General features: G+C 38.7%; 2 protein-coding genes across 2 annotated transcripts in view; both read left to right on the top strand.

The window, feature by feature from the left end:
• The window catches only part of ADAMDEC1 (ADAM like decysin 1), a 22,023-nt gene extending 332 nt beyond the window's left edge, over positions 1 to 21,691 (top strand). The window contains exons 2-14 of the mRNA XM_061163868.1: positions 61 to 179; positions 976 to 1,052; positions 2,453 to 2,531; positions 4,658 to 4,734; positions 5,948 to 6,134; positions 6,360 to 6,422; positions 7,097 to 7,168; positions 8,185 to 8,354; positions 8,717 to 8,798; positions 9,789 to 9,919; positions 10,716 to 10,890; positions 15,965 to 16,048; positions 20,986 to 21,691. Of these exons, the coding sequence (XP_061019851.1) occupies positions 61 to 179; positions 976 to 1,052; positions 2,453 to 2,531; positions 4,658 to 4,734; positions 5,948 to 6,134; positions 6,360 to 6,422; positions 7,097 to 7,168; positions 8,185 to 8,354; positions 8,717 to 8,798; positions 9,789 to 9,919; positions 10,716 to 10,890; positions 15,965 to 16,045 (1,313 nt within the window). The 3' untranslated portion in view covers positions 16,046 to 16,048; positions 20,986 to 21,691. The remainder of the gene's footprint in view (positions 1 to 60; positions 180 to 975; positions 1,053 to 2,452; positions 2,532 to 4,657; positions 4,735 to 5,947; positions 6,135 to 6,359; positions 6,423 to 7,096; positions 7,169 to 8,184; positions 8,355 to 8,716; positions 8,799 to 9,788; positions 9,920 to 10,715; positions 10,891 to 15,964; positions 16,049 to 20,985) is intronic.
• Positions 21,692 to 31,381: 9,690 nt separating this feature from the next.
• Positions 31,382 to 95,202, top strand: ADAM7 (ADAM metallopeptidase domain 7). The gene is made up of 25 exons (XM_061163867.1): positions 31,382 to 31,496; positions 41,533 to 41,728; positions 49,519 to 49,660; positions 51,117 to 51,220; positions 53,111 to 53,187; positions 56,698 to 56,776; positions 58,295 to 58,371; positions 59,672 to 59,864; positions 61,129 to 61,182; positions 62,357 to 62,428; positions 65,587 to 65,756; positions 69,869 to 69,953; positions 71,595 to 71,725; positions 73,422 to 73,596; positions 75,072 to 75,161; positions 76,139 to 76,334; positions 76,983 to 77,085; positions 81,681 to 81,867; positions 86,170 to 86,250; positions 87,595 to 87,673; positions 88,578 to 88,683; positions 89,063 to 89,162; positions 92,924 to 92,989; positions 94,661 to 94,717; positions 94,866 to 95,202. Exons 2-25 carry the CDS (start codon positions 41,627 to 41,629, stop codon positions 94,923 to 94,925), a joined length of 2,586 nt encoding a protein of 861 aa, XP_061019850.1. The 5' UTR covers positions 31,382 to 31,496; positions 41,533 to 41,626; the 3' UTR covers positions 94,926 to 95,202.
• The last annotated feature ends 48,977 nt before the right edge of the window (positions 95,203 to 144,179 follow it).

Genomic DNA, 144,179 nt, shown 5'->3' with positions numbered 1-144,179 from the left:
ACAAACCAGTCAACAAAAACATTTACATATTTTATATCAATGTTATGTCTCTTTCTCTAGCAATGACCATAAGACAAACACTTGAATCAGAGCTGTATGAAGTAGTTCATCCTAAGAAACTACACATTTTACACAAAAGAGAGATACAGAATAACCAAACAGAGAAGCATGGCAAAGAGGTAAGCAGTGGATTGATCATGGTGTCATCTAATGAGAGAGTAAAGGACCTTTTACTAGTAGAAGTGATGTCACAGTCAACATCTAATAGTTTAATTTTGAAATCCATTTATACAAAAGCTCCCCTTTGCCCTGGAGAGGGCATAGGTTTTCTTTAAGTGCTTTTGCCCTGAAGCAGCAGGAAGGAAGTTAACTGACTCTCTGGATCAGAAAGAATAAAGCAGCTTGGACATTTCTCCAAGTTTGTGGGGAGAACAAAATAAAGGAAGACAGGAATGGCAGCCATTTCTATGAGATAAAATTATCTCATTAATTTACAAGATTTTTTTTTACTGTGTTGAAGATACTCTTTGACTATTACATTTTTGCAAATATTTTCTTCATTTTATAATTTTTATTTTAATTTTTAGTATGCTTTTGTTTGAGCTTTTTTAGTATATTTGGTTTAGCTTTAAAGCAGTAAAAATATATGCCTTATTATTACCCTATTAGGATCCGTTAGGGTACAGAACTGTATACCATCAGTCAGTGACTGTATACCATACGTTACAGCAAATGATAAGTCCATATGTTACATATTAGAGTGAATATAGTCTGTATTATTACCATGTTATTGTGCTTTTTGGAAATCTATTTTGCTGTAAAATTTGTTTCCTTTTACATATTTTAGAAGCATGAGAACTGCTTTTATCTTACATGCATTTGTAATTATCATTCTGTACAGCTACCTATATCATTATAATTATTTTAGATAGATTCAGAAATGTAAATTATCATTATATTATTAAATATCTTTAGGAAAGATATGAACCTGAACTTCAATATCAGATGATGTTAAATGGAGAAGAAGTCATTCTTTCCCTACAAAAAGCTGAGTAAGTTATATTTTCTGCGAGTCTAATCACTGGATTATTCTAAAAAAATGTAGGAAAATAAATCTTGAAACTCTATATAGTATAATTTCACAAAGAAGACATGAAACATATTGAGCATTAAATGCTAATAGTTTGTATTAATGTTATAGAAAAAGCTTGATGTTTCTCTAGCAAATCATATGCAAAGTATAAAACAAAGGAAGCTGCACAAACAACTTTCTTCCTTGGTAATTTTGGAATTTGCTGCAAATATATTTTACCCAGATAAACTCAAATCTTTGATGTGACTTTCCAGTACTTTTATTTAATTGGAGTATATTTTCTTTGAAATATTATGTTAGTTTCTACTGTACAGAAAAGTGAATCAGCTACACGTATATGTATAACCCCTTTCTTTAATTTCCTTCCCATTTAGGTCACCACAGAGCATTGAGTAGAGTTCCCTGTGCTATAGAGTGGGTTCTCATTAGTTATCCATTTGATATATCACTTCAGCTCAGATTTGTTCAGTCGCTCAGTCATGTCCAACTCTTTGCGACCCCATGGACTGCAGCACACCAGGCTTCTCTGTCCATCACCAACTCCCAGAGCTTGCTCAAACTCATGTCCATCGAGTTGGTGATGCCATCCAGCATCTCATCCTCTGTCGTCCCCTTCTCCTCCTGCCCCCAATCTTTCCCAGCATCAGGGTCTTTTCAAATGAGTCAGATCTTCACATCAGGCGGCCAAAGTATTGGAGTTTTAGCTTCAGCATCAGTCCTTCCAATGAATATTCAGGACTGATTTCCTTTAGGATTGACTGGTTTGATCTCCTTGCAATCCAAGAGACTCTCTAGGGGAGAAGTCCAACACCACAGTTCAAAATCATCAATTCTTCAGTACTTCCATACATGACTACTGGAAAAACCATAGCTTTGACTAGATGAACCTTTGTCAGCAAAGTAAAGTCTCTGCTTTTATATCTAAGGCTCATTCGGGGCACACAGCCTTGAGATAGATCTCAGGGAATAGGGTTCCACCAAGTTCTATAATAGTCAGTAAACTTCTCCCTGAATACAGTGGTCCTTGATGTGTACTTGTGACCCAACATCCTTCTGAGATTGCTTAGAGGCTGTGTTCTTGGTGCAAAGAATCCCAATAATATATTTGAAGTTAGAAAAATCACTCTCTGATTTCTGTGTTAGTAAAATATTGGAAGACATTTCTTTCCTCAGATCTAAGAGGTATAACTGAATGTTTGATTTGCTTCAGGATCAGACTCACAATATTGGAAAAAGATCAGTGCATCAGATCAGCTCTTTCTCACCATAAACATTATCATTCCTTTAGTGCTGAAGATTGGATCAGGGATATTGTCTTAATTGTCACCATGAGAGTATTCAACTTTCTGCTCTCTACAGGCATCTCCTGGGACCAGACTACACTGAAACATATTACTCACCCGGTGGAGAAGAAATCACCACAAGACCTCAGAACATGGTAGGTCTGAATGCTTTCTGGGACTCTTAACTTGGATCAGCTGCTTACATCATGAGATTTATAAGTCCAAGGTCAACTTAAAAAAAAAAAATCAAAGGACTTGAAAGCAAGGGGCTCATCTATGACCAAGGAGACAACAGGTGAAAAAAAGAATTATATCTTTTTTATTTTTTATTTTTTTATATCTTTTTTAAAAGATAGAAGTAGTAGGAGGCTCTCAAGTGTTGCATTAAAAAAAATTTTTTTTAAATATTCATGTATTTGAGTGTGTTGGATCTTAAATGTGACACACAGGATCTTCACTGCATCATGCTCAGTATTTCGTTGTGGTGCATGGAATCTCTAGTTGTGGTGCCCAGGCTTAGTTGCTCCTCGGCATGTGGGATCTTAGTTCCCTGACCAAGGAGTGAACCCACAACCTCTGCATTGCAAGGCAGATTCTTCACCACAGGACCACCAGGGAAGTCCCTCAAGTGTTGCATTTTAAGAAGAAACTAAAAATCTATTTTCCCTTAAACCATTTAATCACCAGGTTAGAAATATTCTCTCCTAGGCACTCAAAATGTATGCCACTATTTACTGTTTTCTAGTGGTAAATGATTTATCCTGAGATTCACAATGGTATATCAATTATTTATCTAATAAAAATTTTTATCCAGTTAAACCACCATCATAGAAATCATGCCAAGGTGTAGGTGTCAGACATAGAGGATCAAGGCCAAGAAAAGAATAGGAAGAGAACATAAAAAGGCTGAGTCATATGTATACCTATGGTTGATTCATGTTGATGTTTGGCAGAAACCAACACAATACTGTAAAGCAATTATCCTTCAATTAAAAATAAATATATTTAATTTTTAAAAAAGGCTCAGTCATGAGTATTATCAAGCTAGAGCATTTCTCAGAGCCACCTTCCATGGTGTCCCATACATCTATGTCTCTGTAAAAAAACAAACAAGACTTTGGCCACAGAATGGCCCTTTGTTCCCTTCTTACTTTCTTATTTCAAGGGCATCTGGATTTTTGCTAACATTGACCTGTGGGGAAAGTATCTGATAAATTAGTTCATACTTAAGTGTGAATGGCCAGTGACATCTTAATGTGGTACCTTTTCCAGCTCGTCTACAAGAAAATGTTAATGACATTTTTATAATGAAAATGTTATAATGACAAGGTTTCTTGTAAAGGCAAGAAAGACACAGATGGAATGTCAGACCCTGAAGAAAGTCAGTTTGTTTTGAACAAGAGTTTATTCATTAGCTTTCTTGGACTGTTCTACACAAGTGACCCCCTATTTTGCTTATATGAAGTGCCAACATATCTGAATCTCTGTGTGGTGGTTTAGTCACTCAGTCGTGTCTGACTCTTTGTGACCCCATGGACTCTAGCCCACCAAGCTCCTCTGTCCATAATATTTCCCAAGCAAGAATACTGGAGTGGGATGCCATTTCCTTCTCCAGGGGATCTTCCCAACCCAGGGATTCAATCTGTGTTTCCTGCTTGGCAGGCAGATTCTTTACCTCTGAGTCACCCGGGAAGCCAGTCTGAATCTCTAGTTATAGACAAACTCTCTGGGCTTTCGAGGCTGATAAAGGGCTACCACTAACACACCAGTTAAAAAAAAAAAAAATGAATTTGACCCGTAAATCACAGGGTCTCAGACATGGTGGTATGGCCTCTTGAGGACTCTAGAATTTAGAAAAATGAATACCTCATTTTATTGTATGTAATGCATAGTGGAGCTTGCACAGAGATACTAAATTCTCCAAAGTTGGCACTCAAATATGAGAGTTCCTGGGGAGTGCTATAGACTACATAAAACAACTGGTTACTTCTCAATTGCATTGTCTACTCTTGCCATGAGTCCATTTAGGTTCAAATTTCCTGGACTTTTCTTTAGTGTGAATTAGTGTCACAAAGACAGCTCAACCACCAAATATGGAGAGTTCCCAAGGTCATAGATGGAGAGGTCCATAAAACTACTGAGAATCTCCATGTTTTTGTTTGTGGGAGCTGGTCTGGTCACAGCCACTATTTGAAGAACATTCCTACATATTCAAGATAAGTTTTCAATACAACTGTGATATATTTACTTTTGTAGTTAAAAATTTTTTTTCCAACCTTAGGAACACTGCTACTATAAAGGACACATCCTAAATGAAAAGGACTCTGTTGCCAGCATTAGTACTTGTGATGGATTGAGGTGAGCTACAACTTGTAAAAATATTAAACATCAAGCACTATTTTGTTGCACAATATTGAGTCTTCCTGGACACCATGTCTTCTTACTATTTTGGTAAAATTGTTTCCATTGATAAAATGCTGAATCTACATGGTTAAAGTGAAGAATAATGTATCATCTTTGCAATTATCATTATCTGCACTTCTAGTCAAAGTTAGAGTTAGCAATTTTTAAACAAGTAGTATATTCGGGAGCATGATGACATCTGGATTCAATTTCATATCTATTATCCATCCATCCTTCATTCCCTGAAACCAAGATGCTACCCTGCAGTTGTCACATTAAACATAATTTTTAGAAGTTTGTGTGCATGAGTGTGTTTGTGTATCTGTGTGGTATTTCTGTTTACAAAGGTGATTCTTGCCAGTTAGGGAAAATTTGTAAAGGGTGAGAAAACACAAATAAGAAAATAACCACCAAAAAGTTTTACCTCTGAGTATCACTATTATTAGTTTTTGATCACGGTTCAGTCTTTTATACAGATAAACAAAAATATCATTTATATGATTGAAATGTAAAATAAAATACATGATTCTTTGTCCAACATGAGACATACCACATGACATCAAAAGCCTTTTCCCATATCTTACAGTGCTTTTGTAGATGTAATTTTTTTAACAGCTGTGTTGGCTTTCTAATATTTCATCATACAGTTTCACTATGTATTTCTGAATTAATTTTCCTTCTAAGAAGAGAAAATCTTTAAGTTACTACTAGTTCCAACTTGTTCCTCTGGCTGATCTGCTCATCAATCTTTCTCTTTGGGGTTCTTGGTATCTATAAGATATCTACTCCTTTGCAAGGTATCCTTTGAAAGGTATCTACTCCTTTACTACATTCTCCCTTATATTCCTGGGATCTGCCAAGAAATATTTGCTAAATGTGAAAATAAACTATGGACAAATATCTACTGAGCTCATGGTGTAAATTTCAAATTTGGGGGAATAGCTTCATCTTAGTACTTCTTGTTCAGAATGCCCTGGGTAATTAAAATAGGATCTATTTTTGTATTGGCAAACACTGATTATAACTTAAATTAGCAAAAGTTAGCTGCAAGACATATGAATGAAAACCATGTGTGAACTTGGCATTGAGGGAGAGGAATACCTTCACTCTGGCCAGCGAGTGTGACTCTGGCAGAAAATCTTGAAATACTAACCTCTGTGTCTCACAGGGGCTATTTCACACATCATGATCAAAGATACATGATAAAGCCTCTGAAAAGCACAGACCGAGAAGAACACGCTGTACTCACATACAACCAGGAGGAGCTCAACCCAGCTAATCACACCTGTGGTGTAAGAAACGTTGGCAGGAAACAGGACCTTATTCGAAGCTCAAGGTCACTCAAAAGTCCAGAGGTGAGTGCAGTTTCCCACCATCATTCATTTCAACTGACCCAGTAATGATGCATGAAATACTGGTGTATCCAGAAATCACTTGTGTGAGTAAAGTCCAACCCTTATTTACTTATTCTTCAATTTACTTCTCCTCTGAAGGAAAATAAATAAATAAATCTTTTTGTAAGCTTTTTAATCTCTCAGGTTGAAGATATTATTAACAATGTTCTTTCATTCTTCATTAAGGGAGAAGAGTTTCTTCATGCTGAGAAATACATTGATCTGCTTTTGGTGCTGGATAATGCTTTTGTGAGTATGAAATGAGCTCTTCTTGGGTAGTTAAGTCAACTTTTCAGTTTTCTTATCAAGCAGGTGCAAACAATAAACTATTCTCATGAAAAATACAAACCCTGTCCACATGATTGTCTTATCTGTTCTACCTACCATGTCAGAAATAGTTTTCATTCACTCCTGCTCTTTTAAAATTCATCTGCTGCCAAAATATTCAGACATGGGAAATATACTTAATGGCAGATAGCAACAGTAAAACAACCACAATAACTAGAAACATAAAAGAGTTGGTTATTAATATCTTTTTAAAGTTCTCACTATAACATGTAAATATAAAATAGATATAAAATTATATATAATTTATTAATTCATATATTATAATAAATGAGAATTTATGCTTCCTAACCAAATTTTAAAAATATTAAATTGGTTTGAAAACATTAAAACTAATATGATTTATTCAACTTAATTTGAATTGATATTTTATATGAATACTTAAGTTTTCTTTTGCCAAAAACGTCTTACATTTGAAATAGAATTTGTTGAAACAGATTCTTAGATAAGGTAGATGTGGAATGAACAGACATTTATTTACATCGAAATGTGTAAGTTTTCTTAAACTATAAAATCCCCATCAGCTTTCTCACTTTAATTTGTGATTTTAATTACTCTTTGCATTTTGTATTTTACAGTATAAGATGTATAATGAGAACATAACTGTGATAAGAAGCTTTGTGTTTGATGTGATAAACCTGCTCAATGTGGTAAGATATTTGTTCTATAAACATACGTTTCCACATAGGAGTTTAGGGCTTTTCTATATTTTAAGCAAATAAGAATTGGGAGAATTACAATGGCTTAAAGTCCGCAGTTTGGGGAAATTTGGTAGACAAGGATTAACATCAAGGTAAAATCACTGTATACTGTAGGAAAGGCAACTTCTGCGTTTTCTGTTTTCAAAATGGGATACATTTATCCATCACTTGCAATCGATGAAATATCTAAAAAAAAAACTAAATAAATCTTTCCTACTGTATAGCACAGGGAACTACGTACAATATTCTAGGATAAACCATAATGGAGACGAATGAAAAAGAACATATATATGTTAGATAGTTAGAATAGAAAACAGGAGTGCAGAATGGTGGTGGCTAGAAGATAAGGAAGGGAAAAGCCCACGAAAATACAACAAAGGAAGGTCCGAGGACCGGAGTGAGGACCTCAGGTAGAACAAACAACACTCCTGGCTAGCCCCATTTATATAGGGCAGGCCCGGGGGTGGGGGGTGGGGAAAACATATAAAAAGAAAAGCCAAAGGGCGGAGGGTCTCTCTGTCTCTCTCCCGCATGCTGGGGCGCTCTTCTCTTCGCGTGTTTGGGTCGACAGGCCCTCATACCTCGAGGATGGATTTTCCTGCTAGTATCTAAATAAATCAGAGCTGTAACTCGGAGCTGTAACACTGATTTGTCTTAAGAGCTATAGCACAGTCTGTTCGAGACCTGAGAGCTATAACACAGTCTGCCCAAGACCCAAAAGCTGTGGAGCGCTGAGGGCTTTAATGTCCGTCACTCCAAATCTTAGTTGTGACGAGACAGAACCGAGGAGCGTACACTTGCCTGACATCTAAATATATACATATGTATAACTGAAAACAAACAAAACTCAGTCACTTTGCTCTACAGCAGATATTAACATAACATTGTAAATTGGCTATACTTCAATAATTTTTAAAAAAAAAGAAATAAAAACATTTTCATGATGAAAAATGTTCTTCCCTCAGATTTACAATACCATAGACGTTCAAGTGTCCTTGGTAGGTATGGAAATATGGTCTAATGGTGACAAGATAAAGGTGGTACACAACACACGTGCCACCTTTAACAAATTTATGAATTGGCATCGTTCTAACCTGGGAAAAATGAAGACCCATGACCATGCTCAGCTACTCAGGTAAGCACACACTGGCCAGAGCCAGGACTATTTTGACAGAGAAGATAATTATCCCAAAGGTTTCTTGGCAGAGATTCCTATTCAATTCTACCTCCCTGTTCAGTGATCAGAGAGCCTAAAGTTCTGTTATTAGCAACTCACCTGTGGGATTGTTGCAGACCCATCTCAGATCACTAAAATTGACTCTTGGATGTGGGATAACCATCTGTGGTCATTCTAATGCTATAGAATAGCAGTGGCTTTTCTGGGACCTCATGAATAGGAAAAGGGTAGGGGAACTAGGAAAGTCTCAGACAGAGTTGACAGAAGCTGATGGTTCAAAAGACTCAGATTGTGACAACATACCTGTAATTTTCACGCAGTGGAGTTGGCTTCAAAGATCGAATTACAGGACTGGCGGCCTCGAATTCCTTGTGCACCCCATCGTCCGTTGCTGTTATTGAGGTTTGTAAACATATGGCTCCCTGAGGTTCTACAACCTCCATGAAGACAAGCACAATGTCTTATTTAGAGTTAGCACAATGTACATTTGCTGAATCAGTAAATAAAAGTAGAAATGAACCTGAATTAGTAGATCACTACACTGAGGATTCCTTGGATTATGAAACAGAATATCTCTTTACATTGACCCTCCCAGAGCTTTCACTCTTTAGTTGATGTTAGGGAGTTAGAAGAGGAAGATCAGAAGAAAAAGAGAATCCAGGTGCCCTCTGGGATTTGAGGTAACTTCAAATTAATCGTCGCTAGTATCTATGGCCAGGGAGGTTGGACAAAGTGCATGTCAGTGTCACACAGCCCAACACTGCCAGTGTCATGGTCACCATAGCAATATTTTTTAGAATTGAGTACATAGTGTGATATCTTTTAGTACTTCCTATGCAGAACGAGCTTCCCTGGTGGCTTGTTGGTAAAGAATCCACTCGCCAGTGTGGGAGATGAGGGTTCTATCCCTGGGTTGGGATGATCCCTTGGAGAAGGAAATGGTAACCCATTCCAGTGTTCTTGTCTGGGAAATGCCATAGACAGAGGAGCCTGGAAGGCTACCGTCCATGGAGTCACAAGAGTCAGACTCCACTTAGCAACCAAACAACAACAATGAATAATGGAATTATCATGATTTAACCATGGTTTATCAATAATCCATATTGATTGAGCGCTGGCTCAGCAGTTAGATTTCCAATAGCAAATCATTTCAAATGTTTACAATGTCATTTTTGATGTTTGAAGTGTAAACATTTTTAATGTTTACAATGTCCTGTCAGTTGTCTCAAATGTCTACAATTTACAATAACCAATGACAGGGGAAGAAGCTCAATGACTCAATAATTTTCATGTCAAACTATTATTCTTTGTAATACCAAACATCAATAATAATGAACAAATAATTGAATAAATTCACAAATAATAGATATTTCTATTTTTTTTTTTCACCAGGGTAAGAGAAAGAACAGTGTCTCTCTTGTAGGAGTGATGTCACATGAATTGGGTCATGTCCTCGGTATGCCTGATGTTCCATATTACACCAAGTGCCCCTCTGGGAGTTGTGTGATGAATGAATATCTAAGGTGAGACCTTGTCACTCTAAAGAAAAAAAAAATTCTTAAACCTTACAGAATTCAGATGCAGCCTGTATAACTGGATGAACATTTTTTAATGTAATGGCTGTGTTTCCAACTAATTCGTGCTCTAGCTTCTTGATGTACAGGATTTACCAGCTAGCAGAACTCATTATTTAAGATTTCCAAATATGCCAAGGTAGAGTTTATGAGTATAGTGACCATGTTACTCTAACTTAAAATAATTTTAGCTTAAAGCAGTCTTTTCTAAAAATATTTATATAATTAAGATGAGAACATCCTTATAAATCCCTATCACCAATCCATTCATTTTTATGTTATTAATTTTGCCTTTTAATTCTAAACACTTGGCAAGGACTTGAGATAGAAAAACCAATAAACATATCTTACTGTTGAAGTGTTCATAAATAGGAAGTTAAGTATCTCCCCTCAACCTCTAAGTTTGCAATTATTTCCTTTCACTATTCATTGTTATTATCACTTACCTCTCAGCCCTCAATAGTGAGATGAGTGAATGATAACAAATGGTGAAGCTCATCACTGCTGCCATTTAGGGCAGAATTAAATCTGCACAGGAATTGAAATTCTTCAAACTCCTACAACTGGGTATCTAGAAAAAGAATTTTCCAATGACAGTAGTATTCATGCTCTTTCACACTCCACATATAACATGGTTCATTTATACTAAATTTGGAATTTTTGTTGAACTAGTTAGACAAGTCACATTCTTATGTTAACATCACTGTATATAACATGGTATTTCTCATTTTTCTTCTGGTTACAGTTCAAAATTCCCAAAGGATTTCAGTACACGCAGTCGCTCACATTTTAAAAAATACATGCTATCTCAAAAGCCAAGATGCCTACTGCAAGCACTGGTTCCTAAAAATATGACAAAACCAGTGTGTGGGAACCAACTTTTGGAAGTAGGTGAAGACTGTGATTGTGGCTCTCCTGAGGTATGCAAATGTCTGTGGTCTGAAAAATTTACTAGAGAGTTACTGTGGCTTTCTTTTTAGTTTTAGAGTATAACTGCTTTACAATGTTGTGTCAGTTTCTGAAGCACAACATGAATCAGCTATACATATACATATATCATTTCCCTCTTGCACCTGCCTCCACTCCCAGCCACATCCCACACCTCTAGGTCATTACAGAGCACCAGGCTGAGCTCCCTGTGCTGTTCGTAATGTTTTCTTTTTTTCTCTTTTAAAATGCACTTTTGGAAGTTCTTTCTAAAGACAAACTTGGCATCTTAGTAAAAAGTAGGCTTGTATTTGTTTTCAGTACTGACTTTAGTCATCTTTTGAAAAGCATTTTGAAAGCCAGGATACGCTTATTATATGATTTTATATGAACTTCAATGAAAAGAAGTAAATCATTAAGGTGAAAAGACAACTCTCAGAACAGAAAAAAATACTTGCAAAAGAAACAAGTAACCAGGGACTAATCTCCCTTGTGATACAAACAGTTCATTCAGCTCAATGTAAAAAAAAGAAAAAAAAAAATCTAAAAATAGGTAGGATAACTTAGTAGACATTTCTCCAAAGAAGACATAGAGATGGCCAGAAAATACATGAAAAGATGCTCAACATCACTTAATATTAGAGAAATGCAAATCAAAACTGTAATGAGTTATCCTCACACTGCTCAGAATGGTCATCATTAAAAAATCTACAAACAATAAATACTGGAGAGGATGTGGAAAAAAGGTAACCCTCCTACACTGATGGTGAGAATGTAATTGGTACAGTCACTATTGAGCATAGTATGGAGGTTCCTTAAAAATCTAAACATAGCAGAGTGTGTGTGTGCTAAGTCGCTTCAGTGGTGTCTGACCCTTTGCGACCATATAGACCATAGTCCACCAGGCTCCTCTGTCCATGAAATTCTCCAGGCAAAAGTACTGGAGTGGGTTGCCATGACCTTCTTCAGGGTATTTTCCCAACCCAGAGATTGAACCCGTGTCTTTTAGTCTCCTGCATTGGCTGGCAGGTTCTTCACCACTAGCACCACTTGGGAAGCCCCCAGAGCTACCATATGCCCCAGCAATCCCACTCCTGAGCATGTATCTGGAGAAAACCATAATTCAAAACGATACAAGCATCATAATGTTGATTACAGCCCTATTTACAATAGCCAGGATTTGGAAGCAACTTAAATGTCCATTGGTGGAGGAATAAAGAAAATGTGGTACATATATATACAATAGAATATTACTCAGCCACAAAAAGGAACAAAATTGTGCAATTTGCAGATATGTGGATGAACCTAAAGACTGTCATACAGAGTGAAGTAAGTCAGAAAGAGAAAAACAAATATCATATGGTTTCACTTACATGTGGAATCTAGAAAAGTGGTACAGATGAACTTATTTGTAAAGCAGAAATAGAGACACAGACATAGAGAATGGATGTATGGATTCTAGGGGCTAGGGGTGTAGGATGAACTGGGAGACTGAGACTGACATATATACACGATTGATCTTATGTATAAAATAGATAACTGCTGCTGCTGCTGCTGCTAAGTCACTTCAGTCGTGTCCAACTCTGTGTGACCCCATAGATGGCAGCCCATCAGGCTCTTCCGTCCCTGGGATTCTCCAGGAAAGAATACTGGAGTGGGTTGCTATTTCCTTCTCCAATGCATGCATACATGCTAAGTCACTTCAGTCATGTCTGACTCTGTGCGACCCTATGGACAGCAGCCCACCAGCCTCCTCTGTCCACAGGATTCTCCAGACAAGAATACTGGAGTGGGTTGCCATATCCTTCTCCAGAAAATAGATAACTATTGAGAACCTATTGTCTAGCACAGGGAACTCTGTAGTGCTCTGTGGTGTCCTAAATAGGAAGGAAATCCAATAAAAAGGGGATACACATGAGCATATAGTTTCTACTATATTCTACTTTGATATACAGTAGAAACTAACACATTATAAAGCAAGTGTACTTCCTTTTAAAAAGTAAATCCTTAACTATACGTGTCACTTATGACATTTCTTAAATATATTAGTCAAATTTCTAAATCACATAAACTCCCAGCTGATCGTTTTGTTGAACAATAACAATTTAAAAGGGGTTTCCCGTGTGGCTCAGTGGTAAAGAATCTGCCTACCAATGCAGGAGATGTGGGTTATATCTCTGGGTCTGGAAGAGCCCCTGAAGGAGGAAATGGCACCCCACTCCAGTATTCTTGCCTGGAAAATCTCAGGCAAGAGAGAGAGAGGCCTGGTGGGCTACAGTCCATGGGGCTGCCAAGAGTAAGACACAACTGACAGACTAAGTACTTACACACAGATGCAACAATTGAAAATCCAGAAGTAAATTCTCTCCATTGAGACAGTCATCAAGCAGTGTGTAAATGAGAAGGAGAAATTAAAACGTAAAGAGGAAAAAGAAAAATCACACAAGTCTGTAGAAGATGGATTAACATAGAACATTTAAGATAATTATGGTACTTCTGGCTAAATCTTCATAAAAATCTAACCCCTTTAAGACATCAGTGTATCCTAAAGAATATCTCTGATAGAATGTTCATTAGCAGTCTCAGAGTAGGTTTCTAAAAGAAAGTGTTCTATTTAAAAAAATGAATTATGATTTGAGGAGACTTTTTACACGTCAATCTGCTGAATGCTTTTATAATCACAATCTCCTTTATTACTCACAACAAACCTACAAAACAGGTTTATTTTCCCAATTTAGAAAAGAAGTGAGACTCAGAAAAGCTAAGTAACTAGATCCAAGAATACAAAGCTAGTAATTGCTGAAACCTGTTGCAACCCAAGATTTATCCATTACTTTAAGAGGCTTTGTGACAATGAGAAAGACATATAATCTTTCTATGCTGTTTATTTATTCAGAAATTTTAAGCTATTGAGGGCTTCCCTGGTGGCTAAGTGATAAAGAATTTGCCTGCCAATGCAGAAGATATGGGTTCCATTCATGATCTGAGAAGATCCCATGAAGGAACTAAGCCTGTATATCAAAAAAGAAAAAACAAAACAAAAAAAATTTAAGTTATTTAGTTATAAGTTTACATGGTGCAACTTAATTATTCACAAAGAATAATGTAAATATTCTGTTAATTATAATGATATGTGAAATTATACAAATGATTTGACACTTTACAATAATTTAGATTTATGTTTATCTCATTCTTACTTCTTATATTCCCATATGGTTTCTCAAGTGGAGGATAACTGAAGTTGTTCACAATCCTTTGTATTTCTAATTTCAACAGGTAAAATGCTGCGTGTTCAGTACACACACACACACACACACACACACACAAGAGAGAGAGAGAGGGAAGAGAACAGAAGAGGAGAAACTACTATTATACGGTGTTTAATATCTTCTTTTCTTTAACTACATCATCCAGTTCCCATATTCTTTCCATATCTTGTTGATTTTCTTCTTCTGTAGCTGAATAAAATTAGAGATCTAGAGAGTCTAAACTTAAGAACAAGTGAGTTTTTAAATAGCTGTTTTTTACCTAAAAAGTAGTATATTTATTTTATACAGAATTCTTTAATGAAAAATCTGTTTTCCAGGATCCTATATGCTATTTTATTATTTTTAGTAAAAATAATCATTCTCTCTGTCTAGATATTATCAAACAACCATAATGCTATTTTAATGAATCCAGCTATGTAACACACTTTAATATCAGTAATGGAAAATTTCTTCACTGGCATTTTTTTTGCAGTGTTTTCATAGTAATTATTCAGTGTTCATTCTTCCATAAATATATTGGTTTTATTTATTTATTTATTTTGTCAATTTACCTGCAAATACGGTTTGATATTTGTAAAATTCACAATTCACTCTAAAGGCCACTGGCATTTTCACAACATTAAGTATTGTCTTAAAAGATAAGTTGCCTTTGAAGTTTTTCAGAGAAGTTAAATAAAAAATTCTGCATGCAGTTCTTGCATATTTTGAAAGTTTATTTTGAAATATTTTCAACTTTTTTCTTTTTTCTGTTAGTACATATAATGTTTACTTTTTATTTAGGTTCTCATTTATTACTGTTCTTGACATTATTTTATTATTATCTTAAACAGCTATCTTAGTGACTAACTGAATGTTTTTGGAAATTGATCCTCTTTTTTTTTCTAGCTCAAGAATTTTATCATGTATAAACAGTGAAAACATAATTATTATTATTTATAGATAATAATTATTATATATCTGATTATTATGCTTTAATATATTTTTGTCTCATAGCATTTATCAGAGTTAACATAAGAATATAGCATAAAAATAATTCTTGTTTTATACTTTATTGAATGTGCTTTTACTATTCACCGATAGATTTTCTTTATCATGATGATCAAAACAGTGTTCATAGTTCACTAACACTTGTTAATTAAATAATGCTTGCCTAATTTGTACTAATTTTTGCCATCTATCACATTAGTATTAGTTGTTTTCTTCCCTCAGTCTTTTAATATAATGGATAATGTTACTTTATTTTGTACTGTTGAGACACCCTTGCATTTTTGGTGACAAAATATTCTGCAGAGTTTGTAATGGAGAATTATTATATTAATAGGCTAGTGTTTGACTAATATTTTACTCAAGTTTTTGCATTAATATTCACAAATGAGAATGGTATGATGTATATATTCATTACCAGTTCTCATTATCAGGATTATGCAGGCTTGGTAAAAATGAATTGAGGATTAAAAAAAAATTTTTTTTTTCTCTATCATCAAGCTGTTTGAAGAGAATAGAAATATTCTCCCTTGAATTTCAAATTAACATACATGTAATACCATCCAGGTGAATTTATTTGGGAAAGTGTTTGGATTATTCTATTTTTGTACTTTTAAGAGATGGTTTTCATTACTCAGCATTTTTTTTCTATCATTAAATTTCCTTGGTCATTTCAACTCGAATTTGTATAGCAGAGTAATTTAGTTTAAAAAGTGAAATTTCATTGTCATCTTATACCAGAATTCTGTGCACCCAGTCTATAGGGGTAAAAATGCTTGAACCCACTTTTGCATTGTGTGTGTGTGTTTTACAGGAATGTACCAATCCTTGCTGTGAAGCCATGACCTGTATGTTAAAACATGAAGTTAATTGTGGAAAAGAGACTGACGAGTAACATGTAAGATTTTATTTTTCTTTCTTTGTTCTCAAACATTTTCATATTTTTATGTGATTCAAGATAGATATGACACTGAGTTCAACAAAGCTAAAACTCAATTTATTTCATTTTACATTTTTTAAATGACTCAAATTCAGAAATTAAAAAAAGTCACCATTATGAACATAAATAGCTCAGAGTTGTGTATATACTAATACACTAAGGAGAAAAGTAGCTATTTTGTCATCATGAAACTAGGACTTCAGAAAACTGTGCTAAAATTGTATGAAATTCTAAAAGGTAATAATGAGTTTAATATAAAGTAATATGACAAACAGAAAAGTGAAAGTGAAAGTTGCTCAGTCGTGTCCAACTCTTTGTGACTTCATGGACTATACACTCCCTGGAGTTCTCTCCAAGACAGAATATTGGCGTGGGTAGATCCAGGGGATCTTCCTGACCCAGGGATCAAACCCAGGTCTCCTGCATTGCAGGTGGATTCTTTACCAGCTGAACCATGAGGGAAGCAAAGGCCTCAATTGATGAGCAAATTCTCTTCTTGTTTAAGTGCTGATCATTGAAATTGAAAGGTAGTCAGAAGATAAAATTTAACAATGCACTACAAGATTTGACAATTTTATTCCTTTTAAAATGCCTAGGGAATTTCCTGGTGGTCCAGTAGCTAAGACACAGTACTTTCACTGCCATAGGCCTGGGTTTGAACTCTGGTCTGGGAACTAATGTCCTATAAACTGTGTGGCATGGCCAAAAGATTTTTTTTTTTTTTAAATAAAATGCTTCAATAATGCATAATTCACGGATTATTTTTGTATTTTACACTCCTACATAAGTTGGGCTAGGAGACCTAATTGTTTTTGATATATTCCTTTCAGTAAAAACCAGTCTCCAAATCTGAAAATGGCAGCAACAACCAAAAATTATGAAAAGGAGAAAGACTTGGGACAAATTATTAATATATGAATGGAGTTATTCTTACCAACTGCCTCCCTTTCCTGAATTTCCTGAATCTTTTTTGGATTTTTTTAAAAAAATTATTTATTTTAATTGGAAGCTAATTCCTTTACAATATTGTGGTAGTTTTTGCCATATATTCACAGGAATCAGCCATGGGTGTACATGTGTTCCCCTTCCTGAACCTCCCTCCCCATCCCATCCCTCAGGGTCATCCCAGTGCACCAGCCCTGAGCACCCTGTCTCATGCATCAAACCTGGACTGGAAAGCTATTTCATATATGATAATATACATGCTTCAATGCTATTCTCTCAAATCATCCCACCCTCGCCTTCTCCCACAGAGTCCAAAATTCTGTTCTTTACATCTGTGTCTCTTTTGCTGTCTTGCATATATTATAGGGTCATCATTACCATCTTTCTGAATTCCATATATATACGTTAGTATACTGTATTGGTGTTTTTCTCTCTGACTTACTTCGCTCTGTATAATAGGCTCCAGTTTCATCCACCTCATTAGAATGGATTCCAATGCATTCTTTATAATAGCTGAGTAATATTCCATTCTGTATATGTCCCGTGGCTTTCTTATTCATTTATCTACTGGTGGACATCTAGGTTGCTTCCATGTCCTGGCTATTGTAAACAGTGCTGTGACGAACATTGGGGTACACGTGTCTCTTTCAATTCTGGTTTCCTCAGTGTGTATACCCAGCAGTGGGATTACTGGGTCATATGGCAGTTCCATTTCCAGTTTTTTAAGGAATCTCCACATTCTTCTCCATAGTGGCTGTACTAGTTTGCATTCCCACCAACAGTGTAAGAGGGTTCCCTTTTCTCCACAACCTCTCCAGCATTTATTGCTTGTAGATTTTTTTGATAGCCGTCATGCTGGCCATCGTGAGATAGTACCTCATTGTGGTTTTGATTTGCATTTCTCTGATAATGAGAGATGTTGAGCATCTTTTCATGTGTTTGTTAGCCATCTGTATGTCTTCTTTGGAGAAATATCTGTTTAGTTCTTTGGCCCATTTCTCGATTGGATCGTTTATTTTTCTGGAATTGAGCTGCAGGAGTTGCTTGTATATTTTTGAGATTAATTCTTTGTCAGTTGCTTCATTTGATATTATTTTCTCCCATTCTGAGGGCTGTCTTTTCACCTTGCTTATACTTTCCTTCATTATGCAAAAGCTTTTAAGTTTAATTAGGTCCCATTTGTTTATTTTTGCTTTTATTCCCATTACGCTTGGAGGTGGGTCATAGAGGATCCTCTGTGATTTATGTCAGAGAGTGTTTTGCCTATGTAAACTCCTCCAGGAGTTTTATAGTTTCTGGTCTTACATTTAGATCTTTAATCCATTTTAAGGTTTTTTTTTTGTGTGTGTGTGGTGTTAGAAAGTGTTCTGGTTTCATTCTTTTACAAGTGGTTGACCAATTTTCCCAGCACCACTTTTAAAGAGATTGTCTTTTCTCCATTGTATATTCTTGCCTCTTTTGTCAAAGATAAGGTGTCCATTAGGTGCGTGGAATTATCTCTGGGCTTTCTATTTTGTTCCACTGATCTATATTTCTGTCTTTGTGCCAGTACCAAACTGTTTTGATGACTGTGGCTTTGTAGTACAGCCTGAAGTCAGGCAGGTTGATTCCTCCAGTTCCATTCTTCTTTCTCAAGATTGCTTTGGCTATTCAAGGTGTTTTGTATTTCCATACAAATTGTGAAATGATTTGTTCTAGCTCTGTGAAAAATACAATTGGTAGCTTGATAGGGATTGCATTGAATCTATAGATTGCTTTGGTAGTATACTCATTTTCAGTATGTTGATTCTTCCAATCCATGCTCATAGTATATTTCTCCATCTATTTGTGTCATCTTTGATTTCTTTCATCAGTGTTTTATAGTTTTCTATATATAGGTCTTTTGTTTCTTTAAGTAGATTTATTCCTAAGTATTTTAATCTTTTCATTGCAATGGTGAATGGAATTGTTTCCTTAATTCTCTTTCTGTTTTCTCATTGTTAGTGTATCAGAATGCAAGGGATTTCTGTGTGTTAATTTTATATCCTGCAACTTTACTATACTCATTGATTAGCTCTTGTAATTTTCTGGTGGAGTCTTTAGGGTTTTCTATGTAGAGGATCATGTCATCTGCAAACAGTGAGAGTTTTACTTCTTCTTTTCCAATCTGGGTTCCTTTTATATCTTTTTCTGCTCTGATTGCTGTGGCCAAAACTATGTTGAATATTAGTGGTGAGAGTGGGCACCCTTGTCTTGTTCCCGACTTTAGGGGAAATGCTTTCCATCTTTCACCATTGAGGGTAATATTTGCTGTGGGCTTGTCATATACAGCTTTTATTATGTTGAGGTATGTTCCTTCTATTCCTGCTCTGGAGGGTTTTTATCATAAATGGGTGTTGAATTTTGTCAAAGGCTTTCTCTGCATCTATTGAGATAATCATATGGTTTTTATCTTTTAATTTGTTAATGTGGTATATTTCATTGATTGATTTGTAGATATTAAAGAATCCTTTCATCCCTGGGATAAAGCCTACTTGGTCATGATGTATGATCTTTTTAATATGTTGTTGGATTCTGTTTGCTAGAATTTTCCTAAGGATTTTGCATCTATGTTCATCAGTGATATTGGCCTGTAGTTTTCTTTTTGGGGGCATCTTTGTCTGGTTTTGGCATTAGGGTGATGGTGGCCTCATAGAATGAATTTGGAAGTTTACCTTCCTCTGCAATTTTCTGGAAGAGTTTAAGTAGGATAGGTGTTATCTCTTCTCTAAATTTTTGGTAGAATTCAGCTGTGAAGCCATTTAGTCCTGGGATTTTGCTTGTTGGAAGATTTTTTATTACTGTTTCAATTTCTGTGCTTGTGATGGGTCTGTTAAGATTTTCCATTTCTTCCTGGCTCAGTTTTGGAAAATTATACTTTTCTAAGGATTGGTCCATTTCTTTCAAGTTGTCCATTTTATTGGCATATAGTTGCTGATAGTAATCTCTTATAATCCTTTATATTTCTGTGTTGTCTATTGTGATTTCTCCATTTTCATTTCTAATAGTGTTGACTTTCTTATCTGGAATTGAACTTCTTGAGAGATTATAAAGGGAATAATCAACTCACAGTGGCTTCCCTGTCAGTGGTAAAGAATTTGCCTGCCAATTTAGGAGACACAAGAGATATGAGTTAGATCCCTGAGTCTGGAAGATCCCCTGGAGGAGGAAATGGCAATCCACTCCAGTATTCTTTCTCAGAGAATTCCATGAACAGAGGCACCTGGCAGGCTACAGTCCATGGAGTTGCAAGAGTCAGACAAGACTTAGTGATTCAACCACCAACACCCAATCAACTGAAAGATCACTGACATTCACTTCCTCAAGGAAGGGACCAGAAAGGTCATATGATGAGGAGTATCACTCACTCAGGGCTCCTGAATTCATGCCTGGAAAATTCCAAGGACAGAGGAGCCTGGCAGGCTATAGTCCATGGGGTCACAAAGAGTCAGACACGACTAGTTACTGAGCATGCACATTAGTCATTCTCTCACCAAGCATCATTTCACTCAGTTTTACCCCTAGTGTGATCCACTCTACAGGAAATATTAGAAATTATTCCCATCTTCTTCCTTTGTCACAGAGATCAGAAGCATATCATCACAAACCATAACCTTTCAATTTTTTTTAGGGGCTTGGAATGATAGGTGGACATGCCCCCTTACTGGCCAATATTGGCAATTTAGTGTCATGGAAAGAAAACTGAACTTTGACTCAGGATACTTTGATTATTTTCTCAGGTTAGGTCCAAACTACCCGTAGCACTGAAGGTCAAATCATTTACTTCATTTTCTCACCTGTAAAATGAAGCTAATGGTATTGTCTTTCAGTAGGGTTGTTAGAATTATTTAAATTCTATAAATATTTGCTATTATTACATAATTTTTATAATTTATAATGACCATGGCTTCCAATTTTTTTCTTTTGATCAGAGGATGAATCCAAACATCTACTTCATTGTGATGCTACTTGCCAGGACAGGAATCAAGAAATCCAAACATGCCAGGAATCTTGCATAGTCTTACCATTGTCCTTAACTATATTTTGCTTTTCACTTGTCCTTATACTTCCTGTAATTTTACCTCTACAGTCAACAAGTCAATAGATATATTTAGGGAAGCTGCCTATTTTCTAGTCTGATCTTTAAATATATTTTTTAAGGATCTTGAAGCTGTTGTTTGGCTCTTTTCTTTGGAGAACAAAAGAAATTAGTCTTTGACTAAAACATTACAAAATGCTCCACTGAATTATGCAAGCTGAATTCAGAATTGTATAGTGGCAAGTGACTTGTATTTTAATCCCTCTTTTATTTTAGTTTAGTCCATGAAAAAATAAGATCATTTGATGAGTGTAATCTTTGGTGGAAGAAAGGAAAGCAAAGTTCATGTGTCATTTCTTACTCTTTAGTATTCTGCTTTCCTTGCTCTTAGACGTGTGATATTTTTCTATATCATGTCAAGGCTAATGAAGTTTTTTTTTTAATTTTATCACATATAATCATTTCACCATCACATTTAACATTAATTTGAAGAACTCTGTATTGCTTACACTGTCATTTAGCCACCAAGAATTGCTTCATTCATCTATTGGCTTAATGAACCACAGCGTCAGTGAATTAAAGCACAACTTTTTGAGGAATTTGTTTGTGTGGTCATTTTTGAAAATGAATATTTTCCAGCCTTGTTGTAGGTCTGTGTTAGATGATAAAGTCTCACATAATTAGACAATTTCCCCTTTGGTCATTTGACAGCACTGCCACAGATAGCCAGGCATTGTGATGGAGAGGAGAAAGGTCATGTTCTCTTTTAATGCCCAGAATGAAATGACTTGAGGCCAGTCACACAAGACTAGTCTTCTTTTTGAAGTTTCTCTAAATTGTTTTTTAACAATTGTCCAAATTTCCACTGATGCCTGGGTCAGGAGAGCAAGAACTTAGACATACTGGTAAAAGCAAGCAACTTTCTAAAACAAGCAACTTTCCAGAAAGCCCCCCGCCTCCCGCCTTCCTTGCCTCCATGTTGTTGGTGGCTTTGGCTCTTCAAGTGTTACAGTGACACTGCATGTCTGATGTCACTGGTGGCCATGGTATAGTCATGACTTGTCAATATCCCTGCCCTGTGTGTGTGTGTGTGTGTGTGTGTGTGTGTGTGCATGCACGTGTGTGCATGCATGTGTGTGTGCACATGTGTGTGCATGTGTGTGTGTGTGTGCACGCATGTGTGTGTGTGTTTATTTGCTCAGTCATGTCTGACTCTTTTGTGACCCCATGGACTGCAGCCCACCAAGTTCTTCTGTCCATGGGATTGTCCAGGCAAGAACACTGGAGTGGGTTGCCATTTTCTTCTCCAGGGGACCTTCCTGACCCAGGAACGGAACCCATGTCTCCTGCATCTCCTGCATTGACAGGGAGATTCTTTACCACTGAGACACTTGGAAACTCCACCCAAATCTTCCAAGGAAAAAGGACTTCTTTAGGCTTGTTCCTCCTATACTTCATGAACAGATAGAGGCGTCTTATAATAAAACAGCTGGAGCTATAGGGATTTAGCAAGTAGCATGCTGGTGACAGCTAGGACTGGTTCATGAGTGTCAACTGTTAAAATGATCAGGAATATTATGAACTGGTTGTGAAAGAACCATTACTAAAAAACCAGCCTGTATAAATTTTCAATTAAAAATAATATTAAAACTTAGAGTTCTGCAGAGAAACTTAACAAATTATATTAAATAAACTATATTTAATAAATTATATCAAAACTAAGAGTTCTTCAGAGATACATCCTATATTTATATTTATTCACTCTGTGATATAGATAAATAGATAGAGAGCTATATAGATATGTATCTATCTATCTAAATCACAGAGTGAGCAAATGTAAATACAGTTATGCATGGGGTTTCTCTGTGGATTTCTAATGTAAGTTTTAATAGATACATATGTAGGTCTGTCTCTATCATCTGCCTATTTATATATCTATGTAAGAAAAAGAGAGATTGAATTTTGTTAAGAGAAATTGGCCCACAATCATGAAAGCTGAGAAATACCCATATATGCTATTTGCAAGTTGGAGACCCAGGAGAGCTGGTGGTGTCCAAGGGCAGGAGAAAATGAGGTGAGATGTACCAGTTTGAGCAGGCAGGCAGGAAGAAAAAAACAAAGATTCTTCTTTTCACCAACTTTCGTTCTACTCAGATCCTCAACAGATTAGATGATTCCCACCTACCCCGAGGAGGGAAATCTGCTTTACTGGGCCCAGTGGCATCCTGTGGTGCAGTCAAGTTGGCCCATAAAGTTAGCCATCACACTAAAAATTTTATATAAACAGAATTATACTGCAAAAATTAAAAAAAAAAAAAACAAAGACATCACTTTGGGGGGAAAAAAAGGTCCATATAGTCAAAGCTATGGTTTTTCCAGTAGTCATGTATGGATGCAAGAGTTGAATCATAAAGAAGACTGAGCCCCAAAGAATTGATGCTTTTGAACTGTGGTGTTAGAGAAGACTGTTGAAAGTCCCTTGGACTGCAAGGAGATCAAATCAGTCAATCCTAAAGGAAATCAACCCTAAACATTCATTGAAAGGATTGTAGCTGAAGCTGAAGCTTCAACACTTTGGCCACTTGATACGAATATCCAACTTATTGGAAAAGACCCTGATGCTGGGAAAGACTGAAGGCAAAACGAGAAGTAGGCAGCAGAGGATGAGATGGTTAGTCAGCATCACTGACTTAATGGAGCAAGGAACTTGAGCAAACTCTGGGAGACAGTGGAGGACAGAGGAGCCTGGTGTGCTATGGCCCCTGGTTACCAGGGAGTAAGCAGGAGGGAATAAACTGGGAAACTGGGGTTGACACATACACACTGCTGCTGCTGCTGCTGCTGCTAAGTCGGTTCAGTCGTGTCCAACTCTGTACAACCCCCCAGATGGCGGCCCACCAGGCTCCTCTGTCCCTGGGGTTCTCCAGGCAAGAATACTGGAGTGGGGTGCCATTGCCTTCTCCCATTGTGTAGTACAGAGCACGCTACTGAACAGTCTGTAATGGCCTATATGGGTAAAGCTGCTAAAAATGAGTTCATATAATCACAGAGGGATTCACTTTGCTCTACCCCTGAAACCAACAAAGCATTCTAAATTAACTATGCTTCAATGAAAAAATAAAAAATAAATACATAAGTTTAAAAACCAAAAAATATATTTTAAAAAAAAGCTCACCAGAAGGAAAAGGCAAGGGTCAGGGAGAACAGAATGGAAAGAAATCTACTGTCCTCAATGGATGTATCAGAAAATACCCTTTCTCAGTGTCTACCAGTCTGTTCCAGATGACTGCAAAAATCATTCTTCATTTTGACCATCCAGCATCAAAATATCAGAAACATAGAACACTACTCACATCTATGGGCTTCCCTGGTGGCTCAGAGAGTAAAGCATCTGCCTGCAATGCAGGAGACCTGGGTTCGATCCCCAGGTCACAAAGATCCCCTAGAGAAGGAAATGGCAACCCACTCCAATACTCCTGCCTGGAAAATTCCATGGGCAGAGGAGCCTGGTAGACTATAGTACATGGGATCTCAAATTGTCACACATGATTGAGCAGCTTCACTTCACTCACATCTATTCAGCTTTGCTCATCCCCAAGCTTACCACCACCTACGGACAGGCTAAAATGGACAGAACTTTGAATATCTGAAATCAAACTAATCAGGATTTTGGTAAGTTCCTAGAGAAAAGGCAATAATCAAAGAAAGATAAACCTGTAAAAGGGAGAGAGTCTTCCCATACCCATCTTGGAGGTAAAAAAAAAAAAAAAAAAAAAAGAGTGCTGTTTTCTCAGAGAGAATAATGTCCATGGGATTTAAGAAAGCAGTGAGAAATTAGGATCAAGGGACAGATAAGAGGACACCGAGAGGGAGAATCAAGGTTTGAAAGGTCAGTACTGTGGAATCAAATTAGAATTTTACATGGTTAGTTCAGCTTTATAGAGACTGCTTATAAGGAATTGGATCCATCATATAGGAAACATGCATAACTTCTTCCAATAGCTGGAGCCTCAACTGCCCTCCTGGGCTGTACTCATTCATTTTCCTTCTCTTGATGCTCCATGAAAATTCCTGACATAGGTATTCATCCCCTGTTACAACCTTAAATAATGAAAAATAATACCTTCTTCCTTGAGTTTCCCTTAGTAGAGCTAACAAAACTTCTTTTTGAAAGAAACAAAACAAAACACTTTACTACAATCTTAATAATGGGAAGAAATAAATAGCTCTATAAAAAGCAAACATACATAGCTGTTTTCCCACAGTGTGGTACTGTTCTTTTGACAAACACCAGCCCAAAGGACTACATTTTTTTAAAAATGATTTTTTGATGTGGACCATTTACAAAGTTTTTATTGAATTTGTTACAATATTACTTCTGTTTCATGGCTTATTTTCTTAGTCACTGAATCATGCAGGATCTTAGCTCCCTGACCAGAGATGGAAGCTGCATCCCCTGCGTTGGTAGGCAGTCTTAACCACTGAAGCTCCAGGGAAGTCCCAGGATTATAAATCTTCTGTACTTTTCCCATTCCCCTTCTTCCTCCACTTTATTTCACCAGGAGGGATTTCATTTTTTTATTAAGTTATAAATTTATAATAAATAAGTTAATAACTTATTTAAGTTATTACCTATTAATGTTTCTTCCTCAATTTCTGATCCTTCAGTTCAGTTCAGTTCAGTCACTCAGTCGTGTCCGACTCTGCGACCCCATGGACCACAACATGCCAGGCCTCCCTGTTCATCACCAACTTCCAGAGTTTACTCAAACTTATGTCCATTGAGTCGGTGATGCCATCCAACCATCCAACCGTCTCATCCTCTGTTGTCTGCTTCTCCTCCTGCCTTTGATCTTTCCCAGCATGAGGGTCTTTTCAAATGAGTCAGTTCTTCACATCACGTGGCCAAAGTATTGGAGTTTCAACTTCAGCATCAGTCTTTCTAATGAATAGTCAGGACTGATTTCCTTTAGGTTGGACTGGTTTGATCTCCTTGCAGTCCAAGGGACTCTCAAGAGTCTTATCCAACACCACAGTTCAAAAGCTTCAATTCTTTGGCATTCAGCTTTCTTTATAGTCAACTCTCACATACATACATGACTACTGGAAAAACCATAGCTTTGACTAGATAGACCTTTGTTGGTAAAGTAATGTCTCTGCTTTTTGATATGCTATCTAGGTTGGTCATAACTTTCTTTCCAAGGAGCAAGCATCTTTTAATTTCATGGCTGCAGTCACCATCTGCAGTGATTTTGGAGCCCCCCCAAAAATAAAGTCTGTCACTGTTTCCACTGTTTCCCCATCTATTTGCCATGAAGTGATGGGAACAGATGCATGATCTTAGTTTTCTGAATTTTGAGTTTTAAGCCAACTTTTTCACTCTCCTCTTTCACTTTCATCAAAAGGCTCTTTAGTTTTTCTTCACTTTCTGCCATAAAGGTGGTGTCATCTGCATATCTGAGGTTATTGATATTGCTCCTGGCAATCTTGATTCCAGCTTGTGCTTCATCCAGCCCAGTATTTCTCATGATGCACTCTGCATATAAGTTAAATAAGCAGGGTGACAATATATAGCTTTGACGTACTCCTTTTCCTATATGGAACCAGTCTATTGTTTCATGACCAGTTCTAACTGTTGCTTCCTGACCTGCATATAGGTTTCTCAAGAGGCAGGTCAGGTGGTCTGGGATTCCCATCTCTTTCAGAATTTTCCACAGTTTATTGTGATCCACATAGTCAAAGGCTTTGGCATAGTCAATAAAGCAGAAATAGATGTTTTTCTGGAACTTTCTTTCTCTTTCAATGATCTAGCAGATGTTGGCAATTCGATCTCTGGTTCCTCTGCCTTTTCTAAATCCAGCTTGAACATCTGGAAGTTCATGGTTCACATACTGTGGAAGCCTGGCTTGGAGAATTTTGAGCATTACTTTACTAGCTTGTGAGATAAGTGCAATTGTGTGGTAGTTTGAGCATTCTTTGGCATTGCCTTTCTTTGGGATTAGAATGAAAACTGACCTTTTCCAGTCCTATGGCCATTGCTGAGTTTTCCAAATTTGCTGGAATTCTGATCCTTCCTAAGGTACTAACTAAGTGAAGTCGGTCAGTCATGTCTGACTTTTTGCGACCCGGTGGACTATAGCCTACCAGGCTCCTCTATCCATGGGATTCTCCAAGCAAGAATACTGGAGTGGGTTGCCATTTCCTTCTCCAGAGGATCTTCCCCACCCAGGGATCGAACCCAAGTCTCCTGCATTGCAGACAGACACTTTACCCTCTGAGCCATCAGGGAACTTCAGTTTAGTTCAGTTCAGTCACTCGGTCGTGTCCGACTCTTTGCAACCCCATGAATCATAGCACACCAGGCCTCCCTGTCCATCACCAACTCCCAGAGTTTACTCGAACTCATGTCCATCAAGTCAGTGATGCCATCCAGGCATCTCACCCTCTGTCACCCCCTTCTCCTCCTGCCCCTAACCCCTCCCAGCATCAGGGTCTTTTCCAATGAGTCAACTCTTTGCATGAGGTGGCCGAAGTACTGGAGTTTCAGCTTCAGCATCAGTCCTTCCAATGAACACCCAGGACTGATCTCCTTTAGGATGGACTGATTGGATCTCCTTGCAGTCCAAGGGACTCTCAAGAGTCTTCAACACCACAGTTCAAAAGCATCAATTCTTCAGCGCTCAGCTTTCTTCACAGTTCAACTCTCACATCATACATGACCACTGGATAAACCATAGCCTTGACTAGACAGACCTTTGTTGGCAAAGTAATGTCCCTGCTTTTTGATATGCTATCTAGGTTGGTCATAACTTTCCTTTCGAGGAGTAAGCGTCTTCTAATTTCTTGGCTGTAATCACCATCTGCAGTGATTTTGGAGCCCCCAAAAATAAAGTCTGTCACTGTTTCCACTGTTTCCCCATCTATTTGCCATGAAGTGATAGGACCAGATGCCATGATCTTAGTTTTCTGAATGTTGAGCTTTAAGTCAACTTTTTCACTCTCCTCTTTCACTTTCATCAAGAGGCTTTTTAGTTCCTCTTCACTTTCTGCCATGAGGATGGTGTCATCTGCATATCTGAGGTTATTGATATTTCTCTCAGCAATCTTGATTCCAGCTTGTGCTTCATCCAGCCCAGCGTTTCTCGTGATGTACTCTGCATATAAGTTTAATAAGCAGGGTGACAATATACAGCCTTGACATACTCCTTTTCCTATTTGGAACCAATCTGTTGTTCCATGTCCAGTTCTAACTGTTGCTTCCTGACCTGCATATAGGTTTCTCAAGAGGCAGGTCAGGTGGTCTGGGATTCCCATCTCTTTAAGAATTTTCCACAGTTTATTGTGATCCACACAGTCGAAGGATTTGGTGTAGTCAATAAAGCAGAACTAGATGTTTTTCTGGAACTCTCTTGCTTTTTCGATGAACCAGCGGATGTTGGCAATTTGATCTCTGGTTCCTCTGCCTTTTCTAAATCCAGCTTGAACATCTGGAAGTTCTCGGTTCATGTATTGCTGAATCCTGAGTTGGAGAATTTTGAGCATTACTTTACTAGCGTGTGAGATGAGTGCAATTGTGCGGTAGTTTGAGCATTCTTTGGATTGCCAGGGAATTTACTCATCGCTAAACATCCCGTCTAAGAACTATCCGCGAGGCTTCTCCCTGTAAGTTTCCAGGAAAGCCGCTTACTGCCCTGCAGGACACTCTCTTTCAGGAATGCTCTGGACAAGGTCCGGGCTTCCAGTAACAGGGAACAGATGGCAGATCTGCTCAGCCTGGCTTAGGCCTCACAGAGCAGAGTGGGCGGGGCTCTCCAGGGAAAGGTGATTGGCAGGACCTCCCCTAGCAAGGATTTCCTGCCTTTTCCTGTTCTTGCATCTCCGTCTATTCTACTTTTCTCCTGCATCTGAGGGAAAAAAAAAAAAAGAAGAAGAAGAAGACTTTGCGAGAAGGGCGAGTGGACTTTAATTTGAAGTCTGGAAGCTTAGAGGGACCCAGGCAGGGCGGTGGACTCAAAGCCTGCTTGCAAAGTTGTGGACAGCACTTAGGACTTTGTGCGCTCTCGTGTGGCCAAAATATGTATAGCAGCAGAGCCTATGTAGAAATCCACTGTTAACCTAGGAAATCCTCAGCGCTTCCATGATCCTGAGACAATGCCTTTACTGCAGACCCTGCGTGTGCTTGTGAAGCATACGTGACCTTGCTACAATGGCAGAGAGAAGAAACCTACTTCCACAATTAGCATCTGTCCCTGAATTAAGGCCTTCCTGCAGCCTCAATTACCGGTCCAATCTGCATTTCCTTCAAGTCATCTTAACAAAGTTGATCCACTGGGTGGGATTGAAACCTGCCTCCCTGGCCAAGTTTTACTGTTTAGTTCAATAGAACAAACTGCTCTCTCGTTAACTGTTGAATGAAGAAGCTGGTTATCTTGGTTCAACTTTTGGTTTGAACTTTACTTATTTATTTTTTAAATTGGGTTATAGGCCCCAGGTGGCTTAGTGGTAAAGAATGCCAATTGGCAGTGCCTGCCAATACAGGAGCTTGGGTTTGATCCCTGGGTCAGGAACATCCCCTTGCAAAGGAAATGGCAACCCACTCCAGTTTTCTTGCCTGGAGAATCACATGGACAAGGGAGCCTGGTGGGCTACAGTCCATGGGGTCACAAAGAGTTGGGTAAACTGAGCATGCACATGTTCAGTGTGCATTTGATATTTGATTTTTTAGGGCAATTATTTTTCCGTTCATAAATAAACAGAAGAAATAGTAAGTTTGAGGAAGATGGACTCATGTCTGGAATATGCTAGGATATTTCTCACAACTCAGCTACAAGAAAAATTAGGGCCTAATTTACTTTTTTAACAAAAGAGAAATGCAAACAAGTAGTATTCAATAGTAAAGAGTTCTCCAAGAAAGTGAGCAAAGAAAAATAAAAGCTCCCGCTAAACACTGGAAGATAAAGTTTGTCAAAGTCTGTTGCAGGCTTGGGACTGTCATTGTGAGCAGATTGCTAGCTAGTTTACTTTCCTCTGCTTATTGCGTTCCTACTGTAGGCCAAGGAAAAAAAACAGCAGGCACCTGCCGCAGGCTCCTTTTTCAGACAGCAGAGAGAATTATTTATGTCCTTCTTGCGTACTAAGTAGCTTCAGTTGTGTCTGACTCTTTGCAACCCTATGGACTGTAGCCTGCCAGGCTCCCTTGTCAGTGGGATTCTCCAGGCAATAATACTGGAGTGGGTTGCCATTTCCTCCTCCAGAGGATCTCCCGAACCCAGGGATCGAACCTGTGTCTCCTGTGGCTCCTGCTTTGGCAGGCAGATTCTAACAATTGCTGTTAAATCAATGCTATAGCTTACCAGCATGTTACTTGCCACTGAGGGCAATGTACTCATGTCAAATTTCACAATGTGTTAATGATACTAGCTGCATGTATTTTAAAGTCATACATCAAGGTGATTAGTGCCTTTCTCTTTTGCATTAAAAAATAAAAATAAAAAAACTTTGAATATGCTTCTCTTTTATTAGGCAATCCTGACACCTGCTGTCAGAAACAAAGAATATACTCCCTAGTCCCTTACTGGTCTCTTCCATTGAAAACAGCTAAATAGTGCTAGAACATGAAAACTTCTAGAAGAAAATGAGCAAATAACAGGTGATTTTTTTCTGGTCATTGAAATCCCAGTATAAAGTAGGTAACATTAAGTGTTGAAACATGTAAGCAACCCAAGTGGTGTCTCTGGGTTTCCCCTATATTTTCCTGAGGATTTGGTGATGAGTGACTTAGTGACCACTAGATGGACAAATATTTGCAAACATCTACCCATTCTTTGAGCGGATAGACAGCACCCTTCTCTAGTTTCTAGTTCCCTTTGTACATTTGTCCTCTTTGTATTTTCATACAATTTTATAGAGGTACAATTTGCATACAATAAAATGTACTTACTTTAAGGATCTATTTCAATGAATTTTGACAAATGTCATCACAATCAAGATACAGAGCTTTTCCATTCCCCATTCTTTATGCCCATATTCCAGTCAACCCCAAGCCTCCTCTCCCCCAGGTTCCAGGCAATCACTGATCTGCTTTCTTTCACTACAAATGTCATATATATAGTTAGACTCATATAGTATGTAACTTTTGCAAATTGGTTTCTTACACTCTTTCAGTAGTAATGTGTATTTAAGGTATTTTCCTGTCTTTTCATGCTTGATATCTTTTTTTTGTTTGTTTGTTTTTTTGTTTTTTTTTTAGCCCTGAATAGTATTCCATTGTCTGGATGGAAACCACAGTGTATTTATCCATTTACCTACTAAAGAACAACTTGGTTATTTCCGAGTTTTGACAATTATGAATAAAAGAGTTATATTTTTCTGTGGACTGAAGTTTTCAAAGCTAGGGTGTGTAAGGTGAGTGCAGAGAAAAAGAGAGCAAGCCCAGCAGTCAGGCCAGAAAAGGGAAATTTATTAGAGAGAAAAGAGAGGGTGACTGCCCCTTAAGGAGAACCAGCATCCTCCCTTTCTGTCAGGGTCTTTCTTAAACCCCACCAATGAAAAATTCTCTGAAGGGATACTCACATAGCTGGAGGTCTGCAATCTGGTGGTCTCGCAGCTTTGAGAAGATAGACACCAGTGAGAAAAGAGCATGCCATTTGGGCAATTTGGTCAGTCTCACGGATCACTGTGATTTTATTATTTGTTTGTGAGGTTGACATAATGAGCCAGCTTATCAATGAAGCCCCATGTGAACCCTATCATGTGAACCCAGCCTTTTTGATTTAGGATAAGGGCCTAAGGTCAATCTTCTGTAACTGCTTCCTACTGTACAGGGATGTCGTGGGGGTGACATAAGAAAAGGCTGGGGATTTGTGTGGGGTTGAAGTTTTTGATAATCTGAGTTAGCTTGTGGATAGTTCGGTTGGTGAAGGCTTGTAAGCGGTCCTGAAGAAATTTTGAAAAAAGACACGCTAAACATGGGCTGAAAGTTAGAATAAGTGTAACAGAAGGAGAGGGCGGAGAAGAGGTAGGACCCAGGGCATCCAATTCCAATTGCTTAGCCAGCTTTCCCATGAATTACTGACGTGTTGACGTATTCTCGAGGCCCTGTTTGTCAGATTTCTTGCTGCTTCCTTTACAACGTCTGATTTATTGGCCTAGAAACAGGAGGCTTCCTCCAAAAATAGGCATAGGCCTCCTTTTTCTGCTGTGAGGAGGTCTAAACCTCTCTTGTTTTGGAGGACCACAGCTGCCAAGCAATCTAGCTGGTTTTTGATAGTGATAAGGCTGTCAGCTATTTCTTCTAGGCTGTGAGTGAGGTCTTTAGAAAGGCTTTGATAGTAGTTTAAAGAGGTTGTGAGTCCTGCGGTCCCTGTCCCAATCCCAGCTGCTATTTCTAAACTGATTAATAGAGGAATGAATTGAATTGCGCATCTGGGTCAGTTATGTTAGTGGATAGGAAGGGTCTGACTGTTAGGAGCAATAGAAATATCTGGGGCCAGAGGTACCAAGGTACATGTTCCTGTGCAGTTAGTGGGAAGACATAAACAAGTAGTGGTTCCATATAAGAAAAATATTCCAGGGGTAAGAAGACAACAGCTGAAATCAATAGCAAATAGGGGTCTTTCTGGGAACCTGTTGGTAGTCTCTGAAACTGACAGTGAACTCGCCAGTGTAGCCCCTACAAGAGGAGTATTTATAACATATGCAGAAGGGAGTCTCCCCGAGAAAGTAAGAGGATGTCCTGCAGCTCCTAAGACATGATAGACAGATAGGCCCGAAGGGAAGGAGAGAAGTGAAGTGTGATTATAGAGGTGAGGTGGCATAGCTCCTAGTTGGGGGTAAGAATTGTTTATAGAGTTTTGTCTGGAAAAACAGAAAGGAGCCTGTTGTAGACGAACATCAGAGGTGGTGGGTCCTCCTATAGTTGGTCCTTTATGAGCAGAAGTGAGATCTGTAAGGAGGGAGGTCTGAATCTTGTCGGAATTGTGAATTTGATCAATTGAATATAAATAACATATGTATGATAAGAAGAGAGATTTTCTTCTATATGTGTGATAAAGAGAAGTGTTTATGTGAGTTCATTTATCTGTGGAAATGGGGAATGCCAATCCTCTGGATGAGGAGATGGATAAGCAAATCCAACAATCACTGGTCAGGGTCGGGTTTGAGGTATTGATAAATGATGGGTCAGATTTAGAGTTCTGAATAGAAAGGGAAGGTGTGGGGCAGAGTGAGTTATAGGTAGGGTATTAATGTGAAGTTTGGACTGTAAAACAAGACAGAGTGAGGGTAAAATCATGATTGACGTCTCATGTCTAAGGGGAGAAAATGATAAAAATAAGAATCCAGGTGTAGAAATCAATTTGGGTTGATGTGAACGCTATGAAATCTCCCTGGAGCCAAAAATTGGTTATAAAGTTAAGGAGTAAGGGGAGATCAGTAACAGTATTTCCAGTAAAGGTAAGGGCTTGTGTTACTATGTGAAGGAAAGTGGATAATGAATTCATCTAGGCTTATCACAGTAAGAGGAGGGCCACACCAGAAAAAACAAGAACTATGGAGAAGTAGGTAAAACAGAGGGAAAGTTTTTGAATGATAGTTCTCTCACTGGGAGACCCAGAGTAAAGTCCTATTGTGAATAGGGTAAGTAGGGGAAATCCCAGTCCAATTAGTAACGAATATGTCTGTTTTGCTTTACTTGTCAATATTTGTTTTTGACTGTTCTGTTTCTTCTGGAATTTGATCCAGTTGAAGCCTGGTGGGTCCCAGAACAGTGCTGGTGTAGCAAGAAGCGTCTGAGTGGGAAATGTTTCTTGGCAGAGATGGAGCGTCTCCGGGGGCCTGCTTTAATCTAGAGATATGAAATCAAGAGGAATGACGTGCTAGTTTAGCAGCTGTTGGTGTGGTTAGAATGACCTCAAACGGACCAGTCCATTGAGGCTGGAGACCTTTATGGTGTAAGGTTTTAAGCAGCACTTGATCCCCGGGTATGAGTGTTAAGTCAGCTGAATTCTTTGGTGAGGCTTTGGGAGAGAGTGATCTGCATGTTCTCTCAAGAGGTGTCTAATAAGACTAAGGGTGGGAAGATAATCTCCCAGCAAGGGGCTGGCAGTAGGGAACTGACCTAAGAGAAAAGAGCATCCATACATGAGCTCAGAAGGACTGAGCAAAGACGGGGCCTGTGGAGTAGCCCTAATGCAAGCCAAAGCAGTGGGAAGGAGTTCAGTCCATGCCCTTTGTAGTTCTAGAGAGAGTTTGGGGTCGGTAAGGAATATGTAATTTCCAGGTTATGCCAAGGGATTGGGCTGCCTGTTGAGGGATCTGGGAGATAAAAGTTGGCCCGTTATCGGATTGGAGAGAGAGTGGGAGGCCAAAGCGAGGGATGATTTCTCCTATGAGAAACTGTTACCTCTGAGGCAGTTTCTGATCTCGTAGCAAAAGCCTCAATCCACCCTGAAAAAGTGTCTACTAGAGTAAGCACGAGTTTTTTATTTTTCGTGTTGAAGACAGGTGAATGAAGTCAACTTGCCAGTCCTCTCCTGGGTTGTGTCCTTGAGCCTGATGTGTTGGGAATGAGGGAATAGGCTTTAGGACTCCCTGTGGTGAGACTGAGGAACAGAAAATGGAAGAGTGACTGATTTGTTGTAGGAGTGAAAGGAGGTTAGGATAGGTGATAAGAGGTCTTAGGAGATGATAAAGAAGTTTAGTGCCTACGTGTAGGGCCGGATGAATGTCTGAAAGAATCTGTGTGGCCTGAGATTGAGGAAGGATATAGCAGCCCTGTTTTTGTAACCAGTCTCCTTATGGTTGGGCTCCCTCTTGTAATAACTGTGTTTTTTCTTCAGGGAGGTAAAGGGGCTTCATGTTGGGGATTACTATAAGTTGTTGAGCTGATGATCCTAGGGAGGCTTGTTTTGCTTCTCTGTCTGAGGCATCGTTGCCCTGTGAAATGGAGTCTGAGGCCACATGGTGACCTCAGCAATGCATGATGCCTACTTCAGCTGGCATGTTAGCTGCTTTTAAAAGTTGGAGTATAAGCGGGGTGTTAGTTATGGGAGAGCCTTTAGTAGATAGGAGGCCTCATTCCTTCCAAATGGCAGCATATGAGTGTATGACATGGAAAGTATGTTTAGAGTCAGTGTATGTATTTGCTCTCTTGTTAGCTGCAAGGGTAAGGGCTCTAGTTAGTGCAATAAGTTCCGTCTTTTGGGAAGAGGTTCCCAAGGCAACAGGTTGGGATTCAATAATTTCGGTGTCAGAGACCATTGCATATCCAGGTACTTTTTTTCTTCTGATGTTGTAGAGGAGCTGCCATCAATATACCAAGTAAAGTCAGGGTTATTTAAAGGGATTGAGGAAATGTGGGAGAAATGGGTCATCAGGTCTTCTAATGCCTCTTTGCAAGTGTGGATGGGGGGCTCAGAAGAATTAGGGATAAGTGTGGCAAGGTTGAGAGTAGGACAACATTCAAAGGAAAACTCGGGAGATTCAAGAAGGATGACATACATTAGCTGAATGCGTGAAGGAGATAGAAGGGTCATGGATTTGTGAGAAAGTAAGTCCTTAAGGTCATGTGGTGAATGAGTGACCATGGGTGCTCTGAAAGTAAGTTTTTTACTTTCCTGAGCCAGATGTGCAGCTGCTGCCAGAACATGTAGGCAGGCTGGCCAGCCTTGAATTGTGGTATATAAGTGCTTTGACAGATAAGTGACGGGGGTGAAGGAGAGGCCCTGATTTTGTCCCAAAACTCCTAGGGCAATTTTGTGTCTCTCAGCAGTGTAGAGTATAAAGGAGTGAGAAAGGTCAGGAAGAGTTAGAGCTGGGGCTGAGAGAATGGCTTGCTTAAGGTTGTTAAAGGCTGAATGGATATTTGACTTCAGCACTAGAGGATCTGAAAGAGCTCCTCGGGTGGCTTGATATAGGGGTGGTGCCAAGAGGATGAAATTAGGAATCCAGAGGCATAGATATCCAGCTAACCCCAAGAAGGACTGGATCTCTTTTTTGATGTAGAGAGTGGTAGGGTGGATATAAGGGATTTTCTATTGGTAGTAATATATCTTTTTGTTGGTGTTAAAAGGACTCCAAGAGAGGTGACTTTAGGAAGAGAGAGATGAACCTTGGTGGGAGATACTCGATAGCCTCAATCAGCTAGAAAATTGAAGAGTTGTATATAGTGTGTTGTTGAGAGTATGTAAGTGAAGGACCACAAAGGTGGAGATTGTCCACATATTGGAGGACAGTACTTGGAGTAAGGTCAAGAGAGGTTAGGTCTGATGCTAGAGCTTGGCCAAAGAAATGAGGGCTATCACGAAAGCCTTTTGGGAGGACTGTCCATGTCAGTTTTTGGAGAGCAATGATTGTCTGGATCAGTCCAGGTAAAGGCAAAGAGGTCTTGAGAGTCTGGGTGTAAAGGAATAGTAAAGAAGGCATCTTTGAGGTCTAGAACAGTGAAGTGGGTAGTGGGAGAGAGAATGAGAGAGAGAGGAGTATAGGGATTTAGAACTACTGGGTGTATGGGGACAATAGCCACATTGATAAGTCTCAGGTCCTGGACCAGGCAATAGGAGCCATTTGGCTTTTTGACAGGTAGGATATATATGTTATAGGGAGAGTGAATTGGGCACAAGAGGCCATGATGTAGGAGTTTAGTGATGTTAGGCTTTAACCCTTGTTGATATTTTTGGGAGATGGAGTGTTGTGGTTGATTGGGAAACATGCAGGGGTCTTTGAGATGGATATAAGTTGGATCATGTTGAGAGGCAACAGATGGGTTATCTGTATCCCAAACTGTGGGGTTTATGGACAAAGAGGGCAACAGGGCAGGGGAAGAGGAGGTGGGGTTGAGGAGCAGTAGCCAGGCTAGATCAGAGGGTGAGCTTAAGATAGTAATAGAGGCTTTGAATTTTGAGAGAAAGTCTCTCCCAAGAATAAGAGTGGGACATTTAGGGAGTATGAGAAAACAATGGGAAAATGAGGTATCTTGAAGTGTGCAAGGTAGAGGCTCGGTTATTCATGGTGTAGATATTAAACCATCAATCCCCATAACAGAGGCCTGAGAGGCGTTGGTTTTTCCGGAGTAGGCAGACACAGCAGAGTAAGTGGCCCCTGTGTCAGTGAGAAAGGAGACCGGCTTATCTGCCACTGTAAGAGTTACCCTGGCTCCTTAGAGGTGATGAGAGTTGGGGCCTGGGGCCCTGGGCAACTTCAGGCTTCAGCAGTGAGTCCAAGGAGGCTGGGCGGAGCTGGGTCGGAGGACTCCTGCTCAGGAGGAGGGGATGTCTGGATCCCTGGAAGGGGATTTGGGCAGTCGACCTTCCAGTGTCCCTTTATGCCCCAGCTGGGACATGGACCTGAAGTGGGCCTTGGCTTTAGGTTTGAGTGGGCCCAGTGGGCTTCTTTACCACATTTGAAACAGGGCCCAGGTGGCTTCCTTTCTTTGTTGGTTGATGGAAGCTTGGAGCCATGTAGGGCAGTGGCTAAAAGGTGGCATTTGGCCTGATTTCGTTGGGCCTTCTCTAGCTTTGCCTGTTCTTCCCGGTTATTAAAAATCTTAAAGGCTAAATTTAAAAGGTCTTGTTGAGGGGTTTGAGGGCTTTCTTCTGCCTTTTTTAGTTTCTTTTGTATATCTGGGGATGACTGGGAAATAAAATGGGTGTTAAGGACAATTGTGCCCTCTGCTGAAGTGGGATCTAATTTTGTATATTTTTGTAGGGCTTCTGTTAACCTGGCTAGAAATTGTGCCGGGTTTTCATCTAGTCTTTGAGTTATTTCCTGGAAATTATCAAAGTTGACAGCTTTATGCCCTGCCTTTTGAAGGCCCACAATGAGGCAAGCAGCCATGTGATTACAAACTGCTCCCCCAGGTCTCCCTGCCTGATAATCCCTGTTGGGATCATCTCTGGGAACAGATAGTGTTATCTGTCCTGTGTGTCTCATCAGCCTGCCCTTGAGAGGCTGGCCATCCTCATTCCTTCTCTCTTGGGAGAAGAGTGGAGGAATACATGATGTAAATATCATGCCAGGTTAAAGTTGTAAGACGGGGTAAGATACTTGAATTCTTTTAGATAATTATCAGGGTCTGAGGAAAAGGAGCCAGGATGCTTTTCTATCTGAGATAGATGGGTGAGGGAGAATGGGACATTAACCCAAACAATGCCTTCTGCTCTAGCTACTTCCCCTAAAGGGATCCTGCAGTGAGGTTTCCCGTTTTAAATTTGTTCAGGATCTAGGGACTCTCAGGGTAGAGGGTGGGGCTGAGGTCTCAGAGCTTGCCTCAGGCACAGGCTGGGTACAAGCTGGGACTTGAGACGGAGGGAGGGAGGAGGGGAGTAAGGTGGAGGTTGTGGAACTGGATCTGGAATGGGATTGGGAGTGATAGGGGGTGGGCTGTGGTCGGAAGGAAGAAGAAGAAAAGCCTGAACAGGGATCAGAAGACATTCTATTAGGAGGATGTGGCCCAGAGTGGGCTACGAGTATTTGAGAAATAGAACGGGATTCACAGAGAGTGGGTCGAGAGCAAAGAGCAAAGAAAGCCTGAACATAAGGGATTTCTAACCACTTGCCGATGCGGCGGCAGAAGTTATCGAGGTCCCGCAGAGTATTATTATCGAGAGCTCCATTTTCTGGCCAGTGGGACCTGTTATCAAGCCTGTATTGTGGCCAGACAGTGTTAGAACAGTAAATAAGTCTTTTTGGTCTTATCTGTCCTTGAGAAACCAAGGTTTCAGAGAAGGCATCCTAGAGGAGTAGATTTTGAGGGCTGGGATTGAGAATTCCCCATTACAGCTGAATAAGGAGGTTAGACAAGGCTGAGAGAAGGCGAGGAGAAAGGTCTGAGAGAAAAGGTGTCCCTGTTCTCAGGACTTTCTCAGAGAGTAATAATAGTCTGCTTTGAAATGGGCACCCCCTATTTCAAAATCAGATGGGGGCACAAGGCCAAGGGCCCAAGGGCCTTGAGGATCCTCCCGCCTAGCACTAGGACTTGGAAATGAGTCAAGAGAGAGAGATAGGATCCAAGAGAATGGGATTTCACTCACCCTTCTAACCAGTGAATGAAATGTGGGCCAGTGTGTGGATGTCAACTCAGCAAGGCAAGCGGAGAGTCTTATCCCTGGAGCGCATCTCAGTTTCTTGGCAAGGTCCGAGGGAGGGGCCACCGGAGGTGGGCTTGTGAGAGGAGCCCGCCCAGTTGCAGTGGTCTTCCTTCCTGGGTTTCGGCACCAGAATGTAGGGTGAGTGCAGAGAAAAAGAGAGCAATCCCGGTAGTCAGGCAAGAAAAGGGAAATTCGTTAGAGGGAAAAGAGAGGGTGACTGCCCCTTAAGAAGAACCAGCGTCCTCCCTTTCTGTCGGGGTCTTTCTTATACCCCACCAATGAAAAATCCTCTGAAGGGATGGTCACATGGCCAGAGGTCTGGAATCTGGTGGTCTCACAGCTTTGAGAAGATAAGCACCAGTGAGAAAATAGCATGCCATTTGGGCAATTTCGTCAGTCTCACGGATCACTGTGATTTTATTCTTTGTTTGTGAGGTTGACCTAATGAGCCATCTTATCAATGAGACCCCATGTGGGCCCTATCAGCATGGTAATGCTCAAAATTCCCCAAACTAGGCTTCAACAGTACATGAATCAAGAACCTCCAGATGTTTAAGCTGGATTTAGAAAAGGCAGAGGAACCAGAGATCAAATTGCCAACATCTGTTGGATCATAGAAAAACAAGAGAATTCCAGAAAAAATATCTACTTCTACTTCACTGACTATGCTAAAGCCTTTGACTGTGTGGATCACAACAAACTGTGGAAAATTCTTAAAAAAATTGGAATACCAGACCACCTTATCTGCCTCCTGAGAAACCTGTATGTGGGTCAAGAAGCAACAGTTAGAACTGGACACGGAGCAACAGACTGGTTCCAAATTGGGAAAGGAGTACATCAAGGCTGTATATTGTCACCCTGCTTATTTAACTTTTATGCAGAGTACATCATGAGAAATGCCAGGCTGGATGAAGCACAAGCTGGAATCAAGATTGCCGGGGGAAATATCAATAACCTCAGATATGCAGATGACACCACCCTTATGGCAGCAAGTGAAGATAAACCAAAAAGTCTCTTGATAAAAGTGAAAGAGGAGAGTGAAAAAGCTTGCTTAAAACTCAACATTCAGAAAACTAAGATCATGGCATCTGGTCCCATCATTTCATGGCAAATAGATGGAGAAACAACAAAAACTGACAGATTTTCTTTTTTGGGCTCTAAAATCACTGCAGATGGTGACTGCAACCAAGAAAAGCTATGACCAACCTAGGCAGTATATTAAAGAGCAGAGCCATCACTTTGCCAACAAAGATCTGTCTAGTCAAAGCTATGGTTTTTCCAGTAGCCATGTACGGATGTGAGAGTTGAACCATAAAGAAAGCTGAGTGTTGAAGAATTGATGCTTTTGAACTGTGGTGTTGGAGAAGACTCTTGAGAGTCCTTTGGACTGCAAGGAGATCAAACCAGTCCACCCTAAAGGAAAACAGTCCTGAATATTCATTGGAAGGACTGAGGCTGAAGCTGAAATTCCCGTACTTTGAGCACTTGATGTGAAGAACTGACTCATTGGAAAAGACTCTGATGCTGGGAAAGATTGAACGCAGGAGGAGAAGGAGATGACAGGGGATGAGATGGTTGAATGGCATTACTGACTCAATGGACATGAGCTTGAGCAAGCTCTGGGACTTGGTGATGGACAGGAAAGCCTGGCATTCTGCAGTCCATGGGGTCACAAAGAGTCAGACACGACTGAGTGACTGAACTGAACTGAAGTTTTCAACAACATTGGGAAAATATTACAGAGGACAGATGCTGTGTTACACAGAGTATGTTTGCAAGTGTGCATATTCAGTTGTGTCTGACTCTTTGTGACCGCATAGACTGTAGCCCACCAGTCTCCTCTGTCCATGAGATTTCCCAGGCAAGAATACTGGAGTAAGTTGTCATTTCCTTCTCCAGGGGATCTCCCCCACCCAGGGATCAAATGCACATCTCCTGCATTGGTAGGTGGATTCTTTACCAATGAGCCACCTGGGAAACCCAAAGAGAGTTCATACCCATGAACAAATCTCATAACCCCACTAATATCTAGCTAGAGTTTTGGCTTTTGTCCAACTTAAGAGACTATTACAATTTCCTTAAGTACATACTACTCAACTGAAACAACTGAGAAAGTTCAACAAAGGAAAGACCAGAAGCACAGACAGCAAAGACAAGAGGGGCTTAAACTGCAGCAAGGAACAAAAGAGAATAACATAACACAGAATTAAACACACATTTCTTGACTTCATAGGAAGAGAATGAGAGCAAATAGTTTTCTTGGCTGAATTCTATTTAATCATAAGGGAGAATGGAGTGTGATTCTTTTGTTTGTTTTTAAACATTTTTTACTTTTTTTTTTGCCATGCTATAAGACACTGAACTGAACCCGGGCCATGACAGCGAGAGCACTGAGTTCTAACCACTGGACCACAGGGAATTCCCTGAATATGATTCTTAAAAGAAGAAATGGATGAAAAAATTAAAACCCTCCAATTTCTATTTCTTTTTCTAACCATGGGCCCAAGCAGCTGTCAGACCATCACCTACAGAACACCATGGAAATCAAAGGTTTGAAATACTCCCTTCATATTTGTATGGCATGTGGTTGGAGTTTGAAGCAGGAAAGAAATTTCAAACCTTACACAGAGACTGGTTACTTTGAAAGATCAAAAAAAATTTTTTAAGATTATCACTATTGTAGGATTTCTTGGTGATGCTCAGAAAGGAGAGAGTAGAATAGTGGGAACCTCACACATTAATTTTGAGTGCTTCCCTGGTGGTTCAGCAGTGAAGTACTTTCCTGCTAATTAATATGGAGACCTGGGTTTGATCCCTGGGTTGGGAAGATCTCCTGGAGGAGGAAAATGGCAACCCACTCCAGTATTCTTGTCTGGGAAATCCCATAGATGGAAGAACCTGGAGGGTTACAGTCCATGGGGTTGTTAAGAGTCGAACATGGCTTAGCAACTAAACCACTACACATTGCCTTAGGGACTTGGGTGTACACAAAGCTCCACCACTTGCTGATCACCCTCAAATGAATGAATTTCTTTGTGGGGACTCAGTTCTTTCATTTGTCAAATGGCTGAGTTATTATTTCATTTAACTGCCACACATTGTTAACACTGAACAAGCAAATGTCTCACAGAGTGTGTGCTCAGGGTGTAAGTTTTATATCATTACCAAGTAGTGGGGTTAATTTCAAGGATGAGTCAAGACTGGACATTCTGAGTTAAGAGATATCCAGGTGCCAGCAACCCCTCCCTCCCTTGATGTTCCCTCTGTGAGAAGACGACGTTGGCCCTGTGGGGGAGTTTCTGGCACAGGCTTGAGGGCCATTCCCAGCCTCTGCCCCACGATTAATGAAGTGCTGCTGGTACAGGCACACCAAGATCAAGTTGTGCCGGAAGGCATCCTTGTGGGTGAAAGTAAACTGCAGAGTTTGAATGGGCAGACTCTAGAGATGGTATCACATCCTTTCCTGGTTTCAGAAGAAAGGCACAATGGATATCAAAGCTATTTGAAATATTAATATGACCCTGGCTTCTAGTACCTGATGGTCCATGAATAGCTCTTAGCCCCAGGTGACTCTGGGGCTTTTAAGCCTTGGGTTAACTACAACGGAGATCCAAAGAAGCTCAAAGATTCAGGAAAATAGGAATTTTAGTAGAATATTTGTTCAGTTCTGGCAAACTCGTATTTATCATCTGTAAATTGAGTGCAGCAATAATGTCATGATAAATTACAATCGACTTCTTAAATTGCTATTTATTGAGTACCAACAACATGCAAGTTCTGGTACTCTTAGACTCCACGGGGGATGTGTGAATATTTGCCATGATCTCTGTTTTCAAAGGGCTCGCACATACTTCAGGAGATAAGGTGAAAATTATACTAGTGATCTCTATCATTGCAGATATTTGAGAGCAGTGATAGGCACAGGATAACTCAGACATTGCTGTTGTTCAGTTGCTAAGTTGTGTCCGACTCTTTGCCACCCCATGGACTGCAGCACGCCAGGCTTCCCTGTCCTTCACCATCTCTCAGAGTTTGCTCAAACTCAAGTCCATTGAGTCAGTGATGCTATCTAACCATCTCATCCTCTGCCACCTGCTTCTCCTTCTGTCTTCAATCTTTCCAGCATCAGGATCTTTTCCAATGAGTCAGCTCTTCACATCAGATGGCCAAAGTATTGGAGCTTCAGCATCGGTCCTTCCAATGAATATTCAGGGTTGATTTCCTTTAGGATTGATTGGTTTGTTCTCCTCACAGTCCAAGGGACTCTCAAGAGTCTTCTCCAGCACCACAGTTCCAAAACATCAATTCTTCAACACCCAGCCTTCTTTATGGTCCAACTCTCATTTTACTTTATTAAGATATAAACAAGAAAGCTCACTCAATACTGCAGGCTCCATTATATCAAGTCTATTATAACAAGCAGAGAAGAAAGAATCACTCAAAGATGCTTACATACCAATATGCCAACTGTACACCAGAGCTAGTCAGGGTTTTAGGAATCACGGGAAGGAAGGACCAGTGTGTGCTATGGTGGCTAACAGAAATATCATGAAGAATGTGGTACTAGATGTGTTGGGTTTCGGGAAGGTGGGCAGGGTGGTCCCTCACTCAGAGAGTAATTTATTGTATTTGTCAAACTGGAGGCAAAGAATAGCATGAAATGAAGAATATGATGAAACCACAAAAGACTGACAAGTATACTCCGAGTTCTATTTAACCAACCTTGAAAAAGATGTTTCTGTAGGCAGATGAAAGGGTGGCCAGCCGTACAGGAGAACTCACACAGGCATACTGATGAAAGGAGCAGGGCCACTAAGAACTGAACAGGCCAACCAACCGAGCAATCACTCAAAGTATATTTCCACCACTTGTTCAGTTGATGATCTTAAAATACTGTGCAAACAGGAGCTAGCTAGAATAACGTACGTCGCCTTACATTTGACCGTTCATGCTACTAAGAAGGGCTTCCCAGGTAGCACTAGTGGTAAAGTAACTGCCTGTCAATGCAGGAGACATAAGAAAGTGACTTAAAGAGAGAATGAAGAACTAAGAACAGGAATTATTGATAACTCCTTGAGAGGATTTTGTTATAAAGGGATCAGAAAAATATCGAGGTTGCTGGAAGGCATGAGAGATCAAGAGAGTTACTATAATTTATTAAAATATGAATGTTACAGTTTGTTGAGAAGTGAGGTGAATGTGTGACATAGTTCTGTAGGAACTGGACTTATGGATAAGATCATGAAGGCTGCCACTTATCCGACTGGAGAAAACTTAATCACATTTCATTTCATACCTTGTCACCCATTGACTTTAAGTCTATGTTGTTTAAACATTTTGACCTCACTGAAGTTAATGTATTTCCTAAAGCTGTTATGAAGTAGAGTTAAATTGAAGGTGAGGAATAATGTCAACCCTTCAACAAAATTGAGAGTAGTATATGTGCTATGTATTAGTACTCGTCATTAACGATTTTACTTAATCTACACAGTGGTCTGGTGTAGGAAGCACTATTATCTTTAATTTGCCATGAAGAAACCAAAACTCTAGGAATATTAAGTAATTTGTTCAATGTCATTAGCTAAGTAATTTGATTATCAGAATTAAAGGGTGAAATTCCTATGCACTCTTTTTACTCAGGATCTGCTACTCCCCACGAATAACTTTTTTTTGCATGACAAAGTAAGTCAAATTTTTTAGCGCTCTTGTTGCATCTATATCATGACATTTATTGTGTGTATCAATTTATAGACAGTAGGATTCACTAGAAAATATCCTGATCCTGAGAAAGATTGAGGACAAGAGGAGAAGGGGGTGACAGAGGATGAGATGATTGGATGGCATAGCTGACTTGGTGGACATGAGTTTGAGCAAACTCTGGGAGATGGTGAAGGACAGGGAAGCCTGGTGTACTGCAGTTCATGGAGTCGCAGAGATATGACTTGGCGACTGAACAACAACAAAACGAATAGTGAGAAAAAAAAATCCAACCTTATCGTTATTCTAATAAGTCAAAATTTCTATTTACAATGAAGAGGTCTTAGAAAAGGAAAAATAAATTCAGTAAAAGCATGGAAACATAACACCCTGATGTTAAAAAAAAAAAAAAAAAAAAAAAAGATCTTAGAGATCAAACAATCTAATATCCCTAACTTATACAGGAAGCACTGGAGCCAAGCAAATAAATGATTTGCCAAAGAAAGAATAATTACTCACAGGTGAACATAGAGTTCCTTATTTTGAATCTAGTGTTCTTTTCAATGCACTGAAAACACAATTAATGGGCTGAAATTAGCTTCTACAAAAAGAATTTAATGAATGTGACTTTGGAGTACTTTATAATAGTATTTCTTTTAAAGTCAGATAGAAAATGCTAATCTTTCATCCAGTATTTCTGTGTTTAGTTTTTGCCATTTCTATTGCAATTTGGATAAGATTTTCTTTATTCACTTAACTTATTGCCCCCTTTTTCCATGTTTCTCTTTGCAAAGGACAGAAGAGAATAAGCTGTTTGAGTCTGCTTAGTGGACCGCCTCTTGTTTCTGACTTAGAATGTATTCTTTATCATCGGTCACACTTCCTGGGCCTCCACGATTGTGAATTCACTCTAAGTCTTTAAGAAGGGTTGAGGACTTGCTATGTTGCTAGCTCAGAGAGAAGGAGCAGGACTGAGGAAAAGAAAGGGAGAAGGAAGCTCAAGAGGAAACCTGAAGGAGTACGTGGATTGTGAGGGAGGTCAAAGGGAGAAGGCAGACACGCTCTTATCAAAGCTAGGAGGCCCCTGAGACACATACTCCTGCCTGACTTAAAGGGTTGATCCTAGCAACCGTAAAGATTGGACACAAGAATCTAAAATCCTGGATTTTAGGATTTCCCTGGTGGTCCAGTGGTTAAGACTCCATGCTTCCAAAGCAGGGTACATGGATTCAATCCCTGGTCAGGGAACTAAGATCCCACAAGCCATGTGACACAGCCAAAAAACTAAATAAAAATCATTGAAATATTAAAAAAAAAAAAAGAATCTACAACCTCTAAACCCCTCACTGAAACCAAGATAGGAGTAGATTTGAGAACCTCCTATGAGAGGTTGCTCCACAAATTTGCAGCAGAAAAATAAGGAGGAAACAGAATATTCTCAAATTTGTTTAATCTTTAAAATCTGCTTTTGTATGATAAATGGACTTCCCAGAGCCACTGTCATTGAAATCTGCTTCAGGGTTCATTGTTTGTTTGTTTTTAAACCTTTATATACTTTAGTGATGTTGTTATTTTGAAAACAGAAAACTGTGACTTGAGAGTGAAAGAAATATATAAACTACCTATAATATTTCACTATCCTACTCTAGTCACTTGGTAGGGTTCAGAATTGAAGTATAATATTCTCCAGGTTTGAATGCTTGGTTATAGAGTGATTATGAGAAAATAAAGCTTGTTTCTATGTCCAAAAAACTACTAACATATAAAAAGAACATGGGGTCAAGCAGAAATTTTCATGTCTGCTTTCCCCTTATTGATTATGGGGCCTGATTAAGTTACAAAATTTTTTTTTCTTTGAAAGTTCTGGGTTGTTTCACCTGGATTAACTGTGGATAATGCTGTATCTTTAATATTTTAGAGATGCTGGAAAGCTAGCTCAGCCATAGCTAAAGGCATCAGACAAATGCCTTTACGCCGTATCATTTAACATGACACCATAAATAACTAGGATTCCACAACTGGTATTTAATTTTTTTTTCTACTTTGACTGTAATAAAGGCAACTTCAATATGGTTCCTACTTATCACCCAATTTAAAATGCTCTCTGTAATCATTACTGTGAATGAAGCTGGTAAATTCCATCTGATATGTGGATGAATATTTGTTTGATGACAGGTCCGATATATTGTGTATGTCCTTTGGTCTTCAACTATCTCTTGTGCTGACCTGAAAGAAACTCTGCTGGTAGAAGTGATCACTTAAAGTTATTCCAATTATGTTCAAAATTTTGAGAAACACATGAAGATGGAACCAGATCCTATTCATATTGCGAATTAGTTTTATTGCATTCAACAAATCTATATTAAATACACTGTCTGTATGCAAGACACTTCTACATTTGTGGTTCCAGAGTAAGAAAAAGCAAGCAGAGTTTGCTTTCTGGAAGTTATATTTGTTGCAGGAAACAGATAAGTAATTGGATGATTAAGTTTGTGATAAACTAACAACTTCTCAGAAAAGAAAAGGGTATCTTGTTTCAACAAGAAGCTTGTGCTAGACCCTGAAGTTAGAGAAGTCTTTCTTGAGAGAGTTACCCTTGAACTAAGAATTGAAGCATGAGGAATTAATCTGGTCACAAAGAAACAAGTGTATCCAGAGGTTCTTGGATAGAAGAAAACATAGCATGTTGGGATAAAGAAAGGAAGCCAGAGCTCCTGAGTCTCAGGGAAGGAGAGGAAGATGAGAAGTGGATAAAATCGGTACAGAAAAACTAATAAAAGCAAAATTCAACATTTATGTAGTTCTTTAAAAAATCATCACTTATCTAGCCTTTAATATGGAGCAGACACCACTTTTAAGTGATTCAGTTAAATTACCACCATTTAATCCTGGCTATTAACTCTACCCTCCTCTAGGGGATCTTCCCAACCCAGGGACTGAACCCAGGTCTCCCGCATTGCAGGCAGATTCTTTACCATTTGAACCAACAGAGAACCCCCAAGATACTGTTGTTACCCTCATTTTGGGAGATGAGAAAACTGAGGTATGGAGTGGTCAGACCTTGTCCAAGGTTTGTAGGTAGGAAAAATAAGTGCTGAGAACAGAACCCAGGTGGTTTGGATCTAAATGTCCACTTTTATTTACTGTATTATACAACCTCCTCCTAGTTAAGTTAACTAATTATAGTCTACTTTTACTGGGTGCTTAGTATTACCAAGTATCTTTCCAAACTCTTCAATATGTTAACATGTGCGTGCTCAGTTGTTCAGTCATGTCTCTTTTGCGACCCCAGGAATGTAGCCTGCCAGGCTCCTCTGTCCTTGGGATTCTCCAGGCAAGAATACTGGAGTGGGTAGATATTCCCTTCTCCAGGGGATCTTCCTGACCCAGGGATTGAACCTGGGTCTCCTGCATTGCAGGCATTGTCTTTACCATCTGAACCACCAGGGAAGCCCGTTAATTGGCTATACCCCAATACAACATAAAGAGTTAAAGAAAACTTCCAGTTATGGTAGACCAGTTCAGTTTATGGGAATATTATGGGGTAATCAATAATGGAGATAGTGGAGGGATAGAATCCCAAGCAGATATGGGGTTATATTGCAAAGGTATATCTCTTCTAATATAATGAGAGAACACCTGCATAAAGAAGGGTTTGTACAGGTCCTTTGCACATTTGCCCATTAATGTTTTCTTTTTGTATTTATTTGAAAGAGTTCTATATTATCAGGATCTATGCCCTCACATTTTATTATATATGTTGTATGTAGTTTGGGAGTTTTTATTTGCCTTTTTAAAAATTAATTTGTGATTTATAGCATAAATGAGTTTTCATAAATAAGTTTAGATGAAAGTGATCTATCCTAGCTATCAGACCAATAAGTACTAGGGATGTAATGTACAATATGATGACTGTAGTGAACAGGGCTAGGTGGTGTATTTGAAAGTTGTTAAGACAATAGATCTTTAGAGTTCTCATCAAAAGGAAAAAATGGGGGGGGGTTGTTTAGTGTCTATATAACATGAACCATTTCACAATATATAATGTCAAATCTGTATGATATATACCTTAAACTGTTGTCAATTATATCTTAATAAAACCAGGAAAGGGAAAGTTATTTCCCTTCATCTCTCCCTCTTACCCTAGTGACTCTCTGGATTCTTTTATCAGGGTGGGGATGAAATATGGATTCATATCTTTGTTTCATTTAGTACCGCAAACATCATTATCCTCATGTCCCACATGGTCCAGGCCTTTATTTGACTAAGAAAAAAAAGTTCTCAACATTTCTATCTACTTTATTTTATCAAATTTTCCTTGACAGTTCTTACATGTGTCTTTCAGCATAGATGACTTTGTTCCACCACAGTTTATATGAACATGCTTCAGTAATTTTTTCCAAGACAAATGTGATGTTTTCACTTTAAAAATAATTTAGTACATCTGGAGTCATATTTATAACAGATGTAATATAGGGATCTCTGTCCAGCCCACTTCCTCCACCACCACCATCTCAGTGGTTGCTTTTAATTAGTACATGACGTCCAACCTCCAGGTTTTAGCCTAAAGCACTTCACGAACTGTGTAACGCGATAAGGAACACTTCCTTGTGCTGGATCAAAACTGCCTGTCTGTCTGCTAGGGTCTTCATCCTCTCTGTGGAAGCAAGGACCAAGAACTGTGCACGTCTTTTCTCAAACACATGTGCCCCAGTTTGCCAGAATCATTCAGAATGTTTCCCGGGAGTTTATATTTCATGATTTTACTCATTTTTCAAATTAAAGGTATGTCTTAATCTTTTTATGATAGTTTTCTGAGTATGCTGTGAGGAAACATCTTTCTTGTCACCAAGTTTAAATTGTAAATGATAAAATATTAATATTCACTGATTTTGCTGAGAACATAGCATAGAATTTGGACTAGATTATGGTTGATCTTGAGATTCAATAGTTCTATAAAATGCTGAATTACTCTTAAGGACTCTGATAGATGGTGAGAAGGAAGAAGGAGCGGATTTTACTGAATATCTGCAAGGCAGCAGACACCATGTTTGAGCAAGCTCCGGGACTTGGTGATGGACAGGGAAGCCTGGCATGCTGCAGCCCGTGGAATCACAAAGAATCGTACATGACTGAGCGACTGAACTGGAACTGAGACATGTTAGTCATTAGCCACTTTGTGTATTAGCACTCTTAAAGTTCTATATTGTCTCCACTTCAGCGGTAAGAAAATTGAGATTAATATCTGTAGATCAGGGAGATTAGACATATTACTCATGGTCATGTATGTGTGTTCAGTTGCTCAGTCATGTCCAACTCTTTGCTACCCCATGGACTGTAGCCCACCAGGCTCCTCTGTCCATGGAATTTCCCAGGCAAGAAAAATGGAGTGGGTTGCCATTTCCTCCTCCAGGATATCTTCCTAACCCAGAGATCAAACCCACATCTCTTGTGTCTCCTGCATTGGCAGGCAGATTCTTTACCACTGCACCACCTGGGAAACCCCACTCAGTCATACTGCTAATACACTAGTAAAACTCTGGTTCCAATAAGAACAGATTCCAAAATCCAATGCTCTTTGCTCTACATCACTCTGTACTGGGGTTGGCAGGACTCACCTGACAGATGATTACCAATCTGATAGGTAATATAGAGATTATTTTAGCACTGATTCAAAGGATCTAAAATCCCTTTCACATGGGAAAGTCTTATATTTAGCTATGAGAGTTGACTTCAAATACAAATGCCCCATAGAGATAAAATCAGTAATTTATATTGAAACAAACTATTGCAGTGACTGGCTTCCACAGGAGGCAGGATCCAGAGACAGGCAGGAGAAGAAGACAAAGGTCACACCTGCAGAATAAAGTGAAGAGATGTAAGAAACTGAAGGACCCCAATCTGTTTGCCTGCTTTCCAATGGAATTCTCCAGGCAAGAATACTGGAGTGGGTAGCCATTCCCTTCTCCAGGGAATCTTCTCGACCCAGGGATCGAACCTGCATCTCTCACATTGCAGGCAGATTCTTTAGCGTCTGAGCCACCAAGAGAAGTCCATATTTTCCTAACTTAGAAATATCAGTCTCAATTTCCATACTTGTAATGTGGGGATGCTCTTCTACCTGGCTGCTAATTGGAAGCCAATGAACTCCATGAGAATAATTCTGTTATCCAATTACCATGGATGAATGTTAATATCAAATATATCCCCCACCCCCCTTACCGCTTATGTTCCCTTTCAGAAGAGGTCATCCTTGGAGTAGAGGGTCAAGAACTGGTTCATCCTAAAAGGCTTCCTCTGATGCAGAAGCGAGATGTTTGGCACATCCATGAGGATGACATACAGGTACGGGCTTTGATTTAATAAATAAAATGCATTGTTTTGCAGGTATGAAGAAAGCAAACAAGTGAGGTATCTTGTCTTTTCTGAGGATTCTTACTCCTGTTAGTGCATATGCTTGGGTGGAGAGTGGAGTAGAGGTTGTAGGGGGTGGGGGGGTGGTTTGGACCATAACACAAAGAATCAGTTAATATCCATGAGCCCATACTTACATAAAAAGTGATTGAACAAGGAAATTAATGAGGGAGAATAGACAAATCTCTCTTAAAGAAGAAATCAGAAACTTGATGCAGAAATCCGACCCCCCCTCCCCAGGAGGTGTAGCATAGCACCCCACCTTTGAGCATGGGCTGTACTTCATGACTTCCTTCCCAAGAGTAGATAGAATAATATGGAAGAAAGAAAAAACTATAACTTGCAGTGAAGAAAGCTGGAAAATGTTGCCTCAGTGAGATGGTCCAGGTTAACATCAGTAATAAGTCATACTGACAGTATGTTCTTCTGATATGATGCTATGAAAAATGACACTTGATTTTGTTGTTTTCTATCAGTTCTTCATAACTCCAGTCTAAACATGAGAAAAACATCAGATAAACCTAAACTGAGAGACATCCCACAAAAAACCTGACCAGTATTTTTGACCAGTATTCTTCAAAACTGTCAAGGTCATCAGAAATAAGGGAAGTCTGAAAAATGATCACGATTTAGAGAAACCTCAGAAGAAATGACAATCCCATGGACAGAGGAGCCTGACAGGCTATAGTCCATGGGGTCACAAAGAGTCAGACACAACTTAGTGACTGAAAAACAACAACCAAAGGACATAGATAGAAAAGTCATATACAAACAAAAGGAAAATATCAATTTCAAAAGTAATCAAAAAGAGCAATTTATCACAATGTTATCATTTCGTTATTCAAAAGACTTTTATTAGCAACAATATCTAAGGCAAGGAAACAAGAATCACTATAAGTTTCTGTTGAAATTCTAATTTTGAACTTCCTTTATTCAAAGCTATCTGGTAATATTTACCAAAAGCTTTACATTTTTCCCCTACATTGCTGATAGTGAAATTCTAACTGTAGTGGATATCCCAAGTGAAATTTCTAATATAGATGTAGATTAAATAAGTTCATTTTGTGTATTCCAGTTTTAAAAAAAATACATACTGTAAAAAAAGATATATTAGAACAGGAAATGCTCATGGTCATGATTTATTTTTATGTGAAGATGTAGAGTATAGGACAGTGTATACCAACTGTTAAGAAAACATAAACAGAAGATCCAGGGGAGTAGAACTATAAGGATATATAGTAACTCGTATACTTCTGAATAAGGGAAAAGTAGGGAAAGTATGCATTTTTTCATTTAATTTCATTTTATAACTGGAAAAAAGTCCACCAAAATTAAGAAAAAAATAACTTGGCAATTATCCTGCAATTAAAATAAATACATTTAAAAAACTATGCTCCGATATAAAATGAAATTTAAAAAAATAACTTGTGGGGACTTCCCTGGCAGTCCAGTGGTTAAGACTTCACTTTCCAATGTGGGGGTTGGGGAGGCTGGTTGGATCCCTGGTTGGTGACCTAAGATCCCACAGGCTTCTTGGCCAAAAAAGTAAAATACAAAACAGAAGCAATATGGTAATAAATTCAATGAAGATTTTTATAATGGTCTATGTTAAAAAAAAAACTTAAAAAAATAACTTGAAAGCAAAATTTTTCATAGAAATTCAGCTTTATCAGTATTTATGATTTTGCCTGAAAGGACTTCCGGGTTGCTGGATAGACTGTGAAAGATCTGTAATTTTCCCCTCTGCCTATCCCTCTATCCACCACCAACACACACTCAATGGGCAAACATTTAAGTCACATGATGGATACTGTTTTTCAGGAAGCTTTTGAAGAAGAATTGTTGTATCAACTAAACCTAAATAGAAAAATATTAATAATGCACCTTGTAAAATCAAGGTAAGTTCTATGACAATTCAATACCTTATAGATGTACTAGTCTATAGTATCCTAGTTTTCATAAAAAACTTCTGGTAAAGTGAATTCCTTAAGCCCTTCTTATGTATATGTAATCTGAATTCTTACTCTTCTAAAATAAGCTTGTATCATTTCAACAATTTAATAACATTTAACAACAATTATGTACACTGCTCTCCTGTTCCTAAATTACTTCCAATCTGGGTTACCTGGAGTATGCTCACTCTAAGAGCTCATATATTAATGCTTTGTGAATCAGTGAAGCAAAAGAAACTTGAAAACTATATATATTTTTAAGTGACTTCTAAATTATTGAAAATAGACATCAAATAGAGTTCTGCTGGAGCAGACTCTAAGGGATGGGAAGAATTTAGTTTATCAAGTTATTTTGTGTACCTTAAATAATTCTAATGCATTAAACTTTCTTCATTAGCTCTCTTCACAACTATTGCTGCTGTTTTTGTTCAATTTCCACTTCTTTCTTTTCTGTTGATCCTACGCACAATAGCTCTTCCTCCCAGCCTCAAACATTGAAATCATGAAGAACTCTCAGATGTTGAGTAAAATATAGGATAACTCCACTGAAGAATTGAGACTCTGGCCTATTAGCTAAAAAAATTAAGTAAATAAATAAACAACAACAAAATATCCTTCCACCTTGAGTCTCCCACTGGACAAATGTACAGAAATATGAACCTAATAACATACTTGTATTGATAATTTGTTCAAAATCTGCATATTCTAACATCCTCAGGATGGAAGGAAGCTAACATTTATTGAGAAATTTCTATGTGCCTTTCCTTAAAGTTCTTTTTTAGTCCCCAAAAGTTCTGAAAGTGTTAACCTCTGCATCCATTGAAATGTCCGCATGGTAATTTACACTAATTGATATTTGAATGTTAAATCATACTTGCATCCTTGTGATAAAACCCTCTTTGCTGTATTCAGTTCACTTAGATTTTGTTAAAGGTTTTTGAAACCATGTTAATGATGAATATTATTAAGCATTTCTACATTTTTGTGATGTTTGTCACATTTTTATATTAACATTATGTTGGCCTCAAAAATGAGTTAGGAAGTATTCTCTCTTCCTATATTTCCCAAAAAATGTTAGTTTTAGAATGCTTGATGGAATTCATGAATGAAACTACCTGTACCTTGAAGATTTGTGTGTGTGGGGAGGGTGGTTTTATTATTACAAATTCAATTTTCTTCAGAGAGGGTTAGAGTTATTCAAATTTTTTCCTTCACTTTGTATCAGTTTTAAATTCTAATTCACAAGGAAAACATACATTTGTGTAAGATGTCAAATTTTTGGTATAAAGTGTTTTTTATAATATTCTCTTATTATTCTTTTAATGTCTATAGTGTCTGATAACACTTTTATAATTTCTAATGCTGGTAATCTGAGTTCTCCATCCTTTTCTCTTGACAAATCTGAAGAGGTTTATCAATTAGCTCATCTTTTCAAATAGCCAAAATTTGGATTTTTTCATTATTGCTCTTTTCTATTTATTTCACTGAATCCATCTATTATCTTTATTACTTAATTTTTCTACTTATCTAGGGTTTACTTTTCTCTTTTTATAGAAACATTTCATCTTTTCTGTCATAGGTATTTAAAATATTTAAAACCTTCATATTTCCTCCAAGTATTAATTTAGATGCATCTAAAAAACCTTGACATGTTTTATTTTTATTATCATTCCTTTCAAAATATTTTCTAATTTCTTTTGAGATTTCTTCTTTGACTCATGGATTACTTAAGAGTGTATTATTTATTTGATACCAATATCTGATAGTTTATGGTATAACCTTTGTCAAGATTTGTATGATATCATTTTTTTAATAAAAATTTATTGCAATTTGTTTTATAGACAAACCTATGTTCTAATTTGTTAAACATACCATATGCCCTTGGGAAAAAAAATTATTTTTCAGTTACTGGATGAAGAGTTCTAGACTGATAGAATTATTTAGATCTTTTATTTTTACTTACATTACTCTTTTATGTGTTCTGTCAATTGCCAAGGGATGAGTATTAAAACATTCAATTATGATTTGGAATTGTTTATCCTTTGAATTTTTAAATTAATTGCTTCATGTATTCTGAAGCTTAGCAGTTAGATTCATACATATTTATTATTGTTTTTTCTTTATTGTGGACTGACTCTTTTCTCATTATGTCATTTTAAAACATCACTCTTGCTGGGAAGTGTATTTTACCTGATATTAATACACTTTAGCTCTGTCTTTACATGTTTACTGTTTCCATAATGTATGGTTTTTCATCCATTTTCCCCAACCCACCTCTGCGTTAACATTTAAAATGTGTCTCCTGTAAGAAGGCAAGTGGTTGGTTGCTGTCTTTTAGTGACTTCTGACACTATTTCTAATTGGAAAGCTTAAGCTATTAATATTTAATGTAATAAATGATACATTACAAATTTATGAATGAATGATATGGTTGTATTTAATGTTTAATTTCTGTTTGTCTCTGTTTTTGTTTCTCTGGTTTTCTTTTCCTACTCTTCTTTGGATCTTTGAATTATTTGACTTCTTTTTTACTTTATCTACTGGCTTTTTGTTTATCTATTATCTTTTTAGCAATATCTATCTGCTTTAATTTAAAGTTTTTGTTTTAGAGATTAAAATATATATTTACAGTTAATATTGTGTGAAAGTCTCTCAGTTGTGTCTGACTCTTTGAGACCCCATGGACTGTATGTAGTACATGGAATTCTCCAGGCCAGAATACTGGAGTGGATAGCCTTTTCCTTCTCCAGGGGATCTTCTCAACCCTGGGATTGAACCCAGGTATCCCACATTGCAGGAGGATTTTTTACCTTCTTTACCAGCTGAGCCACAAGGGAATATTGTATAATTTTTTATAAAATGTAAAAATTGCAATCTTTTTAAGTCCATGTATCATTTGATGCATGCAAAATATTTGTGATATTATATATCATATATGTGTATATGATATATATGTATACATATAGTATATATTTTATCAAAATCTATACCTGTTGGGTTAATGTGCACATATATCTTAATGCACATTAACCCAACAGGTATATGTTTTGATAAAATGTATTCTATATATATATACATATGTATCATATATACACATATATGTCACATATACATATATGATATATAATATCACAAATATTTTGCATTAATTTTGGCACTTAAGGCAAGAGATTTTTCCTTAGATAATATTTTTCCTAGGTTCTTCTCAAAATGATGCAGTTTTAGAACTGCCAGGATCTTTTTCTGTTGTTTTTTTTTTTTTTGCTGCCTGTACCACACCCTGAAATCTATATAGAATCTTCTCATGTGACTGGGATTGATTTTGCTTATCTTTAGCATAAGAGGATCTTGCTGAGAACTGAAAGCAGCCTGGAGGCATCTCTCTCACATAATAGGCTTTATCTGTTCACTTATTAGAATAAATGAATCTCACCATCTCCCTGTCCTCTTTTTCAGGGGGCTTTTAGCCTTAAATTACAGTGAGACGTACTACTCCACAAAAGGAGAGGAAATCACCACACATCCTCAGATCACGGTATCTTACAGGACCTTCCTCTGTCTCTTCTTTGAAAATATTATTTCCTTGCATAATTTTGAAACCATTCTAGCTTTACAAGTAGTTACAGAAAGTGTTACATCAGAATCAGAAAGTTGCAGGAAGTGTTAGTTAAAAAATAGTAATCATAAGTAACTTTAAAAAATTTTAAAAACTGAAGAGTTAACTTGGTTCTATCAACTCATGAGAGCTTCTAAGCACCACTGTTCACTCGCTCCTCCCACTAATACTGGTCAAAGAGTGTGAAAAATAGAGTAAGTATACAATTTTAAAAAAAGAAATGAATCTTGCATTGACTACCATCACTAAATGATCCTAGAATAGAGGCTATGATCCTCTGAATGCTAAAGGAGGCTGATAACTGCCTAACAGGCGAATCCATGACTGCTAATGTATCTTATTGATTTCTCTGTACCCAAAATGGTATTAAGTCTGGAGGAACGGTAAAGCAGAACACCAAAGAAGTATGAAGTACCTTGATGGAGCAGTAGTTAAGTTAAAGGATAAAGCTTAAACATATGAAACAATTTTAAAACCTCCATCTATTTGACTCTTATGTGAATCAAATCCCCTTGCCCAGTCCTTCTGATCCACCAACAATGAGTCCTCTTTCATTCTCCAAATGAGTTTTGGTTCATTTATTATAGTATTATTTCAGTGGATACAAGTTCTTTTTTTATATTTATCCTCCATTCCAGAAGATGCCCACTGCAGCCTTCTAGCCAAGGATGACTTTATTCTCTTCTACCAAATGTATACATTTTAAACCATATCACCTCTATTTAAGGCAGTTATCAGCTATGATATGTAAGTCATCTTGCACTCTTTGCAAAATAGAATAGTAAGAAAGCTGAGTTACATTATTCTACAAAGGGAGTGGATATTAGTCTGTGAGGGTCTGAGATCTAGGGCCATAGAAATTGTCACACGTAGACAGGAACTGAACAGAAGGAATTGATGGAAAGAGAAATCATCTGGTGGAATCACCATGAATGGAGCACCAAGGAGGGTGTAATAAAGATACCAACTGATCGAAGCAGAGAGGCAGGGAAGTCATGAAGGAACCTGGTTAGAGAGTGAAATCTAATTTTGTGATCATCAAAAACTTTGATTTGATTTCTTATGCAACAGGGGGAAATGTATGATAGCACAAGGAGGGTAGTTTAATACAGATATTAAGATGGATTAAGGAGTAATATTTCTAAGGAAAAGGGTCACATTTCTGAGGTTAGCATCAACTCATAGACTGTTAAAATTGTCAGGGAAGAATTTATATACTGTTTTAAACAAAATAATCAAGCAATTAAAACAAAAGGATTCTAAAGTAGCTTTAAAATCTTCCAACACAAGAATGCAATGAATGAATGCATTAATGAATATAAGTGTCATTTGTGAAAATAAAATAATGATGTATTATGAATATAAAATGTAGAGATATTAATATTTATATAACACCAAAACATGTATTTATGTCAATAGCCTCTTCATCTCTTTTAGGATCACTGTTTTTACCAAGGATCTATCTTACATGAGTTTGATTCTGCTGTCAGCATCAGCACGTGTCATGGTCTGAGGTATGCACCATATCTTTCTACTTAAATGAGTTAGTCTATGAATTTTCAAAGACATTCACTTTTATTTTTTATAGACACTTCATGCAGAAAAATTAATGGCAAAAAAGGTACTGTATATTTTTGGCATGAGTATCCAGTCTAGCCCATTTTTTATGTTCATTTTAGACAAAAAGATACAACATGCTTTAAGCAAGATGAATTTTTCAATATATGATCAAGGGATTCAGAGTTGGAAGATAACTGAGATTCATCCAGCCTGGCCTCTCATGTTACCGATCAGGATACTGACATCAGAGATTTGTTCTTGAACATTCATTTTGCTGGTGGTTGAACTCTGTCCAAAGATGGGCCTTCTACTTCCTAATCTTATAAATTCCTACCACATCACAACACAATGCTTCGCAGCTTTTTACTAAATTAGGCAGTGTTTCCAGTCTCTGGAAAGTAAAATAGTCAGAAGTAATTGATGAAAAGAAATTTGATTTCTTATGCAACAGGGGGAAATGTATGATAGCACAAGGAGGGTAGTTTAATACAGATATTAAGATGGATTAAGGAGTAATATTTCTAAGGAAAAGGGTCTTAGATAACTTATATAAGCCTATATAAGTTGTCTCTAGATCTTGAGCTCAAGGACAAAGGAAGAAGATGTTGGGAGGCAAAGCAGAAAAACAAGAAACTTGTATCTTCATTTACGAGGATTTTACGTGTTCAGTTTTCAGTATTTCCAAGAATAAAAAACCCTTTAACAACACAATTGCCACATAGCAGTGTCTGTACCTTCATATATTTACTCTTTAATTAATACATACAAATTCACAAAATTTTTGCATGAACGCAGACTTGCCAGGGGTCCTCAGCCATGAGTGGGAATTGCTACTCTACTCAGGCTTCAGAGGAAAGATGGGACTGTCAAATTTCTGAAATCCGGACGAGCTATCTCTTAGCAAAGAGTGACATGCCACATCACCTCTTGTTCCTCAGTCTCTAAGTCACATCTGACTCTTTGTGACCCCATGGGCTATAGCATACCAGGCTTCCCTGTCCTTCACTGTCTTCAAGGGTTTGCTCAAACTCAGGATACCTGGCTACCTGCTGACATGAGGCCTTGACTCCACTGCTTCCCTTTCTTATTTTTTTAAATTTATTTATTTTAACTGGAGGATAATTGCTTTAAAGTATGTTTCCCTTTCTTAAAAAGGCAAACTCCACAAAGTGGAATAGAGAAATACTGTACTAGTAATGTAGCAGTAAAATGAGAGAGATTTTTAAATAGACATTGTCTTCCTAATTTCCACAGGGGGTTCTTCAGGGTGAGAGATCAAAGATACCTCATTGAACCAGTGAAATATTCAGATGAGGGAGAACATTTGGTGTTCAGATATGACCCCCTGATGCAGCAGCCTGTAAATTATTCTTGTACAGAGCTCAACTTTACCAGGACAGCTGTTCCAAAGGATAATACTAAATCCCTGGAAGATTCCAAAATGGAAGTGAGTGCTTTATTTTTAAATCATTTTTATCCCATGTCAAATGCCTCTTATTTTCCTTCTCATCTCAAGAGAGAGATTATAAGCCCAATGAATGCAGTATATATGCTACCTGAATCTGACTCTTCACTGTTTGAAATCTGAAATGTCAATTTTTTGTTGTTCTTATCTTTATAGAAAGTGTTCATTTTCTATAGCAAATCTCAGTTGTCTCACCAATTTCAAAGACGGTGGATATCTGCAACCCTAAATATATAGATTTATAGTATTAGAGCTAAACCTGGTTGGAAGGAATGAAATTTACATCTTGAAATTGCTCCTAAATATTGTCATTTCTTTCCTTGTCTTTCTTGCCACATTTTTTTGGGGAGGAGTTGTTGATTATAAGCCAGATTATCTCCCTCACATCAAACCAAATATTCTAATTGTTAAGGTGGAATTTCGAGTGGAATGACACTACAATGATAGTGTTTTAGGCTTTTCATATCATCTTAAATCCCCATGAGGTGTTAGCCTTAAGATCTGTGAATGTTTCTCTTCTTCACATATCCACGGTTTAGACTGTGTCTGAAACTTTCTAGATGCCTAAGAGGTGTTTTCTGATTAAATCAATCAATTAATAAATGATTAATTAGCTCAGAAAAGAATAACTTAGTTAAATAGTTGAACGATATGCCCCTGGTTTATACTCAAGAGAATATGCATATACCTAGCGCCTGATACTGAAGGCTGAAAACAGAATTTCCTGGAACTGTGTTTTATAAAATAAAGAGCTATAATTAGCAATGTTTTTAAAAGGTTCCTTGGAATTGAATTTCAACAAAGGGAGATTGGGAGACAGAAGAGTAGAAGGAATACAGTCAGTCCTATAGACTGGTTACATGTCCTGCTCTCAACTATAGATGGCCTTTTTTACATGAACTTACTTCGTGTTTACTTTATAAAAGAAAAAAAAAAAAAACTAAATGTTAAAAATGGTATTCATGATTCTTTACTTATAACTCTTATTTTACCTGAAAGACTAAACAAAGAAATGAAGGAATATAAAATATGGAATGTTGCTTCAGTTTCACTAAAATCTGATGACTAGAGCCACATGTCTTAATAACATAGTGGGTTTTATTTACCTAAATTTCTGGAATTATTGTATATACTCTTGAACCTCACCTTACATAATACCAACATTTTTCACCTTGAAAATGTTAACTTAAAATGTTAAGATAAGAAATATTAACCATACTTCATTCAATTTTCCATATATTTCCAGAGCAAGGAAAAAGAAAAGCATATTGAACTGTTCATTGTTGCCGATGATAACATGGTGAGTTTTCACTTAAACATTTGCTCTCTATTGTAGTTGCGATTTTTTAGCAAAGAGAAAGTAGTATTTTCATCAAAATTTCATTCCAGGTTCAAAGTTCTGTTTTTAGCTTCCCCGGACATATGTAAGAGACAATATGGTCCTTTGGGTATACAGCAGACTAAGTCAAAATAGAACCCTCCCTCTCCATTATGAACATATGGAAATGATGAACAACTTACAAAAAAATTGAAAATATGTTCATAATCTATATGTGGGTTTGTGCTCAATCGCTCAGTCGTGTTTGACTCTTTGCCACCCCATGGACTGTAGCCCGCCAGGCTCCTCTGTCTTTCCCAGGCAAGAATGTTGGAATGTGCTGCCATTTCCTGCTCCAGGGGATCTTCTTGACCCAGAATTGAACCTGTGTCTCCTGCATCACTGGCAGTCTCCTGCATCACAAGCAGATTCTTTACTGCTAAGCCACCAGGGAAGCCCAAGTGGAGAGAAGGGGCACAGACCACAATTACTTGTCCTTCTCCATCATATCTCTGGCTCCAGGATGATCCTTGATGATATGCTCCTGAGTCTGTGGCCACCATGGATACAGGAGGGCTGAGAAAATTGTTTTTTGCAATATACTGGTTGATACAGCTTTAATAAGTTTTGCTATAAATATGGACTCTAAAACAGCAGCCCCCAACCCATTTTGGCACCAAAAATTGGTATCTTGGAAGACAATTTTTCCATGGACCAGGAAGTGGGGAGATGGTTTCAGGATGATTCAAGTGCATTACACTTATTGAGCACTTTATTTCTATTATTATTACTTCAGCTCCACCTCAGATCATCAGGCATTTGATCTCAGAGATTGGGGACCCCTGCTTTAAAGAACAGTTATCAGTTGGCTTAATAAATCAGTATAATGCTATATAATGTAATGTGAAGAGGGAACAGAGTTATAAAGAAACATCTTAAAATAGTGCCAAGTTAAAACTGCCTTTAGAAACTGCTATATCTGGTTATTTTATATTAAAAGTGTATTTCTGCATAAGGTGTATAGATTTTTCAGCTCACTGGAAGGAAAGCCAATGAATTTTTTTTCTTTGAAATATACCATAATGGGAATAATTTTGTTGAAATTGCGTTCAGTTTCTATGATCAATGAATGTTAATTGAATGTCTATTTTTCCAGTATCGCAGGAATAGTCAACCTCACAGTAGACTGAGGAACCGAGTTTGGGGAATGGTCAATTTTGTTAACATGGTAAGATTTGACACAGTTTGAATCAAGCCAAAAACACAAATGAAAGAAACTTTTAGGCTAGATCTCTGCTGGACTTTTGTAGTAATCCTGATTCTGAGACAGCCCCAAATACAATTCACCAAGGCAGCTAATTAACAATATTCCATTGGAAAAAAAAAATCAAAGCAACAAATGAATCACACTGTAAGTTTTAAGTTTTCTAAGTAAATGATATTTAATATTTAGATAAGTTTCAAGCATTTGTTACTAAGCACAAAATTTACAAGGCAGTGTACAAAGACTTGACTACCCACCATGAACAATCAAATCCATTCTTTGAAATTACTGTTCCATGACCTGGCATTGTATAGCAAAAAGGCTTTCAAATGCTAATTTATAGTCCATCTTCAAACAGAGAGATCAGGGGAAACATTTCTATGAAAAGCAGCAAATGATTACTTTGTCTAACTTAGAATGAACTAGAACCCTTTTAAATAAATAATACTGTGAATTTTACACATGTTTTAAAAACTGACTCCTTCTGAGTTAGCCAGCTTCTTTACTAGGATAAAGAGGGCTCCCCAAAAAGACACTGTAGAAATCACCCCTTTAGGTCAGTGATGTTTTTCATTCACCAGCTGATCTGTTTCTAGTTTTTCACTAGAATATTTGGGGACCTGAACCAGCCCTGACTGTGTACTGAATTCCTGGGCTAAGTGAGGCCATCAGTTTTGCTTTGCAGATAGGGGAAGTCATGAGCTGACCTCTGTTCAAATTCTACTGGGCCTAGGGCTATTGAATGGGCTATGAAGATTCCATGGTAAGAGTCCCTGGTCAGACAGACTGAAGTCTATATTCAGCAATGAGCAAGGCTGCAAATCACATTCTCTGCTTGGGCACAGGAGGAGAAGCAGCTCTGAAACTGATAAAGCTCTGTTGGCTGTCTGAAGTCAAGTTGACCCCCTTTCCTGGCTGAACAGGATCACTGACTTTGCTTGTAGACTATCAGCTCTGTCTGCCCATCTCTTAGGCTGAGCACTGCTGGGATGCCCATCTTTCAGAGGTTTTCACCAGTCCAGAAGTGGCTTTGCTCTGGGGGAATCTCAAGGGCTGCTTCTCCTGTTTCTTGCAATTGTCTTTATTACTCCCCTAACATGGATCCAAATATAACACAGATCTATCTCTCTCCTTGAGTTCCCATCCCCAAACTGTTGCACATTGCTGAATTTGTACTAAATATTTTCAGTTCAGTTCAGTGATATTTTCTCACTAGAAAAGAATATATCCAGAGAATGGCAAATATCGTTTCCATTTGCACTTCATTACGATTTTATGAACCTGAAATCCACCCAAGAAGGTAGAGAGTCCAAAGAACCCAGGTTAAGAAAACATCTCACAGGACCTAACTCATCAAAAAAGACAAAGGAATGGACATCTAGTTAGGTTTGAGATCATGGTTTAGCTAAAGATCTAACTTTATAAGAGTTTATGAAAACCATAATTCTTCATGGTTATGAAATGACCATGAGTCACGATTATTGTGTTGGCATATGAAATTCTATATAGTCATATTATGCAGGTTAAGAATAGTGAAAAATTAGTACACGATTATTGTTATAGCAATGATGTGAATATTAAACTTCTTAATAATCAGTTACACCTTCTATGAATATTATCAAGTTGACCTCTCTATTTCTGTTCTTAACTCAGTGTTTATAGTTATTATCCACTCCTCCTTTCAACTGACTTGTACTGGTTATTTTGAGATATAAAATTGATTTAACACATAGTTCTTTGTCTCAAAATCTTCATGATATTTGCTTAAATTCTTTTTGTCCTGGCATCAAAGTATCTATCAACTTTGTGTTTACAAAAGCAGATGGGAATAAGGATGAGAAGGCTTGAGCTACAACTATTTCCATCTGCTTTGAGGCTTTGAGCAATTCCCAATAAGTTTTCTTACACAACAAAGTAATTCCAAAAATCAAACACGGAGCACAAACATGAGAGCTAGGTTATTGTTTGTTTGTTGTTTTTTTTTAATTTCTATGGCTTTTTATTCGTGAAAAATTTTAAGCATACACAAAGTAAGCGGAACAGTATAATGAACCTCTATGTATTCATCATCCAATTTCAGTGATTACCATCATTCTACCCTTTATCAATATCACTAGCCAATGCCCACCACTTGCATTATTATTATTGTATTTTTACAAGTTTTGGGAGGTAAATTCAATACTTTGAAATACGCAAGTCTGCATTCTTCTTCTTTTTATTATTTTACAGGTTTGAGAGTGGTAAGTTCAATAGTTTGAAATGCACAAGTCTTAGCTATAAAAATTTGAATAATGAACCCACCTATGTAATCCACACTCCTATGACCATAATAGAATCCATTTCCCACAAAATTCCTGTATCCCTAGGAGTAACCTGCTGGCTCTCCACACTACTTTTCTGAAAAATTTCACTGTAGATTAGTTCTACTCTAAGAGCTTCATGCAAATGGAATTATCCCGCGGGTCTTCGTCTGTGTCTGACTTCCCTTGCTTAGCACAATGCCTGAGATGCATTCATGTAGCTGTGTGTGTATTGGTGGTTTGTTCTCTGACATTTCTAGGTAGTTTTCTAGGGTATGGAAATCACAATTTGTTCACCCATTCTCCCACTGGTATCCATTTGAGTATTTTCCAATCTGGGCTACAGTGAATGAAGCTGTTATGAACATTTTTGCACAAATCCCTTTGCAGACAATGCAATATCAACGTTCTAGTCTACTACCAAACCAACTCACGACCTCAGTAGAGAGATGGATAAGGAATATTCATTCTGTTGTGTGCCAGTGTTCATAAATTCATGTTTTCAGGTCAGGCATTATCTCAGAGCTTTACTTATGTATTTATTTTAGACATATCCTGAGCCCAGTGCCTATCAGAATTATATTTCAAGGAGAATCAGATGTTTTTAGCCAAGTTTCTTGGTTGGCCATGGCGGTTCACCCAATATTCTGGATGATTCAACCTCACATTCTGTTTCAATACAACTATTTATAAAATGAGGCCTGAACATTTGACTACGTACTTCACACATCAAAATTACTTTTTTAATATAAAGAAATATAGTCACAATAAAGGATCCTTCTGCAATTTGACATTGTGAAAAATTGTTTCTCCTTTGAACAGATTTATAAAACCTTGAACATTCATGTGGCATTAGTTGGCCTTGAAATATGGACAAATGGAGACAAAATAGAAGTAGATTCAAACATAGAAACTACCTTATTGCGTTTTTCAGCTTGGCAAGAAATAATCCTTAAAAAAAGGAAACATTTTGATCACAGTATGTTACTCAGGTATGTAACTGCTCTATTTTTCTGCATATTAGATGGATTATTTTTAAAAAGAAAATAACACAATAAACTAAAATATTTTTAAAGCAGTTGACTTTTGGATAAAAGTCACAGGAATAAAACATTATGTGTGGTTAAACAGAAAATTTCCAAATGACCTTGTAAATGATCTTTTTCCTAATAATGGTCTTTCAGCATCTCTTTTGATGTCCTTAAAACTACTATATAAGGGTGGTACCAGCTTTACCTATTTCATCTACCTATAATCCCAGTATTTCTCCTAAGGCCTACAAAACAGCCCACAGATACACTTTCTAGAGATTTCTTCAAGAAAATCGGAGATATCAAGGGAACATTTCATGAAAGGATGGGCATGATAAAGGACAGAAAACAATAAGGACCTAATAGAAGCAGCAGAAATTAAGAAGAGGTGGCAAGAATACACAGAAGAATTATACAAAAAAGGTCTTCATGACCCAGATGATGTGATGAACCATTTGATGAATCATATGAACCATGATGGTGTAATCACTCAACTAGAGTCAGGCATCCTGGAGTGTGAAGTCAAGTGGGCCTTAGGAAGCATTACTACAAACAAAGCTAGTGGAGGTGATGGAATTCCAGCTGAGCTATTTCAAATCCTAAAAGATGCTGTTGAAGTGTTGCTCTCAATATGCCAGTAAATTTGGAAAACTCAGCAGTGGCCACAGGACTGGAAAAGGTCAGTTTTCATTCCAATCCCAAACAGGCAATTTCAAAGAATGTCAAATTACCGAACAGTTGTGCTCGTTTCACATGCTGTTAAGATTATGCTCAAAATCCTTCAAGCTAGATATTAGCAGTATGTGAACAGAGAACTTCCAGATGTATAAGCTGGATTTAGAAAAGGCAGAGGAACCAGAGATCAAATTGTCAACACCCATTAGATCATAGAGAAAGCAAGGGAATTCCAGAAAAACATCTACCCCTTCTTCATTGAATATGCTGTATGGATCACAACAGACTGTGGAAAATTCTAAAAGAGATGGCAATACCAGCCCACTTTGCCTGTCTCCTGCGAAACCTGTGTGCGAGTTAAGGAGCAACAGTCAGAACCTTACATGGAACAACTGACTGGTTCAAAATTGGGAAGGAGTACAGCAAAGCTGTACATTGTCACCCTGCCTGTCACATGCAGAGTACATCGTGCCAAATGACAGGCTGGATGAATCACAAGCTGGAATCAAGATTTCCAGGAGAAATATCAACAACTTCAGACATGCAGATGTGTGCGTGTGCTAAGTTGCTTCAGTTGTGTCCAGTTCTTTGCTACCTAGTGGACGGTAGCCCATCAGGCTCCTCCTCTATCCATGGGATGCTCCAGGCAAGAAAAATGGAGTGGGTTGCCTTGCCCTCCTTGAGGTGATCTTCTTGACTCAGGGATAGAACCTGTATCTCTCAGGTCTCCTGAATTGGCAAATGGATTCTTTACCACTCACAGCACCTGGAAGCCCAGGTATGCAGATGATACCACTCTAATGGCAGAAAATGAAGAGAAACTAAAGAGCCTCTTGATGAGGGAGTAAGAAGAGAGTTAAAAAGCTGGCTTAAAACTCAACATTCAAAAAGTAAGATTATGGCACCTGATCCTATCACTTCATGGCAAGTAAAGGGGGGAAAGGTGAAAGCAGCAGCAGTTTTTCTTTTCTTGGGTTCCCAAATACCTGTGGACGGTGACTGCAGCCATGAAATTAAAAGACATATCCTCCTTGGGAGGAAAGCTGTGACATACCTAGACAGTGTATTAAAAACTAGAGACATCACTTTGACAACAAAGGTGTATATAGTCAAAGCTATGGTTTTTCCATTAGTCATATAAGGATGTGAGAGTTGGATCATAAAGAAGGCTGAGTGCCAAAGAATTGATGCTTTTGAATTGCAGTCTTGGAAAAGACTCTTGAGAGTCCTTTGGACTCAGAGAAGATCAAACCAGTCAATTCTGAAGGAAATTAACCCTGAATGTTGGAAGGACTGATGCTGAAGCTGAAGCTCCAGTACTTTGGCCACCTGATGCAAAGAGTTGACTCATTGGAAAAGACCCTGATTGTGGGAAAACTTGAGGACAGGAGGAGATGGGGGCAACAAAGGATGAGATGGTTGGATGGCATCATTGACTCAAAGGACATAAGTTTGGGCAAACTCCAGGGCAGTCTAGCGTGCTATAGTCCATGGGGTCACAAAGACTCAGACACGACTTGGTGACTGAACAACAATAACAACAGCATTATCTCAGTGTTAACTTTCAGTCTGAGCTCAGAACTATGAAGCTTGCAAGGCCCATAATCAGAGCTCAGGTCTAGCTATTTGGCAGCTTGATGAGCAAACCAGAACTCCAGATATCACTTCTGGTATCACATGACTGTAACACGTATCTCCAGGGGAATAACTGTATCTGGTTTAGTTTCATACATTCATGTACTATGGACTTCCCCGGTGGCTCAGACAGTAACCCCCGGGTTCGATCACAGAGTTGGGAAGATACCCTGGAGAAGGAAATGGCAACCCACTCCAGTACTCTTGCCTGGAAAATCCCATGGACGGGAGGATCCTGGTAGGCTACAGTCCATGGGGTCACAAAGAGTCAGACTACTATGTCCCAAAATCATGGGGGGTAAGCTAAAATATCATCATGACCTTCATAGCAAGCAAGACTAGCCCCTTTGCCTAATTCATGGTTGTATGTCTTAAAATACTTAAGAAATTGGTCTAGAAATATTAATTTTGTTTTACGTAGACAAACTTTTACTTCCACAAATGTCTCTTATTCTGAGCAGTAGCTTCACACACTGTTAGTATGTCTACAAATCGGAATATGGGGAGGGGAGTGCTAAATGTTTAACTGAGCATCATATTTGGAACTTCTTATGTGTTGGGTTTCTTATATGTCTTCCTTCTATATTCACATAGATCTAGAAGTGATTGGATACCATATATGACATTATCATGCTGTGACTTTTGGTTTTCAGTAATGATAAGCTAAGTTAGAATCCAGATGGTGCTTTCTCTGGTGCTTCATCTCCATAGCTGATATTCTCTCAAGATTCCCAGAGTCTGGAAAGATCGGAATCCTAAATTCTTCTAAGATGCATAGTCAAATACTAAGACTTTTAAATATAGGGAGATAAATATTCCAGTAGTGAAGACAGAAAAATAGCATCTCTTCTTGATGAAAAAATTTGAAGACTGAGAGTGGTCACCTGACCTGACAACCTTTCTTGCATTTGAACCCTCTGTATTATACTCTGAGTTTCCTTGGTGGCTCAGATGGTAAAGAATCCGCCTGCAATTCAGGAAACCTGGGTTCAATCCCTGCGTTGGGAAGGTCCCCTGGAGAGGTAACAGCTACCCACTCCAGTATTGTGGCCTAGAGAATTCCATGGATGGTATACTCCATGGCGTAGCAAACAGTTGGACATGACTAAATGACTTTTACTTTCACTTTATTATACTCTAAGAATGGCCCTCCAACCTATGACAGTTCTTTTCAGAGTGGTAAAACTCTAAATGTTTTTCTTGAAAGCATATCAGATTTGGGTCCCTTTAGTATACACATCTACATCTGTCTTTTTAGACAATCCAGGAATAGGCCTTTTTTACATGACAAGTGTTTTAAAATATCTGATAATAGTTATCAAATTCTCTATGAGTTTCTATGGTTGATTATTTTTATTTTAATTTTCAAGCACAGCAAACTAATCATGGTGTTGAGTCCGCTCACTATGCTGCATTTCCCCCTCTGAACCCTTTTAAATATTTAGGTCTTTTAAGTGACCTTATCCAAAGTTGAGTGCAGGGCAAACTAAAGTTAAGTCAAATGGACTCTGACCTTATTATTATTTTTTTTTGGAAAGGGCATTTTTATGGTTTAATTTCAAGATTACATTGACTTTCTTAATGCCTCTAAAATGCCACAGGTTTAAAATGAGTTTGATATCAACTAAGGTCATCCTCCATTCCAGAACTCCAGGAAAAAGAAAGGGCACTTTTCATGTGCCAGAGTACTAGCACTGGGGGGTTCACTTCACTTCAGTCTTTGTGTTGATTGAACGACGGGTTTATTTGTATCTTGTTCACAGTGGAAAGTGGCTCTACGCACAAGCGCATGGAACTTCCTATCCAGGGGGGATGTGCCTGCCCTATTATTCCTCAAGTGTTGTTAAGGTGGGCTGTGTTTTATTTATGTTACATTACTTAATTAGAAAGTTTACCTTAAATTACTGTAATTTTCTGTGTTCTATTGGAAGGAACCACGTATACATCTTATCATACATTCCCATCAAAATATGTCATGATGAAGCTGACTTGTTTCTTTTTTAAATGGGAAATGTATTATAGAAACTATAGATACATAATGAAGATAAACCAGTGCTTTTCAGAATTTAAAAGAACATTGGATTTTGGATGATTCTTCCTGCCTTTGAAACCTTCTCTAGCATGATAAAAATAATCACACTGATAGAATTTTGGTATATACTTCTAGTTTTTTACAAAATCAAGTATGAAATCTGAAGATTTCAGCAGCAACTTTCTGTCAAAATCCTATTAATGGTATAAGCCTACTGAAATGTTCTTACATATGAAAAGAGTATTCAGTAATCATGTTAATATATGAATTAACATACCAAGACTAGGAAAGCTCTTTTGCCTATTACATACAGTTATTTATAAGGACATGTGATGTACATAAAACTTGATGGCTGGTTTAGCAAGTGAACATAATTGCTTTTATTCAGAAAATGTATAAACCACTTCAAGTATCATATCTAGATGGCCTTACCATTCAATTTTAGCAAGTCTACGAAGTACAAACTGCCAACACCGCTTGTTTACCCAATCCCTTCCCAGGTCACTAGGCTTCCAGTAAATTCTGTCCAAGTAACCCTAAGATAAGCTTTAAAATATCAAAGTTGATTTCCTCTAGTGTCTTTACCTAGTTGTTGCTATGCTCAAGAAAGTCTTGTAAGACCTTGAACTTAAAAGATAGTACTTACTAAGATGACTACCTGATTTTTTATTCCCATGGTTTTTTTTATGATTATAATTTTGCCTATAGTATTTCAGAAATAAAATTTTGTATAATAGAGTCAAATTAATCTAATTGGCTGTGCACTCCAATTATGACATTATAACCCATCCAGGATACATTTTAAATGTCATATGAGTAAGATGAAATTACCAAATTAGGGATGTTTTTCCTCTATAGTAACCTGATATCCCACCCCTCTTCAGAAATTAAAGTTTTCCACTAACATAGAGATTAAAATATAAAATAGAAATAAGAATAGTGATAGCAATCAACGCTGCGTTGGATTTTCCATTACCAATCTTCTGACTTTTTTCACAATAGTAACTCCCTACTCATGATTGTATCACATTATTGCCTAATGTGAGATTATAAATTGAAAACCCTAAACTCACATATTTTTATTTTTATGCCCTTTGAATATCTAGGAATAGGAGACAATCAATAATGTTTATTTTGTTGTTAGGATGCTAATTAATAAGTTTGAGCTATTGGTAAGAATGAGTCTCTATAAAATCAATAATGACTATTACTTCACCAAAAAAAAAAAAAATCTACAAATGTTAGAGTTAGAAACCATCAAAAGGTTTTTTCTAACTTCATTATATAAGTGAGGAAATTAAGGTGCAAGAATGGAAGATAATTAAGTTCATAATCTCTCAGATAAGATACTAATTAGCCAGAAGCTAGAAACCAGATCTTAGTGACTACTTCAGAGCTTATGTACTGTAGTGTGCTATTTCATAGAAGTTTCTAATGCAAGGCTTTTTCGGCCTCAGGATCTTTTACCTGACCTCAATGCAATTGCGAGCAGAATGGCACACCAGTTGGGGCATAACCTTGGGATGAGTCATGATGATTACCCATGTACCTGTGCTTTGGAAAAATGTGTGATGAACAGTGGTGGAAGGTGAGATTCCAACAATATAGAGAAAATATTTCCATATTGGAGGAATGACTTTGATTAAAACTCAGTGCTACAGGGCTACATGGTTATTACACGGCTATGGTTTCCCTGGTGGTTCAGAGGGGCTTCCCTGGTGGCTCAGAGGGTAAAGAATCTGCCTACAATGCAGGTGCCCCAGGTTTGATCCCTGGGTCAGTAAGATCCCCTGGAAAAGGGAATGGCAACCCACTCTAGTATTCTTGCCTGGAGAATCCCATGGACTGGAGGAACATGGTGGGCTGTAGTCTATGGGGTCACGAGTCTGACACAACTGAATGACTAGCACTATAGTTATTATCTGGAATTTTCCTAATATATCCTGGGTAAGAACTCAGTAACTGATATCTAATTTTACATCATTATCTACATAATTAGTAATATTTGGGAGGGGAACACACCATCCCCCTCAAATGTCTTCAAGACTTTAAAAATCCATCTGTAGTTAATCATTATTTCAATAATAATGAGCAGGGAGTCAAAATCAGAGGAAGATAGAAGAGAGGTGAGTTTCAATTTGAAAAGAAGTATATCACATTCCTAGGATGTGTAAGAAAATCATTATTTCAATAATAATGAGCAGGGAGTCAAAATCAGAGGAAGATAGAAGAGAGGTGAGTTTCAATTTGAAAAGAAGTATATCACATTCCTAGGATGTGTAAGAAAATAAATTGCTTCAAGAAATGTTATAGAGAACAATTTCTGCCAGGTATCCTGTTAGCTAGTGCTTATTTTTTTAAAAACTTGAACATGATTCAGTCCCTGTATTGAGAAGCTAGCAATCTTGAGCAGATGATAGACAAATACATAGATTATTTCAAGTGGAACAATAAAAGGTGACATGGAAACAGCAGGTAGAGTTGGCCTAGATGTAGGCTGCAGGGGGCTTCCCAGGCAGGACTAGTGGTAAGGAGCCTGCCTCCCAATGCAGCAAACATAAGAGACGCGGGTTCAATCCCTGGGTTGGGGAAATTCCCTGGAGGAGGGCATGGCAACCCACTCCAGTATTTCTTGCCTAGAAAATCCCATGGACAGAGAAGCCTGGTGGGCTAAAGTCTATAGGGTCACAGAGGTGAACAGGGCTGAAGTGACTTAGCGCGTATGCACACAGGCTTCAGGAAGCATATTCTGAAAGATACATAGTCTGAATATTTTCATGAAACTAGCCTGTGTTGGCTGTATTTCAAAAAGACATTTCATGTAATAAAGAGCCCAGTTACTGGTCGGCAGTAACTGTAAGGCGAGAGTAGGAAAGGTAAATGGACTTTGAGTCCGTCATTTCTGTTTGTTCTGTTTTGGCTGCTCTGGGCCTTTGTTGCCGCGTGTGGGCTTTTCTCTAGTTGAGACGAGCAGGGGCTACTCTCTGGTTGTGGTGCATGGGCTTCTCATTGCGGTGGCTTCTCTCCTTGTGGTGTGCAGGCTCTAGAGCATGGATTCAGCAGTTGTGGCGCATGGACTTTGTTGCCCTGAGGGATGTGGAATAATCCTGGATCAGGGATCGATCCCATGTCCCCTGCATTGGCAGGCAGACTCCCAAGTACTGGACCACCAGAGCAGTCTTCTCTTTGTTTTTTCTTCTCATTTCTTCATAGAATTTTCACGGCTGTTCTACCACTATGCATTGATATGATTAATCTTTATTTTTAACTCATTCTATCTCTAGCATTCCTGCACTGAAATTCAGTGAATGCAGCAAAGCCCAGTACCAGCAATTTCTCAAGGATTACCAGCTGACATGCATGTTCAATGTTCCATTTTCTGACAAGCTATCTGATTACCCATATTGTGGAAACAACAGGTTGGATGATGGAGAGGAGTGTGATTGTGGCCTTGTTCAGGTATTTTCAAATGATGATGTCTTTCGATTTACAAAATGTCAACTCAGCTAGAACCTAGGCATGGACGTAGCCATTAATCAACCATGGTAATCCTTGTAAAGCTTCAACAAGTATGCTTTAAAAAAAAAAAAAAAAAAGAATTGGAAACAAGCTGTTGGGTACCCTCTTTGCAAAGCTTCTTCCCAAGTCATGAATTGTGTGTAGTGATCTTACCTCAGGTCCAAAGCGTCTCATTAGTCTGGTTTATATGCTAATTGGCTCTTCTAGTGCAAAGGGCCCATAGGTCTCCTTAAGTCCGATCTCTCTTCCACAGTAGGATTTGTTCTACAAAATCCCACACAGTCAGTTGAGTTTGACTCAGGGCTTTATGAAGCTAGTCTATATCCCTGTTGACCAGTTCACATTATTAGAAAATTTAACTGAGCAGAAACCTTCCAAATGTACACAGATTTATAGCAGTCTCTGGAACATTTAGAATAAACCTTGCAGGCATATTTTAAATTAATTCTTAATCTGCTTTTCTTCTACATAGAAGCTCTTTCTTTCTAGAGCTCATCATATAGGTATGTGTCCTAGATAACAACTTCTCACATTATCAAGTGCTCATCCATCACCCTGGCATGTTGTTAGAATGTGGACTCTGATTCAGTATGTCTGGAGTAAAACTGAGATCCTATTCCTATGAACCTGCAACATTGTGCTAATGCTGCAAGTCCAAGGACAACATTTTTAGTAGCTATTCTGTAGACATTGCACAATTCAAAAAAAGTGTAGTAAGATGGCCACAAAGAGACTCCATGATCAGAGTGGAGACTGCGACAGGTCCAGAGGTTACGGCTTCTAGTTTTCAAATGTCTAGGTTAAATGTGAAGAGAACCTTAATCAGAAACTGATGCTTTAGCCCATGTGCATTGCTTGGAATATTGCTACAGCTTCATTCTAACACTTGAAATACCTTACTTTGGGGTTCCTAATCCAGGCCATGGACCAGTTTGTAGCCTGTTAGGACCCGGTCTGCACATCAGCAGGTGAGCAGTGAGAGAGTGAGCAAAGCTTCATTTGTATTTACAGCCACTCCCATTGTTCACATCACCACCTGAGCTCCGCCTCCCATCTTATCATTGGAGATATAATAAATATAATGCACTTAAATCATCCTGAAACCATCCCTCATACTCTCAGTCCATAGAAAAAGTGTCTTCCATGAAACTGGCCCCTGGTGCCAAAAAGGTCACAAGCTTTGGGCTTGTGAGAATTCACTAGCTGTGGAGTACTGAACAGCTCCAAAGTAAAAGTCCCAGACACTGGTTGGAAGCAGGAGCCTTTATACACTTATCACCATCAAGGACCATGCATTTAAATTGAACTCTGAAAAACAACTAAGGCTAAGTTCCACGGAAACACAGTAAATGAACTCTTTAAACAGGAGCCAAAGTACAAAGCACTTCTGATCTTGCATTTCTGATGATTGCCAGGACTGCAGTAATCCTTGCTGTGACGCACGCAAATGCATGTTGAAGCCAGGCTTTACTTGTGCTGAAGGAGAATGCTGTGAATCTTGCCAGGTAAGAGGCTCTGCTAGGACTGGGTTTCTCTGTTTTCAGTTTACTAAGTATACATAGAACCAAAGAGTTGTCTGATCACTGAGTGACCTTACATTACCAACCCCAGATTGCAGCCAGATTTGCTGGTACTCAATAGAGCCTCTTCTGAAATGCTCTGACTTTTAAACCCTGATCTGTGCTGTGGTTTGGGAAGTGGAGAAGTGGGTAAGCAGTGCTTAGAATTTTAGAAATGGAGTCATACAACCAACATTATTTTTGGTCCTTTTTTCAATGACTACTAGCCTATTTCACCTTAGCTGAGGGGGGAAATGGTACCCCCTACTTCAGTGAACTTACAGGGAAAATGGTTTTATTGGAATTGGAAGCGATAGTAACTAGTACCTAGAGATAGATCCCTAGGAAGAATGACCAGAAACCCAAATGCCTCCGTCCAAGGGTTCACTGACTCTTCCTTCATGCCACTGGATCATGAACTAAAAAAGGAAAGGAAGTGTGTTTAATTCATCCTCAAATCTTTCCAAAACCCCAGCACAATCAAATGCATATTGAATGACTAAATGAGAGAATAGTTCCATGTCATGCCCTCTCTAAATGAAAGTCAACATATATATATAGTCAGGGGTTCCCAGTTTTGTGTGTATGGTGGGCTGGGGGAGAGGGATGAAGGAATGAAGAAGGCAAGATGAGAAGAACACAAGCTCATTTCCCCATTTTATAACCATTCCAACTCTGCCCCACGGCTGTTCCAAATCCAAATTTCAATACCACCAGCTTGTCATTCCTAAAATTATATACAAGCCAATAAAGGTAGTAATTCTCAGTGGAAAGGAGAAGGAAATCATGATCTCATGACCCATCCTTAAAACTTCTTTTAGTTAAATTAAATGGGTCAACCTACTTACTTCCTCCTACTCACTGACCCTTCCTTGCCTGCGTAAGGATGCCCAAGAATCAATCTCTTCATTTTTCTTCCACAGATAAAAGAAGCAGGGTCTATATGCAGACCAGCAAAAACTGAATGTGATTTTCCTGAGAGGTGCACTGGCCACTCTTCGGGGTGTCCTAAGGACCAATTCCAAGTAAATGGATTTCCTTGCAAGAACACAAAAGGCTACTGCTTCATGGGGAGCTGTCCCACCCGGGATGATCAGTGCTCTGAATTGTTTGATCATGGTAAGAGACAGTGGCATTGAATGATGGGTAAAGATAATAGCTGCTGTTTCTCTGTTACTGGCCTTAAGGAATTTGGGGGGCAAGATTGGAGATAACGTCATTTATGGCAGATATGACCTGGCACCTTTCTAAACAATACCTTTAATATTCATTGATTTTACCTCTAATATTAATTGACTGGCTTCCCAGGTGGCTCAGTGGTAAAGAAGCCACCTGTCAATGCAGGAGATGTAGGAGACACACGTTAAATCCCTGGGTTGGGAAGATCTCCTGGAGGAGGAAATGGCAACCCACTCCAGTATTCTTGCCTGGAGAATCCCATGGACAGAGGAGCCTGGCGGGCTATGGTCCATGGAGTCGCAAAGTGTCAGACACAATTGAGCAACTGAGAATGCACACACACGCATTAGTTGACTATCTAAATATGTGGGTTAAGGGATGTTTGTTTCTTTTTTATATCCATATTACTTCCTAAAATATCCTCCTGAGGCAATAAGATAGTTTTAAAATTATTTATGTATCCCATTCTGTTTCACTACCATGTAAGTGACAATGAAATTTCAATGACATAAGAAAAGTAAGGAATTTATGATTTGTCACAATCATGTTGTCATTGTTTTACTTTTATCATACTGCTTTGGATCCCAGAAGCGAAAGCCAGTTCTGATATTTGCTACAAGATGAATACAATTGGAAATAAATTTGGATACTGCAAAAACAAGGGACGCATATTAATTCCTTGTGAAGAAAAGTAAGTACCTTGTAAAGAAAAGCATGTGCCCTCTCAAAGCATTTTGCAAAATCAGAACAGCTTTTACACTGACAGCCGACAGTCTCTCTTTTTCACTCAGGAGATTAGGAAGAGAGCGCTTCCCTGGTGGCTCAAGTAGTAAAGAATCTGCAAGTAATGCAGGTGTCCTGGGTTTGATCTCTGGGTCAGAAAGATCCTGTGGAGTAGAGATGGCGACCTACTCCAGAATTATTGCCTGGAGAATGCCATGGACAGAGGAGACCGGTGGGCTACAGTCCATGGGGTGGCAAAGAGTTGGACATGACTGAGTGACTAAAATGTTTGCTTTTTAGAAAGAAAGGGGAGCAAGAAGGGAGAGACCACACATCCCTGATGGAATTAACTGGTTTTTATATTCTGTATTTTGTAACTGAAAATCATGGAATGCAGGGAAGGATGGGAAGATTTACGATTCTTAGGAAGAAAAGGAGGGGAAGAAACTACAAAAAAAGAGAGAGAGATAGAAGGAAAGACAAAGAGGGAAAAATAGGTAGAAAAGGGGGAAAGAGAAAGAGAGAAAGAAAGTCATCAGAAGAAAGAATGATAGATGCTGACATTGAAAACAGGATGGGAGAACTGAATATTAGATCCAATTTCTAAAACACATGTGCTAAACCCATATTCTGGGTTTGTTTATGATGTAGGACATGGTTTCTATACTCTCCCAAACAAGATCTGTACTGAATGCAACAATAATAAAAACCTAGAGTCAAGTTCAACTTTGCTTCTAAATATACTTATAAAAAAGGACACTTAATTTACTTTATTTCCAACTGTTGCCTCATCTGTGAAAAGGGGGTTATGATAATAGCAACTTCATAGATTTTTTTAAATGAGAATCAACTGATGTGCTCTATGCAAGAAAGAAAAAAATTTAATGTCCTGATTCAAGTTCAGTCAATTCAGTTCAGTCACTCAGTCATGTTCCATTATATGCGACCCCATGGGCTGCAGCCTGCCAGGCCTCCCTGTCCATTACCATCTCCCAGAGATTACTCAGATTCATGTCCATTGAGTCAGTGATGCCATCCAATCATCTCACCCTCTGTCATCCCCTTCTCTTCCTGCCTTTAATCTTTTCCAGCATCAGGGTCTTTTCAAATGAGTCAGTTCTTTGCATTAGGTGGCCAAAGTATTGGAGTTTCAGCTTTAGCATCAGTCCTTCCAATGAATATTCAGGACTGATTTCCTTTAGGATGGACTGGTTGGATCTCCTTGCAGTCCAAGGGACTCTCAAGAGTTTTCTCCAACACCATAGTTCAAAAGCATCAATTCTTCACTGCTCAGCTTTCTTTATAGTCCAAATCTCACATCCACACATGACTACTGGAAAAACCATAACCTTGACTAGATGGACCTTTATTGACAAAGTAATGTCTCTGCTTTTTAATATGCTGTCTAGGTTGGTCATAACTTTTCTTCCAAGGAGTAAGTGTCTTTTAATTTCATGGCTGCAGTCACCATCTGCAGTGATTTTGGAGCCCCCAAAAATAGTCAACCACTGTTTCCACTGTTTCCCTGTCTATTTGCCATGAAGTGATGGGACCAGATTCCATGATCTTCGTTTTCTGAATGTTGAGTTTTAAGCCAACTTTTTCACTCTCTTCTTTCACTTTCATCAAGAGGCTCTTTAGTTCTTCTTGGCTTTCTGCCATAAGGGTGATGTCATCTGCATATCTGAGGTTATTGATATTTCTCCTGGCAATCTTGATTCCAGCTTGTGCTTCATCCAGCCCAGAGTTTCTCATGATGCACTCTGCATATAAGCTAAATAAGCAGAGTAGCAATATACAGCCTTAACATACTCCTTTCCTGATTTGGAACCAGTCTGTTGTTCCATGTCCAGTTCTAACTATTGCTTCCTGACCTGATCAGGAGGCGGGTCAGGTAGTCTGGTATTCCCATCTCTTTAAGAATTTTCCACAGTTTGTTGTGATCCACACAGCCAAAGGCTTTGGCGTAGTCAATAAAGAAGTAGATGTTTTTCTGGAACTCTCTTGCTTTTTTGATGATCCAACAGATGTTGGCAATTTGATCTCTGGTTCCTCTGCCTTTTCTAAATCCAGCTTGAACATCTGGAAGTTCACAGTCACATACTGTTGAAGCCTGGCTTAGAGAATTTTGAGCATTACTTTACTAGTGTGTGAGATGAGTGCAATTGTGCAGTAGTTTGGACATTCTTTGGCATTGCTTTTCTTTGGGATTGGAATGAAAACTGACCTTTTCCAGTCCTGTGGCCACTGCTGAGTTCTCCAAATTTGCTGGCATATTGAGTGCAGCACTTTCAGAGCATCATCTTTTAGATTTGAAATAGCTCAACTGGAATCCCATCACCTCCACTAGCTTTGTTCATAGTGATGCTTCCTAAGGCCCACTTGCCTTCGCATTCCAGAATGTCTGGCTCTAGGTGGGTGATCATACCATTCTGATTATCTGGGTCATGGAGATCTTTCTCATATAGTTCTTCTGTGTATGGTTGCCACCTCTTCTTAATATTCTTGCCACCTCTTCTGCTTCTGTTAGGTTCCTACCATTTCTGTCCTTTTTTGAGCCCATCTTTGCATGAAATGTTCCCTTGGTATCTCTAATTTTCTTGAAGAGATCTCTAGCCTTTCCCATTCTATTATTTTCCTCTATTTCTTTGCACTGATACTGATGAAGGCTTTCTTATCTCTCCTTGCTATTCTTTGGAATTCTGCATTCAAATGGGTATATCTTTCCTTTTCTACTTTGCTTTTCACTTCTCTTCTTTTCACAGCTATTTGTAAGGCCTCCTCAGACAACCATTTTGCTTTTTTGCATTTCTTTTTCTTGGGGATGGTCTTGAACCCTGTCCCCTGTACAATGTCATGAACCTCCATCCATAGATCCTCAGGCACTCTGTCTATCAGATCTAATTCCATGAATCTATTTGTCACTTCTACTCTATAATCATAAGGGATTTGATTTAGGTTGTACCTGAATGGTCTAGTGGTTTTCCCTACTTTCTTCAATTCAAGTCTGAATTTGGCAATAAGGAGTTCATGGTCTGAGCCACAGTCATCTCCTAGTCTGTTTTTGCTGCCTGTATAGAGCTTCTCCATCTTTGACTGCAAAGAATATAATCAATCTGATTTCAGACCATCTGATGATGTCTATGTGTAGAGTCTTCTCTTGTGTTGTTGAAAGAGGGTGTTTGCTATGACCAATGTGTTCTCTTGGCAAAACTCTATTAGCCTTTGCCCTGTTTCATTCTGTACTCCAAGGCCAAATTTGCCAGGTGTTTCTTGACTTCCTCCTTTTGCATTCTAGTCCCCTATAAATTAAAGGACATCTTTTTGGAGTGTTAGTTCTAGAAGGTCTTGTAGGTCTTTATAGAACCATTCAACTTCAGCATTCTTGGTCAGGGCATAGACTTGGATTACTGTGGTATTAAATGGTTTGCCTTGGAAATGAGCAGAGATCATTCTGTCATTTTTGTGATTGCATCCAAGTACTGCATTTCAGACTCTTTTGTTGACCATGATGGCTACTCCATTTCTTCTAAGGGATTCTTGCCCACAGTAGTAGATACAATGGTCATCTGAGTTAAATTCACCCATTCCACTCCATTTTAACTCGCAGATTCCTAAAACGTCACCGTTCACTCTTGCCATCTCCTGTTGGAGAAAGGAACAGTGACCCCACAAGAGACTGACCCAGACTTGCCCGAGAGTGTCCAGGAGTCTCCGGTGGAGGCATGGGTTGGTGGTGGCCTGTTGCAGGGTTGGGGGCACTGAGTGTAGCAGCGCGTGCTGGGATCTTTTGAAGGAGGTCGCCATTACCTTCATTACCTCCACCATTGTTTGGCCTCAGGTAAATAACAGGGAGGCAACACAGCTCCACTGGTCAACAGAAAATTGGATTAAAGATTTACTGAGCATGGCCCCACCCATCAGAACAAGACCCAGTTTCCCCCTCAGTCAGTCTCTCCCACCAGGAAGCTTCCATAAGCCTCTTATCCTTCTCCATCAGAGGGCAGACAGACTGAAAACCACAATCACAGAAAACTAACCAATCTGATCACATGGACCACAGTCTTGTCTAACTCAGTGAAACTATGAGCCATGCCATGTAGGGCCACCCAAGACAGATGAGTCACTGACAAAATGTGGTCCACTGGAAAAGGGAATGGCAAACCACTTCAGTATTCTTACCTTCAGAAACCATGAACAGTATGAAAAGGCAAAAAGATAGGACACTGAAAGATGAACTCCCCAGGTAGGTAGGTGCCCAATATGCCACTGATTCAAGTTATGCTTATCCAAATTACTAATAATATTCTCCTATAAGCTTGAGCTAATATTGCTTTATGAGAATTACCTAGGTATCATAAAGAAATATAGTCATTTAGTATCTTTGTCTGCTCATCTCAGTTTTCAGGGTCAGGACTTTGTTCAGAGGCTTACCTGGCCTCTCCTGGGCTCTGACAAGCCTAGGTTTAAAAAAAAATAAGCAGGCCACTCCACTGCCAGCCTAGTTTCTAGCAGTCCTATTTCTTGTCCCAAGTGTGAGCCAATATTCTTGCTTCCCTTCAGAGATATCAAATGCGGAAAGATATTTTGCACAGGTGGGCATCACTCTTTTGTCCTTGGAGAAGAGAAGATCTACCACCTTAAAAAGCATCTGAAACAGAATACCAGTGAATGCAAAACCTTCTATTTGTACCATGAGTCTAAGGATTTTGGCCTGGTTGCACCTGGCACAAAATGTGGCGATGGAATGGTAAGATGAATGCCCTTTGTTTTATTAGAACTTCTTGTTCAGTCACTTAAAACTTCACTGGATCCCGTAATTGGCCCCAGAGGGCCTATCTTTGGGAACACAGAAAAAAAGTCTGCAACATTTTTTAAATGAGCAGTGTAGCAACAACACTATTTATTTTAATAAATAAATATTCATTTTAATATTTTTATACCAATTATGTAAATGTTACAAATGTGCTTAATTAGTATCTTACAGTAGATGCTTAATGAAATTATAGACTTAATGTTTGAATTTAATTGACTATGAAGTAGCCATACAGTCTTCATTTATTTTACTCATTCAGATGTATTTACTGGGCATATACTACAATGCCAGTATCTGTGCAGGGCACAGATGATGTAAAGATGTGTGTACTTGAGAATTTCTTAGATTAAATCAAGTGTATCATTACAATTCAACTCAGTTGCTTTCACTGTGATGTGATCAATGTGTATGAGTCCAAAGGAAGTGACTGACTTTTCTTAGAGAACATGGAATGGCATCTCCTGATGCCATTGAATGAGAGACATTTCAGCTTCGACTTTATGAACATTTTCAACATACAGAAGAAGAGAAAAGACATGTTTCTGTGTTTTAACAAACTTTTATTGCAGTATAGTTGCTTTATAACGTTGTATTAGCTTCTACTGTACAGTAAAATGAATCAGCTGTACATTTACATACATCCCCTCTCTTTTGGATTTCCTTCCCATTGATATCACCACAGGGCACTGAAAGCAGAGTTCCCCTTACTGACAGCGGGCTCTCATCAGATATCTATTTTATATAGTGTATCAATATTGCATACATGTCAATCCCAATCTCCCAGTTCATTCCACTCCCTCCTTTCCCCCTTGGTGTCCATGTGTTTGATCTCTACATCTGTGTCTGCTTCTGCTTTGCAAATAAGATCATTTTTCTCAATTCTACATATATGCATTAATATATATTTGTTTTCCTTTTTCTGACTTCACTCTGTATGGCAGACCCCAGGTCTATCCACATCTCTACAAATGACCCAATTTTGTTCCTATTAAATATTATTCTGAATAATATCCCATTGTATATATGTGTCACATCTTCTTATCCATTCTTATGTCGGTGAACATTCAGGTTGCTTCCATGTCCTGGTTATTGTAAATAGTGCTTCAATAAATATTGGGGTGCATGCGTCTTTTTGAATTATGGTTTTTGCTGTGTATATACCCAGTAGTAGGATTGCTGGACCATATGGTAGCTCTATTTTTAGTTTTTTATAGAATCTACATACAGTTCTCTGTAGTAACTGAATCAATTTACATTCCCATCAATAGTGCAAGAAGGTTCCCTTTTCTCCACACCCTCTTCAGTATTTATTGCTTGTGTATATTTTGATAATGGTCATTCTGACTGGTGTGAGGTGATAGATCATTGTAATTTTGATTTGCATTTCTCTGATAATTAGTGATGATGAGCATATTTTCATGTGTATGTTGGTCATCTGTATGTCCTCTTTGGAAAAATGTCTGTTTAGGTCTTCTGCTCTTTTATTATTGGATGCTTGTTTTTTGATATTTGAGTAGCGTGAGTTGTTGATATATTTTGAATATTGATCCCTTGTCCATTGCTTCATTTGCAAATATTTTCTCCTATTCTGAGGGTTGTCTTTTCATCTTGTTCATGGTTTGAGAAAATGCTTTTTTAAAAAGACATACCTACATAATATACAAAGGTACAAAGTATAACATATGGCATATCCAGGTAACTGACAGCGTTAGTGTGATTGGAGTTCCAGGTGAAATGGTAGGAAACTAAGTTGAACAGGTAAAATGAAGCTAAGTTTGGGAAGGTTTTACCACTCTTAGGTGAAGACTTGAGAATGTATACTAAAAACAATAGCCAGCGCATCATGGTTTATAAGCACAAGAGTATTTGAAAAATAGAATAAAAATAAAATCAGCAACTTTGAAACTGAAAAGTATCTATGACATGGCTCCCCTTCTCTACACCACCACCCACAAACGTTACAGTATCATTCATATAATGAGACAGAAAATTAATTGGAAAGTAAAAATTCAGCATATAAAAAAGGAATCAGAAGTTAATAGTTTCATAGAGACCTATATTTCATATTTCAAGTGTATAATTTTAACTATAGAGGGACAGAGGAGCCTGGCAGGCTACAGTGCATGGGTCACAGAGTCGGACACAACTGAGCTACACACCTCATGAAAATGACTAAATAAATATAAAAATGGTGAGGAGTCAACAGTTATGAAAATTTGTTTGTGTACCAACCACCATCTAGAAAGGTCAAGAGTTTTCAATAACAGAGTGTATGAGGCATCAGTTTAAAGAAAATACCAAGTAGTTTTCTGTTCACTTCAGGTAAGGAAAATCAGCCAGAGGTATCAAGCAAAAGTATGAGGTCCCCTTCGTAGAGTGACTGGGATTCAGCAAAGAGGTTGAAAGGGGAACAGTTGTTAAGGAGCGTTTGGTGATGGTGCAAACACACTGTAGGTAGGTACCACCACCACACTTAGGACCTAAATCCATCAAGAGGAATCTCAGCACAGAAGTGCACCACTTATGATAGTGGCAGTTCTTGAACCAGTTCCTCATAAGGGAATCCATGCATAGCAAACACTAGTCTATAGAGTTATCACAAAGACACTACTTATAGAATTTGTAATTTTCATATTTACACTGAGCTACTATTTTTTTAGACGTGAGGAACTTCAAGTGCCTTAAAAGCATTCTAGTTTCTCTTAGTAGTTATTCCTTCTGGGTCAGTTTCATTTGGCATAGGAAAATAGGGCAAACATATGCCATTACACCTAGGTGCCGTTTTCCTTAGTTATACTAGGAACTTACTACATAGATAAGAAAAAAAAAGGTGAAAAATAAAAGAGAAGAGAAAGTAAGAGAGAAAGATAGAAGACTGCAGAGAGAATAAGACTAGAGAAAAGAGGAAATTCATTGGTTCGTTCTCTCATACAGAATTGCTCAAAATTGGTCTCTGTAGCTATCTCTTTAGTAAACATTCAAAACTGCAAAATAAAAGTAAGAAACATCTCAGTATTTTCCTTTGGCTGAGCCTGAAATACATAAAAAGAGGTCAGCATGGGTTTTAAAACAAAGTTTCTCAGTGTTTAATCATGTATATAGAAAAGCCATTCTGTAAACATAAGGAAAGAAGACTAAAAAACATACGTGAAAGAAACCAGGATGGTGAACAAAGGAGACAGTCTGAGAAATCAAAGATGACAGTTTCCGTGAAAGTGATACATTTTTAGAAAGAGGAAAATCCTTTAGAAATAAATTAAATTTATATTTTAATGGATATATGACATGATATAACATTATATAGCAACATAGAAGAAACATAACATATATGTTATATATAATATATAATAAACATAACATTATAAAGCAACTATGTGCCACTAAAAATTAATTAAAAAAATAAAACATGCTATTATTCTTAAAAAGGGTACTAAATTTATAAAAATGATACAATTTGCAATCCAGAAGCACTGCTTTCAGAGTACAAAATGAATCATGATTGCTTTTATGCAATTTATGCAGTAAGCCATGGAATCAAAACTATAAAAAATCAGTAAATTGAAAGCTACTCTTCTTAAAAAAGAAAAAACTAAGATGAAATTTCTAAAAAGAAAAAGTGAATTAAAGTAAGAAATGCAGTTCTAAGAAATCTGATACAGATTTAATAGGAATTCTAGATAAAGAAACTGTTTGTTTAGTCCGTTAATCGTGTCTGACTCTTTGCAAATAAATGAGCTAAGATAAGCCACGTAATAACCAAGAGCAACAGAACAGTAATTTGGTCATAAAACTTACCCCCCAAAAGCATAATTTAAAACAAAATTAATAAGTATAAATCATAATAATAAGATTAATGGATATTGACAAAATGCCCAGCTAGCAACTGTGATATAACAAACATGGATCCTTATTAAATTAGAAGAAAATGTGGTAGAAATAATAGAAGAAATTGTTGCAATTACAATGGTAGAATCATTGATAGGTTAACATTTGAAGAAGTCATGAGGACATAGACATTATCATGATTATCATAATTATTTATTATCATAATTAATTATCATGATTAATTGTATATAACAATATTTGACTGTACAGTGCATTTTGTTCAAATACCCACTTAACATTTATAGAAGATTTCCTCTTCCACAGAAGACTCTACATGTGGTTTTTCATTAGGACAAATGATACAAATTCTGAGTGAGTAATTCTAATTGATCTTGGTGACTTCATTTCTAGGTGTGCAGCAGTGGTGAATGTGTGACTATTGAAAAGGCCTACAATTCAACTGATTGCTCTGCTCAGTGCAATGAAAATTCTGTAAGGTTTGACTCCTTTTTAAATTGATGTCTTACCAGTCACTTGTTTGCATAAGACTTCATTCCCGAGCCTGTGTATAAGTACAGGTGCACCCATGAGTGTGTGTGTATGTATGTATATATGTATGCATGGTGATTTTTAAATCAAATATGCATTTGGGATCCATATTTTTTCATGCATTAATAATACTGAACCAAAGAGCCAAACCAAGTGTTATACATAGATAATGCCAATATTGCAAGTATATGTCCTATCATTGGACTGGTAATCTAGAAACCAAGTAATTTATGTATGTATGAAGTTTAAATCAAAAGTTTAAAGTTGGGTCTATTGGGACTTCCTTGGCAGACCATGGTTAAGACTTTAAGACTTCACCTTCCAACACAAGAGATGCAGGTTCAATCCCTCATCAGGGAACTGAGATCCCACATGCCTCTTGGCCCAAAACCCAAAGCATAAAACAGAAGCAATATTGTAACAAATTCAATAAAGACTTTAAAAATGATCTACTTCCAAAAGAATCTTTTTAAAAAGTTGCATCTATCATCATTTCTCTTACAGTTAAATTATACAAGTATTGATGTTGGCCCAAAGCTTTTGAGAAAAACAAACAACAAACAAAAAGCAACAACAATTTTTTCTCTCATTTTGACACTGTTCAATATTAGCAGTATCTAGCAGTTTGCTTTTGTGGGTAACATTTTTCCTAAGCCAAATTAATCAGTAACACTTGTATAGAGTTGTACTCTTTCAAGAGTTTTATGTATATATTAAATTGTAAAAGTTTCATAATCACGTTAAAAGATAAGTACTATTCCTATGCCCTCTTTTAGAGATGGTGAAGCAATCACACTGATATTCTATGAAAGGAAAAGCTGAGCTTTCGGTATAGAAACAGTGTATGTCCTTAACCATTACACAATGCTTTTTGATGAAGTAAACATTTATGCCACTGCTTTTTTTTTTTTCACATTAATGTTCTCTCACTAAATCTAGTTGAAGTCTTCTCTTTGGCTATGATATGCCCAACTTTAGCAAGAGCTGTTCATTCAGTAAGATTGATGGCTTCTGGAAAGATAAGCCAAACCATCTGGTTCATTCAGTTTCACATTTGTCAGAATCCTTCTCTTGCTCCAAGACCATCTTCAAAGATAGCTGCTCCTTGTATTTTATTGCCTTATTTTTCCCAACCTTGATTTTGGATTCGTTAACTAATCAGTAAAAAGTTCATGAGTGTGTGCGTGTGTGTATTTTGGGTGTGTGTGAATGCTAAGCTGAATGAGGTGGAAAACACAAGTTTTATGTCAGTCATGTGATGAATTATTTGATTGATGGCTCTTCTAGGTGGATGATGGTGACCTTGAGTGTCAGTGCGAGGGAATTCAGGCATCTGCGGAATGGGAGGAAACCTTAAATGTTACCAGTGAGCATCCCGGAATAATATACTATCTTAGAACGTCCTGGTGGTCCTGTGGCTAAGACTCTGTGCTTCCACTGAAAGGGGCATAGGTTTGATCCTTGGTCAGGGAAGTTCTGCATTCTGTGAACTGTGGCCAAAAAAATAAATAAATAATAATCATTTAAAAATATATAGGGGCTTGCCTGGTGGCTCAGTGGTAAAGATTTCGCCTGCCAATGCAGGAGACATGGGTTTGATCCCTGGGTTGGGAAGATCCCCTGGCGTAGGAAATGGCAACTGACTCCAGTATTTTTGCCTGGGAAATCCAGAGGAGCCTGGCAGGCTACAGTCCATGGGGTCACAAAGGGTCGGACACAACTTAGCAACTGAACAATAAAACAACAAAGTATATATACATAATATCTTGCATAAATCAGAAACCTCACCAGTGAGAATACTTTCTGCTTTATATGACAAGTCCACCACACATGTGTTGTATTTCTGTATGGATTTGTATGATATTTTTCTTATTGTTAGTGTTTAAATACCCAAGTTTGAATTTACTACAATTAATCTGGAATGAATGTATCTTCTTCCAGTTAAATGTGGATTAGTTCCTCCAAGAATCCTTAACCCAGTAAGGCCTTTTCTATAGTCAGTTAATCACTGATAATCCAAATTTTCCCACTAACTGGGATTCTCTTAAACATAATGGAATCTTGGGTGGCGTGTCCATTGCTAATACAGATAATAATTTGTACAATGTTCTGGTCTTCGACTTTATTAAAAAAAAAAAAAACAGAGGAGGGTAGAATTAAAGTCCTTCAAGGAAGACAGAAACATAATTGTAACTTCTCAGTTAAATGTTAAGATTCCATGGTTCCAAGGTTGATGTCTTGGCTGAAGCTCATGTGTTTTAATGTTACAGATATCTCCATCCTGGTGGTTGTGCTTGTCCTGGTTATTTTTGGTGTTGTGGTTGTCATATTACTAACTCGTTACAAAAAATGTATTACACTGAAGCAAGTTCAAAGGTAGGTCTGTAATCTTTATGTGTTGAAGGGGACCATTACCTAGACAATATAAACTTTGTAGCCACAAAGATTATTTGGTGGGAAGAAGGTATAAGCCTCTTACTGAAGACCAAGTAAAAGTGTAACAAGTTGAGCTTTTACACACTTCATTCTCATTCAAATGTTAGCCCCATGGTTCCCAAACTTCACTGCACATTGGAATTACAAGGTTTTTTTTTTTTTTTTTAACACTAAATTTGGTTCCTCCTTCAGATTTAATTGTTATAGAGTGTCACATGAGTATCAATCAGTCTTTTAAAAATCTCCTAGATGATTTACTATTAACCACAGGCTTCTCCCATACTATAGCTGGTATCAATATTCAATTCCTTCTTGACAGCCCACCTCGAGAAAGCCTAGGAGTGGAGAATAAAGGATACTTTGGTGATGAGCAGCAGACAAGGAATGAGCCCATCTTACCTGATATTCATCCTCTACATGTAAGAAAAAATTGATTGCAGTAGTTTTAATCAATTGCAAAAGTAGCTGTATATATGTTTGAAGTGAACTATCCCTAAGCTAAGTGAAGTGGGAAATGTAGAATAGTCTAAAATGATTCCACATCAATGACCTTCTGTTGACATGTAGGGAAGGAAAAAATGGCAGGATTCAAATAAATCAAGACATTATTTCTGAATAGAATATGTTGGTTAAATAAAATACTAATTTGTGCACAGCTGGAAAATTTTACAAATATAAACCTCCACAAGTCTTAATAAATCTAAAAGAGTTGGTGTCATACAAAATATGTCCTCAAAATAAAATTCTATTAGAAATCAGTGGCAGAAAAACATTGGGAAAAGCCTTTTTCTCATAAAAATTAAAAATGTACGGTGTATAGTGTTGAGAGATAAATATTCAGGGGTGAAAGTATAATTGTGTGCAAGGAGGAGGTCATTACCTTAAGTTTGGAAAGTGGTTAATTTAGATGGGTAGGAAGTGGGTGGCAGTAACGATGGGAAACTTGAAATTTCTTAATCAGTTTAGTAATTACAAGAGTATTTACCTTAAATGTTTCATTAAGCCACGAATCTGTTTTGTGTATGTTTTTTTATCTGTATTGTATTTTCCCATGAAATGACTAGAAATGAATAAGGATGACAATGCCAATTGTTAGTGGGGATATACAGAGTGAAAACTCTCATAAAAGCTAATGAAAATTTAAACGATACAACCAGTAGGTAAAACTGATTCTATGGCCTAAAACTGATCATACACATTGCCTGTAATCTAGAAATTTCGGTCATATGAATACACCCAACAGAAAGAGGTACACGTGCATATCAGAAAACATCAACAATAATGTTCCAACAGCATTATTTACAAGAAGCAAAAATAATACAAATATCTAGTAACAAAAAAGGTGAACATTTCACTATATATTCATACAATGGAACACTACAGACAAGGAAAAATGGACAAACTACTGATGTTTACAACATATTATTGTAGGTGATGTATTACTACCACAAACATACTGAGTTAGACAACATGTCAAACTCAAAGGCAAACTGTACAACGCAACTTACATAAGTTCGAACTGACAAAACCGATCTATGATATTAGATGTCAGGGTAGTTCTTATCACAGGGGAGAGTGGATTTTGGGGGGATAGGGGTTGGCAGTAAAGTTCTTTTTTTGATCTCGGTGGGGCTTGGTTACACAGATGTCCTCATTTGTGAAAATTCACCCATCTCAACACTTTTCTATTCATATATTTCTTTGTGTATCTTTTTACTTTAAAGAGAAAGCATATTAAAATAATACCCATAGAAATTTAAAAAAAAAAAAAAAAAAAGATGACAATCCTGGAGAAATCCCAGCAAGTCCTGGCTTGTTCAGTACCTTTAACAATAGTTATGATTTCCAATGTATTTGGCTCAGTGGGGAGAAAAAGAGTGTGAGTGCTGATTAAAAAGCTATAAAAGTATCCTTTGAAAAAATTAACCAACAAAGAAAACTTGGTGATAAGATTATACCAATGAAACTGCCTACAAGCACCTATTTATTGAAGGAAGTATGAACAGATTATTGATAGATGCAAATGCCGTTGATAATATAATGGTGTTAGTGTTTTAAATTAGGAATTTTTTTGGTTAGTGATCTTGCCCTAACTCTCCATTTCCCATAAGTCCTGTGCTTTTTACTGTACAGAATTATAGAACAAGCTCCCACCATACCCTGAGGGACGCATGTATGACATTATAGTAGAAAGGCTTTTACTGAACTTCCCTTACTCAGGATTGTATACTCCTTCTGTGGTAATACGATGTTTATCATTTTTATCCATTCTTACTTTTTATTATGATAATAGTGACCCCAAGAAACAAGTCTTCATTGTCCACTCAGATGAACAGAAAATATTGTGTGGTAGTTTTTTAAGCTTACACTGAGATTTTCTGATATGGAAACACAGGATGCCAATGTCAGGGTTAAATAAGAAGCTGTATGTAACTGCACTTAGCCCCGTGTTTGTGTATATTTAGCACTTAATGTTTGTTAATTGTCTACTATGCCTCATGCATGGTTGCAGTAACTTTCCCAATTGCATTTTCTTTAAATTAATATGCAAAGCAGTTTCACTCTCAGAGAAGGTAGTCGGAAGAAGGTAGTCTGACTGTTTATTGCTGTTCAGTCACTGTGTCGTGTCTGATTCCTTACAATCTCATGCACAGCAGCACGTCGGTTTCCTCTGTCCTTCACCAGCCCCTGCTGGTGATAGTCAGTCGTGTCCAACTCTTTGCGATCCCATGGACTGTAGCCCACCAGGGTCCTCTGTCCATGGAATTCTCCAGGCAAGAATACTGGAGTGGATAAGCATTCCCTTCTCCAGGGGATCTTCCCGACCCAGGAATTGAACCAGGGTCTCTGCGTTCCAGGCAGATTCCTTACTATCTGAGCCACCAGGGAAGCCTCTACCTCCCAGAATTTGCTCAGATTCATGTCCATTGAGTTGGTGATGCTATCTAACCGTCTCATACTCTGACCACATGATCAATGATAAATAGTTACCAGATGTTCACATAGAGCCTGGGGCATATTTGTTGCACTTCTAGAATACAAAATCCCAAAGAGCTATCCAAAATTTTAGTTGAATGGGGGAATTTAGAAGAAGAGCTTAATAAATATTTGAGTGAATTTAGCCATATAGAATAATATGGGGCTTCCCAGGTGGCGTGGTGGTAAAGAATCTCCCTGCCAATGCAAGAAACACAAGAGACACAGGTTTGATCCATGATTCAGGAAGATCCCCGGGAGGAAGAAATGACAACCCACTCCAGTATTCTTGCCTGGAGAATTCCATGGACAGAGATTCCTGGTGGGCTACAGTTCATGGAGTCACGAAGAGTCAGATATGACTGAGCGACTGAGCACACACATGCACATCGCATGATATATTGTAAGTGTAGATTTGTACAGGGCAGTCTGAGTCCTTGCATCTCTTGTTTAGGCGTTTTGTATTATTTGTCATAAAATTATATAAATAATAATGATTCAATTGATGCCTGTTTGATACATTAGTTACCCATCAAAAGGCTAGTTCTCAGCAAAACTGTGGTTTGGGGAAAGGTGGTGTTTGGGATCCTTTCTCAGTTACATTAATGATGCTTGGTTAGATTTTTGGTACCCAGGGCCTCTCCCCAGTTCCGTTTCCACCGAACCATTCTTTCTGATTGTATTATAAAAACCACTGAGGGTTAAGAGACAGCACTTAACAAGGGTAACTTAGGCCAGAATGTAAAGAAACTCCTGGGCTTGCCAGATGTCACTAGTGGTAAAGAACCTGCCTGCAATGCAGGAGACATACAGAGATATGGGTTCAATCCCTGGGTCGGGAAGATCCCCTGGAGGAGGGCAGGGCAACACTCTCTAGTTATCCTTGTCTGGAGAATCCCACGGACAGAGGAGCCTGGCAGGCTGCTTCCATGGGGTCGCAAAGAGTATGAAATAACTTAGCACTAACACATGCAAAGAAACTCGCACCCTCTCAGAAGTATGATTGCTTCATAGGTAGGTTCTTAGACTCATCCTTCACAAGAGGACAACCTAGGCAAGAGTGTTATCTCTGTGTGTTTCAACATTTGCACACTTACTAAGACTATATTCTAGGGAGGACTTGAAAATTGATTTTGTAGGCATGGGAAATAGTCCTATTTGTTTGAGCATTAACTGAAGGCTTAAGAGTATCTCTTTTCACCAGCGAAGAACCACAGAGCCCTTGGAGAGACTTCCAACCAGCATCTCCAGTCCGCACTACATCACTTTGGTATGTCCCTCCTCTCTGCCAGTTGTGCAGTCTGTGTCCATGTCACTAATGTCTTGGTGCCACTTACCCACTCCTCAGTTCCCTGAAAAGGTCCAGTGATGTAACACAGCTCTCTGACTCTGGGCAGAAATAGGAACTTCTCGGCAGGGCTGGGATTATGGTGATGGGAGTACGATGACTCCTGTAAGTACACAGATGCTGTCTTTATTTAAAACACTGCCTGTCTCATCATGAATTCTTGGGAATTAGTTCTGATTTTAAAAAAAACAAAACACAGTAATGTTTTTTACTATGTTATTTACTATGATCACAGAGTTTGTCTGTAGCCCTTAAATGTTATTCCTGGGACAAGTGCCTTGCTAACCCTGCTCTAGTCCCAGCCCTGGTTCTCAGGGTAAAGATGAATGATGGTTTCCAGAGAGGCCTTGAACAGCAGAGGGCTTTCCACGAACTGAGGACGTGTGTTTTCCGAATCAATATTGATGACAGAGAAGCCAGTTAGCTAAAGCAGCACACACATGCATGAGAGACATGGAGCCAAAACAGAGACATTACATAAGTAGAAAAGCAGAGAAGTAAAATACATCTCTCTTTACGATAAACGAGCCCAGATATTTTTCCTTAGCTCAGATTTATAGGTTTCTATTATAATTTTTACCATCATATTCTTACTCAGTTGCTCAGTCGTGTCTGACTCTTTGCTATTCCATGGATTGCTGCACGCCAGTCTTCCCTGTTCTTCACTGTCTCCCGGAGCTTGCTCAAACTCATGTCCATTGAGTCAGTGATGCCGTCTAACCATCTCATCCTCTTCTGCCCCTTCTTCTCCCGCCCTCAGTTTTTCCCAGCATCAGGGTCTTTTCCAATGAGCCAGCTCTTCGCATCAGGTGTCCAAAGTATTGGAGCTTCAGCATCAGTCTTTGCAATGTTCAGGGTTGATTTCCTTTAGGATTGACTGGTTGGATCTCCTTGCAGTTCAAGGGACTCTCAAGAGTCTTCTCCAGCACCACAGTTCAAAACCATCTATTCTTCAATGCTCAGCCTTCTTTAGGAGATGATTATTCATGACAGGAAATTTGAGTGAATCATGCAATCTCTCAATATGCACCAATATCTCATAATCTCTGGTGTCTTTGATGGACTTATTTCCTGAAGTCATCATTTACTTAGATACAAAAAGAAGAGAGAGATTACAGGGTCTCTAAGATCACCTGAACCACTGGAGTCTTTATCTGCACCTGTATTCTCAAGTACACATAGAACATGTATTATTTAGAGCTGGGTCCTAATCACCAAGATGCTCAACTACATATATCTCTATAAAATCAGCAATTCTCATTATGCATTTGTTAATGGATAGAAGGGGGTGACCAAGATAGTTTTCAGTCTGTGGCTTCACAGAATCCTCCTGTCACACAAAAGGGTCTCAGAGTGTGCTGGACAGGCAGGGTGGCACTGTCATTTGGAGTTACAGCAAGGCTAACAAGAAAACATGATTTCTGATAAAACGTCCCTTAACCAGTACTCCACCCTCACCCACCTCTGCCCACTTCATTCCTACACAGTCTTAGTTTTTCATGGATCAAAAAGGGGTGGTCTGAGTGTGTGTGTGTGTGTCTGTGCATAATATCTTCTGGTTCAGTTCCTGACACGACAAAATGTTTATTATAGAAATCTGCAAATAAAGAGCACAGAGGAATGGCAGATCCCAATTCAAGCGCCAAAATGGTAAGTTCTGTATCAAATGGTTCCCGCCTTTCCAAATGCTAGCCTCTTTTTGTGCTTTTTGCCTACTCATTGATTGGAGAGATTCTCTGTTATCAAAAGATTGAGATGATTAAAATTGTTTTCCGTTCTGTGCTTAAATTTTTCACAGATAATTCAGCAGTGCTCATTTAGTCCAAGAGTTTTCAACCTTACCAAAGGAGCAAGCTAGAATTTAACAGTGTCAAAGTCTGAATACATTTTGGAAATAATAGCAAAAACAAAATAAAGATGGGACAGTACTGGTAATCATAGAAAATGGACTTCCCCTGGTGGTTCAGTGGTAAAGAATCTGCCTGCCAATACAGGAGATGAGAGTTTGATCCCTGGTTCAGGAAGATCCCCTGGAGGAGGAAATGCAACCCGCTCCAGTATTCTTGCCTGGGAAATCCCATGGACAGAGGAGCCTGGCAGACTACAGTCCATGGGGTCGCAAAGAGTCCACCATGACTGAGCAACTAAACAACAATTATAGAAAAGTTATCCTTTCTGATGGAACAGTTTGCTTCATGATTGATTGCTTTGCTAAAGCTTTCACTTACAAATCAGTAACTCACTAAATCTGAGGGATAATTTTATTTTGAATGACTGTGTCTACTGGTAGAAAATTTATCAAAAATTTGTGATTTTTGCCAAAGGGAGACAAAAGAGCATTGTGTGACTGACTACATTTTAGAGTTTTTGTTTTCATTCCTTCATTCATCCATTCATTGACTTTTCTTGAGTCTCTACAAAGTACTGGGTTAATAGGAGGGTTTTCCCTAGAAAGCATTCTTGCTGGAAATCCTGCCCGATACACTTTCCCTTTGGGGATGGAGAAGGAAATGTTTTTTAGAAATGTGTTCTTTTTTTAATATAATTTTATTTATTTTATTTTTGGCTGAGCTAGGTCTTTGCTGCTGTGCAGGCTTTTCCCTAGTTGTGGCTAGCGGGTCTACTCTAGTTGTGGTGTGAGGGTTTCTCATTGCAGTGGCTTCTCTGATGGTGGAGCGTGGGCTGTAGAGCACAGACACTGTAGTTGTGGTGAACAGGCTTAGGCGCCCCGCTGCATGTGGGATCTTCCCTGGGCCAGGGATCCAACCCATGTCTCCTGCACTGGCAGGCGGATTCTTTACCACTGAGCCACCAGAAATGGTTTCAAGCAGTCCTTCCCCTCCACAAAGATGAAGCTGCCTCGTATTGGAGAGCAGAGAGAGACGGTCCTTAGGGCAAGCAAACTGTTTGCCTTCCTGTATTAAAAAACAAAATGGTTTTCTATCTTTTGTGACAGACTGGTCGATTTTACAATAACTGCTTAATTAGCCATGGCTAAGGAGATCTGGGAAAGTGTGGATAAATGTCATACAACAGAATGTAAAAAGCTTGCTGTAATTAGCAGATATAAATGAGTCACTGAAATATAACATGCTTATAGATTTTGCAGAAAATAAATCACTTTTAACCATCTCTTTTTATTTAGAGCTTGAAACTGGATATCCAAAATGGCTGTGCGAGGCTAGGCTGAGGATCCTGGAAGCATGATCTTCTTAACCTTCCCTAGATGTTTGCTACACAAATATCTGGTAGTTTCTCAGCTGTTTTTATCCAGACAGAACATGCTGAAGAGAAGTAGCATCTTTCCATAACATTTACTTGTAGAATTCACAACCTGTGGCTTAGACACATGCTAATACACCAAAAAAAAAAAAAAAAACTATCCTTTTTTAAATGCTCCTTTAGCTTTATACAACAATAAGTAGTCTACTTACACTAGTATTTTCTTACAAAATATTAATCTAACTACTTAAAACACGAGTCAAAACTTGGAAGTAAATTACAACGTTGAGTCTAAGAACGAAAACATCTTTTATTACAGGTTATTTCTTTGGGAACATAAAAGTACTTATCTTAATTTGAACCTGACATAATTACCACTAATTATGGTTTAAATAAAGTTCTCTCCTGCAGAGATGCCAAGGAAATCCATGCAGGAGGCATCAGATTCCACTACTTAATTAAAAGGTCAATGGCTGTTCTGATCATTCCCTATCAGTGAAGGAGGAAAAAGAATAATCACTTCAGCTACCAAATCTTAAACTTGTGAGGGTGGCCAAAGAGGACATGAAGCTCTCCTGGTCATTCAAAAAGCCTAGAAGTCAATTCTAACTTCCTTAATTTTTTAGACTTCTTTAAGTAGCCAGAAAACTCATAGACGTACAAAATTTTCAAAAAATTGACTCCAGCAGAGAGGAAATACAATTTCCATGAAGGGCTTTTGAGATCCTTGCAATATATGGGTTTGAGCACTCCAGTGTGCAAGTTCCGTTCTGTTTCTTCTGGTTGATTACTTTGGTATGTGGGGCTGTCCTGGGAATGATTTCAGCTCTTTTTTATGAGGGTGTGTCTCATCATATTCTCGTATGTTCTCTATTTTCTTTTTTCTTAACTGCTCAAGCTATCTGCAATCGTTTTTTTCATTTACTGAAATAAAGTTTTTAAGTGCTAAATGCAAATTTTCTGATTCAATGAAATAAAAGCTGTAAATGAAAGAAGAAAGCTGGTTGTTCCTGGTGAATTTCTGTTGGAACGCCGACTGGTTGATGGGAGGAGCCAGTTAAATCAGCAAAGGATGGCAGTGAATCAGCAGTTTATACGTAGTGTGCTTGCAGTAGGCATCTACTCTTATTAAAGCCATTCCTTGAGAAAGAATACTGATAAATGCATGCTTAAAGCAAAACATGCTAACTGAAACATTTTATGTAAATTTTTTAAAAAAGAGAAATTCTATATCGTATACACTAGCCTCATTAAAGCAAGCAATAATCTTCATGTCCAAGGCAAATATTATGTGATACTCCTTACATGTGAAGTCTAAAAAAGTGGTATAATGAACTTATTTACAGAAACAGACTCTCAGATGTAGAAAACAAACATGATACGGGGCTGGGGGGAAGGATGAATTGGGAGATTGGACTTGACATATACACACATATTTATTCTGCAGTGTTAAGTTTCTGCAAGCCACTTAAAAAAATCCTCTGAAAAAATAAATCAAAATCTGTATTTGTTACAATATATTATCTAAATGTTATGGTGCCAAAGAATATCAAGTGTATTTTTACATTAGTCCTGCCAGGACTGCAGTGAGCCACTCCCTTCTCCAAGGGACCTTCCCAACTCAAGTATCGAGCCCAGGTCTCCTGAATTGCACACAGATTTTTTACCATCTGAGCCACCAGGGAAGCCTAGGACTGCAGTGATGACAACACAAGCTAAAACAAAACCAACGTTCCCAGTAGCATCCGTTATAGTCCTCCTTGGGTATCAACGGAGGATTAGTTCCAGGCCCCCAGGGGAGACTAACCTCCCAAGCTCAAGTATCTTACATAAAATAGTGAAGTTGTTCTTTTTTTTTTTATCTATTATTTGCAATGTAACCTGTGGGCTTCCCTTGTGGTTCAGACAGTAAAGAATTCATCTGCTATGCAGGACACTTGGATTCAATCTCCGGATCTAGAAGATCCCATAGAAAAGGGAATAGCTACCCACTCCAGTATTCCTACCTGGGAAATTCCATGGACAGAGGAGCCTGGCAGGCTACAGTCCATGGGGTCGCAAAGAATCGGACAAGATTGAGCGACTACCAAGACGGAGTGTCTAACACTTATGCAATGCACATGTATACTTTGAATCATTTCTACATTATTTATAATACCTAATGCAAGGAAAATAGTACTTTTGTTGATAGTTATAAACACAATGTAAATGCTACATAAATAAGAGCTGAGATGTGGCGGATTCAATTTTTGCCTTTTGGAACTTTCGAATTTTTTTTTCAATGTTTTTTTATCCACAGTTTATTGAATTCCTGGATGTAAATGTGATTGCAGAGAACTGACTGACTGTCTTCTCAAATATCAACCAGGTATAGAGCCACTCTGCCTTTTTATCAAGGCACCTGGACTGATAAGTGATTGTGGAATTTAAAAACTGAACTTTGGATGTGCTAAAATTGTGAAATCATCCTGAAGAAAGCTAAACATTTCCTTATAAACATTTCCTTGCCACTTCTGTGGCAGGTCTTTCGGTACCTGATAACCCAACAATGAAGTTCCTAGAACGGTCACTAGGAGGCGACATAGAAAACTAAATCTGCGAGCAAGTAGCCTGATTCCATTCCTTTGTTAGACACCAGTGGTCAGAAACAGTGACTTTAAACAAACTCACTTAGAATTTTGTTAAAGTTCTCTTCCTGATTATTAAGGAAGTAGCTTTGGGTGAATTTTGACAGACAAAACTTCCCTGTCTGCCAGGATCACGGGTTGAGGGAGAAAATAAAGAGCATATCTCTGAAAAGAGAGGAGAGCCGGGTTGGCAGCCTGAAAGCTTTGACTGGAGATTCTAACTGGAAAGACAAGTCCTTTTTACTCTGTTTTGAAATCCAGTCCTCTTGAAGCTGACTTGTCAATAGCCCCAAATAACCCAGTCTCCTGAAGACTCTTGTGAGTTTTGCTTTTGTTTTTAAATTTTGTAGTATCTTGTTTACTTAGTTTTTGGAGTCCAAGAGATTGGCCACTGCTGCCGTGGATGCTTGAAGGTACCCACCCCTCCCCACCCAGGTACACCTAAGGGATTTTAAATGTCAGGAGAAGCCACAGCCTGCGTGACTGCTGGGACTCAACGGTGGACCCTTGACGACAATGGATCATCACCAAAGACTGAGAAATAATTGGAAGGCTGAGCTGATTGGCAGCTTCCTGATCACTTTTCTGACTGAAGGTCAGGCTTTTAGGAAACTCATAAGCCATTATGTAAGGTAGTGGCTGCCTTGAGGCTTTGACAGAATGCATTAACATCTTTCTCCAGGAAAAGCTACCCTGAGCTATACGTAATGGATATCGATTGCTCAGAAAAGAAGATATAACTTTAAACCTTGGGGGGTCTCCAGAGATGAAAGACATAGGAAAAGGAGGGCTGGTTTGGAAGAAACCACGCCAGAGCTATCTTAGAGAATCCTAGATAAGTGACTGCAAAAGCCATGGACACCAGCGATTTGCTACCAGTAGAGCAAAGACAGCATTTATTGAGTGCATGCTATTTGTTAAGCATTAATCTAAGCACTTAATAGCATAATTTCATTTTTAAATTGAAACAACTCTGTGAGTATTGTTCAGTCGTTAAGTCAAGTCCAATTCTTTGTGATCTCATAGACTGTATGCCAGGCTCCTCTGTCTTCCACTATCTCTTGCAGGTTGCTCAAATTCATGTCCATTGAGGCGGTGATGCTATCTAACCACCCCATCTTGTCGTCTGCTTCTCCTCCCACCCTCAGTCTTTCCCAGCACCAGGGTCTTTTCCAGTGAGTCAGCTCTTTACATCCGGTGGCTTCAGCATCAGTCCTCCCAATGACTATTCAGGGTTGCTTTTCTTTAGGATTGACTGGTTTAATCTCATTGCTGTCGAAGAGACTCTCAAGAGTCTTCTTCAGCACAATTCAAAAACATCAGTTGTTCAATGCTCAGCTTTATTTATGGTCTAACTCTCACATTAGTACATATGAGCTAATATTATTATCCTCATTTTACAGTTTGAGAAAAATTAAGATCAAAAGTCAAATAATCCACTGAGAGAGAGCTAGCTGATTAAATATCATAGTCAGGACATCAACCCAGGAAATCTAACTCCAAAGAGTATGCTTTCAATCACTCCCATGCTGCTCGGGTAAATATAATTTTGATAGGGGAAAGGTAGACTCCCGGAAAGGAAATGAATATATCTCACTCCCACTCTCATTTTCCATCCAGCAAACTTCCTAACCTTTGGAGCCACAGGGACAATGATTCATAGGTTTACACAGCCAGGAAAGACAAGAACATCCACCCAGTAGTGACCCCCCAATTTAGGCAATCGCTGGTTGAGATGCTGTTGTTCACAGAGGGCTTTGTTTGGGGATACAGCTGAGGCTTCAGTTCCTTTTACCATTCTCTTGGCCACTCCCTAGCGGGTGCTTGTGATCCCAAAATCTTTTCTGTGTTTTACAACTACTTTAGGTTCTGGCTTCCCCAGGGTCTCAGATAGTAAAGAATCTGCCTGCAATGCGGGAAACCTGGGTTTGATCACTGTGTCAGGAAGATCACCTGGAAAAGTGAATGAAAATCCACTCCTGTATTCTTGCCTAGAGAAACCCATGGACAGAAGAGCCTAGCGGGCTACATTTCATGGGATCACAAAGAGTCCAACACGCTGAGCGACTAACACTTTCACTTTCTAGGCTCTGGAAGATGCTTTCTCAACAGGACAGGGCTCTCTCTGGGTGATGTTCTACTTCAGTTTAGCATGCCTAGGGAAGCTGTCTGGTGCTGCCCCCACCATCTGGGCAGAGAAGGAAAACCAGCAGAATTATTGACACTCGAAAGGAGCCAATGCGTCGGGGGATGGTAGGCATCAATACAGAGACAGAGTCTCTGATGAAACCTTCTTCCTTGCTTGAATAAAGAATGCACCAGATGAATGGTCATCTTTAATAGGTAAGGAAAGAGGACATTTGTACTGCACCTTTTTAGACTCCAGGTCTAAACTTCTAGACTTTTACACACTCACCCTGGGATGTCCACTGCAAAGCTTTGTGACCAGTATTATTTTACAGATGAGAAAATGAAGCATAACCGGTCCCGATATGCAGCTGTAAATGGCAAAACAAGAAAATCTGACCATATGCTTCAGACCAAAGCCACAATCTGAACTCTTCCCCACTTCAGTTTTGAGGCTGATTGGTCATGCTGGGTGGCTCAGTGGTAAAGACTCTGCCTGCCAAGGAGATGCAGGTTCCATCCCTGGGTCAGGAAAAGCCCCTGGAGGAAGAAATAGCAACCCACTCTAGTATTCTTGACTGGGAGATCTCATGGACTGGGGAGCCTGGTGGGCTACAGCCCTTGGAGTTTCAAAGAGCTGGACACAACTTAGCAACTGAGCACTGAGTCGTGCCCCAAGATGACAACAACATCACAGGTGGTCACAGAATGACTTACGAGTTTATTCTTGGGGAAACAACATTGATCTAGGAAGTGGTTTGCCAACCGGGTACAGTGGGTGGGCCTGTGTTTTTGCCATAAAGCAGCAGATATCAATTTCATTTTCACATCTTCTGCAGGTTCTTCAAAGTAATGATTAGAGGGAAGGAAATATTCAAAGGTCTGTCATCATTCCAGCTAAACTCAAAAGAAAAAAAAAAAAAAAGGCTCATTGGATAGGAAAACAAATGATTTTAGGCAAATCATCCAGCATTTAAAAATCATTCTTGGGACTTCCCTGGAAGTCTGGTTGTTAAGACTCTGAGCTTCCCCTGCAGGGGCAAGGGTTTTATTCCTGATCAGGGAACTGAGATTCTGCAAGCTGCGTGGCACAGCCAAAATATATTTTTTTAATATTTTTAAAAAAGGATAACAATGTCCCGTTGATTCAATAAATAAAAAAATAATAAAAATCATTCTCATCTCATATTTAAACTCTTCCATTCTCTTACCTTATCAGCATCAGGCTCTTGATATAATAGTTTATACTGACGACCCAGGAATGGTGAAATTAAAAAAAAAAAAAGAAACCTGAGGTCCTGACTCAGGGACGTGCTTATTCAGGTCCAGGGTAAGTAAATGGAGATGAGTTTGATCTCAGAAATGTGTGTGGTGCTCTCTCTGCAGAGAGACTTGGATGAAGACATTGTTACCTACTGGAGTGTTTATGCTGCCGAAGGGATGAAAAAAATATCTTCCAAGGAGCACACGGAGCTCATTTGATACCACAGCATTGAGGCCATGCCAGTCAACTCAGAGTAGACATCAGTTCATTCCATCTCATTAACGCTGCCTTGGTGGTTTAACAGGTTTCTATGCTGAAAATATCACCAGCTGGACCCTTGACACACAAGATCCCACCTTCAGAAATGAATTATCAGTCATAAGTCCAGTGTGATGCCAACTGCACCCTGGGTTCACTTGGATATTCAACTCTCAGAAAGAAGAGTGAGAAACCTAAAAGGGACGGGATATATAGATACATACAGGGCTGCCCCGCTGGCTTGGCAGGTAAAAAAAATCCACCTGCAAAGCAGGAGACACGGGAGATGAGAGTTCAATCCCTGCGTCAGGAAGATCCCCTGGAGGAGGAAATGGCAACCCACTCCAGTATTCTTGCCTGAGAAATCCCATGGACAGCAGAGCCTGTCAGACTACAGTCCAAAGCATCCCAAAGAGTCAGACAGGACTGAGCGGCTGAGACGCGTGTATACAGTACACAGAGCTGACTCATTCTGTTGTACAGTAGAAACCAACACGACCGTGTAAAGCAACTGTACTCCAATAAAAGCTAATTCAAAAAAGAGAGTGTTACAGTGAAAATCATTCCCAGGATCACAGAACAGCCAAAATATCTTTTTCACTAAGAACTCCCCCACTTAAAGCAACTCTTGAAGCAAACAACCAAAACCTAGAAACAGAGACCAATGATCCTTATATATTTCAGAGGGAAAAATGGCTTAAAATAACTAAATATATAGCAAACATGGATCAATACCATTTAGGTTCTGCTTCTTTAATTATCCATTTACTCCATTATTCAGCATGGTTCATTCCACACTTGCTGTATTGGAGGTTATTATTCTAGGTTCAGCAGATGTCACCACTCTAACGGCAGAAAGCGAAGAACTAAAGAGCCTCCTGATGAAGGTGAAAGAGGAGAGTGAAAAAGCTGGCTTAAAACTCGGTGTTCAAAAAACAAAGATCATGGCATCTGGTCCCATCACATCCGGCAAACAGATGGGGGAACAGTGGAAACAGTGACAGACTTTATTTTCTTGGGCTCCAAAATCACTGCAGATGATGATGGCAGCCATGAAATTAAAAGAGGTTTGCTCCTTGAAACAAAAGCTATGACCAACCGAGACAGAATATTAAAAAGCAGAGACAATACTTTGCCAACAAAGGTCCATATAGTCAAAGCTATGGTTTTTCCATTAGTCGTGTACAGATGTGAGAGTTGGACCATAAAGAAGGCTGAGCGCCAAAGAATTGATGCTTTTGAACTGTGGTGTTGGAGAAGACTCTTGAGAGTCCCTTGGACTGCAAGGAGACCCAACCTGTCAATCCTAAAAGAAATCAGTCCTGAATATTCATTGGAATGACTGATGCTAAAGCTGAAACTCAAATACTTTGGCCACCTGATGCAAAGAGCCAACTCATTACAAAAGACCCTGAGAAAAGACCCTGGGAAAGATTAAAGGCAGGAGGAAAAGAGAACGACAGAGGATGAGATGGTTGGATGGCATCACCGACTCGGACATGAGTTTGAGCAAGCTGTGGGAGATGGTGAAGGACAGGGAAGCCTGGCATGCTGCAGTCCATGGGGTCACAAAGAGTCACACAATTGAGTGACTGAACAAGAATGAAAAATTCAAAGTGAAAGTGTGAAGGTGTCAGTTGCTCAGTCGTGCCCAACTCTTTGTGAAACCATGGGCTGTAGCCTGCCTGAGTGCTCTGTCCATCGGTTTTCTCAGGCAAAAATACTGGAGTGGATTGCCATTCCCTTCTCCAGCGGTTCTTCCTGACCCAGGGATTGAACCTGAGCGTCCTGCCTTGCAGATTCTCTACCATCTGAACCACCAGGAAAGCCCAAGGAACCCAAGCCTCATGGAAAGGCAAAACAGGTGATGAAAGGCACATAGGAGGAAGGTAATAGATGGGGTTGCCCAGGTTAATGAAGAGGAGGTGTACACTGTTTGTTAGAGTGGAGGAGTCTTTAAGAAGACACATTTTCATTAAGATCTTAACAAATGTACAAAGATTTACCAAGCAGAAACTGAGGACTACAAGGAGAACTGGAAAGTCTGTGGACTCTAGGGTTTAATGGGTCCATTCGTAGTCCATCATAGATGTCCATCATAGAAGATGCCATGCTTTATAGAGACCAAGGATGGTAAAGACAGACAGAAGAGGGTGGCTTCACAAAGCTTTTTTTTTCTGAGTGAGGGGAGAGGAATTGGGCAGAGGGGAAAGTTGATATTGGCTTCTAGGGTTCTGTTCTATACAGACAAGGCCTCATCAAGTCCTTCACCAAGAGAGAGGATGAACCAGCTTAGACTAGAGGCAATAGTAAGTTGGAGGCATTTTTAACTGACTCTTATATAGATAGTGTAGTGAATTAATATGATAGCAAAGTAAAACTAGGGAAAATTACTCAGAAAAGTTTTATTATTTTTTTTAAAAGGTGACTTAAAAATATTTATTCTCCTCCCTCTGCTGACTCAGATGGTAAAGAATCCACCTGCAATGCAGGAGATCTGGGTTAGATCCCTGGGTCGGGAAGATACTCTGGAGAAAGGACTGATAACCCACTCCAGTATTCTTGCCCAGAAAATTCTGTGGACAGAGGAGCCTGGGGGCTACAGTTCATGAGATCACAAAGAGTCAGACACGACTGAACGACTAACACTTTTCACTTTTTCTTCACTTTCTCAATTATTGTGCTAAAAGCTGACTACCTCCAGCAGATCCTTGGACCAGTAGCACAGGGTTGAATACAAGATAGGCTCGTTACCTACCATTGAGAGTTTAAATAAATGCGTTACTTTTTAAAGTAATGAAAATAATGCCCAATGAAGTCAGATACTTAGTGGAAAATAACTGAGATATTGATAATTTTTGGCATAGGGACTCAATTCCCCTAGATGTTGATAGAGTACATAGTTCCTCTCCATCCTCAGATTCACGGCTGGATCGGGTGAGGCAGACTGGGACCTGGGACCGGAGACCTTTGCTGAGGTGTTTGCACCTGGACAAATACTTCCTCAAGCAACAAAACACCAAGTAACTATTAATACAAGAGACTAAAAATAAATGTGTGCGTGTGCTGTTGTGGCAAATTATGGACAGCAAGATACAGAAAGACCAAAACCCAGCTGCCATTTCCAAGGAGCCAGAAACAAAAGCAGGTTCACAGCTAGAGAGAAATTTCATCTTAGGTTGAGTCATACCTTGAGTCTCACCCATACCTGATTTAAATCATATTTAGATGAAAATTTGGACTTTTAGAGTACATGCTAGAATGAGTTAAGACATTTAGGGCTGTTGTGATGGGGTGAATGTGTTCTGCATACATGAAGGATCTGAATATGGAGAAGCCAGAGGGAGGTGTGTTATGAGCTGAATTGATTCCCCATCTGCACATTGATACGCTGAAATCCTTATAGCTAGAACTTCGGGATTTTACCGTATTTGGAGATAATGCTTCTAAAGAGATAATTAAGTTAAACAAGGTCATTAGGGTGGGCTCTTCTACAGTAAGTCCCCTATATACAAGTTTCATCCCAAGAGCCAGTTCATAAGTCCAGTTTGTTTGTAAGTCCAAGAAAGTTAGCCTAGGTACCCAACTAACACAATTGGCTACATAATAGTGTATTGTCATAGGTTTATAAAACTTTTCACACAAATAATGCATAAAAAATAAAAGCAAAAAATAATAACATTTTTAATCTTGCAGTGCAGCACCTTGAAAAGTACAGTAGTCCAGTACCACAGCTGGTATACAAGGGCTGGCCTCGAGTGAACAGGCAAGAGGAGTTACTGACCGGAGGAGGGAGAGGAAGGCTGGAGAAAGGGGAAGCTTTAGTTGCTCAGTCGTGTCTGACTCTTCGCAGTCCTGTGGACTGTAGCCTCTGTCCCTGGAATCCTCCAGGCCAGAATACTGGAGTGGGTAGCCATTCCCTTCTTCAAGGGATCTTCCCAACCCAGGGATCGAACCCAATTCTTCATCATTGCAAGCAGATTCTTTATCGTCTGAGACACCAGAGAAGCAAAGGAAATTCTATGAATTCAGAAACCATGAGAAACATGAATTCAGAGATGGTAATGTCACTTTAATCACAATTTCAATTTTTGTCTCATAGTAAGAATTCAATGAACAGCATACCACATTTTAGAAAATTTCAAAGCAGAATTGAAATTAGATCATTAGAAGTAAGAATTAGTAGGGAAAAAACAACAGACTAAGATTCACAAATATAATTAACATTGGAATTAGCAGTTTCAAAAATAAGAAATAACTACATAATTACATTTAAAGAGTTAAAAGTTGACCAGAAAAAGAAATTAGGAACAAAAATAACCTGTAGATTTAAAAATAGATAAAATATAATTAAAAATTAAAATGCAATGGATGTGCTGAACAGCATGTTAGACATAGCCAAAGAGAGAACTAATAAGTTTTATGGCAGGTCTAAAGAAGGTATCCAGTTATGCAGCATTGTGAGATATAGATGAGGGGAAGCATAAGTGACTTATTTAGAAATATTGAGATAGTGGAAATAACTTACAGTATTGATTGTCTGGTGTATAGTGGCTGGAAACCAAGAATGGGGAAGTATGCAGCAGAAGCTCTTATCTTTCATTATAAATTTTGAATATTACTAGATATTTTAAACTATATGTATTTCATGAAAAATTATTTTATTTATTTTTAAAATGTTATTCTATATTGGTTTGTAGTTGATTAATAATGTGTTAGTTTCAGATGTACAGCAAAGTGTTTCAGTGTTACATATGCATGCATCCTGGTGGCTCAGAGGTTAAAGCGTCTGCCTACAATGCAAGAGACCTGGGTTCGATCCCTGGGCTGGGAAGATCCCCTGGAGAAGGAAATGGCAACCCACTCCAGTATTCTTGCCTGGAGAATCCCATGGACGGAGGAGCCTGGTGGGCTACAGTCCACGGGGTCGCAAAGAGTCAGACACGACTGAGTGACTTCACTCCACTTCATTCTTTAGAAAAAAAATACTTTTAAAAGAGATAAGACAGCTGTCCTTTATGAGACTCAGTAATCTAATTTAGAAATCAAAGTTCTGGTTCATATAAATAAGAAAATAATGTAGACAATTTTGATGAAAATTTAATATATTTATTTTCTGGCTGAAAATCAAAAGATGCCATTTTTCTGATCTTCACAATAATTTTTCCCCTATATTACAAGTTGGTTTCCCCTAGTGGAGAGTTTAGGCAGGACAGACTAAATCCTGGTGTTGATTCAACAAGCACCAAGACTGTGCCATCATCATTCTGCCAGAGGGACAACGTAAAATTGACTAAGAGACAAAACTGTGGCTGATCCAAAGAGACATGTACAAAGTGGGTCCTTAAAATGCAGTAGAAGAAGTGTCAAGAAATTGCATATCAAAAATTAACTGGAATTGGAGAGCTAGGCAATTTAGGGACAATTTTTTGGAATGAGTAGAATAGGAGGTGGTCTGGAATAATTAGAGATGGGAGTCTGTGCCTGCACTAGGCTTGTGTGATTCCTCATATACATTGGCATCTGTGAGTTCAACCAATAAAGAGGATGGAGGGGCTAAGAAATCAGACTGTCCTATGAAGTGAATGAGTGAGTGATAGTCGCTCAGTCGTGTCCAATGCTTTGCAACTCCATGGACTGTAGCCTGTCAGGCTCCTCTGTCCATGGAAATCTCCAGAACAGAATTCCTAGAGAGGCTTGCTGATTCCTTCTCCAGGGAATCTTCCCAACCCAGGGATCAAACCCAGGTCTCCCGCATTGCAGGTGGATTCTTTACCATCTGAGCCACCAGGGAAGCCCAGTCCTATGAAAAGACTCAGAAACTGAACAAACAAACACACCTATGAATACAAAGGGCAAATTGCTCTCTTATTGTGAAATCCAGTGCATGGCTTCTGTAAATCAACGAGATTACCAGTCTTCGAGTGATCAAGACAGAACCCAGCTTTGCTGTAATGCTGAAACAGCGTCATGTCAGTGACACTAGAAATCTGACTGACTTGTCAAAGCATCCTGCTTTTGACTAAGAATTCTGGCACTGAGGTGATATCTTCTGGGCAGTGGGTTTACTTAACCTCTTTTCTTTAAGGGTTACTGCTAATATAGGACTGTTATAATCAAATCTTCTTAATACAGAAGGATTTTAAAAAGTGATTTCCTATTTTAATTAGATGTAGTGGTGATCAGACTACCTTGCATTACACTATAGTACTTAGCAGATGATAGTGCAATTTTCTTCTTATCACTGAGAAAAAATTTTATTATCAGAGTCAGAGAATGCCCACTTGTATGAGATAACTAAAAATGGTTTTTAGAAGAGGAATAGCTATGTCACAAGAAAAATGGTAAAATCTTCTAAGCCAATGATACTTGCAGTCCTATGGTTAAAATCCTTCCCTTTTTCATACCAAAATTTTGATCTGTGTATATGTTGTATGTGCTTAGTTATGATTGACTCTTTGAGACCCCATGGATTGTAGCCTGCCAGGCTCCTCTGTCCATGGGATTCTCCAGGCAAGAATACTGGAGTGGGTGGCCATTCCCTTCTTCAGAGGATCTTCTCAACCCAGGGGTTGAATCCAGGTTTCCTGCACTGCAAGCAGATTCTCTACTGTCTGAGCCACCAGGGAAGCCCATGCATATTGTTGAGTATATATTTTTTCCCCTTAATTACAAGAGGTACAAAGTTCCTCCTTAAAGCACTCTTTTGACAAGATATTAGAAATAGGACTACCAGATTTGCTTTAGTTAGCTAGCTTTTTTAATAAAGCCAATGATAACCAAGGAAACGTTGGTATTTCTAGTGGCAACCAGAGTACGGTAGGAAGCCCAAGACACGGTCTGAAATGCACCTTGGTGCTGTGTGGGTTTGGTTGGTTCGGGAGGTAAAGATTTATCTGATAGGGCACAAAAGATACTTTATGTTTTTAAAGATTTTTTGATGTGGACCATTTTTAAAGACTTTCTGTACTGAATTTGCTACAATATTTCTTCTGTTTTTATGTTTTGACTTTTTGGTCCGAGGCATATAGGATCTTAGCTCCCCAACCAGGGATCGAACTTGCATTCCTGCACCAGAAGGCAAAGCCTTGACCACAGGACTGCCAGGGAAGTCTCCAAAAGATACTTTAAATCATTCTGTTCTCAAGGCTCTTACTTATATCAGCTTGGGGAAAAAAGGTTAAATTTTTAAGAAAAAAATCTCATGTTAAGTAGCAAGCACTCATCCAGATAGAAAAGGAACACAGAGTAACCTACTTCATATGTGAGCGTGGATGGATTTGAACCCCAGAGACTTTCTAACAGGCCATCTTTCAGGCTCGAAACTTTGGTTATTGTAGGGAAAAGGAAATAAAGGGGGCAAGAAGATTATTAAACTTCTCTTTGTGTGTTTGCATAATTTACTAGTTAAAAGCCAATGGAGATTACTTCTTGTAATTTAAAAAGAAATAGTGTTTTTAACTTAGAAAAATGAGTCATGCCTGATTTCCCATCTCCATTCTCAGCATAGAAAATGGCTTGTCGATGTCCTAAAACAGTCAGAGAGAGAACAAATAATCTTCAGTAACAAGGGCATCCAATCCTCAGCCTCTGCTACCACTGAAGGCCGATCGTTAACATGCATTTTCAGCCTCACTGCCCACCTGTCTCCTAAGTAAGAAGCTATTTAGAGTTCCCCACCCACCCAGTGTGCTACTGGGGGATAAGCACTTAGGATGAAGACATTTGGCCACTGTTGATGTGCTTTTGTGGCTGAATATGAGTATGAGAGAGAAATCCTAGTAAAAAAAAAAAAAAAAACTTGGTAAGACACTCAGTAGACATGAGATGCTTTACCATCTTTTTTGACTCTCCTAAAACCCTAATCACACCTTTTTCCAAAATAGCAAATTCTCTTCTTGCTATTCTTTTCATGAATACTGATCAATTATCCTCAGCTGAGTGTGGCATCTGTGACCTGCCTAGACCCTATTGACTACAAGTCAAAATTCTGCTTAGTTTCATGCAGAGGTGGGGAGAACATTCATCCTTTTTCCTCATTTGGTGCCACATGCAATTACATGGGCTCCAGAACAAATTGGCTTGTATCAAGCTAAGTCATTAAAATATTATGAAACTCAGTTCACTATAATCTCAGGAAACATGCAAAAAATAAATTAAAAAACTTAAACTACTCTCTGCATCCTTTGCATTAGGCCCTGCTCCTATTCACATCACCTCTTTTAAGCATAAAATATGGACGCAAAGAGACATGGCAGGTAGGATTATGAGGAGGAAGGCTTGGCCTAAAACAGGAGTCCCCAACTTCCAGGATTTAATGCCTGATGACCTGAGGTTCAGCTGATGTAGTAATGATGGAAATAAAGTGCACAATAAATGTAATGTGCTTGAATCATCCCCAAACCATCCCTCCTCCCCGCTCCTTGTCCATGGAAAAATTGTCTTTCACAAAACCAGTCTCTGGTACCAAAAAAGTTTGAGGACCACTGGTGGAGGCCATTAACTTATCTAAGCAAAATATTCACAGTTCCAAGACGGAATTGTCCACATTGGTGGGGGGATGGTGAGGATGTTAGTGGAAGGGTAAGAAATTCATAATTACAAAAGTTGGACTAATCAGAAAAGTTTTATGGACAACATAAGAACAACTTGATCTCTGAGAAAAAGGATTTGGGACTAGGGAGCTTGGAGTGCATTTCAGGAATCAGGTTACGCTTATGTTAAGTAGGTGTCATGGCAGTGCAAACACAGGGTGGAAAATAATTTCAAGATACAGACATTTCAGAATGGAGTGAGTTTATTAAAGACAAAGAGCAGAGATAAAGTGGGCACTGCGAGTGCAGTGTGCAAACCTCCTGACCGGCCAGGGAGAGTAATCGGAAGGGAGAATTTTGTTTTATTATTATTATATTTATTATATTATTTTTATTATTACTTATTTTTTTATTTATTAGAGTGGGAGATGTTGTTATTACAGTGGGCTGGCTCAAGGTGAACTGATGCTTTTCATGGATTGGTAGCAATTTTTATAGCTCCAAGACCAAGACAGTTCCTGCTGGAAAGCTGGCATTAGGTGATTGCTTAGGGCGCTATAGGGTAAACACTGGGGTGGGTATTTTTGCCTAATTGGTGTCAGAAAGCTGGCTAGTGATGATCAGGAGGGCTTTTGACAGCAGTTACAAAGGGACTCAGTCAGCTTCTGAGGTGATCTTGGTTCTGGGCTCTGCTTCTGCGGTCTAGATGCAAGGCCTTGCAGCTGTGACCTTGGGGCAGGACACCATAATAACCAAGTAGAACATTAACAGCTTGTGGGCAGCAGGTGCTGGGGAGCAAAGGGAAGATGGAATTTAATGAGTAGATGAAGCCATTCAGTAGAAGAGCTTGAAAGCTAGGTAGAAATATTTAAATTAGATGTTAGATTTAAATTAGCAATAGAAAAACATTGAAGTTATAAGCTAAACGTGATCAGACCACTGGGAGAAATTGTTTCAGTGATTTTGGTTAATTTAATAGGAGTTTGGATTTGTGATGGTGCTCTGTTGGAAAGATCTCCTGGAGAAAGGAATGGCTACCCACTCCAGCAGTCTTGCCTGGATAATTCCAAGGACAGAGGAACCTGAAGGGCTAGAGTTCATGGGGGCTCAAAGAGTGGGACACAACTGAGCAACTAACATTTTCACTTTTCTTATTTTTCTCCTCAGAAACACTACATTAGACTTTCAGGAAGATGTAGGACCCAATAGGAGCCAAGCCAATTCTTCTATCATGGCCCATTTGGAAATCCTGAAATCTTTAGTTAAAACAGTTATGGCACTTTCCTAAATCTCTGCTCAGTAGAGGAGAGGTGACAGATAAAGAGACCTAGGACACAATTCTGAGCTCGGAAACTGCAAAGCTGTCAAAATGTCCAGAAACTCATCCAGAAATGATGGCTGCACAGGGAAGTTTTCCTAATTTCCATTTCTGAAAAAATGAGTCAATAATTCTTTAGCCTCATGCTACATGTATCATGACACATGTTTGATTTGCAGTCTACAAGAAGCACTAATATAGAAAAGGGCAAAGAGATGAAAGTGACCCAGAAATGGTTGCAAGCAAAGCCCATTCACAGTGGACCCCAGAAGATTACAGGTCATAAATCGGTGTATGCTTTTTGATCATCTAAATGACTGCCCATGGCTTATTCTTTATTATCTCATAGAGAAGAATAAGAAATACAGAATCAGCAGAGAGGAAAAATACTAACATGTTTCTGAACATTTAAGAAGGGCTGGGACATCCCTGGTGGTCCAGTGGTTAAACTTTGCCTTCCAATGCAGGGAGGATGGGTGTGATCCTTGGTCAGGAAGCTAAGAATACCACATACCTTCTGGTCAAAAATTCACAACATATATCAGTAGCAGTATTGTAACAAATTAAATATAGACTTAAAAAAAAGAAGGATGGAGCTCTGTGTTGTTCCATGCATTTCCTCATTTAATATCAGTTTTGTTAAGCCCAGGGTTGTTAAGGAATTTGTCCAGGATCACACAGCTGCTGCTGCTAAGTCACTTCAGTCGTGTCTGACTCTGCGCGACCCCATAGATGGCAGCCCACCAGGCTCCCCCATCCCTGGGATTCTCCAGGCAAGAACACAGGAGTGAGTTGCCATTTCCTTCTCCAATGTATGAAAGTGAAAAGTGAAAGTGAAGTCGCTCAGTCATGTCCAACTCTTAGCGACCCCATGGACTGCAGCCCACCAGGCTCCTCCGTCCATGGGATTCTCCAGGCAAGAGTACTGGAGTGGGGTGCCATCTCCTCCTCCAGGGGATCTTCCCGACCCAGAGATCGAACTCGCGTCTCCTGCATTTACAGGTGGATTCTTTACCACTGAGCCCCCAGGGAAGACACTTTCATTGGGCTTCCTTAATTATTTTGCTCCTTCATTTTGTATTTGATAAAAAAGACTTGATGCTGTTTATTCTTTTATATTTTCATACATTTTATCACCACCTATATGCAAGGCATTCACAAGGACTACCAGAAAAATAAAACTGCAATCCCTTACCTAAGGAGTTTTTACAAAGAAAGGGAATTTTAAATGTATATTGAGTAATGTGTATTGAAAGAAACCCTGGAAAACATGTCATGTTGAAGTGATAGATTGTATGTGGTGAAGGATCTGAATGCCTGCTTTTGGCATCTTGAAATTTATTTAGGCACTGAAGAGTCACTTTATATTTTTGAGCAGAAAAGTCATTTTAGCATTCCTTAAATCTGTGTCATTTCCAAATACAACTGCGAGATTATTAAGAACTCCATTATGTATATAGAATAAAAATAGAAAATTTAGAAATGGAAGATGCTTTTAAAATCACTTTGTCTCACTCTCAATGTTCAAGTCAAGAGAGGTTTCTCTTACCTTTCTTTTATTTATTTATTTTTTTTTTTTTTTCCTTTTTCACTTTCTTGTAAAATCCTCAAGGTCTGGGACACCTCTATTAATGATACGGTTAGAAAAATGTTGCTGCATCTACAGGTGACATTTCCGACTTGGAATAAAGTCATTTGTGCTTTACTCCTCAGTGATGGAACTCATGGCTTTGCCAACAGCCAGTGCTTCAGAGACGGCTAAACCTAAATTCCCATCCTGGAAATAATAGAGACTGGTTTCTTTCCTGCTCTAAAAACCTGATAGCTCTTCTTAGCAGCCGGCCTATTTGCTGAGCTGTAGAAAATCTCTTTTTCATGAAGGAATTTCATTTCACAGATTCAAAATGCAATTCAAGGCTATCACAGGTTATTGGGCCATTTTCCTCATTTTTTTTTCAAGTGAGGAAACTGCCACCTGCAAAGACTGGAGGGCTGGCTAGCTGGCAACCGGGTGGAGCCAGATCCCTCCACACCTGGCACATGTCCAGGATTGCTTCCTCTGCATCGTGTTTCTTTGGTCCATGCTCCAACATCAACATCATTCCCCCACCATTGACGAACTTGCAATGACCTGTTATTGGGTAGTTTCAGGAAGAGTTCTATCTATTCATTCAATGTCATTCCAGGTCCGCATGGATTTTTTTTTTTTTTTTTGATAAACACTTTTTATTAAAATGGAAGAGACCTTTTTCTTTGCTCTAATACTTTATAATAATTCATTTCTTTGTATGAACCCTTTTTTTTTTTCTTTTTAAATTTTTATTATTATTATTTTTTTTTCCCAGTGGGTTTTGTCATACATTGATATGAATCAGCCATGGATTTACATGTATTCTTCCAAGCAGAGCTGCTAGGATGAGAAAGAATGAGACACCATCAGGGTTTCCTCTTCCTTTGTGATAACTTTACTGGATGTACCATGTGCCTATTTGTTTTCTATTGAACATCATTTGCTCTAGTGATTTAGCATCAAGAACATTAGGAAAACTGTCAGATAGACGTTCTGCTGGGCACTTTACCTGTTATCTCAAGTAGCTCTCACAAATCTCTGAGGGGGTGTGTGTGTGTGTGTGTGTGTGCACGTGTGTGTTCATGGGTGCCCGTGATTATTATTATATATTTTTATATAGAAAGCTGAAGCTCTGAGAGATTAATCTGTCCAGATCCCCTACCTAGTAAGTGCCAAAGCTGAAAGTAAAACTCTTGTCTCTTAGAACCCAAATCTAAGCTTTTTACACTGCACCAGTTTCCTCACTGAACACATCAATTCTTCTCCTAAATTAAGCAAAAGTCATATTTGTTTTCATGCAAGGTTTACAATAAACAGAACTGAGCTTAAATTTATGTAGCATTTTGCATTTCCCAAATGCTTTGCATCCTTTTTTATTGCTTGCTTGATGGGGAAAGTCTTTATGAGTGATTTTTGCAAGTCACTGTGGCTAAGCAAAAAGAAAAAGCAAGGACTAGGGGCCTGAGCAGTGATGGCTCTGACATCCTAGGGCCTTAGAAGTAGAGAAAGATGACAACTTGTAAAGTTCCCTGAGTTCTGTCAATGTCTTAGGTTGATAAGCCCATAAGTTTTTAAGTCTAGATTTAGCATAAGATTGATTGCTGGGCCACTAAGAACTAAAGTATCAGATCTCTCTATTAAAAAGCAAAATGAAAAATATTACAGAGATAGACCTGGGAGTCACAGAAGCTCATGGTTGTGATTTGTGGAAGTCTTGTTACTGCCACTGATTTATCAATGACTTATGTAATCCAGTGAGCCACCAGCCTTAAACCACCTAACATGACCAATCCACTGGGGTGGAGGAGCAGGAAACTATGTTACTGTGTAATACAGCTTCTTTCCTATCCATATCCTTTGGCTCTATCGATTAGGCTGCATGAATTTACATAAATACAGCAAAGATGCTAGCTTGGTTTATACTGAGTGACCTCTACTCAGAAACACCAATCCTCTAAAAACTCTAGCCTCATGTTTCCCAGAACTGAATCCTTGAGAATAGTACATTTAAGCAAAATCGAGGTACTGTGAGGTTGAACTAAGATGTGGGAGTTAGTCTTCCCTCCTACCTCCAGATACAGAAATAGATCATGCAAAATGATTTAGATCCTAAGCAGAAAGAAAACCAAGAAATGCAGTAGTGATAAAGGACTTTTACCAGCAGGTTTGAAAACATTGCAGGAACAAATTCCTCTGTGAAATATTGTGGCTGAAATCTATGGGGATGCAACTCAAGTCTAAGACAGGTGCTATAAAACTCTGAACTTGCTTCTCGTTCTGCACCGATTTTTTTTTTTAGTAATATTAGACACAGAATCTGAATATGGGTACCTTTTTCCACATCTGTAGTTTGGGTTGTGTATCTTTTTGACCTACTGACAAAGTGTGTTACTCATCTAGAGCATGTGTTGAAAAGTGAAAGTGTTAGTCGCTCAGTCATATCTGACCCTGTGGACTATAGCCCACCAGGCTCTTTTGTCCATGGAATTCTCCAGGCAAGAATACCAGAATGGGTAGCCATTCCCTTATCCAGGGGATTTACCCAACCCAGGGAAGGAACCCAGGCTTCCCTTGTGGCTCAGCTGGTAAAGAATCCACTTGCAATGCAGACGACCTGGGTTCGATCCTTGGGTTGGAAAGATCCCCTAGAGAAGGGAAAGGTTACCCACTCAAGTATTCTGGCCTGGAGAATTCCATGGACTGTATAGACCATGGGGTCGCAAAGAGTTGGACACAACTGAGTGACCTTCACTTTCACTTCATTTCACTCCTGCATTGCAGGCAGATTTTTTTACCATCTGATCCCAGTATCTAATTCATAGATGATACTAAAGTTAGGCTTATTAAGTAGGTCTTCTGATTGTTGATAGCATTCAACATCTTTAAGAGGCAGAAGAGTTTGGTGGTTAAGTGTATAGAAGGGACTCATATTAATAAATCCTATGTTTGATTCTTAACTACACCACTTACACACGTAAACCTGATCAAATTTGGTAAGCTTTCCATGTCTGATTTTTCCTCAAGTGTCAAATATAACAGTATCCATCTCATAAGGCTGTTATAAGGATCAAAGGAGCTAATATATGTAAAGAAATTAGGACAGAAACTGCACATAGAAAATGTTCATAAGTGTCAGCAATATCACTATGTTAAAAATAGCTTCATTAACTCTAAGTCCTTTATTCTATTTATAATTTCTATGACAGGTATTTATGAACACTGAGATAACCGGTGAAGAGCAAGGGAAAGTGAAGGCAGTGATTAATCATCAAAGAGCAAGGATAAACATCTTACACATCCCAGATCCCCCAGTTGGTTTTATATCCTAGAGTATAAACAAATCAAAACATTTTAATAATGCACTTTCATAAAACACAGTGCATGACTCTAACTCAGGAATGTGAAAACGAAAGGCATCTTCTTCCAACTGGTAAAGAGGACCAGAGGGCAGGTTTGCTATCTAATTCCCCTGTTTTGAATTCAGTATTATTGTTTGCATTCTTTTTGACTAGAATATCACGGGCATAAGATGTTTATTATAAACCTTTGTCTTTGAGGTTGTTAATTTGCTGGCCCTACCTCGTCATGTATTCTCATTAAGTCCCAATGTGGAAGCACTATTTCAGATTCTGTATCTCATGCATGACTTAAAGGTTTACACATTCCACTGAGAAAAAGGGATTGTTACCCGAGGAATAAGGCAATACAATTTCTAATTTTGTCTTTAAGACAGATAAACTATTTACAGTGAGACCTTGCTGAATGCGTACAATTGAAAACTTTTACAGGATCACCACCCTGAGCCCCTTCCAGCCCTACTAGTCATGCAGGCTTGACTATAGTTTGTGAGCCCATCATGTGAACACTCACCTCTGGGTCAAGTTAGATAAAACCAAAGAGATCCAGAAGGAAACTGACTGCGTTTTGAGGGTCAAGTGTTGATTTGACTTCTCCAAGCCCAGGGTCTATTCTGCTGCAGTTATTCACAGGCAGCTGTTTGTAAACTGTGTTGCAGTCTTGCATTCATTTCTACTATCAGTTTCCAGACTACAGACCTGGGCTTCTGTCTCCACGTCCTGATTTGCTCTCCAGGTCCTGATGGCATTGAAAATCTGAAGCTGGAGTCCAGCTGAAGTGTACAGGACTCTGACACACAACTGAAGCCTCACTGGCGTTTATTAATACTTTGGGGATTTGCAAACCTCTGTGTAGATATATGGGCTTCCCTGGTGGTTCAGCTGGTAAACAATCTGCCTGCGATGCTGGAGACCTGGGTTCAATCTCTAGGTTGGAAAGATTCCCTGGAGAAGGGAACAGCAACCCACTCTAGTATTACAGCCTGGTAAATTCCACTGGACTGTATAGTCCATAGGGTTTCAGATAGTCGGACATGACTGACTGACTTTTTCTCACTCACATATAGATATATGAGCTTCCCAGGTGGCAATAGTGGTATGAACCCACCTACCAATGCAGGAGAAATAAGAGACAGGGATTCAATCCCTGGGTCAAGAAGATCCCCTGGAGGAGGACATGCAAGCCTCTCCAGTGTTCTTGCCTGGAGAATTCCATGGATAGAGGAGCCTGACAGGCTGCAGTCCGTGGGGTCACAAAGAGTTGGACATGACTGAGCAATTTAGCACTCATGCATGCATATGGACATATACATATAAAAAGGGTATATTAAGTACTACTGATGTACTGATGATGTTTTTGTCCTACTGCTGGGTTAAGTTATTTTTCAAGTTATTCTTGCCAGCTACTGTCAGGAGACTATTGTAATGACTTAGGACATAGTCATACAGTCAGTGTTTTTCTTCAGCTATGTGTTTTCATTACATCTGCTTATCCAGTTCTTAATTTTTAAAAAGTATGGATTTCTTTTAATTAAAAAAATGTGTTTTCTCTACTTCCTTTATTGATTTCGTTTTGTTTGAGGCCAAATGAACCTCCTGCAATCATATGTTGATTTCACTTGACTAGATATATCTCCACTATCTAGACATTCTCTCTACTTTGCACCATCCATCATATTTAAATGATAACCCAGATCCAGAAATAATTAATGTTGCTTGTGGATAAACTCATTCAGGTTTATGTACGCTCTCAGAGATGAGGGCTACATTTGGGTCTGTAAGTTTTGACCCAGCCTGTGTCTGTTTACTCTGCTTCCTGCTGAGCATCTGGAGATGATTTATGAAGCCTCATGGCAAAGCCTCTTATAGTCATGCTCAACTAAACACTAGAATTAGATATACACACACGTATATGTATGTGAGTGTGAAAGTGTTAGTTGCTCTGTCATGTCCTACTCTCCAACCCTACAGACTGTGACCCCCAGTGTCCTCTGTCCAAATCCACTTTTAAGTCATTTACTCATTCAGTAAATATTATTTAAGCAACTGCATTTTGCCAGGTACTGGAAAACAGAGGAAGCAACAAAGATGAAAGAAAAATGGTCCAACATAAGAAGAAGTAGAGTATCTAGATAATTTTTAAATTTATTTTTGGCTCTGCATGGCTGCAAGTTCCTAGAAGATGCAGTTTGTGATTTACTCATTTTTATTCCCTTAGCCCAAGTATAGTGCTTTATATATATATAAGTATAGCTTTCTCAGGAAACATTCGTTCTTTAAGTAAATCATGTAAAAGAATTGTATATTGACAGGACAGTATCTTACTTAGAGGGTTAGGCAGGCAAGGAATTTGACTGGGAATGGTCAAAAATGCATTAATCAATGAAAACATTAGAATCTGGTCTTCCCAGAAGCGCAGTGGGTAAAGAATCCTCTGCAATGCAGGAAATGCAGGGGATGCGGGTTCAATCCCTGGGAAGATGCCCTGGAGGAGGGCATGGCACCCACTCCAGGATTCTTGCCTGGAGATTCCCATGGACAGAGGAGCTTGGCAGGCTACAGTCCGTAGGGTTGCAAAAATCAGACACGATGGAAGTGATTTAGCAAGTAAGTGAAATTAGAATCTAAACCCAAGGGTCATGTCTCAGAGTCTGATATGATAATAATTTGATATTTCATCCAATCACAGATAAAATAATGAAAGGAACCCTAGTGATAATCTAATTCAAGCACGTCAGTTTATACGTGAGTTCCCTCAAGTGCAGAAATGCTTCCTCTACTTAAAGAAGCAAGAAAGCTACAGCTAGAAGCAAGGTTTCCTCTCTTCTCTAGAGATTTCTTCAGCGCGTCACATTGCTTACCTCTGAAAGCTCTGTTGCTAGGCAACCGTGGGCTCTTTCAACCACTTAAGTTTTAAGTGCATTTTATAAAATTTCTCTGCTTGACAGATTTGAATGATGGTTGGGGTTTAGTAGTGAGAAAGAACAAACCTGGAAATGGCCAGTTTGTGAGCTTAGCGCAGTTAAACCCAATCCATTTCCCCAGTGAGTAAATGGGACTGTTCTGACTGTTGGGAATGATAAACGGGATAATGGCATTACAGCATCAAGCACTCGGTGTTCACAAGTGCCCTGGGAAAGACGATTGAAGCCCTCACATCTCTTTCAAAGGTAGCGAATATTAATCTCAGTATGTCCTTCTGGAATACAGCTTTTACATCAAATTACATTTTTTAATTATTTTCTTTCACAGGATTCTCACCTGGGATGTTCTGCATTTAATCTGATTTTTATAGCAACTCGGTGCAGGATAGTTGTTTCCCTTTTCCTTGATTTGTTTTTAACTTTCCCTGGAAAATTGCCTCAGGATCCCTTCTGGCCCACTGCTGAACTTTGGTTCTTTCCATTTCCTGAGCTGATTGACCAAGGCGGCAAGTGGAAATGAAGCTGATTCCAGAACTGGACTCAGCAATGCCGCTGCTGCTTATCTGCAATGCACCACAAACTCTCTTCCAAGCAGAGTTAGCCTTAATGCTGCTAATGTTTTCATTCCTGTATTTTTTAATGTATAACGTACTTCAGTTTGGAACATGGACCACATATATAAGAGGATACAGTCTGTTGTTCTTCAAAGCCTTGGCAGTGAGGCACAGATTGTACCCAACTGCTGGTCTCCTGACAACACTTTTGCCCATGAGGCAAACTCTGGACATAGGGTTTCCCCAAAAACTGATAATTGGGAGTTTTCTTAATAGCTTAATCCAATCCTGCCAATGTTAGGTCATCAGTTAAGTTACAAGTGATAAAAGAGCTTAGGCTAATTTTTTTAAACTTTTTATTTTGTATTGGGGTTTGGCTGATTAACAATGTTATGATAGTTTCAGGCAAACAGTGAAGGGACTCAGCCATACATATACACGTGTTCATTCTCCCCCAGACTCCCTTCCCATCCAGGCTGCCAGAGCTAAGGCTATTTTTATACTTGAAAATATTTGAAAGTGTCCATTTGGACACTTTCAAATGCCATATGCATTTTATTGAATAAATTCTTGAATTATTTGTAATAAAGCATGTTCAGTTCAGTTCACACAGGACACAACTCAGTCGTGTCCGACTCTTTGCGACCCCAAGAATCGCAGCACGCCAGGCCTCCCTATCCATCACCAACTCCTGGAGTCTACTCAAACTCATGTCCATCGAGTCAGTGATGCCATCCAGCCATCTCATGCTCTGTCGTTCCCTTCTCCTCCTGCCCCCAATCCCTCCCAGCATCAGGGTCTTTTCCAATGAGTCAACTCTTTGCATGAGGTGGCCAAAGTATTGGAGTTTCAGCTTCAGCGTCAGTCCTTCCAATGAACACCCAGGACTGATCTCCTTTAGGATGGACTGGTTGGATCTCCTTGCAGTCCAAGGGACTCTCAAGAGTCTTCTCCAACGCCACAGCATTTTATTGAATAAATTCTTGAATTATTTGTAATAAAACATGTTAGAAGACAACATGTAATCAGTTAGTTTTATGTAGTACCTTTCAGATGATTAAATATTTTATTTTTAAAGTTCATAATGACCCTGTGAGGTAGTCTGCTCTGTAAAGAGAAGCTTTTGCTGTTTATACAGATGGGAGAACTGAGCCTCAGAGAGGTAACACAACTTGCCCAAAAGCATTCCGTGGAAAAGCTGGAACCTGAAACCAAGGCTTGCAACTTCAAATCCACTACACTACTAATGCTTCTCTTTGTCAAGAGTCAGTAAACTATACTTGCTGAGCTATTTATCCCATCCTCTGCTTGGTAGAAAGAAATGCTGATTCTAATTATCTAATACTAATACGAAAAATAGCAAATGCTTTTGGAAGCCTATCACATAGGCCCTGTGATTGAAACAGAGCAGGACTCTATGGTCCTTGCTACCATCACCCCTCCCCGCCTCTGCCCACCATGTCCTCTGGCTTCCTTTTGTCTGTGGAAAACTTTAGTCAAAAAATCAGTTTAATCAGAGAAGTGAGGAATGCTGAAACAAAGGAAAACAGTCAAAGGAGACTAAGTAATAATAATGTAGTCATTAAAGATAGTCAAGGACCTTTAGTTCTTTCTCAAGGGCCACAGATAATATTCTGAGTCCTATCCTGTGGGCTGTCTTATAGATACTGAAACACCAGGTGGAGGAGTTAACTACATGATGATCAGACTGTACCCAGGACATGAGCTGCCGCAATTCCAAGAACTGGCCACAGAGAAACGGGAACAAATGGACCCTGGGACTGAAGATTAACTGTACCTAAAACAACCAAGATGATGCTGGTCAGACCACCATGGACCAATCTGAAGATGACTCTTAGAGCTGACTGTGCTGTTTCTGTATGTAGTTCCCTCCCCACTCTATCTATAAAAGCTCTTGCCCCACTGATTGCCAGTGGGGGTGGGGGGAGTTGGCCTTTGGACAGATGCCCACCACCCTCCTCCTCTCAGCTGCCAGCATCTGAAGTAAAGCAAACTTCCCTTTCCACCAGCCTGGCCTGTTTATTAGCTTTTGAGTGGTGAGCAGCCAGACCCCATACATACCTTTCACTAACACTTTGACTATGAATATGTTGATAGTGTATTTGTTTATTAATTGATCTTACTGAAATATTTAAGCATCGATAAGATACAATAGTATAATGGAATTAATATTAATACTGGAAAGTCATTCATTTAATAGAAGAGAAAACTGACACCCAAAGAAGAACAAATTTTATTCTCTTGGGCATAAGCAAGCCAATTTTATGGTGGTAATGCTTTTTCATCTTACTAGTGTATCCTTTAGCAAGCAGCTATAAAACTATTTCACATGGGTGGGATGCATTGAAGTGTTTTCCCATGTATTATCTCTTTTTGATCCTCAACTCAACACTAATTATTTCTGTTTGGCACAAGAGAAACTAGTGCATACCTCATTAAGGAAGTTTACAGTATAACATTGCCTTGGAATGAATCAGGCTCTCTGTTAGAGATTACAGGCTCCTTAAAGAAACAATGCATTGTATCTTAAGGCACTGACGTGGTTCAACCACAGAAAAAGTCAGTTTCAAATCCAAATTTCCTTAAATATTTACCTGCAGAGATCTTTGTAGCCAAATGGGCTTCCTTGGTGGCCCAGATTATAAAGAATCTACCTACAGTGCAGGAGACCCAGGTTCAGTCCCTGATTTGAGAAGATCCCTTGGGGAGGGGAATGGCCAACTACTCTAGGATCCTTGCCTGGAGAATCCCATGGACAGAGGAGCCTGGCTGTGACAGCTCATGGCGGTGGAGAGTTGGACACAACTGAGCGAGTAACACACTTTTTTCGCAGCCGAATAGGCTGATATGCATTGAATCCTGGGACTTCTGCCAAGAGCTGGGAGGAAGAGTAAGGCACAGTGGCTAGCTTGAGGCTAAATGCCAAAGCCCTGCTAGAAGGAGCTGACCTTGCAACTGAGGTCAGCTGAGGAGATAACCAGGTAGCTCTGAGCATAGTGAAATAGTGGAACAAGACTTGGTTATGAGTTTCTAAGTGATCGGTGTTGAGGAGTAAAATCAGGAAGGGAGGACATGATATGGAGAAATTGAAAGGGAGAGGAACGGGATTCTTGGCAATCAGGTAAACTGTTGTTATGATTCTAGGAAATTTCCTCATTGAGCAGATTCAAAATTGAGCCCCTTGAGGAGATAGGTATTATATTTTTCCTATTAACACTCATTGTATTTTAAAATAATGTCTTGTCACATACCTATCACCTCAATAGACTCTAAAATCTGTGGCAATAGGGAAAATCTCACCTTGTTACTGCTGTAATCCAGAACCTGACTGGCATATTGTAATTGTTCAATAAATATTTATTTCAAAAATAAATGTATTGAACAGCTACAGAGAACAAGAGGATCTTAATCACTGAGACTGCATTGCTGTTGTTGTTGTTATTTAGTCGCTAGGTCATGTCCGACTCTGAGACCGCATGGACTGTTGCTTGCCAGGCTCCTTTGTCCATGGAATTCTCCAGGAAATAATACTGGAGCAGGTTGCTATTTCCTCCTCCAGGGGATCGTTCCGACTCAGGGATGGATCCCACATCTCCTGGATCTCCTACATGGCAGGCGGGTTCTTTACCTTGGAGCCACCAGGGAGATTTGATAGGAGAGAGTTTAAAAACAACAACAAAAAAAAACAACCTTCAGATGGGAACTAACAATTCAGGGAGAGAAACCCTAACATGGAAATCAACTTGGGGTTCTAGGGCCAGCTAGAAATTCTGGCTATGCTATGCCCTTATCTCCACATACAAAATCCAAGGTCAACTTGACATGAAAAGAGATTCCATGTGACCACTGAAATTCAGACTGAAGTATATGACTTAATTCCAAGATCAACCAGAGAAAAGCAACTGCCAATCACAACCACTGTTCCTGTAAGGACTGGCTTAGAGAACGCAAGTCTGGCTGCCAGTGGGTCAGGCATTGGAGGGCCACAAAAGCAATGGGGCATTTGTCCTTGTGTTAGGTCATTTTAAATAGACATTTCTGGCAGACTCTGTAAAGTCTACATATTGGCTTCATTCTTTATTGCAATTTGATGGAAAGTTGGGCATTGATTTTTTAAATAAAAGCAAGAAATACTTGGAAAGATTTTGATCATTTCCATTAACTTTATTAGAACTGTAACAAATCAACCACTAGGAAGATTGGAGAATTTGTGTAGAGAAGACAGAGTTCTGCATTAAATTTGTTTTGTCCCATGCTCTGCCTCTGCCTAGGAAAGTGCAATATGTTACCTAAAAATGCTTCTAAAGATGTTGCTGTTTCTAACTTATTTTGTTTTTAATGTAAATAATTCTACTTGGAAAAGACTATTTGCTTATTTGTCTTCAGGTGAATTAAAGACTTCAGGAAATACCCAAACTATTCAATATGCATTTGGATCTGTTAATGGCATTTTCATTTCCCGTTTGAACATCTTTTCCTATATATAGTGAAAGGTAGCATTTAAGGATATGTTGGGCTCAGCTATAAGTCATGTTGGGATAAGTGCTGTATGAGGTGAAGCTGAGACATGATCAGATTGAGACCAATGGAACTAACTCGAGTATATTTTACTCTGCATCCTAGAACTTAGGAAAGGGTCTGAAATAGAGTTTACATGCTCAGAAAATGAATGAAAAAATGAAACAGGGAATGAATAAACTACTCTTGAAGGATATATGCCAATTGGCTGCCCAGCGATGTTAAAGCCCAGGACTCCTCTGGTAATCCAAATGTTAAGAATCCACCTGCCAAGGCAGGGGACATGGGTTCAATCCCTGGTCCAGGAAGATCCCCACAAGCCATGGAGCAACTAAGTCCATGCACCGTGACTACTGAGCCTGAGCACTAGAGCCCATGGTCTGCAACAAGAGAAGCCCCCACAATGAGAAGCCCTTGCATCACAACTAGACAATAGCCCCTGCTGGCTGCAACTAGAGAAAGCCTGCACACAGCAATGAAGACCCAGCAAAGTCAAAAATCAATTAATTAAAAAAACTAAAGTCCCAAAAGATCAAGACAAATAGCTTACTACTAGTAGTTATAACATAGAATCAGGTCAAGCCTGTGGCTTATGAAAAGAGTCCCCATACTTTGAGAGGCCAGTATGGTTCATTCTTGAAGAAAGGTAGGTGCCACCAACAATGGCTAGGTCAAAGGTTAAGACTTATTTTACTATGAAACTGAATAGTTGAACATTCAGTTCACACAGCCGTTTAGAACAAAGAAGTATACTTCAGAGGTAAAGCTTAAGGCTGTATCCATGTGACATTCATATGTTCAAGGTAAAGCAATATCCATTAATTTGGGAGCTGGATGCTATTTATGTACTTCTTTCTGTTTTGATGGAGATTGGCAAGAGACTCAGAAAGTAGTTAAGCCATGAGTAAAATGTTTCAGCATCTCATGATGGGACAGGAATGAGTAAAGTGGGAGGTGACACCAGAAAATTCCTGCTAAGAACAGAATAGGCTTCCTGGGTGGCACTAATGGTAAAGAATCTGCCTGCCAATGCAGGAGACACAGGAGATGCAGGTTTGATCCCTGGGCTGGGAAGATCCCCTGGAGGAGGAAATGGCAACCTGTACTCACTCCAGTATTCTTGCCTGGAAAATTCCTTGGACAGAGGAGTCTGGCAGGCTACAGTCCATGGGGTCATAAAGAGTCGGACACGTCTGAGCAACTAATACAAATAAAACATCATCTAGAATGAAAAAATTTCACCCAGAATAAAGGGAAGATAGTAAAGAAGATGGCAAGAGGGAAGAATCTATGCAACTTTTTGTAATCCCTATAAATATTTGTTGTAGGGTTCCGTTTCTCGTAGTTTTATAGACAAGGAAAGTAAAGCTCATGTAATTTAAATAGCTTGTCAGAAATTGCAGTTCAGAAAATGATAGAGCGAGGTGTCAAATCCAGATCTTTTCCAAGATCATGACACTTTAAACCACCTTAAAACTCAGAGGAACTAGGTCTGTGAACTGTAAAAGAGACAGAAGACTCAGATCTTCTCTTCTGGAATAAACTTTCATCATCCTATTAGTTATTAAGAATTACGGTCATTTTGGGGGCTTCCCTGGTGGCTTCCATGGAGACCTGGGCTCGATCCCTGGGTTGGGAAGATCCCCTGGAGAAGGAAGGCAATCTACTCCAATATTCTTATCTGGAAAATCCCATAGACAGAGGAGCCTGGTGGGCTATTGTCCATGGGGTCACAAAGAGTCAGACACGATTTGGTGATTAAACAACAACAACAAATTCCTTAAGTGGATTCATCATTTTTTTCACACATAAATAGATTTCTACTTCCCTCTACAGCACATAAACCAATAGCAACCCCCAACTTGCCAAAGACAAATGTATGAGAAAGTATAACGCATGGAAAATACCGGATATTTCAGAAGCTGTGGGATTTGGTACACATAGCAGACCATCCGTTTGTGACTCTTTTTGCTCTTTTAGTTCAAGTATGATACATTTCTAGCATGCAAATACAGATATTATGATTCAGCAAAAAAGAAAATTAAAGTTTCTTTTAAAAAATCAAATTGATCACTGGCATTATAATATATTTTTAATGGAGATAAGTGGTATTTGCTTCTTTAATCTAACCATACACTATGTGTATATCACATAGAATGTCTTTAGTATTAGGAGTTTGCTCTAACACTGCATCACGTAGGATTTACAAACACAAGGGTTAAAGTATTAGAAACTATTTTTAAGCAACTTGGCAAGTGAACAGCCAATGAAATATTCTTTGGGTGAGGTAATGCTATTTGCCTGTGCTTCATTGGTTGAATTTAAAATTCTTGTCTCCAGGAGTTGAAGGATAAGTTTCTCTGCAACCAGAAAGAACTGGATAGTCTCCAATTGCTTATATAAGATATTTTATGATCACTCAATAAAAGCAAGTCCCTCCTCAACTTGACAATAACTTCCTCTGAATTATATCTCAGCAACACTTGTACATAAACTCGACTGCAGGGATCCTTGCTGGGCCCAAAAGAAAACCTACATAAGAAATTAAGAAACACAGAGTTAAATGCTCAGTGATTATATTCGTGTATGGTGTTGTAAAGAAAACTGTACCAGAAGTTAAGACATCTTTCCCTCATCTCAGCTCGGATAAAATCATCTTTGTAACTTTGTGCTGCTACTACTACTTCTAGAATGTAGTTTATCATTTTTAAATTTGATTTTATTAACATTTTAAAAATTTTACTATTGGAGTGTGACTGCCTTACAATGTTGTGTTAGCTATATGTGCACATACAGCCCCTCCTTCCTGGGTTTTCCGCCCACCCTCCATCCCACCCCTCTGGGCCAGCACAGAGTGCTGAGCTGAGCTCCGTGCTGTAGACGAAGTTCCCACTGTCTGTTTACACACAGTCGTGTACACACGTCAGCACTACTCTCCCAGTTCATCCCACCTTCACCCCCCATGTTTCTTCTAGTCTTCTTTTCTTTTTTGGGGGACTTTGGATTTCTTAGCTTACAATAATAATAACTGTGCTAGTCCAACCTATTTCATAGAGTTTTGCATGCAAGGACATCTAATCACATACTGTATATGTAAGAGTTACAAAAGACATAAATGTCTGCCTCAAATTCCAGACCTGCCTATAATTTTAAGAAAGGCAACACTGATGATTTCTTATTTTTGAGGCAACATAGAGCCCTTTATAAGCAAGCACAGAAAGCCTCTTGGCTAGAAGTGGTATTTTCATATGCTGCAGAGTCCCTGAAGCTGAGAAATCTGTCTGTACTTTAATGCTAGAGAGAAAGATGCAGGTTTTCTCTGGACAGAGTTCTATCCAAGCTGCTTTGAAGCTTAATTATCTAATTAGAAGACCACTTCTGTCTTTGTGAAACATGGAAAGACTGTTGGTGACTTTGGGACACTTAATTTCCATCTTCATACCCACAGGTCTCCAGGCAAGTAATCCACCTTCACGTTACAAAGTCTGACCATCTATGTGTACAATCCACTGCATAGGCAGAACTGCAGCTTTAAGCCTCTTGCTATCTTGGCAAGAACAAATGCAACATATTTCTTTTCTAAGAGACAGCACTGGTTATAGATTTTTAACACATTCAAAAGCAAACTCCTGATCTCCTCACCACTCAACTCCCTCCTTCCAAAATCACCACTCCTCTGATCTTAGTAGGTAGTAATCTTAGTCTTCATGTTGTTAAGAGAAAACACCACGGAAGCATCCTTCTTCCATTTTTTCCTCCTTCATCCAACTGTGACTCTATCAGCAAATCCTGCAGGCCTATCTCCAAAAATATCTCCACAAACCAGCCCAGCGTTTGACTACACTGCTGGTCAAAACAGCTGTCCTTTTCCTCTTCATTATTACACTCACCTCTTTACTACTCTCTTTGCTTATGCCTTTGTCCTCATAAAGTCTATGGTTCACACAGTGATTTGAGTGATCATTTTAAAAACAAAGACAGCTACATCACTCCTCTCTGCCCAACCCTCCAATGGTCCCATCTTACTCAAAATTAAAATCCAGAGGCCTGACAGTGATCTGGCCCTACCATCTCCGGTATACCGCCTCTCTCTTATCACCAGCCCCTTCTGCTCCTTGAATAATTCAACACTCCAACCTCACCTTTGCACTGGGTGTTCATATGGGATTTGTACAGGATGGTTTTCTCTCTATCTCTGGATTTTTCCTCTATTATTACCTTCTCAGAGATCTTTCTCAGATCACTCCATATAAAACAATATCCTCTATATAAACCCCATCTTTTACATTGCTGTATTTTTTATATTGCTATTTTTTTTTGCACTGTTATATTTTCCTCCATGTTTCTTATTGTCATTTTCTTGCACTACAAAATAAACTCTATGAGGACAAGCAGTTGCTCTGGATTTTCCTCCCATATTCTCAGTCTCTAGCAGTAGGTGCTGAAAAAATATTTAACAAAGTACTCAGGAAAGGTACTGTTTAATATGTCTTTTGAGGTAGGCATGAGGCATTTTAATATTTAAGAAATACTGAAGTGCAATTATGAAGTATTGACTTTCCTAAAATATTGCAATTCATATGCTCCTGTGAGAGTTTTCTAGCATTTAATCAGTGTCAGTATCATTGGAATAAGTGTACAGTTGCCTAAGGATATTATATTGATTAGGGAAATATGGAAAAGTAGCATATAACAAATGCTTAGACTTCCTTAGACACTGGGTGATTTTCTTTTGCTAGCATTTTTATCTCATTTAGAGAATCTCAGTGGTCAATAATTATTTATATGTACATATACTTCTGCATTATTTTATAAAACCAGTTTTTATATGTATAAGTATGAACATATACTTATTAATGGGATATTAAAATGAGATGGTTGGATGGCATCACCTATTCAATGGACATGAGTCTGGGTGAATTCCAGAAGTTGGTGATGGACAGGGAGTCCTGGTGTGCTGCGGTTCATGGGGTCACAAAGAGTCGGACATAACTGAGCGACTGAACTGAACTGAACAGAACTAAAAATGGTATTAGCCTGAATACAGATAGTCAGATTCTGACATACAAGTAAGCTAGTCTTTAGACACAAATTAACCATTGTGTAGGTTGGAAAGAACATCGATTCTGTAGAATTTCTAAAAGTGGTCTGGAAGAATCAGTGTACCTCTCAGAGAATCTCATTTATGTTCCTCAAAGGGAACAACATGGCTTATGTTAAAGAAAAATCTATTTATTCTGACTTTAGCTAAAATGTTAAGGAGTACTTTACTCAGGACTATTGCAAAAGGTTTCAAGACTATCACAACAGAAGAGATGTGTATACTAAGTCGCTTCAGTCATGTCCAACTCTTTGTGACCTCATGGACTGTCAGGTTCCTCTGTCCTTGGGGTTCTCCAGGTAAGAATACAGGAATGGGTCACCATGGCTGCCAATAGAGGAGATAGATAGGGCTTAATACTGAATACAGAAAGACAGCTGGGGATTTATAGCCAAAGAGTCAACCTAAAGGTCAGGGAGTGGAAAATTACTAAGTGAAAACGTAAAGGGCAGGGAGAATTTTGCTAAAATAACAGAATTTTTGCTAAAACTGCACTCAACAGACCAAAGGACCCAAGGACAATGTGAAGCCACAAAGAGAGCTCAGAAGAGCATAGGTAAATTTTGGGGAGAGGGTCTTTGTCACAAGAAAGGCCTTCTCAAGAGCTCATCTGAAGTCCCTTTGCTTCCAGCTATCAATAATTAAATAAGAACCACTTATTGTTTAATTCAACAGCATTCATTCACCCAGCTTGCTCTAGGCACTGCACTAAATAAGGAGGCCATACATTTGAATATGATGCATTCCTGATGTGGGAGCTCCCATCTAGTGAGGAAATCAAGGGGTAAGTTAATAATTACAGTGTGATAAAGCATATGCTTTATTAAAGGTATAAAACATTCCTGCTCTAGAAACACAGGGATGGAGAGGAAGTTAGTGCTAAGTAGGAGAGAAAAGAACAGGGGTGGAGAAGATTCTTTGGGATTGGATCCAGAAAAAAGAGGGGGCATTAAACAGAAAAATGAGATTGCCTTTTTCAAGGCAAAAGCAGCAACACTTACACAGGTACACAAAGAAACATAAAACATGGAATGTGACAACTTACTGAGAAATGTAGAAAGAAGCTGGACAAGCATTGGGAATCTGGAGGAAAACAGAAATAGTTAAGTGTGATAGTCACCTGGAGGCAGAGAGTGAAAGACATTGTACTTGAATACTTCATGGACTTGGGCTTGACCTTTGATGGGAGGAGAAAGTAAGATTTGTTGTTTAGAAAGATTTCTCTGGCATGAGTGGAAGAGGATAGATTATAATGTACATGTGTGCTCAGTCATGTCTGACTCTTTTGCAATACCATGGACTGTAGCCCGCCAGGCTCCTCTTGTGCATGGGATTTCCCGGGCAAGAATACTGAAGTGGATTGCCATTTCCTCCTCCAGGAGATCTCCCTGACCCAGAGAGTGAACCTCTATCTCCTGCACTGGCAGGTGGATTCTTTACCACTGAGCCACCAGGGAAGCCCTAGATTGTAACCGAAACAGGCCAAATGGAGTAGACTAACTTAGTGTTCCAGAGCCCAGGAGAAAAAAATACTGAAGGTCTCAAGGACAGCTAACACCCCTGGCAAGAAAATTATAGATTTTAGAGGAGATAGATTTCTATTAGCAACCCAAAATGAAGTATAAGGAAAAGTTAGAACTTGATAACAGCGCCTAGATTTCTGGGTTGGGTGTTTGTGAAGACAGTGCTGGTATCCACAAACACAGGAGTACAGAAAGGAATAGGTTGTCTGTGGGATATAAAGATATTTGTTTTGAATATGCTCAGTTTAAGGTGCTTGAAGGACTTCCAAATCTAGACGTCCAGTATGCAGATCTGTGTGTGGGTTTGCTGAACAAGAGGAGGTGGATGTTGAGAAGGGAATTTGCAAATCACTTCAATAGAAACTGAAGTTTGAAGCACTGGAGAAGCAAAAGGGATCCAGGAATAATATCGGGTAAAGAGGTAAGTCGAAAATGGAACCCTGAGGCTCCAACGCTTAAGAAAAAGCCTTGTATGTCTAATAAGAAAAGCATGTTTTATATTACATAATCCCAACTGTTCTTTTTTTTAATTAATTTATTTTAATTGGAGAATAACTACTTTACAATATTGTGACAGTTTTTTGCCATACATTAACATGAATTGATCAGAGGTACACATGTGTTCCCCCTATCCTGAACCCCCTCCAACCTCCCTCCCCACCCCACCCCTCTGGGTTGTTCCCAAGCACTGGCTTTGGGTGCCCTGCTTCATGCATTGATCTTGCACTGGTCATCTATTTTACATATGGAAATGGTAACTCACTCCAGTATTCTTGTCTGGAGAATCCCATGGACAGAGGAGCCTGGTAGGCTACAGTCCATGGTGTCGCAAAGAGTCAGACACGACTGAGCGACTTCACTTTCACTTCACTATTGTAACATGTTTCAATGCTATTCTCTCAAATCATCCCATCCTCGCCTTTAAAGAGGATATGTTAAAGAGAAAAGCCTTGTTTTGAGAGCAGATTGATAGGTTAGGGTAAGCAAATTTGAGCTAGGCACAAATTTGCAGCTACTCTGCACATTAAAAAGAACTGAAATTCCTTACAGAAAAAATAGGGGAAGAAAGAACACAAGAGAAAGGCAGGATACTTAGTGAGATCAGAGGGATACACCTTGGCAGGAACTTCAGGAAAGAAATAGGCTGTAAAGAGATGGACGATCTGTGTTCAGCTTTAAGTTCTCGCTCCCAAGTGAGAACCTCACTAAAGCCTCCGGCCACTGATGTCTCTGTGCCTGTGGGTCACTGACGCTGGGTGTGGGCGTCAGCAGTCAGTTCTCAGAAATCTACTGCTCTCCACTTCTACCTCTTTAGCACAGCAGAAAATAACACAACATTGTAAAGCAGCTGTACTCCAAAAAACATTTTAAAAATGAAAGAGATTGAAAGACAACATTCAGAATTAGTTCAGTTCAGTCGCTCAGTCATGTCCGACTCTTTGCAACCCCATGGACTGCAGCACGCTAGGCCTCCTTGTCCATCACCAACTCCCGGAGCTTACCCAAACTCATGTCCATCCAGTCAGTGATGCCATCCAGCCATCTCATCCTCTGTCGTCCCCTTCTCCTCCTGCCCTCCATCTTTCCCAGCATCAGGGTCTTTTCCAATGAGTCAGTTCTTCGCATCTGGTGGCCAAAATATTGGAGTTTCAGCTTCAGCATCGTCCTTCCAATGAATATTCAGGACTGATCTCCTTTAGGATGGACTGGTTGGATCTCCACGCAGTCCAAGGGACTCTCAAGTGTCTTCTCCAACACCACATTTCAAAAGCATCAGTTCTTTGGTGCTCAGCTTTCTTTATAGTCCGACTCTCACATCCATACATGACTACTGGAAAAACCATAGCTTTGACTAGATGGATTTTTAATATGCTTTTTAAATATGCTGTCTGCTTTTTAATATGGTATCTAGGTTGGTCATAGCTTTTCTTCCAAGGAGTAAGCGTCTTTTAATTTCATGGCTGCAGTCACCATCTACAGTGATTTTGGAGGCCCCCCCCCAAAAAAAAAACTAAAGTCTCTCATTGTTTCCACTATTTCCCCATCTATTTGCCATGAAGTGATGGGACTGGATGCCATGATTTTAGTTTTCTGAATGTTGAGTTTTAAGCCAACTTTTTCACTCTCCTCTTTCATCAAGAGACTCTTTGATTCCTCTTCACTTTCTGCCATAACGGTGGTGTCATCTGCATATCTGAGGTTATTGATATTTCTCCTGGAAATCTTGATTCCAGCTTGTGCTCCATCAAGTCCAGCGTTTCTCATGATGGACTCTGCATAGAAGTTAAATAAGCAGGGTGACAATACATAGCCTTGACGTACTCCTTTCCCAATTTTAACCAGTCCATTTTTCCATGTCCGTTTCTAACTGTTGCTTCTTGACTTGCATACAGATTTCTCAAGAGGCAGGTCAGGTGGTCTGGTATTCCCATCTCTTTAAGAATTTCCCAGCTTGTTGTGATCCATAAGTCAAAGGCTTTGGCGTAGTCAATAAAGCAGAAGTAGATGTTTTTCTGCAACTCTCTTGCTTTTTCTATGATCCAACGGATGTTGGCAATTTGATCTCTGGTTCCTCTGCCTTTATTACTTTCAAAATAGAGGGGCCTATGAGAGACTAAGCCATACGAACTGATCAAAAAAGTATTGTGTCGAGGGTTCCTTACTTCCCAAAGGAATGGGAAGGTCCCAGTTGACGTTTGTGTGACATAGCATCTGTCATCATTGTTGTTGTTGTTTAGTCCCTAAATCATGTCCAACTCTTTTGCAACCTCATGGACTATAGCCAACCAGGCTCCTCTGTCCATAGGATTTTCCAGGCAAGAATACTGGAGTGGACTGCCATTTCCTTCTACAGGGGATCTTCCTGCCTCAGTGATCAAACCCACGTCTCCTGCATCGGCAGGCAGATTCTTTAACACTGAACCACCAGAGCAGCATGTTACACAGCATAGACATACATAAATAATACCCATGAATAAGTCATGTACACTGGCTTTAGCTAATTAGCTATGTGATTTTAGGCAAGTTGCCAATCTTTTCTCACATATCAGCTCTTTCACATATGCCTCCATATTCATATATCAAACTCAAATTCAAAATGATAGTCTCATTGAGATGCATAGCATGAACCATCATATTTAGTTATATATTTAACCATATTGTCTATATATTTAGCCACCTTTCTACATACATTACAATGTTTATATGCAAAATGTCACTTCATTGTACATCCCAAAATAATATAGAAAGAATATATGTACTCTTTTTAAAGCTACATTATCAATCTCTGATTTTAGAAAATGACTTTTAATTTAATGAGGGTTTTGTGTTTAGGCAGATCATGCACAACAGATAGAAGAAACTGAAAAACATTCCCAAGAGATGAGAAGGTTCATCAGAAAGGCTTTCCTATACAGGTCAATGCAGCAAAGCAAACCTCAATCATTGTGCAGGCAGTCTGCTGTCAGGTTTTCATGCTGCCCCGTGAGTCCCCAAGGATGCCCTTGATCTTGCTGCAGATACTGCGGAGATGTGGGTGTGGTTTCTAATACAGAAGCTGACTGTCTATGAATATTCATAGACACACTCTAGCTAAAACCCTCTGATGGTTTTCTGGGAACAGTTAAAATAGAAGCAGTAAATTTTCTATAGCTCACCAGATACAGTTAGTTAAGGAGGAAGGATGCTAAACTCTTGGGAAATGAATGTATACAGCACCCCACTCCCAAGAGCAAATCTCCTCTGAATCAGCCTCCCCTGAGTTATGGGGGCATGTGATTCTAAACAAATTGGTAAGAAACAAGGAGCACAATTCAGCCAGCTGCAAAGCAACAGAATCATCTTCTTTCTTAAGATAGTGTCTATAATTGGATATTTTTTGGATCCCCAATGTGGGTCCCAAAAACTCAGATAGACTCAAACCTATTTATTTTGGCAAAACTGTCCACCTAAAGGGGTCATATTCCCCTGAATCATCAGCTGATCTTTGTAAGAGTTGGGAAAAATACAAAGCCGTAAAAATAAACCAAAATGCTTTTAATCCCCTACACAAAATTAAAATTATAAACAGTTAACACAATAGACTATTATTTATTCATCATATATAAATTCCCTTATGCAAATTTTAAACCTTCTACTTATCTATCTAACCTATTAATATATAATACTTGTTTTTCTCTTTCTGACTTACTTCACTCTGTATGACACGCTCTAGGATGGACTTGATATTTTTAAGACTTTTTAAAGAGCAGTTTTAAGTTCACAGCAAAATTGAGGGGAAGGTACAGAGGTTTCCCATATACTTGCTGCATAGCCTCCCCCATTATCAACATCCCCACCAGAGTGGTACATTTGTTTAAACTGATGAGCCTACGTTGATATATCATAAGCATCCTTAAGTCCATAGCTTACGTTGGAGTTCACTCTTGGTTATGTACGTTTTGTGCATTTGGTCAACTGTATAATAACATGTATCCATCATTACAGTATCATACAGAATAATTTCACTGGCCTAAAGATCTCTTGTGTTTCATCTCTTCAATTCTCCACACTCACAACCCCTGGAAACCACAAATCTTTTATCTTCCATATAGTTTTGCCTTGTCCAGAACATCATATAGTTGGAATCATACAGTATGAAGCCTTCTCAGATTGACTTCTTTCACTCAGTAATGTGCACTTAAGTTTCTTCCCTGTCGTTTTACTCTTGATAGCTCATTTCCTTTTAGTACTGAATAAAATTCCATTGTCTGGATGTACCCCTATACATTTAACCATTAATCTGCTGAAGAACATCTTGAATGCTTCCCAATTTTAGTAATGATGAATAAGCTTCTACAAACATTTGTGAGCAGGTTTTTGCATAAACATAAGTTTCAACTTCTTTGGGCAAGAAGTACCAAAGAGTGCAGTTGCTGAATCCTATGCAGAGGAGGTTTAGTTTTGTTTTCTCTTTTTTTAAAAAAATAGCCACCAAACTATTTTCCAAAGTAGCTGTACTATTTTACATTCCCACAAGCGATGAATGAAAGTTCCTATCACTTCACATTCCTCACCAGAATTTGGGATTTTCACTGTTCCAGATTTTGGCCATTCTAATAGATAAGCAATGGTATTTCGTTTTTTGTTTTTTTTTAATTGAATTTCTCTCATCAGATATGATGTGGAGTATCTTTTCATATGTTTGCTTTCCATCTGTACCTCTTCTTTTGAGAAGTATCTGTTTAGTTTTTTGACCCATCTTTTAATTGGGTTGTTTTCTTATTGTTAAGGTTTAAGAATTTTTTGTATATTTGGGGTAATATTCTTTTATCAGACATGGTTTCTGTAAATATTTAGTCCTAATATGTGTTCTGTCTTATTATTCTCTTGACTTTGTCTTTCTCATAGCAGAAGTTTTTAATTTTAATCAAGTCCAGCTTATCAATTATTTCTTTCATGGGTTGTGCCTTTAATGTTATAACTAAAAAGTCACCATCATACTCAAGGTCATCCATATCTTGTCTTATGTTATCTTCATATGCTTCATGTCTTATGTTTTGTAGTTTTATATTTTACAGTTAGATGTGTTATCCATTTTAAATTAATTTTTTCTCTCATAACTTTTATTACACATGCTGTTTTTTAAGTACTCCTCTAAATGTATTATAGAATGACTATCACATCCATTCTCTGAAATAACATTATTAGGAGTTAATATATTTAATTTTTACTTTATATTGGAGTACTGTTGATTAACAATGTGTTAGTTTCAAGTGCACAACAAAATGATTTAGTTATACATATACATATATCCTTTTTCAAGTTTTCTTCTGAATTAGGTTCAGCTCAGTTCAGTTCAGTCATTCAGTCATGTCTAACTCTTTGTGACCCAATGGACTACAGCATGCCAGGCTTCCCTCTCTATCACCAATTCCCGAAGCTTGCTCAAACTCATGTCCATTAAGTTGGTGATGCCAGCCAATCATCTCATCCTCTGTCGTCCCCGTCTCCTCCCGCCAATTAGGTTGGTTACAGAATATTGAGCAGAGTTCCCTGTGCTATACGGTAGATCCTTGTTGGTTATTCATTTTAAATATATTAATAGCAGTGTGTACACGTCAATCCCAAACTTACTAACTATCCCTCCAGGATACTTCCCCCCCGGTAACTATAAGCTTTGAGTTAATTCTTATGAAGAGTGTAAGTTCCATGTCTAGACTTCATTCTTTTGCAGGTAGATGTCCGGTTCTTCCAGCACCATTTGTTAAACAGATTATCTTCGTTCTGTTGTATTGCCTTTGCTCCTTTCTCAAATATCAGGTGACTACATATGTGGGTCTATTTCTGGGCTCTCTACTGTCTTCCACTGATTTATTTGTCCATTCTTTTGCCAATAAGACACTGTCTTGATTACTGCAGTTTTAGAGTAAGTTGAAGTGGGGTAGTGTCAGTCCTCCAACCTAATTCTTCTCTTTCTATATTGTGTTGGCTATTCTGGCACAATATAATTAAATGTATATTTTATATATCTGAAAATATTAGTATATTATTATATACTGTTGATAACTTTTTTCATGTTATATCAAGATCATGCTCCCAGCAGAATTCCCTGGCAGTCCAGTGGCCAAGACTTCACCTTCCAATGATTCGACCCCTGGCTGGGGAGCTAAGATCCCACAAACCTTGAGGCCAAAAAGAAAAACATAAAACAGGAGCAATATTGCAACAAATTCAATAAAGACTTTAAACAACTGGTCCACATTAAAAAAATCTTTAAAAAAGAGATTATTCTCCCAAATCTTTAGCAATGATCTCAAAATTCCACATTATGGATATATTGTCACATATTTAAACAATGTTTTTTAGATATTAAGTACTTTCTAATTTTTGCTATCATAAATAAGAATATAGCAAACATTCTTGTATATAAATCCTTGTGGACCTCTTTAGATAATGTCCTATGAATAAAGTTCTTGATTAGAATTTTAGCCAGGATAATCTTCATAAAATTTTGGAAAATTTATCAGAATTTCACTCAGAAATGAACACTTTTTCTTTCCCTACATTTTCACCATCATTAATAATGAAAACTATGGTCATGGTCATGAAAGCAAAAAGCTTTAATCTGCATTCTTTGATTGCTAGGGAAGTCAAAATCCTTTCTGATTATTTCCTCTTTCCTCCCTCTTTCCTTCCTCCTCTCTTGCCTCCTCTCTTTTTTCCTTCTTCTTTTTTCTTCTGTATTTTGATAATGGTGGTATTATATGCTCTCTCTATCATTATCAGATACAGTTTTTAGGCATGTGCATTTTTTGTTAAATGAATTGGAAAGCTTATCATCCTTGTTTTTCCTCCTAATCTGACATAATTTGTCATGGACATTAAATCTTGAAAGTTCAAAGTAAAAATGGGTTTGGAATTAGTTGGAACTACAGTATTTTTCAGATGAAACTTTTCTAACCAAAAAAAAAAAAAATTCCCTTTTGCCATATCCATGGTCAAATTGAAGTAAAAAAAAAAATGTGAGATAACTGTGCATTTCATTTTTCAAGACAAATAAAATGTGTCAAGAGATCTACATATTAGATTATTTACTAAAAATCTCCTTTTGTCTCATCAGTCATATACTCCATTTATACCCTTCATTTCACAATAATAAATCATCTAAACTTATTTTAGAATAAAGAGGTTGAAAATAGATTCTTAAAATGTTTGATTTTCTTAAAACAAAGTATACATTGCGTACATGTTGAAAATACTAATGCTCGTGCCCACTCCTGAGCAGTATTTGTCAGTACTCTGTGTTTGCATCTAAAGTCCAGTGTGATTTCTATCTTCATATAAATTTGGAAAATTCTATTTTGTGACCAAGAGAAAGTCATGCAAACAGTAGGTCTAAAATCCAAGAAAATAACACCAGAAGCATAGAAAATAGAAAATAATGTATTCCCCTTTTACATGAAAGACAGTTAATATTTTCATATTCCTAATTATTATAGAGTTGGACATAACAGTGACTGAACACCAACAAAGATAATTTTAAAAGTTTGAGCAAATCACACATGACATGCAAAAATAGATATGTTTCCTAAATTATTAGATAAAGTCAAACCAAATAAGAAAACTTAGCTAAAAAAGAAAAACAAATAAAAGATAAAATGGGGGAAAAGAAGACCAAACATGAGTTATGGTAAAATATTTAATTAAGATACTCTGATTATTCTTATAGAGTGGTTAACAAAAGCAAAGAACAGCACTGTTATTAATTCTTAATCACTGGAAGTCTGAGAGACAAAACCAAAGTTCATTCTAATTTATGTTTTTATTGACTAGATGACTATATTTTCATATAGTTATTTTCTATATGAATTATTTAAATTACATACTCAAAATTTCTCTGCACTATTTGCTCATTAAAAAAATAAAATGTATCACCTACGAGACACTGTTCTTGGAACTTACAAAAAACACAGTAATACATTTACTGTACCATTGAAATACTTACTCATTTTTCTTACCTGTAATAGGTTTCATTTGGTAGGAATGAATCCTTTAACATGAAAATGATTTCTCCAGTTTTTGTTTTTTTCAGTTTTATTTTTAACTTTATCATGATTGTTATTTGCTAACATGATGATTCCTCCCCACCCCCTACCCCACCTCCAACCTCCACCCTCCAGCCATGGTCAAAATTGTCATCACTTCTCTATAGAGTTTTCCCCATAGTGCCACACTGAGACATTATAATATTCCCTTAATATTTATCAAAGCACTATTTTATTCTAGTTACATTTCATTTTTAATCAACTTCAATTTATTTTTTATAAGAAGGAGGGAACCAACTTTATTTTGTTGAAATTCCTAGTCATTTACCCAAATGACATTCATTGGTTAATCAATCCTTTGCTAAATGACTTGGAAAGACCATCCCAAAATGTACTTGTATAAGAGAGATCTGCAATCAAAATATTTTGTAAAATAAATTTTATAGTGTACTTATATATCTTTTAGAGATTAAAAAACATAGAGTACAGATAAGTAGTTACATCTTCCCACACAACTCAGCTTATTTAATGGCATCAATCTAGTAATCTCAGATCTCTAGACTGCAATCAAAAACCTGCTGGAGGAAAAGAAGCCTGGAGTCATCTATATTCCACGTGATAAATAGTATGCATTAAATCTCAGCCTCTTACTTAGAATCCACATTTTCTCAGTCAAGTGACCATGATCATAGAACTCCTGATTCACTAAGATCAGAAAGTATGAAAGGCATTAAATCTAAAAGAAGGCTTATAGAGAGCAGTAAGAAATTATGCTAAACCCTGACAGTAAGGTGAAGGAAAAAGGCAGAGCAAAGGAAAAAAAAAAATCTGAGGAATAAAGAACACAATGGTTGAAGGTCATTTAGTATAGTGATAAATAATTCTACTTACTTCAACATGTTATAAAAATTGATTCTTATGCCATTAATAATGAGTCATAAGTAAACAACAGAATTTTACATGATATTCAGCTAGAAGTGGCAAAAATCAGATAATTCATCTTTTAGAACTGTCAAAGAATTTGTCATTGACAAAATATATATGAATGCTAAAGCATTATGCTTTAGTATCTCCACATGCACTTCTGTGGAACACATTTGATAGATACTAGACCGTGGTCATGTATGGATGTGAGAGTTGGACTGTGAAGAAAGCTGAGCGCTGAAGAATTGATGCTTTTGAACTGTGGTGTTGGAGAAGACTCTTGAGAGTCCCTTGGACTGCAAGGAGATCCAACCAGTCCATCCTAAAGGAGATCAGTCCTGGGTGTTCATTGGAAGGACTGATGCTGAAGCTGAAACTCCAATACTTTGGCCACCTCATGCAAAGAGTTGACTCATTGGAAAAGACTCTGATGCTGGGAGGGATTGCGGGCAGGAGGAGAAGGGGACAACAGAGGGTGAGATGGCTGGATGGCATCACTGACTCAATGGACATGAGTTTGAGTAAACTCCGGGAGTTGGTGATGGACAGGGAGGTCTGGCGTGCTGCGATTCATGGGGTCACAGAGAGGCGGACACGACTGAGCGACTGAACTGAACTGAGCTGAAGACCATAAGAGTTTCCTATTGTTTGATGAGGATACAATTCTATTGCTATGCAGTCAAGGGCTAATTTGGGGGCTTCCCGGGTGGCTTACTGGTAAAGAATCCACCTGCCAATGTAAGAGACATGGGTTCAGTCCCTGGTTTGTGAAGATCCTCTGGAGGGAATGCAACCCATTCCAGTATTCTTGCTTGGAGAATCCTATGGACAGAGGAGCCTGGTGGGCTACAGTATATGGGGTTGCAAAGAGTTGGACATGACTAGTGACTAAAAAAGGGTTAATTTAATGGGCTTGGGTTCCTAAACCCTGCACATTCCAAAGAAATGTGCAAGTCTGTGAGAGAGAACCTCTAAGTCTCTGTAATTTTCTGTTTGATAAGAGTATCTTTAAATACCTGGGAGCTTGAGACAAATTAGATTTATAACAATAATGTGATTTATGATGAACACATATTTGTATTTGCTTGGGGTCTTGGTGTTGGTGTATCAGTGTGACCTCTGGGCGGTTGGAGGAGGGAGAGAGGCTGAGTAGCTAAGGTTGTTCTTGCAGATACTCTATGCCTATAGGACTGACTTATTTAGAAAATAAAAACCCTAGACTCCAAAGCACAGGTGAACTCTTCCATTAGCAATACTTCGGATGTAGCATCCCATATCATTGCTGGGAGAGGTAGGCGCTGTCTATATGACTCTCCTGGGAGAGCACAATTGGAAAGTTAAGCCTGGTTTCTCCTGGGCTACTGCACTATGCACCTTTTTCCTTGACTTATTTTAATCTGTATGATTTCATTTTGTAGTAAATGTTCACCATGAGGATAACAGTTTTACTGAGCTCTGTGAGTCCTTCTAGAAAATCACTAAATCTGAAGGTGGTCTTGAAATCCTTGACACAGTTGCTGAGACAACTAAAAATCTTCAACAAGTACATTAAGTGTCACAGGAGGTACTGAAATATAAGTATGGAAATGGCTATCATGGAAATCTGAGCAACAGCTGGAGCTGCATCTTGACTTCTGGATTTCATGTGTATCGGTAACTGAGAGTGGAAGCTACACGCCAGAGGCCTTATACCCAAGGAACAGACCTAGTCCAGATGTGGAATAAACCAGGAAGATTCAGAGAGGTCCAGAGGGGTCCAGCCTGCTGCTCAGGGCTAGAGGTGAGGACACATGCATGGCTGCGAAGTCGCTTCACTTCTGTCTGTCCATGGGATTTTCCATGCAAGAATACTGGAGTAGGTTGTCTTCTCATCCTCCAGGGGATCTTCCCAACCCAGGGATCAAATCTGCATCTCTTATGTCTCCTGCATTGGTAGGTGGGTTCTTTATCACTAGACCCACCTGGGAGGATACAGTTTGAACAAGATATTTGGGTTTATAACTACACCCTCCTTTTTCTGATGAAAGGGGTTAAGTTAACCTTCCTGTGCCTCCGTCTCTCACCTGTTAGATGGGAATAATTGTAGGTTGTTTGAACATTGGTTTAACACATGCAAACATTAGAACAGTGTATACCTAAAAGCTCAACAATTGTTAGCTATTAATATTATTGTGATTATATTGTTTTGTGGCTAGAAATCCAAGAACCCTATTGCAGAAATGAAGATGAAGTTATTTAGTTAATTTAGGAAAGAAAAGTTCTTTGGTCACTTATCAAAGATAGACTAGTCTTGAGGTATACTTAAAATACATCAAAAAAATATTTCTAAATAAATATATTAAAACATAGAAAATTTTAAGAAGCAACCATCAACAATATTAATCTAGATATGTAAGTCTTTATTCGTAAGCTGTACCTATTTGTCTTTATTCTGAATATTCACATTCAGGATTTGTCATTTAAAAATTTTTTTAAACAAATAAAAGTTTTTATTGGAGTATAGCTTTTTTACAATGTTGTGTTAGTTTCTACTCTACAGCAAAGTGAATCATCTATACACACACAGACACCCCCTCTTTTCTGGATTTCCTTCCCACTTAGGTCACCAAAGAGCACTGAGTAGAGTTCCCTGTGCTACATAATAAGTTCTCATTAGTTACCTATTTTATATATGGTATCAATAGTATATATATGTCAATCCCAAATTCCCATATTCTGGCTTCTTTGTTTTACAGAACTATTTTCA

The sequence above is a fragment of the Dama dama genome, chromosome 16 (assembly GCF_033118175.1).
Source record: "Dama dama isolate Ldn47 chromosome 16, ASM3311817v1, whole genome shotgun sequence".
NCBI classification, from domain to species: domain Eukaryota; kingdom Metazoa; phylum Chordata; class Mammalia; order Artiodactyla; family Cervidae; genus Dama; species Dama dama.
Note: the sequence above shows the minus strand (reverse complement) of the source record. Positions and strands in the feature narration are given on the sequence as shown.

Bases quoted from the DNA above. Each gene is read 5' to 3' on its own strand.
- ADAM7 (XM_061163867.1), top strand. From the start codon at position 41,627: ATGGATGAAAAAATTAAAACCCTCCAATTTCTATTTCTTTTTCTAACC. The intron at 69,954-71,594 runs GTGGGCTGTGTT...TTTCGGCCTCAG, and splicing joins ATTCCTCAAGTGTTGTTAAG to GATCTTTTACCTGACCTCAA. The intron at 88,684-89,062 runs GTAGGTCTGTAA...CCTTCTTGACAG, and splicing joins ACACTGAAGCAAGTTCAAAG to CCCACCTCGAGAAAGCCTAG.